Here is a 144,179-nt window from a genome sequence, read left to right as displayed (position 1 = left end):
TACACCAGAAAAAGACACTGCTGCAAAATCCTCTGAGTCTCTACCACTTTCTTTGAACATAATATCAATGCTACTGAGAATTGCAAAGGTTAATCCATTACAACAAGGCAATTAGATTTAGTGACTGTTTGGAAGATAAAAGCAGTGAGTCATAATCAATCCTGAGACCTTAGACATGATAAATGTGTACAATTTCCTTTTACTACATCAAGTTGAATATGACAAAGCATGTTGTGGTGAAGGATTACAATTTTGAGTCAGAAAGGTAAGAGAGTTTTTTACATTTATTTAACAAGTTACCTGTGGAAAAGCAGCTTTCCTCTCCTTCCAGATGGTATCTCCCTTGCATTCTCAAAATTTGACAACTACCATGTGTTTTACACTGTTTTATACCAAGAAACAGAGCCAATTTAATGGAAATGATATTTTTATGATGGTACAGCTTAGAAGATTTCAATTCTTTTTATTAATATTTTAGCATTTTATCTATAACCATTTATTATAAAACAAAAGAGTGGTCTGATCCAGAGTGGACAACTCATAATTAATTATAATCCTAATATAATTTTCAAGAACTCCTGGCGAACAAGAGTAATCCCAGCAGACTGGAGGAGGGCGAACGTTGTTCCCACCTTCAAAAAGGGAAATCCGAACAATTATTGCCCAGTTAGTCTGATATCAATACCAAGAGAGCAGATAATTAAACAGAGAATTTGTGAACATTTAGAAAGCAACACCATAATCACAAAAAGTCAACATGGGTTTCTGAGAAACAAATTATGCCAAACTAATATGATCTCCTTTTTTGATAAAATTACCAGCTAGTAGACGAAGAGAATGCTGTAGATATACAGTAGCATATCTTAGGCCTGTTACAGACGGGCAAAAAGTACGTACTAGGTACGTACTAGGGTTAGGAAAGGGCGTCCTTTCCGGACGCCCTAATCCTAGTACATACCTAGTATGTACAAAATGGTGGCGCTCATTCTACATGGGCACCGCCATTGGGACGTCATGACCGCGCCACCTCCAAATGGAGCGGCACGGAAGTGACGTGCTGGCGCCGCCCAAGGGTGCCTGGGGCACCCTTTCTGCGGCGCCGGAAGGAGCTCCAAAACGGAGCTCCTTCCAAGTTTGTGTCGCTGGGCGACACAAATGAAAACGGGGCCAAGCGGCCCCTTTCTCTTTGTTCCTGCCGCTGTCGGGTGTCCTTGGGGCATGAAGCCCCAAGGATACCCCTTTCCAGGCCGCGGGGAAGCAGCCTTTTGCCACTTCCCCGCGGCCTGGAATGCAGTGGATCGGGGCCTCAGAGGCTGCCGCTGTGGCAGCTGAGGCCCTGATCTAGCGGGGAAAGGGGTGGGAACAGGCTGCCCCAAAAGGGTGATCTGTAAACCGCCTTAATTTCAGTAAGACCTTTGACAAAGTCCCCCATGATATTCTGGCAAACAAGCTACTAAAATGTGGGCTAGTAAAATCTTGTGAATAATTTGTTGCTGGAGCATTCCTGGTTCTTCCCAGGATAAGTACTCTCTAAGAGAGATGTGTGTAAAAATCTTTGCTGCATTTGCTCAACTGTCCCAGGAAAATGCCTTTTTAAACCCTCAATTTTCCCTATGTGATGAAGTCACTACTACCTTCTACTTTACTAAGCATTATTGTTTTTTCTAGTGAGTCACGTCTCCTCACAATATGTCCAACACATATGTACAGTCTTATTTTAGGCTGCATCCACACTGCAGAAATAATCTGGTTTGACACCGCTTAACTACCCTGCAGAGAAGGCGGCCGGGGGTGGCATTGGTCAAAAGGGCTTGCTTGGGCCTCTCCTTCACCGTCACCATGGCTAAGCCAGGGGGCATGCTCATGACTCTCCTTTACCACCACAGCAGAGGCTTCTTCATGAGAAGTCAGCCACTGTTAATGACAAAAAAGATTATCACACCAGCACTTACTGCTTTCAATTGCCTCTCAAACATTGAGGAAGCACGAGTGTGTGAAAGCCTGGCACACTTTCTCATTGTCAGAGAATCGTCGGCGTCCTTTAGCATCACTGAATCGTTCAGGGAGAGGGAATTTCCTCTGAATGCAAAGTTTCCATTCAGAGGAAATTCCCTCTCCCTGAACATTCAGTGATGCTAGAGGGATCCGGCGATTCCCTGACATGAGGAAGCGTGCCAGGCTTTCACACACTCGTGCTTCCTCAATGTTTGAGAGGCAATTGAAAGACAGTAATCACTGGTGTGATAATCTACAAAGCCAGGAAGGCACAATCGGCCCTTCTCACCCCACAGTGAAAAAAGGACCCATTGGGTGTCACCTCTCTTCTGGGGTGTCACCCAATGCAGGCTGCACTTCTGTGTCCCCTAGTGATAACACTGAATCCACTTGTAATGTGATCTTTCTCTTTTCATACTGTCTTCTGCTTGACTAAATATGCAGAGGAACTTTGTAGTACCTTTGGGACTAACTAAAAGAAAGAGGTTAGTAGCATGAGCATTTATAGACTTTGGGCCTACTTCCTCAAGGAATTTCCATCTGAGGAAGTAGGCTCAAGTATCCTACCAACATCTTTCTTTAAGTTAAATCTCAAATGTGCTACAAGACATGTTTTTCTGACAAACATAGCTATCTTTTTCAGTTTTACTTGCTTTACTAAGGGTTAGTATCTTTTTCACAGAATCAGTTTGTATTAAAGAATGATAGAATCATAAAGCTGGAAGAGGCCACAAAAGCCATACAGTCCAACCCCTGCCATGCGAAAACTAACAATCAAAGTACTTCCGACAGTTGGTCATCCAGTCTATGTTTAAACAGTTCCAAAAAAGGAGACTCCACCACATTCCAAGGGAGTGTGTTCCACTGTCAAACAGCTCTTTCTATCAGGAAGTTCTTCCTATTGTTCAGGTGGAACTTCTTTTCCTGTAGCTTGCATCCATTGCTTCGGGTCCTATTCTCTGAAGCAGCTGAAAACATGCTTGCTCCAGCCTTAATATGGCATCCCTTCAAATGTTTAAACAGGGTTATCATATCACCTCTTAACCATCTCTTCTCCAGACCAAATATACCCAGCTCCCTAAGTCTCCCTTTAAATAAAGGCATGGTTTCCAGACCCTTCACCATTTTAGTCGCTCTCCTTAGGACACACTCCAGCTTGTCAACATCCTTTTTGAATTGTGGTGCCCAGAACTGGACACAATATTCCAGAAGAGGCATGACCAAAACGGAATAGATTTAGCACTATTACTTTCCTTGATCTAGACTTCTGCATTGACTTTTTTTAGCAGCAACATCACACTGTTGACTCATGTTGAACATGTGGTCTACTAGGGCTCCTAGATTCCTTATGAAATGTCCAAAGTGAGAAAAGGCTAAGGCTAGTCATTTTGGCATTTTGATAACCAAAATCCATAACTCAAGATAAATTCTCATACATGTTTTGCATTTTCTTTTGAGATCATTTTGTCTGAAATCCAGCACATGCTCATTTTTGCTCTTCTGAAGGGCTAATCTTCTGAAAGCCGCGAGTGATAGGAATATGATCTTATATATTTCTCACTTTGAGATGTTAATTTTATATTTTACTTAGTATTGTGGAATTTCATTATTATTTTATTGTCCTTTAATAATCACACTGTCAAATGCTTAAGTTGGTGTACTACTATAATTATTGTTTGTTATTGTTGCTGTGAGGAATTTTAATACAGTGTTTCTGCTGTTTTGAAAAACATACCTGAGGTTTCATAAAATTCATAATGAGCTGCCTGCCAGGTTTGAAACACACAATCCTCTGTCTCACACACACACCTTAAAACAGTGCCAGGACTCCACTTATAAAGATATTTGAAGGGAAGTTTGTGTTTGCCCGTGTAAAATTTCTTTTTGAATTTTTTTCAGTAATGCTATAATCCAAGTTATAGCTTTCCTGTCAATAATTCATACTTTAATGCAGGACTATTGAGGTCAGTTGGGGGTCGTATAAGGCTCAGCCTAGCATAGACCCACATGCAGACCTACTGCACTATATTGAGCCATACAGGATTGCAGCCTATGTATGAACACATATTACATAATTTCAGTACTTAAAAAAAAACCCACATGCTGAAAATTTAGCTTCACTTGACTTTGTTGATACGTGAGAAAACTATGGATCATTTTAAGAAAGAATGGGGAATGTTATATGAAAAATAAGGGAGGTTTTGCTATGATTTTAGGCTTATAGAAGAGTGAAATACAAGTAGGGAATTGGTTTAAAATGATTTATATTTTCACCAAGACCTTGGTAAGGACTTTTCTTTGTAGTAGGATAACATGATTTTAAGGTTATTTTATTCCTTATATTAATTTCTGAATAAACCTAGGGAAATTAGATAAGTATGGTATAAAAATCATAGTCAGGTATGCTGGAAGCCGTTGTCTCCCTGTTATGTGTGTTTTTGTGTTTTTCATTTTAATTTTTTTGTTGTTAGTTAGTTAGATGTCTTTTTCCCTGTATACTTTTTAGATATAGAAAAATAGTGTGTACATGTCTGTATGTTTGTGGTTGTTTTAATAAAATATACTTTTAAAAATAAAATAAAAATTAGCTTCAATATATATACATTACGAATTTCAGACAAGGTTTAAACAAGGAAACAGCAACATTATTAGTTTCTCTATATTTCATTTGATACACATTTCACTGGAGCTGTTTCCTCTCCTTCCATAGCTGCTAAATGTTTCCATATTCTCAAAAATATCTGAAGTATGCTAAGACCATTCTCTGTGCAATGCTTGCAAAACCACTGTGTGTTTTAAACATTATGGAAAATCCCCATTAAAAACACACACCCCATTTTATATATGGTTTGTTAAATAAAAAGCAGTGGATCAGGCAGGTGATGAAATGTGCTGTGTTAAATATGTTCAGGGAAAGAAACACTGATTTTCTAAAAATATTTCTGGAAAAAGCCAAACATTTGCTTCTAAAGGACTGAGCTCTCCCAGTCCCACTTTCCTGCTAAGGATAAGATGTCTAGCATTTCAGTTTCACAACATGCTTTTGCTGAAAATGTCCCCTTGCCTTGTACTGCTTATAAGTCATGGCTCACTGGAAGTGATGACTATCATTTTTGCTCGGCATTACTATATCCTTAGGCATCTCAAGTGGGTTTTGAGCAGTGGAATTCATGTCTGGCTACATGGTTTGGTTGACAACTTGTAAAACCTTGCTATGGCAATGCATTTTTCTCTGCAGTTAATTTTTGTATTCCAAATTCTTCAGTAATGGGATGCCGCACTTGAACAAATTGCTTACAAGAAGTTAATCTTCCCTAGCACTAACAAAACATAAAGTCAGTGCAAGAGCAGCATTATTTTAGTCCCTCATTTCTCCTAAACGTAGCCCCAGGTGTATGTCTTCTATTCTCATAAAACTATGGCATGTGCTTACAACCATGGTCACTTCACATTGGTACCCTGTCATCATCATGTTTATTGAAATGTATAGTTGTATATGGCTGCAGTGCACAACTGTACCCTGAAATCTAAAACACTCATATGATTAAAGACACTTTGACTTCAGTAAAACTGGGATTAAGCCGAGCATACAATAGCAAAACTTGCTTTGGTATAATCTTAACATGGATGATCAGTAGCAGTGTTTCATTTTGGGGGGGGGGGGGGCAACTGCTGAGGCGGGAGCGTGGTGGCCACCTGCAGGTCCTCCATGGTGTGTCTTTCCCTTTTTACTGCCGACTTGATCCAAATAAGACTCACTGCCTTGGATTTTCTGAGGACCTGCTGTCCATTATATCATGAACCTAATCTGTATTAGACTCACATGCCTGGCCCTTTGTGAAAGAAAACCCTGCACTAAAGGGCAAATCTCATATTTATCCTGAGGGATGACAAGGGTAGGGTACAAAACTTCTGCCCTCAGGATGCTTCCCCATGGACGGGTATAAAACTTCTGAGTGCCATAATGAATGAGAGAGAGAGAGCAAAGAGAGACATGGGACTAAGGTGCCTGACAGGATAGTTCTGGTCATAAGCTTTCTCAGTCAACCCATGTACGGTACATCCAGGACCCAGACACCAGTGGGATCATGAGTAGAACAGGAAATCTGTTGAAAAAATCCATTAGAGATTTTAACCATGGTTGATTGTGACCTAGGCTGTTCTAATTTTGTAATCTCAGGTAATTGCCTGAGGGAAGGTGCCTTCAGGATACCCTTTTGCCATGTAGATCATTTATTAAGAGGTGATATGGTAGCCCTGTTTACTTCCTAGAATTGCCTCACATGTTGCAAGGATACAGCAGAATATAAATCTGTGGTTCAATGACAGCCCATCCTGGCCAGGCTCTAACACTGATGCTTGTTTTTATGAAAATTTTGAAAGTAGTAATCTCCGGATTTTCTGCCAATCTGTTGTCTGTCCAGGATTCATCTATAAATTCCTCTATCTCGTGTGATTTATTTTAAGAGATGTTCCCTATAATTTTTGCAACCATGGCGACAGAATTCTCTCTATCAGCTATTTTGTTTCTTGTTTTCTTTTGGGTACTACGTTAAGAAAATATTATTTTTTTCAGGAATTTAAAAATATTTTTCCCTTGGTTCTGAAAAAAGAAGAAAGTATAGTTTAAATACGTGTGTGTGTGTGTGTGTGTGTATGTGTGTGTTTTAATATTTTAAATGTTAAATTAAGTTACCTTCTTAATAGGTCCTGAATAGTTGTGACCTTTGTGTGATCTATAGGCGGTTTTCAGACCGCCAAAAGGTACGTGCTCGGCACGTACTAGGGTTAGGAAAGGGCATCCCTTCCGGACACCCCTACCCCTAGTATGTGCCGAGCACATACAAAATGGCAGCGCCCTATACACATGGGCGCTGCCATCTTGACGTTCATCCGCACATCGCGGCATGGAAATGATGCCTCAAGTGTGCCATTGGCGCCTTGCAGCGTCATTTCTGCGCCGCAAGAAGAACCTGCTTTTTGTAGGTTCTTTTTACTGCTCCAGGGAATCGCGCAGTTTGTCTGCTGCAGTTCCCTTGTGAAGCAACCACAGGCACAGGCAGAACGCCCTTTTTGGGCGCTCTGTAAAGTGCCATAGATTATCTGTAGTATTTTCATTATATAATTGTATGTAATTGTAATTATATTTTTTTACTGTGAACAATTCTTGGATAAATCTCATAGAATCATAGAGTTGGAAGAGACCACAAGGACCATACTTAGGCAGCCATGGTATGGCTTTGACCCCTGACATGCACAAACTCTCAATCAAAGCATCACCAACAGATGGCCATCCAACCTCTGTTTAGAAACCTCCAAAGAAGAAAACTCCTCCACTCTCCAAGGGAGTGTGTTCCACTGTCAAACAGCTCTTACTGCTAGGATGTTCTTCCTAATGTTGATCTGGAATCTCTTTTCCTGTAGTTGGAATGTATTGCTCCAGGTTCTGTTCTAGAATGTTACTGTTACTTCCCTCAGTCTAGCCATTTTACTTCTATTGATGCAGCCTAGAATCACGTTGGCTTTTTCACCTGCAATATTATACTGTTCACTCATGTCCAACTTGTAGTCTATGAGGACTCCTAGATTGCTTTCATCTGTATTGTTGTCAAGCGAGGTATTCCTAGCCTATATCTGTGCATTTCATTCTTTTCTGTTGAAATTCATTCTGTTAGTTTTGGCCCAGCTTTTTAATCTATTAAGGTCATGTTTAATTTTGATTCTGTCCTCTGTGTTAACTACTCCTTCAAATGTGATGTCATCTGCAAACTTGATAAGCATGCTTTCTATTGTTTCATCCAAGTTATTGATAAAGATGTTGAATACCACTGAGTCCAGGATAGAACCCTGTGGCACTCCACTAGTCACTTCTCCCCAGGATGAAGAGGAATCATTGGTGAGCACCCTCTGGGTTCGACTGGTCAACCAATTAGAAATTCACCTAACAGTCCCTTTATTTAGCCCACATTTTACTACCCTGTTTGCCAGAATATCATGAAGGACATCTTCTCTTTTTCCTTTTTGAAGATGGGAAGAACATTTTTTCTCATCCTGTCTGCTGCAATTTCTCCTGTTCCCCATCAATCCTCAGAAATAATTGCCAGTGGCTCTGAGATTATTTTTGATAGTTCTTTTAATACACTTGGATGTATATAGACTTGAATTTATTTAGATTACCCAAGTATTCCTGTACTACCTTTTTACTTATACTATGCTGCATTTCCCCTCCTGTGTCCATTTTACTCAGATTCAGCATCCTTTTCTTTTTCTGGGAAGGCGGCAAAGTAGGTGTTGAGTAGCATTGCCTTTTCTCTGTCCCCCATTAGCATTTCACTATCTTCTACACACAATGATGCTACCATTTCCTTTTTCCTTTTGCTATGGACATATCCCCAAAAGACCCTTTTTATTGCTCTTAACGTCTTTAGCAAGCTTGAGCTCATTCTCCGCTTTAGCTTTTCTGACTTTCCCCTACACATGCTTCCTATTTGTTTGAATTCCTCGTTGGTGATTCCCCCCTCCTTTTTTTCTTATCTTTTCTGTTTCTTATCCATGTCCCTTTTAAAACAGCTCAACTGAAAGTTCTATAACTGAGTTTGTGCTTCCCTTTAGCGAAACTCCCATCCATCCTGGACTCCCTTCTCTTTTACTATTTCTGACCACGAGATCACACCCAGTATTTCCCTAAGTTTATTGAAATTGGCTTTCCCTGAAGTCTATAGAAAGTGTGTCTGACTATGCTTTGTTTCCCATTTTCACTGTAACTCCAGGAGAACATGATCACTCCCACCTAAGGATCCCACCACTTCCCATTAACCAAGTCATCCTTGTTGGTTAGGATCAGATCTAAAATAGCTGATCCCCTTGTTGCTTCTTCCACCTTTTGGACAATGAAATTTTCTTCCAGGCAAGTGAGGAATTGTCTGGACCACAAAATTTTGGCTGTGTTTGAGGTCCAACAAATACCAGGAAAGTTCCACTGAAAGAAGAGTGGCAGGCTTGGAAAGTTATATTTAAAAAGTAATTCATTCCTGTTACTCATGCTATTTGAAATAATAATTTGTTGTTACTCATTAGATTCGGGAAAGTAACTCATTATTTGTCACATTTTTATTGCTCATTTTGTTACTTGTTATTGCCTATGAAAAATGTTAGAATTAATAAAAGAATGGCATAAAACTTAAAAAAAAACTTTCCCCATTAAAAGTAGCTTTAAACATTAAAATATTGCTCATTTCACCAAATATTTTTTATTTCTGCTACTTGCATTACCTTTAAAATGTAACTTTGTTACTCCCCCATTACAAAAAAGAGGGCAACTGATTAGAGAGAACTGAATTATTTGAAGTTTGTGACTTCCAGGCTCTGCATTTATTGCTGCGTGTTTCTCTGGCTCTACTGTCTTCATTGCTCACAAGCATTGCAAAATAATCAAGCAGGTCAGTGGTTATTCCAAGCTTCACCCATTTCTGAATTCTGTCCTTAATTTTCCAGCATATGTCTTTTGTAGTTAAATGGTTCATTTATTAGGTAACTTAAACATTAAAAAAATGTCAAATTAAAGCAAAACAAAGTAGAGTGGAGGCAAATGCAGACTGACATGGAACAAACAGTTTGGCTGATATCATTACAGTCTTTCTGAAGTCACCATGGGATAGTGGGACATGGCTCCAATTAGTTTCAGAGAGGAGAATCTCAATAGTATTTGCTCACTGAAGTCTGTACCTTGCAAAAGTGGAACACTAAAAACGTATTAAAATCTGCACAGGTTATAAAACTACTGAGAGAATAGCAACATGGCTTCTGAAGCAAAAACTAATAAAATAAAATACTTAAGAAATAAACATCAGTCCAATCTGTGTCCTCCCCCCCATTTTTGTGGTGGAGGAATAAAAATACTTAAGAACCATTTGCTTCTAAGTTTTTTCCCAAATGTATAGAAAATTTTCAGTTGTTGAGAGAAAAAATGTAAAAAAAATTTTTCAATAAGATACTGTGCATTTCTTTCAGTGTTGCTTTCATAAAGGCAGATTTATAAAATTACTGTATATACTCAACTATAAATCCACCTCCCGCATAAATCGAGGGCATGTTTTGGGGCCAAAATTATGGATTTTGCTATGACCCATGGATAAGTCAAGGGTAAAACTTAAGAGCATATAGCAAAGGATCTAAAGGATGAAGCAAAGCAAAACAATGTCAAAGAACTTGCAAAATTCCACCAGACATTTGTGCTTACTCTTAAGGCTGGATGGATGAGAGAGTAGAGAGGGATCAGTGCTTCCAGGAGATATTATACTCTTACTTTTCACCAGGGCATAGTTCCTTCTTTTAAATAAAAGTTCAGATACAAAACTTACATTGACCCATGGATAAATCGAGTCAGGTTTCTGGGGTCAATTTTTTGACCTAAATTTCTAGACTTATACTTGAGTATATACAGTAGTTATGTCCAATAACAAATTGCTCCAAAGAGAAAAACCCTGTCAATTCATTCTACATAGGTCACTTGTTGTGTTGTTTTTAAAAGTATTCTGTAACTTTGAGAGATGTAAACATTGAATATTTGGTCTAAATTTAAGAGACGTGAGCTAATGTCAAAGTAACAAAATGTAGCCAAACCAGGCTCACAGCTTGCCTACTACAACTATGCTAGCTACTCACCTGTCTGAGTAACTGAAGCTGTCTACATCCAAAGTAAAAAGAAATTCTGAATTTTAAAAAGCATTGTTTAATAAAAGAATGGAAGTTGTTTACAAATTCACTTATGAACTTTAAAAAAACATAGGCATTCTAAGTTAAGGCCTCCGTCTTAAATGTCATGCCACGTGAGCACTAAACACATTCTAAAGCCTTGAATACGTTGGATTCATTCCGCTTTCACTAAAGATTGGGGACGCTTGGGACACTGTAGCAGCCATGAGGGCCACTTTTATTTGGATTATTAGAGAGAATGGGATATTGGTTGTGATTCACAGTAGGGAGGGGGTAACAAAACTACATCTGGTCCTGTTTGGCAATTGTGTTTGGCAATTCTGACAGCAATTAAAATAAAATCCTTGCCTCAAGAAGAAGAGCCCTCCCTCCATGACATCATCATCAGACCTGAGAGGGAGTGAAAAAGAGAGGCCCAACTTCCATCAGGCCTAACTGTGAATGTACTCACTTTGCTCTCTTTAATTTTATTGTATTTTATTTATTTATTGTATTTTATTTTCTTTATTTTTACTGTTGTAACCCGCCTGGATTCCTTGTGATTGGGCGGGCAATAAATAAATCATTATTATATTATTATTATTATTATACACCTCCCCCTTGTACTCACCATAGGCAACATTAACCATGCAGAGTTGTGGTTAGCACCAAATTCTTCCAGCATTTCTTCTAACTACTCCAGCATCAAGGTTTTTCCACCTGCTGTGCATGAAGAAAAGCCCCGCTCCTGAGTTATAATTTCTTCAGTATTCCAGGAGGAAGGGGCCATTTACCATGGGTTTCCTGCAGACCCCATAAGTTGAGCAACAAAGAGGCTTTAACATAAAAGAAAAAAGGTTGGGACACACCTTCCTACTCCCAATATGGATACCTCAGAATTAGTTGCTCAGTTCCACATATTGTTTTTCTGTGTGGATGATAAACAGTACATATAATTATCTTATTGTACTGTTCTAGCATATTGCGGTGACGTTATGTAATCTCACTACTGAGTTGCTGATCAGAATAAATCTTCTTAGTGCCACCTATATTATCTCATGCCAAGATGGAAATGGGTGCTTATTTAGTGGCTTCTTGTTTGTACTCATTTTTAGGAATGTGAAGGCAGAAATTAATGTTTTGTCACTTTTATTTCACTCTTAAAGCAACTGTATATTCATTCTTTCTTCCATTATTTTATTAAAATATTTATATCCTGCCCTATATCCAAGGGTATTAAAACAACTGGCAAATGTAATATTGGAGCTACTGACAATAATCTTTGAGAAATCCTGGAGAACAGGAGAAGTCCAGCAGATTGGAGGATGGCAAATGTTGTCCCCACACTCTGATGCAGTGTATCCAAGGATTGCAAAACAGTTTTAACTGTTTAAAACACTAAGTATAATTTAAAATAAAAACATAGGATAAAAAGCAGCTGAGAAGAACCATTTAAGGCCAGCTAAATACTATAAGACTATTTAAACCTGTACACATGTGAAATAATAATAATAATAATAATAATAATAATAATAATAATAATAATATGTTTTATTTATATACCGCTATTCCAAAGATCATAGCGGTGAACAGCAAGTAAGCTAATTTGCCCCCAACAGTCTGGGTACTCATTTTAGCTCCCTCCTCGGAAGGATGCAAGCCTGAGTCGAGCTTGGGCCCTTTTGCTGGTCTTGAACTCACAACCTTGTGGTTTCGAGTGAATGGCTGCAGTACAGGCATTTAACCACTGTGCCACCAGGGCTCCAAAATCAAAATAATAAAAGAGTTCCCATACCTTTGCTCAAACACTGATCAGAATGGGGACCACAGCCAAGAGATTAGAAGAAGACAAGGATTGGAAAAGGCTGCTATGAAAGCACTAGAAAAGATCCTGAGGATACTACGGACAAACAAATGTTCAGCCATAGCCTGAAATCTCCATGGAAACACAAGATGATCAAATTGAAGCTGTTGTACTTTGGTCACATCGTGAGAAGCCATGGCCCATTAGAACAGACACTAATGCTAGGAAAGGTAAATGACAGTAGAAAGAGAGGAGGACTGCATGCCAGATGTCATGGGCCTGAATCTACAAGACTTTAAGCAGAGCAATGGATGACAAGGGGCTTGGAGATGACATACACAGATTTGCAATGAGTCAAGGTTGACTTCAGGGCTGCTGACAACAACAACAACAACAACAAAAGTAGATGGTGGGTATGCTGTGGATGTCATTTATCTGGATTTCAGCTAATGCTTTGCTGAACTCCCCTATGATATATTGATGAGTAAACTTATTAAATATGTTACAGATGGAAATGCCAATAGATGGAGTCATAATTGGTAGGAAAGCATGCTCATCATTAATGGCTGCCCTTAAAACTGGAAGGAGGTGTCGACTGAAGTGCCATAGGGTTCTGTCCTGGGGCCATTACTCTTGAACATTTTTAGTAATGACTTAGATGATGGGGTGAAGGGAATTTGTATCAAATTTCCAGATGATACAAAACAGGTAGGGATAGCTAAAACATTGCAAGATCATAACAGAATTCAATAAACTAGAGAATTGGGTAGAAAGTAATGAAATGAAATTCAAGAGTGAATTGTACATTTCTACAAAATCCTATATTTAGGTTACAAAAAACAAATGCACAGATATGGGATGGGGGATACTTGGCTGGACAGTACTACATATTCAAAGCACCTTAGAATTCTCCAGGACCAGATGAACTACATCCAAGGATATTAAAAGAACTGGTAAAAGTAATTTCGGAGTCCATCTGTATTTCTAGACAAGCAGGCATACTATTTATTTATTTATTTATTTCTGCTCCGTGTGTGTGTGTGTGTCTGTGTGTGATCTTTTCCCCTCTACCACCCTCTTACAGACTTCCTCAGGGGAAGCTGTGTGTATTTTAGTGTGTTGCTGAAGAAAGGAAAACTTCTTAGCCTTTTGGCATGTTAAATAAAGCATCACTTTGTCCTTTTTTAAAAAAAGTAATTTCAGAGCCATTGGCAATCATCTTTGAGAACTCCTGGAAAACAGGAGAAGTCCCAGAAGACTGCAGGAGGGCAAACATTGTAATTGTAATATAATTTTACTTCTAAATAACTATGCAACATAAAATTGCATTGTAAAGCTCCCAGTTTCATATCATTATGTTATTATTGTAATAAGGAAAAAGGAGACTACATTCAAGAGTATTAAAAGAACTGGCAAATGTAATATCTGAGCCATTGGCAATAATCTTTGCAAACTCCTGGAGAACAGGAGAAGTCCCAGCAGATTGGAGGAGGGCAAAAGTTGTCCCCATCTTCAAAAGGGGGGAAAAGAAGATCCCAACATTTATTGACCAGTTAGTCTGACATCAATACCAGGAAAGATTCTAGAGCAAATAACATTTGGAAGGCAACACCATAATTACAAAAAGTCAAAATGGCTTTCAGAGAAACAAGTCATGCCAGAATAACCTGATCTCTTTTTTAAAATAAAATTACCATCTTCAATCATAGAACCATAGAGTTGGAATAGACCACCAGGGCCATCCAGTTGGACCCCCCTGCCATGCAGGAACTCGCAATCAAAGCACACCAAAACAATCTCTGTTTAAAGACCTCCAAAGAAGGAGACTCCACCACTCTCCAAGACAGTGTGTTCCACTGTTGAACACCACTCACTATCTGAGTTTTGGGTGCCCCAATTAAAAAAGGATGTTGACAAGCTGGAGCGTGTCCAAAAGAAGGCAACTAAAATGTTGAAGGGTCTGTAAACCGTGCCCTATGAGGAGGGAGTTGGGTATGTTTAGCCTGGAGAATAGTAATTTAAAAGGTAATATGATAACACTGTTTAAATATTTGAAGGGATGTTATACTGAGGAGGGAGCAAGTTTGTTTTCTGCTGCTCATCAGAATAATAATAATAATAAGAAGAAGAAGAAGAAGAAGAAGAAGAAGAAGTTTTATTTATAGACCGCTATTCCGCAATGATCATAGCGGTGTACAGTAAAAATTGCAATACAATACAAAAAATTGCAAGGCCTCTCTCCCCCTCAAGATGGTGGTCGGGGGGAGGGCTCTTAGTCTTTCCAGGCCAGGCCTCGTCTCTCCCCCTCAAGAATAGGACACAGAACAATGGATGCAAGCTACAAGAAAAGCAATTACACTTTAGGAAGAACTTCCTGACGGTAAGAGCTGTTTGACAGTGGAACACACTCACTCAGAGAATGGTGGAGTCTTTTTCTTTTGGAGGTGTTTAAACAGAGGCTGGATGGCCATCTTTCAGGGATGCTTTGATTGAGACTTCCTGCATGGCAGGGGGTTGGACTGAGTGGCCCTTATGGTCTCTTCCTACTCTATGATTCTATGGTTTTATGTTGAGGAGCTGGAGTATGTCCATAGGATGACGACCAAAATGGTGAAGAGTCTGGAAACCACACCTTAAGATGAGAGATCTAAGGAATTGGGTATGTTTAGCCTGGAGAAGAGAAGAGTAAGAGGGGCTATGGTAGCCCTGTTTAAGTATATAATAATAATAAATAATAAATTTTTAATTTATATCCCGCCCCTTTGAGGTCAATCGGGGCGGCAAACAATAATAAAATACAATACAATATATACAAAAACTTCCCTCTCCCCCCCCTTAAAAAGTTATTAAATCACTTATAATTAAAACCAACAAATTAAACAACATAACACATACACACCGTTACAAAACAGACAAAACAGACAAAAACAAAACAGCAAACTGTATTTGAAGGGTTGTCTTTTTGAAGATGGAGCAAGCTTGTTTTCTGCTGCTCCAGAATTTAACCTCCATTTACTGTTTCATGGCTTTTCTAGTATTTTTATGACAGCACAATAGATCTAATTCCAGTTTCTATCTAGCGGTTGGGCTATTTGGGAATCTACCAAAAAAGGAAATTAAGAAACAGGAAGCACACTAGAAAACCCGGTTGCAAGAGTACTGGAGCTTACATAGACAAAACAGTGCAACCCCATGCAGGTGAAAGATACCAGCAGCCCCAGAGGAAGCTTGAGGTTTGCAGAAATTCATAGAAAATCTTGTGGAGAAACATTGAAAACCCCACAAACAGCCCAGTAAGAACAGAATATGCTCGGTGGGCATATATTTTTATGTGGTAACTTCAAGATGAGGATCTGTGAGCAGCCAAAGTCCAGTAGTAACAACTAAAACCACACTGATAACAGTATAAACTATAAACCTGGGGCGGGGGGATATGAATTTTTTTCTTCTCTCATGAATTACAAAATATATTCTTCCCCCCCCTTTTTTTTTTTTTTTAGTAAAAATACTTTACAAAATACATTCAAACTGTAACTAGAAAATATTTTGCAAGGTAGAATTTTGCAAACTCAAGCATCCATCATCTGGCAACTCCTTCAGAAAATTACTCTGCATATACACAAATACTCTCAAGAAAATGTTGTTGACAAGTTCTCCAGCAGCTCAGTATACCACAGTCTGAACATATGCAAGTCTTTCTTTCTCCATCCCAGAGGGACATATACAACCATAGACACACATTCCTCATAGAGCACTGTCTCTCTCATTTTCTCTTTCATGCTCTCTTTTCCCTAAATTAGCAGTGGAATGGAAATAATGGTCGGCAAGTCAACTGGAGAACAAGACATACAATTAGTTGCAAAATAAAAAACAGCTGGTGCAATAGAATAGCTGCTATTCTGAACACATGAACCTGAAAAGATACTGTTTATTTTATAAGACAAACAGCATTTGCCTTCTGTTTGATCTCAAAGAACATCTACCATTGGAAGTTGTCCGTTCTCATTTAGTCACTTATTGCTAGAGCAGACTGTGCAGAAGCTATAAACACAAAGCAGAACATATCATTTTCTATGTTAATTTGACAGTAAACACTACTAATTTGACTTTGCAGTGCTTTATCAATATCAGAATAATAAAATTAAATGTACAGAACAGTAGCCAATGAATTTGGGACTGAAATAGTTTATAAAACCAAAGGAGCCAAGTCAGCCACAACTTCTCATTCTAGAGAATTCAGCATACAACACCATGAATTTGTGGCTTTTTCTGCAATGTAGCAAGTGATGGATGAATGTTGCTTGACGTCTATAATTAGGATTTTCCTCCTATGTCTCTTAAGAGTTGTTTAGGTTTTATTGCACTGGCACAGTTCTGCTTCTAGTGTTGATGACAACAGGGCACCTCTCCCACTGAGTCAGCCTTAAGTAGCATACAACTATACACATGGCGCCATACATAAGTAAGAGAAATTAGGCTGGTTTATGCATTAACCTGGATATTTCGATGCTGCTTTCCTTTCGGGTGTATCTGTTCCAGTAGTGTATGAAATGAGAAAATCTTGTGGAAGAAATGGATTGCATAGAAAATTCCAGCTCTCTGTTGGAGGGTTGGAGTGGGCAACTTCCAAGAGCACTTTAGGCAGTAAAAATGAAATTCACAGATATAGGATGGGGGTCACCTAGCTTGACAACAGTACATATGAAAGGGCTCTAGGAGTCCCAGTAGATTATACATGAAACATGAGTCAACAGTGTGATGCAGCAGCTTAAAAAGCCAATGCAATTCCAGGCTATAGTGTCTAGATCAAGAAAAGTAATAGTACCACTGTATTCTGCTTTGGTCAGTACCACTCTATTTTGCTTTGGAATACTGTGTCCAGTTCTGGGAACCACAATTCAAAAAGAATGTTGACAAGTTGGAGCATGTCAAGAGGAAGGTGACTAAAATGGTGAAAAGTCTGGAAATGATTCTGTATGAGAAGTGGCTTAGGGAGCTGGGTATGTTTAGCCTGGAGAAGCGATGGTTAAGGAGTGATATGATAGCTCTGTTTAAATATTTGAAAAGATACATTGAAGATGGAGCAAGTTTGTATTCTGAGGTCCAGAGACTAGGACAAGGAGCAAGGGATGCAAACTACAGGAAAAGAGGTTCCACATATACATTGGGAAGTACTTCCTGACAGTAAGAACTATTCAACAGTGCAATACACTGCATCAGAATATGGGGACAACAATTGCGCTCCTCCAGTCTGCTGAGACTTCTCTTGTTCTCCAGGAGTTCTCAAAGATTATTGCCAATGGCTACAATATTACATTTGCCAGTTCTTTTAATACCCTTGGATGTAGTTCATCTGGTCCTGGAGACTTATATTCATTTAGATTAACCAAGTATTCCTGTACTATTGCTTTACTTATTCCGTGCTGAATTTCCCCTATTCTGTCCTCTGCTCCATTATCCTCAGGTTGAGCACCCTTTGCTTTTCTGAGAAGACTGAGGCAAAGAAGATGTTGAGTAATTCTGCTTTTTCTTGGTCCCCTGTTAGCATTTTGCCATCTTCTCCACACAGTGGCCCACAGTGGCCCATTTCCTTCTTTTTCCTTTTGCTGTGGACATACCGAAAAAAGCCTTTTTTATTGTTCTTAACCTCTCTAGCAAGCCTGAGTTCATTCTGCGCTTTAGCTTTTGTGACTTTACCCCTACACATGCTAGCTATTTGTTTGAATTCCTCTTTCGTGATTTCCTTATTTTTCCATTTCTTATACATGTTCAGTTTAAAACTTAGCTCAGTTGAAAGTTCCTTAGTCATCCATCGACACCTCCGATTTTTCTTCCTCTTTGGAATTGTTTGGTGGCCCTTGAGGACTCTACCAACTCTATGATTCTATGATTAAGAAGAACCTCCTGACAGTAAGAGCTGTTTGACAGTGGCATATGATGGCTTGGAGTGTGGTGGAGTCTCCTTCATTGTTTTTCAACAGAGGCTTGAAGGCCATCGGTTGGGAGGACTTTGGATAGCCTGGGTGGCAGGGGATTGTATTAGATTCCATTTGTGGTGTCTTCCAACTCTATGATTCTGTGATTCTCTGTTGCAGTTCCCAGTTTGCATCCCAATGGATTTTTACACTTCCACCAAACCTATGGTTGTTGCCTTCCTGCTGCTGCCCCTGTTCTTCCCTTTACTCCCAGAATCTGCCATCTTCTTCCTGAGATTGGGGGGTGGGTTGTCTGTCTCTTTCTCTGGGCAGCTAGCTGCCATGTGACCTTCTTTCCCACATCTGAGAAAGAGCCTCAGATGCATACATCTCTCCCACTCTGTTTTGGTTGCCTTTTCTCCTTTTCACTGCACTATTTTTGGCTGACCTTGTTTAGTCAATGACTGGATCGTTAGGCCCTGCCATTGCTTACTGAACTTGATGGCTTCCTTGACCATCTCTCCTTCTCCAGCCAGCATTATCCACTCCATCAGGGTTGCAAGGTTGTCCCATGGATGTCAGGCCCACTCCAGAATCTCAGGGCACAGGCTTTTGCACAAATACTGAATTTTGGTGGCTTCTGACCAATTAGACCAGCTGTTGAAACTCCTCCACATACTCAGTTACTGACTATGCACTTTGCCTCAAAGACACCAGGTGTGTACATGCCCTTTCCTGCCAGAACAATTCTTCAAAATGGGATCATAGACTCATCATGACTACCTATCATTTTAATAGGTGCCCTCTTATTGGAATTGTACAAGCCATTGTATTCCCTATTACCATGTACAGATGTGAGAGCTGGACAGTAAAGAAATCAAATAAAAAGAAACAAAATTGTTTTGAGATATGGTACTGGAGGAGAGTGGTGAGGATACTGTTGACAAACAAAAAGACAAACAAATGGATTGTAGAACAGATCAAGCTGGAAATCTCGCTGGAAGTCAAGATGACTAAACTGAGGCTGTTGTACGTTTGCAACATAATGAGTAGGCACAACTTAATGGAAAAGACAATAATGTGAAGGAAGTTAGACAGAAGTAGAAAGAGAAGAAGACTGTGCGCTAGATGGATGGACTCTATTAACAAGACCATGGGTATGAATTTACAAGACCTAAACAGTGGAGGATAGGGAGACTGGGAGACGTCTCATCCACAGGGTCACCATGAGTCCAGACTGACTCAAAGGCAGTTAACAATAATAACATCATACAGGTGCACCAGCCACTCTGCAGTTTCCTCTCCAAGGTGTATGCTAATGCACCTCACCTTGCCAGCCTATTATAGGAAGGTCCATTCTCACTCAGCCATAAATCTGGTTATTTGGGTCAAGAAAAACAGTAGTCTCTCAGAAATCCTATCAAATATAACTTCCAGCTGTTGATTTCTGGGGTGGGCTGGGGTGGTGGTGGCTGGGGTTGCCCCAGTGGTGGTGGCACTGAAAGTTGCTGTGGGACTACTTGAGGTTGCTGCTGTGCCACTGACTGCCGGCTGCCACCTGGCAACCTAAGTCACCTGGCAAAACTGTTGCCCCAGTCTCCCTCATTGTCTGGCACCAAATGCAGAGTCTCCATCATCCCCTCCAGCAATAATGATTGTACCATTCCCCACAGAACCTTCACTTTTTTCTGAAGTTCTCATCCTTCCCCTTCAAAAGCTTTCCCCTCTAGACTCCTCTCAGGGCCACCAACCTGGGCATCCCAGTCAGATAGCCTCCTGGCTCTATGAAGCTCCCATGGCAGAGCTGGCACCCTCCAATACCACTGAGGAAATTTCCCCACCAAAGAGTAGGCATGAACTGCTAGAGTGGCCATCTTTGCCTGGGCTCCCATCTTGCTGGCTATCGTCATGGCCCTCTCTCTTAGTCTGGCTCAGTGATCCAATAACTCTGTGATCGAAATGTCATCTTCATAATTACCAATTCTGGGATTTTGTCATCATTCTGTGAATGCATGTTGCATTGATTTAGTATAACCAAAAGTAGTTCTGACAATCTGTCATGTACAGGAACCCCTTAATTCAGAAATCTAGGTTTCAGTATTGAAAACTAACAAAATCTTCATTCAGAAAACTACAGATGTTTTCCATATAACTTTGTTGTCAGAATTAACTAGCAAATGTTAGCACAGCATAAAGCACACAAAATTTCAAATCTTAGGTGGGCTACATTCTCATTTGTCACAAAGCAAAGCATTCTTTTCCTTCTCCTTTCCCCTTCTGATGAGAGTCCCCCTCCTTCTCTCACTCCAAATGTTCTCAGGATACTGTCTTTGAATCTTCCCAATACAGCCTCAACTTCCCTCCCTTCTGCTCATTAACCACCAAGTAAATAAATAAATAAATATGTGGTCAACAGTTCTAGCAATTAAAACAGTATTATAGGTCTCATCACTTAACAGCTGAGGGGGGGAGGGGGTTCTGATGTGATATATGCCAGCAAATAGCAAGCATGTGAAAATATACCCATTTAGCCCAACACTCCAAGCCATGGCAGGTAAGATGAATTATTTAGTTACTGTCACTCACAAGTCTTGAAACCCCCAGCTTTCATTTCTGTCCACTTTTATTATAATTTCACAATACCTCCAGTCAATATCTGAAAGGTTGTCATACTGAGGACAGAGTGGAATTATTCCATATGGCTTGAGAGGCACGTCTAGAACAATGCATTGAAATTGCAGGGAAGCAGAAGCAGCTGTTGGCTAGATATCAAAAGGAATTGGGATCTGCTTAACAAAGGAACAGGTAGCGGGGTCTCCTTTGCTGGGAGTATTTAAGCAGAGTCTGCCTTTAGGGATCCTGTCACTACATCCTGCACTGAAGGTGGGCTGGGTAGATTGCCTCCAAGATCCTTCCTAACTCTGTGATTCAACATAAGAAATGTGTGGTTTTTGTTGTTGTTGTGTGACTTCAAGTCATATCTGATCTATGGCGACCCTAAGGCAGACCAATTTTCTTGGCAAGATTTGTTCAGAGGGGGGTTACCCTTGCCTCCCTCTAAAGCTGAAAGAGTGTGACTTATACAAAGCCACCCAATGGGTTTCCATGGTTGAGCGTGGATTCAAACACTGATCTCCAGAGTCATAGTCCAACACTTAAATCACTACACTACGCTGGCTGTCTACATTTATAGAATTTGTAGTAGTGTTCAATGGCCCAGAATCCTTGAGCAAAAACCAACAAGGAAATAGATGGGTTTTCATCAGGTTAACTTAAAATGGTCTAGTTTGTAAGCTACTATACAAAGGTCTAGTTTTTGCAGGACTCATGGTAAATGGTCTCCAGGTACCCTCAACAGACCTGCTAGCTACATATTGAGAATAATTGTAGTGATTTTACTAAAATAGTATGCTTTGTAGGTATATTAGTATTATTTCATTATTAAAACTTTTCTAATTAATGTTTTAGTTTTATCTTTTTCAATTCATGTAAACTGCCTTAAATCCCATTTTGGGAGAAAGGGGTTATAAATTCCATAAAAATTTTTAAAAATTTAAAAATAAATTCAAAACCACTTTGAAATTCTGATTATTATCATTAGTAATGGTGTTATATAACAAAAATGTGGTAAAATTTAATAATGCCTCTCCAGAGTACCCTTCTGTTGAGAAAAGAACTGATTTCTATTTTCACATGTGGGCCTCACTAGTGAGCAGTCACCACTGAACACACAGGACTTCATTGCACACATATTTTTAAACATTTGGGGAACCGAAGAAGGACGCTCATGTGCGCGCATGTCCGGCAGAAAACGGAGTTTATCGCACACGAATACGTCCTCTGACAGGCCCCGTTCCGTCCTCCAGCATGCAGCCGTCCCCGTCCAGTCCTGACAGGCGTGATTTTTGCCTGACGGAACCATTAAGCAAAAATGGTGCCCATGAGGACTGGACGGGGATGGCTGCGTGCTGGAGGACGGAACGGGGCCTGTTAGAGGACGTATTCGTGTGCGATATACTCTGTTTTCTGCCAGATGCACGCACATACGAGCGTCCTCCTTCAGTTCCCCAAACGTTTAAAAATACGTGTGCGATAAAGTTCACAGACACAAGCTTAAAGTTTCCTGCTTTTCAGACAGTCAGTTCACTGTGTAACTCTGTACATAGTTAGTCACAAGCAAGTACCATCAAGTTCGATGGTGATTGTTCATAGATAAGTGAATCAAGGATTGTCTGCAGCCTGAAAGTCAAAGGTAGTGCAAAGAAGGCTAAAGTTTATCTATTTGTTCAACAAATGAACATTAAATTTAAGTTTCTTTAGGTTTATCCAAAAAGGGATAAAGTCTACCTTCTGTCTATTCCTCTTCTTCCCACCTTTGAATCTGCAGCTCACGTGAGCTTGTCAACATCCTTCTTGAATTATGATGTGCAGACCTGGACATGATATTCTACATGAGATCTGACCAAAGCAAAATAGAGTGGCACTATTACTTCCCTCAATCTGGACCCAGTACTCCTATTGAAGCAGCCCAGAACTACATTGGTGTTTTGGCCTGCAGATTAAACCACAAATCACTGGACTCAAGGGGGTATCTTTGGGGGTCTTTAAACAGAGATTGGAGGGTTTAAATTGTATCTAAATTTTATCCTCCCTCCATAACTGTCATCTTCCAGCCCACGAGGGAGTTGATCAGGCAGGCCCAGGTCCACCAGGGCTAACCTGAAGAAGAAGAGCCCTCCCTCCAGTCCATCTGCCTTGGTCCAGGCCTCAAAGGGAGAGAAGAATGCTGGACCTGATCCCCTCCACCCTCACCATTCCCTTCTCCTTTTGTTTCGTGTCTTTTAGATTGTAAGCCTGAGGTCAGGGAACCGTCTATTATCCCCTCTGTTGTAAGCCACCTGGATTCCCAGTGATTGGGTGGCATATAAATAAATCCTATTATTATTATTATTATTATTATTATTATTATTATTATTATTATTATATTCCTGCATGGCAGCAGGTTGGGGCCCAGGCACATGGCAGCCTAGTGACTCAATATAGTGGCTCAGTGTATACCTTAGACAGATTTTAATTAATTAAAATTAATTGAACCCTTAAAAAAACAAAATAACCATGAGAGACACACCTTCATCATTCTATTATTATGCAAATCAATTTTCAGGTATCTGGGTTTCAGAGTCTTACAGCTATGGTGGTGGCATGCTGGGAGATGTGCATACACTTTTATTATAAATAAAAAAGTGAACAAATTCAGGAAGTATTGTTTGTGTTTGAATTCTTTTTTCAAACCCTGCACTGCCTTGAAAGGAACATTGAATCTTACATTGCTTATTATCAATGTGATCATTCCATTAGCCTTCTTGGCACACTAGGATTTTCAAAGTCTGTATTGTAGTGATGCCTTTAATAAGACAAACAAAAGGTGAACCGCTGAATGTCCAACTCATTGCTTGCATTAATTTACCACAGATGATCCTTACCAAGACCAACATATCCAACTTCATTCCTACGTGAAGGTCTGCAAGACATCCCGGGTTTTGAAGTTCACAGGCTTCTTCATCAGGCAGTTAATAAAAAGATGAAGGGGAAGAAATTTGACAGTGTCAACATTTTACTTTATGAATTTATTGAGCATCGGTCAGTAGAGAAACAAGTTAGGTTGCACAGACCTCTGGCTATCAATTGACTAGTGACAAAAGTAGATGAAAAGAAGGGCAATAAAGATTTGCTTCTGCATTAGAAGTAACAGAGCACACCTCCACCAAAAAACTGTGCCTGAGGTGATTATTGCACAGTTCATTCCTGCATGTTTTACTACACTTTTCTGCAATATTATAATTCCGCTAGAATACCCTGAGCATGTACATGAAGCTCCCACAAGAAATCTAACTAACACCCAGGCCCTGCTGACAGCTTAATAACGTGACAAAGTTCAGTCTCGTTCAGTGACATGGACAGGAAGGCAGCTGGAGCTGCTCTGACCTGGAGTTTTCCAAACAGCAAGCAGTTATGGTGGAATGCTTGACAAATAACCTTTTCTTTGCCTGCTCAAATCCATCAGCCCTAACCAGGTGCCATGTAGAGGCCACATGCCACTGTTAAAATGTAAAATTAAGTGGCATGGCCATCAAATTCTCTGAGAAGGAACACTGAGTTCTATTATTGTTGTTATTAATAATGCAGAGGTTGTCTTGCCTTGCATTCCAAGGTATTTTTGCAGCACTAAATCACTTGGGTGCACATCAGCAGCCCTGATAAATCACAAAAGAAATGGAAATCTAAGACAGCTGTCAAAACTGGCTCTGCTCAAATGTATTGCCAAGCTTAAGGGGGTGTGGATAAAGGACAGAGGTCAGCCAAGGAAAGAAAAAGAAAAAAGAAAAAGAGCAGGATAAAACATGTGTTGGGAAAGTGGCATGATGGCACTGGTTATGTTGCTAGGGTGTGCAGAAGGATTCATCTGCTCCTAGGTGATTTAGTTCACTGTAGACCTGGGATTCTGGCAGTGTCTGATGAGTTCAAATGTAAGGTGGCAAATGAAGAGTGAGATTTGAGGGGTGGATGCATGTGAATGGAAGGGAAGATGGAGAGAGAGTTCCATGTGTGCATGTTTAGAGGGTGGAAATATTCCTACGAAGCTAAAAGCTTACATTTGAAACAGAATGAGTGGCATTCCTGTGGGATGATCACCCCTGTTTGAAATATGGGCTGGGGTCAATATCCTCCCAAGTAAGAGTCCCACTAATGACCAGAGTTGAAAGTTGTTGTCAAATTAATTTTCTTTCTCTCTCCCTCATTCTGTCTCCCTTTCTTTCTCTTTCATCAAAGAAAAAAACATCTAAACCAAAGGCAGAACAAAGCTTGAATTTGAGCCAGCTGAATGGGCCAATAGGCTACATATGGAACTAAGAAATCATAAGGCCATGAAGGATGTTAGTGATTTAATGTTATGTATGTTAAAGTCTGAATCTTAAACGGAATCCATACTTGTAAAGGTAACTAATGGAAAGACTTAACTGACAGCAAGTAGTGAGTTATTTCAAAGGCAGCAATGGTAATAATATGCATGTCACGTCCAATCCCCACCCTTCCTTCCTTACCCTTTCACAGTAGTTCAGTGGTTGCACTGATGTCTATGTGTACATGTGCCTTCAAGTCACATGTCAACTTATGGCAATCCCATGAATTTCATAGGGTTTTCTTAAACAAGAAAGACTCAGAGGTATTTTTGCCAGTTCCTCCTCTGAAATATAGCCTAGAGCACCTGTATTCAATGGCAGTCTCCCATCCAATTATTAACCAGGATTGACCCTGCTGCCTTCCAAAATCAGACATTATCTGTTGTCTTTAGGGTATTCAGGCCAGTTGTTGTTGTTGGTGGTGATGATGATGATGCTAATAATATCCCATTTTCCCACCAAACATGGGACTCAAAGTGGCTTACAATTTAAAAGAATACATTAAAAACATACAAAAGTGAGCATGTAAACTGTCCCAGTTGGCTAAAGGTGCCTATAGGATATAGGACCTCCCTCTGAAAATCTGATGGGGAGTAGCACATCTGTTGTCTTTTAGATGGTCCTGTAGTTTGCCACCACCTATTATATATTTGTAACTAAAGCAATCAGTACAAAGAAACCATAATTAGAATCAAGTGTGATGGCACCAGGAAGCTTGGGTTGGTTATCTATTATCAGCGTGGTGCTGCTTCCTTGCCATTGTTTTCCTCCTCTGTTTGTGGTGTCATTGTCACTAGCCAGTTCCTCTGTTGGTGGTGATACAACATGGACCTTCTTTTTCTCCCCACAGTTTGGAGGGAAATCCTGCCCACCCCCAACTAACAGAATTTTATAGGGTAATATTTAGGAGGCTGAGAAAGGATCTGGGGACTGTCCTCACAAGCAATGAATCACCCAATGTTTGAAACAGCCAGTATCACATGCCACATCATACTCTAGATCACAGCAACCAAGATATTGTACAAACACTCCCACTCCCACCCTCTGCTTGACTTCTGCCTCCTTCAAGTCCTTGCTGCAACAAAAAAGTCTCTTACATTGCCTGCAAATGCTCTCATCCCCTCCTTCCATTAATTGTAAAGATTAAAACATCTAATGTTTAAGAACACTTAGGAACATGTTTTCCTAATACAAGAGTAGAAGGCAACAGTAATGGGGCCTTGGGCTGTCTTGAGGAATGTGGAACTACTTGGGGGGAAGTCTAATTTTTAGTTAAATGTAGTTTAATGTATGAGTTTTGTGTGGCAGATGTAGATTGATGTATCTAGATTGTATAAAGATTGATGTGTGTGTTGCTGTTGTTTTTTATGTTATGTTATGTATTTATATGTGTTGTTTTATCTGACTTAATAAAATAAAGATTATAAAACAAACAAACAAACAAACAGCCTGCCTGCCTGCCTGCCTGCCAAACTGAGATGACTGGCAAGTGATACAATGTAGCTTTCTTTTTGTTCCTCATGGAATTTACCTGCTGCAGGAGGGCTTCAGATTTCTCAATCCAGAGGCGCAAAATGCCCAGCTCTATCCCTAGAAAGGTGAGTTTGGTGGAAGTTCCTTCCGTCATCTCATAGGTGATGGGACCCCTAGGAGGGTGACACCCTGCAAAGCCCTCAGGGTTATCTCAGCAAACCCAAGAAGAGTGTCCACCAGCAAACAAGAAATCATAGAGATAGTGCATTATCATGACCTCTTGACAGTGCACCACTTGAGGAATATGCTGAACTTCTCAAAGATGTAGCATGATATATAGAGCATCCCATAAGCATATTTTTCAAAATAGTAGGTGCTATCAAAGTGAAAGCCCAAGCAGTCAAAATCCTTTGGGTGAACTGGCAGTAGATTTAATGTTGCATTTTGTCAGAAGTGCTCCTGAACCTAGAGACCGAATCATAGCCACCACTGTGTCAAAGGAAGCATATTTAACAGAACATCATTAACAGATAATCCCTTGGAGAAAGAAAGGTTGGACATTAGTCAGCATTCACCATGGGACTACTTTCTCCTTCTCCCCTGATCATATTTCTCCACTCATGGCCTGCCCAATGACCATCCAAATCACCATTAAAGCGGGGTTTAACTTTTGCATTGCAAATCTTAGCAGGATAGTTGTGAAAGGAAGTCATTAATGGATTTTTGTTGTTGTTGTTGTTGGGTAAAAAGCTGTTCCTAAATGGTCTCCCATGCTACAACCATGGAAGAGTGATTACATCATACAGGAGGCACCACTGAAGACATTTTTTTCCTAGTGCCATAGTGCTTTACTGATCTCATGCTTGAGCAGATGGTATAAAAGTAACAGCAGTGGAAGGGAGCACAGATGCTAGGTGTGATGCTGGGTGGGCCTCAACAGGGGCCAGTTTGTGCGAATTACACTGTGAGTGCTGCCACCCTACTGTCCAGTTGCACCAACTGGGCAAACATAGCTTCAGTCCTCCTGGCAATGTCATCCATGTCAGTGACTACCTGAGGTTACAGCTGGTCTCTTGGCAACTAACTGTCCACTGGCTGCCTCATCTTATTTCTCTATGGCATGATACTGGATCTGCAGAATCTGAATGTGACAGCATTATTAGCAAGATTTGTGTCTGGAGTGACAAACCATTAATTGCATTTGAGGCAACTCTTGATAGTTGGACAGGCCTGGGTGAGGTGGAGGTATGGTCTTTAACTTTTTTTGTTGTGGAACTTGCTTAGTCACCATCAGACGAAGAAATGCAAAGCCTGGGTGTGGTGTGTGTGTGTGTGTGTGTGTGTGTGTGTGTGTGTGAGCCTGCTGATGGGTAGAGTAAGCAGCAAGCCTATTTAACTTTTAATACTATCCAGGGGGCAGTACAGACTGGAACTTGTGCCAGCCGGTGCATGCGGTGAGGGTTGAGCATCTGCATGCTCCGAGTCCTCACCACAGTGCCCAGGTGCCATCTTGGCATGTGCCCTTTTAAACGGTGCATGCCATGATGATGCGTGTCATGCACAGTGCCCAAATGGTGCAGCATGGAAGAGGCATCATCATGGTGCACCAGTGCACCAATGGCACCCCTTCCTGGACACAAAAAGAAGCCTTTTTCAGGGCTTCTTTTTTCTCCATGCACAGGCTGCAGTATATGGTTGCTGTGGCCTCCATCTGAGGCACAAAGGGGCGGCGTTTAGCCACCCATCTATACAGCCCCTAAGTCTCCCATGTATCCTCATACCAGTATGCTTTCTCACACATGTAACATTCTAAAAGTCATCATGAACTTAACATGTAGAAATAAACATGCTGGACACTAGATATTGAGGCATGGAACAGATTGCCCCAAAAGGGCAGCCTGCCAGTGGCCTGTTTCCCCTTTGTAGGGACGCTGCAGCCACCAAACTGCGTAGCATTTCTCTGGAATAAAAAAAACCCGGAAAAACTGGGTTCTTTTTGAGCCGCCGGGGGACATCACGGATGTACCAATGGTGCACGTGTGACATATGCAACACACGGTGATGTACGGACGCTGTGTGTCTGTTACACCAAGATGATGGCACCCGTGTAGAGGGGATGTCGCCATTAGTCCGCTGCACCGTGCTAGGGTTAGGGACCGCACGGTTGGTGCACGGTCCCTAACATTAGAATCGGCGGCAACATGGTGCTTTGGGACTGTCTGTCCTACGCCAAAATATGAAAATATAAAACCCATATTCAGTGAGAGGGTGTAGGGTATGTTAACAACTGCAAGGCACTATAATATATGGAGTTACATGGAGCTTGGTTTCAGCAAAATTCCACTATGATCATTGAAGCAGATACTTTATATAGCATTAGTCCACCAAGCTAAAATTCCTGTGAGCGTTTATTTCTACAGTTATTGGCACTGGCTCTCTAGAATTTCAGACAGATGGGTTTTTCCCATCCTAACCTAGCACCAATATGTCAGTATACTGACTGATATTGGGAGGACATGTCTTGATTTCTTCCAGTAGAAATGAACTTTTGGTAATCCTTTCATTAACACCAAGCATTATATGAAAAAAACCTGCTGGATATTAATGTTCATCAAGTGCTTTACAATTTCAGTGAGATTCATGCCACTGCATCCATTTCTTTGTCAGCCATCTGCTTAAAATTTCTGTGCTTATCTAAAAGGAGGTAGGACTGTTCTTCCCAGAACTATATTCACTGCCAAGAAGTGTCATAATTGTGCTGGGACCCCTTTGATTCATCCTGCGCCAAAGGGACTCAAAAGTTCTATGGGTACTTCTTTTTTAAAAAAGGAAAGAAAGCCCACAGCAGTAGCTAGCAATTAAAGGCATCTGTTGAGTAAATGCATGCACAAGATATGAAGGATGGATAATGCCCAAAATTTTGGTTCTAATATACTACTGATACTACGCTAACATATTTTGCCCTTAAGGCAATATGAACCATAAACTGTATGCCCATTTTTATCCCATCTGATTGATGTATTTGCATTTTAAAAATGGATTCAAATACCTAAAAGCCACATGATAGTAGCTTATACGTTTACAATGTTGTAAATATGACTGAATGAGGAGGTGGTCATCTATATGCCCCAATCATAGTTAAGCCAATGATAACATCTCCCAAGCATCTTCAAAAGGCTGGTAGAACTAAGATGGTTGAGTTACAGATTGAAGGAAGACACAGAAAGACGAGCAAAAGAGACCTCTGGGTTTGTAAAAAACCGAGTGGGATCATTTTAAAAATTCAAAAAGATGTTTTCTGTTTATTTGACTATTTTTAAAAAATGATCTCCTAATATGAGATCCCAGGTGAATATAATTTGCAACAGAGCTAAATATGATTTTGTAAAAGAATGTAAGGAAGACGTACAACTGCTCAGTTAATATGAGAAAATAAATCCTCTTTATTGAAATCATCAAATGCAAATCAAGTACAGGAGAAAGTGCTGTATAACATTTCAAATTTGGAAACTTCTATTGCATCTTTTAACACATACAAATACTGATACTTTTTTTTTTAAAGCCCACCTTTTCTTATCCACAGCTATTCCAGAGTTGTTGGCTGGAATCCTGTTGGTGATACACACGGGCATTGTGCCACTGTTTATTATCCCCTTCTGTAAATTCTCCCCTCAAGAGGAAGGCAACATCATTGGCAGGAAGTATATGTCCCGTGGCCATGTAGTGGTTGGGGCAAGCAGGGCACAGGAATAACCCAAGCAGCAACTGACTGAAGTTTTTCAGCCTGATGCTGAGAGGACACATTGTTTTCCCAGATTTGTGAAGATCCAGGAAAATGATGTCACTATTTATTGCCAGCTGCAAAATTGCAGGAAACTAATGCTACCCACCTGGCCATGGTGTCCATGTTGCCCTGCTGGGGCACTGCCATTCTCAGGATCAGAAGGCAGGCTGGCACAACTGTGCAGCTTTAGCCATGCAGGGAGTTTATCACACTGGGGGGGGGGGGGGAATGGGAGTGTAGTGGGATGCTCCCATCAGTATCTCATGATTTGGCAAAGATTATCACATGACACCTTGTGACATCATAAATATCCCGTAATTATCTCGTCAATAAAGAGGAATTATAGAGTCACTTTTTATTCACGGGATTTTCCTGTGAATAAAAAATTGCACTATAATTCCTCTTTATTCATGTGATAATCGGAGGATGTTTGCGACATCATGTGATAATCTTTGCCAAACCACACAGTATTGATGGGAGCATCCCACTATGCTCCCGTCTTTTTCCCCAGTATGATAAACTCCTAGGATTGCCATTTAAAAGAAAAATTTACTCAGAGGTAAACGCAATATTGGGCTGTTAGGTAGACTACAATGAAATCCTATGTATGTCTACTCCCTGGTAAATTCCACTGAGTTTAATACAGCTTATTTGAAGATAGGTGGGTATAGGGCTGGAGCCTTATCAAGTTCACAATTGACAGATAACAAATATGCAGCACTAATTTTGAAGACAAATGTAGGTTTCTGGTGAGAGAAAGGGATCTTCTAGATAGGGCATACATGCCAGGAGGTGGCAATATCTTTTGCAGTATGTGGCTTTTAAAAAAAGATCCAAATGACATTTTGCTAACAAACAACATTTGGAGCATTTCCTTTCCTTTTCCAAGCATTTTGCTCATATCCAAAGGATAATGTTTTTCCTATCTCAAATCAGTACATGACATACATTGTGACACATTGAAGGTGTGTCCACTCTCTCATCCCTGTACTATTTGCAAGAAGTTTTCGCTGTCTTTCCTGTTTCCCTTCCCCCTTCATGCCTACTTTTTATACTCCTGCCCCCCAAAAAGCTCTCGGCAATAAAGCCATAGGCTCATGTGTACAGAAAGACACACATGAATCTGAATCTGGGATGAAGTTGCAAAAATGGGGAGTGGGGCAGACAATGCTGGATGGTTTTCTTAACTTCTCAGCTTGACAATTGTACAGGAGTCTGCTGCTTTTGCACTAAAGCACTAGAGATGTTTTAATTTCTAGCAAAGAAGGGTAAATGTCTCACAAAACTAGTTTCCAGAATTCCCTAGCATTGAGAGAGGGAAATTAAAACAGTCTCAAATTGGAGTATTTCTGCAATGTGTTTTGGACTTATGTTTCACTGCAAATGACATTTTCTATAAGGTCTTCACAATAAATCCTTACAGAAGAAAGCTGTTGATTGCAAGCTTCTCTTTCCTGGTTCTGGGGGCATTTCCTCTAACATTTCCTTGTACATCCCTGTTTAAAATATTTGCTAATAAAACTGTTTCCCCAAGACATGAATTTTGCAGTAATTAAGATGTAAATATTTTAGGTACTCATCAACCCCCTCACATTCTCTTTTAAGCTTTGTAAACATCCACTGGTTGCTGGTTGCAGAGAACATGATAGTCAGCTGGGATAGGCCTACAGAAATGTATGGCCCAGTACAGGCTGCTGGAAAGCGGCAGTCTGAGGCTGATTTTAGGGCTCAGGATTGCGGAATAATCACATGGTCCTGAGCCCTAGTGCGTGGCGGTGGCACCATCATGGCAGCCTCCCATCCACACAGGGGCTGCCATGATAATGAAAGCACGGCACAGCGTCCCCACGTCATGGTGCCACCCTTGCGTCATTGACACACAACAGTGCGCCAATGGCACACTCATGGTGCCCACCACGGAGACTAAAAATAACCCACTTTTAATCCTGATGGAAGCCGTGCCGTTTGTTTGGTGCAGCCTCTGTCAGGAGTAAAAATGGGTGGCTCCAGCCCGCCCTTTTGGGGTGGTCTGTCATGCCCCTATAACACCTTTTGCAAGACCAATCACAGCACTTAATTTATCTCTATATATCTATCTCTTTTTCTTTTCAGGAGTACTAAGTAATGCTTTTGTTCCAAAGGTTTGAGTACAGAAAACTAGATGCAAAACAAAGACCCAATATGTTCTAAAAATGTCTTGTAGAAACATGTTACTCTAATGCAATGGGCCTTAGGCACTGGGAGACAACAGGGGGTGCATTGTTGTCCCTTCATTGCTTACACTGTGCAGTTCAAGGCTAGAGGCCAATGAATAAATGTTTAAAATATACCCATATGAGAAAAGCAATTTAAATGGAACAATGCCTGTTCCTGTTGTGCTTTATTGTGTTGTTGTAAAATGGTGTTATGTTGTTGTTATAAATGGTAAATGACTACTGGCAAAAACAACACTTCAGACCTGGTGTTCTCACTCTGGTTTTTAGTGTCACGCTAATTTAGAGGCTGTGCTGGAGACATTTGGGGTCTGACTCATTGGTAGCCAATCTTCAGCCCATGGTTTTGAAATAATATTTTACAATGTTCTACAGTAGCACAAGTTTAACATGTGTTGGCAATAAGGAGAATTGGAAATTTACCTGGGGCAGCCTGCTTGGCATTGTTCAAGAGGCTCCATAAGAGCTGTGCCCACAGGTATCAAATAAAGAAAATACTCTGGTGCTTAAGTGCCTATTAAGAAAGAAAATTGGGTTTCCAAACTGTCTTTTAAAAATCCAGATCCCTCTGTTACCATCATGAAATTACTATTGTTTTCACTCTGTGACATGATCACAATTGCCACTGACCTTTCACGTTCACATACAACACAGAGGTTGCGTTTATTTAAAAAATTAATTAAAGCTAGACAACAGATTATACAGTATCTCATAGAATCATAGAGCTGTAAGAGACTGCAAGGGCCATCCAGTCCAACCTCCTGCCATGCAGGAAATCCAAATCAAAGCATCCCCAGCAGATGGCCATCCAGCCTCTGTTTAAAGACCTCCAAAGAAGGAGACTCCACTACACTCTGAGCAAGTTTGTTCCACTGTCAAACAGCCCTAACTGTCAGGAAGTTCTTCCTAATGTTGAGGTGGAATCTCTTTTCCTGTAGCTTGCATCCATTGTTCTGCGTCCTGTTCTCTGGAGCAGAAGAAAACAAGCTTGCTCCCTCCTCCATATGACATCCTTTGAAATATTTAAACAGGGCTATCATATCACCTCTTAACCTTCTCTTCTCCAGGCTAAACATCCCCAGCTCCCTGAGTCGTTCCTCATAGGGCATATTCTCATATTCTGGGGGGGAAATAATTTAAGTTAGGTTTATTGGTTGGAGAGAATTTTCTGTGTAGAATCCTCCTTCTCACCAAGGGTTTTATAATATAATAACTATCTTCACCAAAAATGTACTACCATAGCAGACAAACCTGGCTTCTTCCAGAAATTTGCAAGTAGAACGTAAGCCATTCTTTTTATTGGTAGTCTATATATTTCTAAGAACAAGTTAGGATAATTTATCTGATAGTTATGGCAATGCTTTTAAACTCTTACATGTTTATATGGCCACAAAGACAATCTACAGTTAGCATTTTGTTCCTTACATAACCAATAGTTAAACAAGCAAAAACATATTTGATTTTCAGTCAGGGGATATATGTACTTTATCCCCTGTCTGTTTGTTTCTTTGTTAGCTCTAACACTGAACTGCTTTACTGGAACTGATGGGGGAAAAAATAACTTCTTTTTAAAAGTATGTTCAAATGCAACTCTTCCCCACTTCATTTTATATGTATCAGTGGGTCTTAATGAAGAAATGACTTTGCACATCTTTAATAATAAATCTTTTTGTAATATCTTTCTTGACAATATGTTTCTAGAAGTTAACATCTCATCTCAAAATTCCAGTTCTACCTATTTCTAGTAAAAAGGTTTTGATTTGCAAGTAGTGAAAAAAGGATTATAAGGGACATTGCTGAGGAATGCCTGGCACTGTAGGCTATCTTCAATTGAAGTCAGTGGCAAATCAACTCTGAATACTCCTTGCTTAAGAAAATTCTACAAAACTCATAAGCCAACAGACAACTTGAAGCTGCTTACATCTTTCTATGTTAGTAGACGCTTCCATTGTTTTAATTTTAAGTTAAATTTCTCATCCTGGGCATCTGACTGTCATCTAAAGTCTAAAATCAGAGCAATTTTTTCCAATATTAAATATAGAGGTAAACACTCTCATGGGGTGGCGTGACCAAGTTGTAACTATTTAATTGTTGTTGTTGTTGCTGCTGCTGCTGTTGTTAGATGTCTTCATGCTCTCTCTGTCTTATCACATGACTTAAAAGACTGAGGGTGTGACATGATTACATTCTTTAAACACCTCAAGACTGTCACAGAGTGGATAGGGCAGCCCTGTTCTCTGCTGCCCCAGAGGATAGGACCAGATTGAATAGTTACAGGAGGGTAGAGTTTGATTGAACATTAGAAGGAACATCTTGACAATAAGAGCAGACTGACAACATCACCTATTGCTTAGAAAGGTGGTATGCCTTATTCTCCATTTGTCTTGGTGAGAAGTGTTCAGAGAGGGTTTGCCATTGCCTTCCTCTCAGGCTGACTTGTTCATGGTCACCCAGTGGTTTTCCAAGACTTAGCGGAGATTCAAACCCTGGTCAATCAGAATCCAACACTAATACCACTACGTCATGCTCCCTCTCATATTCACTGACAATGAGTCTGTACTGTAAATCCTATTTCCAAATAAGTAGAAGCTACACTCTCCTGTTAATCATGTAAAAAAAAAAAAGCTAGTGAACTGGATCATTGGGTTAGACGTTGGCCAGAAACTACCACCACAAGGAAGGGAAAATTTCTCATTGTCAGATTAATCGGAAGTTCACAGGGTTAATCCTGAAGTCCAAAAGAATAACAAAGTGTTCCTTTATCCAGGGCAAAAGTACTTAACCTGAAATTACACTGTTACTAACACTAAAATGGTGCAGTCTCAGGTCAAGTACTTTTGCCCTGAATAAAGGAACATCCTCAGGCTTGGTGTCAAGGGGGCTGACAGGAGGTCGTGGCGTCCACCCCTGACTCCCCCACTTGTTCATTTAGCTGCCTGCTCACCCAGGGCTGCTGGGGAGATAGCCAGGCAAGTGAGGCAGTGGGAGAGAAAGAAGGGGTACATTTGCCCCTTCCTCTTCACTGCCACTGGCACTCCTGAGGAGGGAGCCTGGTGGAGGTAAAGCTTCCTCCTGCTGTTTCTGTCATCTACTCCCCCTCCCCATCTGTCACCTAGCCAGTCCCAGAAAGGGCTGTGGTGGCCTACAGTGCATTCCTTCTGTCCTTTCCCACTGCCTCACTTGTTTAACTAGTTGCCACCCAAGCAGGGCTGCTGGTGGTGCCACCCGGCAAATGAGGCAAAGGGAAGGGACGGAAGGGGCACATGCATGACCCAGAAGACTTTGAGACTGGAGGAAGCCAAATGCCACTCCTCATATATGAGATGTTACAGCAGAAATGAAAGAAGAAGGCATCAGCTCCCCATGCCTTTTCCTACCCTGTTTCTATTCTTGAGTTAATGCTTAGATTGCTCACCACATACATGCACATGCACACATGACTAACAAATTTATTAGGCCTTTATTAGGCTCTTTCATTGTGAAAGAGAATATAGTAAGAGCTAGCATAGTGTAAAGGTTTCAGTGTTGGACTATGATTCTGGAAATCAGGGGTCAAATCCCCACCCAGCCATAGAAACTCACTGGGTGACCTTGGGCAAGTCACACTCTCTCAGCCTCAGAAGAAGGCAAAGGTAAACCCCTTCTGAACAAATCTTACCAAGAAAACCCACTGATAGGGTCGCCTGAGGGTCGCCATAAGTCAGAAACACAGTAACGACTCATCTTTTATGGGACTAGAGTCTACTTCACCCAACGTGGTTGCCCATAAAACCTTATGCCACAATAAATCTCTAAGTCTTTAATGTCATAAAACTCAACTTTTTAAAAAAAAATATATGACAGACAAAAACAGTTGCCCCATGGAAATCCTTGGGAGAGGTGTTTTGATAAAATTCCTATTTAAAGTTCCTTGAAACTTCATTGTTTCTGCTATACAGATATGCTAGATTGTCAACAACTCCAGTACCCTTCAGGGGGGAAAGTGTTCTTTAGTGGTTTTAAAATTAATATTAAAAGAGAGATCAATGTGGATTCCAGATAGGAATGAATTACTGTGTGAAGTACTGATGTCTTTGAAACAAATATCTAAGAAATGTTTGGCTACAATTGACATTTTTACAGACATTTGGTCTGCATTTTCTGCAACATCAATGATTAAATCCATATTGTTGGCTACTTTTCTCCTCTGATCTGCATCTTTCTTTACATCTTGTGAGAAATTTATGAACAAAGTTATTGTTAATCCATACTGTCTGTCTTGTCATTTAGATTTTTTTCAGAAAACGTGCTGTGCCAGTGTAGATAAACACTCTCCAGCATGATTATCACTTACTACTTTACCCTGAAATTGGACAGGGAAGAAAGCAACAAGAAGCTGCATTTCTGACTGGGTAGTTTATTGCACTTACGTTAGAACGGCCCCTGAGCATTCTTATAGGGGCCGTTCCTGGAACGAGAGGTGGCGGGGAACGCTGTATATCGCACAGCGAGAACGCCGCCGCCGAGCATTCCCCTTCCGTTCTGGGAGCGTTCCTCAGGGCCGATTTTCAGGAACGCTTTCTCAAGCGTTCTCAAAAATCAGCCCTCCAGAACGGAACGGAACGCTTCTAGACGGAAGGGGAACACTCCTAGAAGGAAGGGGAATGCTTGGCGGTGGCGGCGTTCTTGCTGTGCGATATACAGCGTTCCCCACTGCCTCCCGTTCCAGGAACGGCCCCTTTAAGAACGCTCAGGGGCCGTTCTAAGGTAATTGCGATAAACTTCTAAATGTCACCAGGAATGTAAAATGGACTCACTTTAAAATCTGTTCACTTTCCCAGATATTACATAAGTCCTTTGGTTTTACTAAATTAGGCAGGACATTTTAAAGAAATCTTCTTATCACCACACTTGTTGCTTGAATTTGTGACAATATTAGGTACAATATTAGTATAACATATTATCTAGTAAATATCAAAACATTAAACATTTAACCATGGCATAATGTATTCAAATTACAGGCTGCCAAGGCAGTGAATGCATGAAGCATCCAGTTCTAGTGGCCACTTGTGGGCTCTGATATGGAATGCCAGAATCTGAATCCTACATTAATAATATATACACCAAACCTTTAACAAATGCCAGTTTTTATCCCTAGGTTTTCCAGGGAGGATAATTGTTTTGGCATGCAATCTAAAAAACATTTTTAATTACTAGCTGTAATAATAATACACCATACCAATTCTCATCACCATTCATTAAGTACGGAAAGAATATTCAAAACTATTTGGAATATGGAAAGAGTTCTCAGGTGTCAAGAAGCCCTGAGAAGGAGAATAATACAGGGGTGAGAATGTTTGCAGTGTGAGCCTGGTCTTGTACAAAACAGAAAATAATACTGATGAGCAGAAAATGCTATTTGTGCACAAAAACCATGTACATCTGTTCATAGAATAAGTCCTAAATTGTGTCTTCAAAACCTGCTCAACTTTTGATGACCTTCTTGCAGTAAGAAAAATAAATGGTACAATTAGTTGTTCTTGCTGCAAGAACAAAACTGGCAAAGATTTAAATCTCTGCCTTTTATTCAATTTATTTATTCCCCCGCCTCGCGCCCAAGATCTGATTTTGATACCTTTGTTTTGCTTCTACAATAAATACTGAATTTGTGAAATTATATCATGTAGTTCTTATCCTTCTTCCAATGAATCTGATGCAAGATTTAAAACGTGGAGAGTCATGTTGAGATGAGATGATGAAACAGCCAAATTTAGGGAACATTTAAGGCTCTTGGCTTAAGCAAACCAAGATGAGAAAAGTACTTGTGCGATTTGCTACCTCATATGACCAAATAAACTTAGGAACTATGGAGTTTATCGCATGCAATTTTAACGCTGACCCGGGCATGGGACAGGATAGGGCTGGAACAGGTTAAAACTAATTTTACCGCACACAAAATTGCTGCTGCACTGCCACCCAACCATCACTCGTCCTCCAGCAATGCTCTGGCAGCCAATTTTAGTACTAGGGAAAGCTCCTATGTTAGGTAGAGTTATGTGCTACTCTACCACAGGCAGCAAAATTTCTTTGGCTGGCCCTGGCAGTAAGCATTAATGTATGTCAAGTAGCCTAAATTCTTGTTATCCAAAGATAGTTCCAGGGAACTAATTTTTTTTCCGGAGCCACATATGGAAATATCAAGAGAGCTTTGAGGGTGTTCTCAGAAAAGAGCTCTAGTAGTGACTCCGCATCCAGTCACAAAATATCCATTTCCCATAAATTAGACTTGTCAGGATAAAGGATAAGGTAGTTTGCCCCCATACCTAAGCACAAGGTTGTCTGAACTCCAAAAAGAAAACCTTTTGCTTGAAACTACAGTGTTCTACTCCAACATACATTTCACAGAAGACAAAGTGGTAAGGCTGAGCGACAAGCACCGCAACAAACAGAGATAGGACTGAACTGACAGAGAATGTGGGCAGCAGTTAGAGATCCTGACCAAGAAGCAAAGATACCAATGGTATAGAGAAACTATATATAAAGTAATTCTAAAGATAGGAAAGTAACTCAGGTTGCTAATCTAATCTAACTGCACTATAGAGAGGGGACTGAGAGGGAGAAAAGGTGGAAACACCCTTAAGAGTTTCAGTTTACATTACAGGATAGGTAGAAAAAAAGGGAAGACGTTTTGGGTCAGTCAAAGACTCTAACCTGATTGCTACTGCTCACTGTGACTCTTGAGTGCTGAGCATTGTTGCATCTGCAACATGAGCTCCCAAAGTCAACCAAATATTTCCCCCCACAAAGCACAATAAAATACCAGTAACATGGAATACAAACTGCAGATGCTCAGAGAAACATACATATAGTGAAAACACCCATCCACATTGTGCATCCCATTTTTTCTTTTTAAGAAGGCAAAAACATACAAACATTGTACATAGACAAAATCACACATGCTACACCCAAACACACACACACACTAGTAAAACATTCACCACCCTTTACCAGGGACCAGGTAGAGGTGAGGTAAAAGCAGCTAAAAGTACAAACTCACTCACCATACTACCCCAGTCTCAGCAGGCAAACATGCACATGGCACAGGGAGATGCCAGTCCCCCAGTACAGACCATCTCTAGCCTCCTAGGATGTTTCATATCACCCAAAGCCTATCATTCCTCCCCTCCTACCACCAAGAATGCTTCTAGGGTGCATGTGGGGCCCATAGGTAAACTTTGAAAAAGAGCAAAAACTGGAGATCAGTTCCTTACTTTAGGATAATCCAACTTCCCAGTTCATTTTTTATATTTAAAAAAACCTTTTTAAAAACCTGACATAGCAGAAAATAGCAGGCTTCCAACCTGTTGACAAGAAAAGCTTCATGCAGAACTCATCAGGCAAAGGCTGAAACAACCCAGTTGCAGAAAATCCATCTGTGAGCACCCCACAGTACAAATAAGAAAGATGGCAGCAAGGCACCAACTAATTCTCTAGCAGCTGTTATACAACTGTCAAAGTACCACCTCATGGAATGGCAGGGGCAGTTATTTTAGTACACTGCTATTGTCTTCAGGATTTTCAAACTGAATGACTACACAGAAAATAAACTTATGATATTATCCTGGAATTTATATAAAGCATCTGATTTTTGTTGCATGTGCCCTCGTTTATTGACACACAGAGATATGTTGGCAATTAGCTGCTAACCATGAGGTCTTTCCACATAAACCTGAATTCTGAGTATCATATTGTATTTTCAACATCATTTCATGTGAGTTTGGTACTAACATTGAACCTTCCCAAAACCTTGAATTATGAACCTATACAAAATTGTTTCACTCACTATTTCCATACTTCAGGACTGAGAAAAAAACAGGAGAGCCAGTCTCCAGTATTTCTGATAAATCTTAGTATTCACTCAAGCTAACCACCCAAAAAGGCCCAAGCTGCCCCACATCTGTGGGCATGTAGGTTGCACTTTCAGCTGCAGTTGCTGTATGATGCTAGCAACTGTTCTATGGCCAGTCCAATTTTCCCTCCAGCTTTACAGTCCCATATTAATACACAATGTGTTTTCAAACAGATCATACCAAGAGTGCATGAGAAAAATTAAGAAATCAACTCCAACTATTTCATGTTTATGTTCTAATTAATATTGATTTTTTTTAGCTAAGGTAACAGCTAACTGCTAACTTGTTAATCAAAACACAGATTAGAAGTTATAATATTTGTTCAAACACATTGGTGAAGATTTCAGAAATGCTTTCCCCTCTGCACTGTTATCCTACATTTTTTCCAGAATCTTTGGAGGGCTTCTCATGATCCCAAAACCGATTTCGAGGGACTGCAGGGGAGAGGGAATCACCACCTCCTCGTTCTGCAAATGGAAGCCATTCCTTCAATGGGAGAAGATAAATGGACTCTAATCAAAGAAGTAACCCAAAAAGCATAATAATATACATACATACATTATGTACAGAGTTGAAGGCATCACTGAGAAGCATCTATGAATAAGCAAATCTCTGCAAAAAAATATTCTTGTAGATTTTAGTTAGGATTTGCTGAGCCGCTTCGCTACATCCGCATAGGCTATTTCAATTTCTTTGTCAGCAGCACAAGTGTTGATGAATTCATCCCGAGCATAAGCATTTTTCAAGTATCGCCAAAGTCCAGTCATCTCCACAGGAAACTCATAGTTGCGATATTTCTTTGTTACAATCTAGAATATAGAACAAAACATTATTTTAATACTCTGTGAACACATTCATCAGCAACAAGTGTTATTAATCACGAATAGTAAGAGAAACAAACCAGATTTATAGTGGAGGTGGGAAACCCTTTCATACTAAAGTACTATGATTCCACTTTAAGTGTCAGGGCTCCAAATTAAGGAATACTAGATTTTGCAGATTAGTGAGGGGTGCTTAGAATTCTCAGCCCGAGAGCTCTAGTTCATCACCAGCCCTAGGATTCCATGAGTTAGAACCATGTCAGTTAAAGAGAAAAATGCAGGTTACTTACCTGTAACTGTGTTCTTTCAAGTGGTCACCTTTGAACTCACATATATGGGTTTCTGTGGCTCTGCAGTCTATCTGAGCAAACATCAAGTACTAAATGATATTTTGGCAGCAGCCCATCTCCCTCCCACTCACATGCTCTATTTGGTTCCTCCTCAAATGTCCTCTGTTTATGTTGCTGAATTGGCCAAGAGTCCAGGATGAAGAGCATTATTCAAGAGGGGAGGACAGATGGTTTTATGAATTCACAGATTACGACTTGAAGAAACATGGGGGCTAAACAAACTGGCCAAAAGGGTAGAATGGGAGCGTGGCAGCCGCACGATGCACAGCCTGACTCTACCCCCAAGCATCATCACACTGACCAACCACATGATGGGAAGCATCACAGTGCTCCTTTGGCACGGCGTTCAGATGATGCATGCTGAAAGGAGTGGCGGAAAGTGCCACAGCAGTGGGAAAAGTGCCCTTTTTCCAACTCCAAAAGGAGTGGCATAGTTTCAGTTTCTTTTAGGGCCAGCAAAGCTCAGGATTGAGCCTGTGGTATGCAGTTGCTGAGGCAGCCATTTTGAGCAGGTGAGTGTTTGAATTTTTTAAAAACTCTTGGGAGAGTTGTTTGTTGCTGATGGGATGGAGCTTCTGTGAATCACATCTGTGAGTCACTAGGGATTGGAGCTAGGAGCCTAGCTCTATATAACTCCTCCCAGAGGCATATGCATAACAGGGAGTGAATTTTCACAAGCAAGGGAAAGTACAGCACAGGCAGCCTGTGTACAGCTGTGAACTTTGTTTTAGAGGTCTTCCTTTAAATTTTTAAATTTTTCCTTTTTTTTAAAAAAAAAAGGGGGGTTTTTTGCTCAGAAGAAGTTCTTCAGAAGCTTACCTTCAGAACGAGATAACAGCCAAGAGATCTCTACAAAGTTATATCTCCAGTAGATTGAGGTCACTGAGAGAGATTGGTGAAAAGGCCGGGCCATTAGGGGTCTTTTACGTTGGTGTTTATCAGGAGACTGAGGAAGCCAACAAACCTGTTTCAGTGATTACAGTACTTAAGACTTCTCAGTATAGACACTAAGGGAACTGCTGCAGTCACCTGCAACACTTGTGGGATGTTGGTCTTCCTGCTAGGATGGGGAACGTCACCTGCACAAAGTGCAAGTTAGTAGCCCTCTTGAAGGAGAAAGTCCAGCAACTGGAAGCCCAAGTAGTCACACTTCAACATCATAGGGAGAGCAAGATATTTTCTTGGACAGGAAAAAACAGTCTCTTTGGCTGCTCTTAGGTTTCTCCATATTCAGGGAGATGAGGAGCTTTTAAATATAATTCCATCTATCCCTACAACAATGGATTTGACAATTAAGATCACGTTGGCTCTCAGGAATATGAGATCCTCTCACCTTAACAACATGGAGTTTGGGCAGAAGGTTGCAGTCAGCAAGGGTCAGCTCATCCCCATCCAGGAATTTTCGTTTTGATACTTTCTCTTCCTCTGCACTGCTTGCATCCATCTCTTCAGGCAAAGGATTACTCAGATAATCATCCAGCTTCTTTAGAGCCTTTGTCAAACCTCTCTCCAAACCTTTACCAAGAAACAAATATAGTGACATCTGGATTAGCAGTGTATTCTAGGCAGCCCCATTTTTAGCACAATGAATTTTAGCATGTTGAATAAAATCTTTAAAGCAAGGTGTTCATATATTCTCCAAATCATTTCTAAAAATTATGTACAGTATCAGATTAATGTAATTTCTGTGTACTCAACTAGGACAAGCAAGTTCTAGATTACAAACTGAACTCTCTAATGCAAGAGAAATTTCTTTAGAGGGCACTGCTATTATCACAAGAGAAGAAAAAGGTTTCACTTTCATTTTTGCTTGTGGTCTGTTTGGTTCTGTCCTGTCCTCTTCATTGGGCCTCAAAGCACTAGAGGGAAATACAGCAGCAAAAAGACCTGAATTTAAACACATAATTTCAGAAAATTGAATATTTTAGCTACATTAGTTTATCCTAATAACCTTTGTGTAAATAATAGTTTAATTACTTCTAATCTGGTTCTTTACTTCCCTTAACCATAGCTTAGTGTTTTCTTGCAAGGTAGCCACAAAACTATGTTTCTTTCCTACTCCCCTTAGGAAAACAGCGACACCCCACATCAAGCATATGGAGGCATTTTCACCTTACAAGTTCTTCAGAGAAGAAAAACATGTTTTTTTTTGGTGGCTTTTTCAGGCTATGTGGCCATGTTCTAACAGAGTTTCTTCCTGACATTTCGCCAGCATCTGTGGCTGGCATCTTCAGAGAATGCGTGCCTGGAAAGGATTTGGCTATTTATATTGTGCGACCAGGAAAGGCAGGAGTGATTTGCATGTATATTGTTTGTTGCTAATGGCAGTCCTCAGGGTGTGAGAGTCTGCATAAGAGGATTAATGTCTTCTTGATTAGTTTTCACTGTCTGCTGGGAAACCCCTGACCCTGGGAGATTTCTCATTTGCATTTGTTGAGTCTTTATCTTACTATCTGTCAGGACTGGTAGCCAAGCCGTGTTTACTTTAAGGAATTCCTGTTTCCTGTTGAAATTGTCCAGGTGTTTGTGGATTTCAATGGCTTCCCTCTGCATCCTGACATGATAGTGGTTGGCATGGTCCAGTACCTTACATTTCTCCCTATTGAAGTTCATTTTGTTAGCTTTGGCCCATCTTCCCACTTTATTCAGGTCATTTTGAATTTTCATCCTGTCCTCTGGGGTGTTAGCTACTCCTCCTAATCTGGTATCATTTGCAAATTTGATGAGTATGCCCTCAATTCTGTCATCCAAGTCATTGATAAAGATGTTGAATAGCACTGGGCCCAGGACATAGCCCTGTGGGACCCCACTGGTCACTTCTCTCCAGGATGAAACAAAGCCATTGTTGAGCACCCTTTGGGTTCGGCCGGTCAACCAATTACAAATCCATGTAACAGTTACGTTGTCTAGACCACATTTTAGAAGTTTGTTTTGCAAGAATGTCATGGGAAACCTTGTCAAAGGCCTTACCAAAATCAAGATATGCTATATCCATAGCATTTCCTTCATCAACCAAGCTGGTAATTTTATATTAAAAAAAGATCAAATTTGTCTGGCATGACTGAAAACCGTGTTGACTTTTTGTGATTGTGGCATTGCCTTCTAGATGTTCACAGACTCTCTGTTTAATGATCTGCTCCAGAATCTTTCCTGGTATAGATGTCAGACTAACTGGATGATTATTGTTGGGATCCTCTTTTTTCCCCTTTTTGAAGATGGGGACAATGTTTGCCCTCCTCCAGTCTGCTGGGACTTCTCTTGTTCTCCATGAGTTCTCAAAGATTATTGCCAATGGCTCTGATATTACATTTGCCAGTTCTTTTAATACTCTTGGATGTAGTTCATCAGGTCCTGGAGACTTATATTCATTTAGATTAACCAGATATTCCTATACTATCTCTTTACTTATTTTGTGCTGAATTTCCCCTGTTCTGTCCTCTGCTCCATTTTCCTCAAGTTGAGCACCCTTTGTCTTTTCTGAAAAGACTGAGGCAAAGAAGGTGATGAGTAATTCTGCCTTTTCTCTGTCCTCTGTTAGCATTTTGCCATCTTCTCCACGCAGTGGCTCCACCATTTCTTTTGTCTTCCTTTTGCTGCGGACATATCTAAAAAAGCTCTTTTTATCTTAACCTCTCTAGCAAGCCTGATCTTATTCTGCACTTTAGTTTTTCTGACTTTACCCATACACATGCTTTCCCCCTTTTTCCACTTCTTACACATGCTCTGTTTAAAACTTAGCTCAGTTGAAAGTTCCTTAGTCATCCATTCTGGTTTCTTGAGACATCTCCCATTTTTCTTCCTCATTAGAACTGTTTTAAATTGTGCCTTTAGTATCTCCCTTTTGACAAACTCCCATCCATCCTGAACTCCTTTCTCTTTTAGTATTCCTGACCATAGGATCACCCCCAGTATTTCCCTAATATATTCTTCTGGGACCACATTTTCAATAACTGAAAATACATACTGGCAGGAGGCTTTGAAATTATTTAGACCATTATACCATTTGCCCAGTAGATCTTCTTTTGGACTCAGAATACAAATGTGTAATGGAATCTGTGCAAGGAAAAGTCAGTGAAGCACTGTGTGTTGCACTACTTACAGACGAATGGACAAATGTGAGAAGAGAAGGAATTAAATTTTGTGATAACAACACCTCAACTAGTTTATTTACAGAAGTATTGAAACAGGAGAGAAAGGACATGCTGCAGAGTATATCAGTTCTAAAATATATGATGTCCTACATAAAATTGGGAGTGGTAAAGTATTCGCTTTGCTTACTGACAATACCAGAAATATGAAACCAGCATGGAAGGTCATAATGGATAAGTATCAACATATCACTGCAGTAGGACGTGCATCTCATGGGCTAAATTTGCTTCTTAATGATATTATGAAACTGGACACCCTTCAAATGATCTATAGACAAGCAAAGAAGTTATAAAACATGTAAAAGCTACTCATACAAGCTGCAGTTTTCAAGAAGAAGCAAGTAGAAAATGCAAAGAAAGAAATAGTGATGCCGAAGCTCTGTTGTAAAACTCAGTGGAGTGGAATAGTGATCCCCTTTGAAAGTTTACTAGAAGACAAAGAAGCTCTTCAAGGAACAGTAATAGTTAAATTGTTGCTGCATTTGCTACAAATTATTTTTTTAAAGTAAATTCCATTTGTAGTCATTGTTTGAATACACTATATTTTTAATATATCAGCCGTGATAATTTTATGCCAAATCAAATTATTTATAGTCATATTTTATAGTCCTAAACTAAAAGACTGACTTTCACTATGTAAGAAATGCTAATGTTGCATTTTTTTTCAATTTTTCTGAAAATTTCTATTTTTTTCCGGAAGACAGGGTGTTTATATGATGCACACCTTCAAAGCAGGTGGAAAAAGTAATGAACCCATCCTCTGTGGGAAGAACCAGAGCAAAAAGAAGCCAGGATACTCCAGCTTAGCTCAGAAAATGTGCATCTTTGCACCTGCATATAAACAGTGCAGTGCTAGTGCAGTGTTGCGGCAAAGCAAAGATATGAAAGTGCGACAACACCAATGGATGTAATTACAACATACACAAACCAGACAATCCAACAGGAGGGCATGAGATGAAGAAGGTGAATGAGGCATGTATTTGGGGGAGGGGGGGACCATGATTATGCTTTGCCAATATATCACTCACACAGTGATGCACTGGTGCACTGATGCCCTGTACTGGCGGAGCATCACACACAACTGTGTGGCTGTCAAAGGGGCAGCCATACAATGGGATGGCATCTGGGCAGAGATGGGAAGTATTGGAAGTTGCAGTTTGTGTGTTTGTGCAATGGTGCACATGCATGGTGGGGAGCCCACATCAACAAAAATTACTCAGCAAAATGACTAGACACCACGCCATGCAGTTTGCCTGTGGCTATTCATCCCGCATTGGGAGTGAGCCATATGTAAAGCAGGAGTTCGACCTGCTTTTGGAAAATACAGAATTGAGCCACTTTTCCCTTCCCATGTGCTCTGTCCCTGTAAGAGCCATTTGATTATGAAGTAGGCTGCCTCAGAGGGTGATAGACTATCTCTGTTTGGAGCCTTTAAGCAGAGGATGGATGCCCACATTTTTGAAATCCAAACAGAATACATAATATTTAGTGATGTATTCCTGTATGGCAGCATTTACACTAGATGGCTCTCATGGTTCCTACCAACTTGATGCTTCTATTATTCTAGGGCTCACATCTGTTTGGAGCCATCAAGAATGGCAACGTCGGGAATGGGAATTGTTTATGAGATTCTCTTGCAGTTCCTTTTTCCTATTTCTAAATGCAAGAACATAAAGTGACTGAAGTGTTGCTATGCTGCTGAAAATGTGTTATGACTCTTTTAGTCAGCTCCTAATTTTTACATTGATATTCTATGATTAAATGACTTTCTTTTTGCATTTTTCTATGGGAGCCATGTTGAGATCATAATATTGTGGGAAGCACAAAAATATGATTATTAGAGCAACACTATAATGCAAAAATCCTTTAGCTGTTACATTTGAAGAATAAAAGATTTTCCTCTTATGTTCAGTGATGAATAATATTATTTGACTGTAAACTCCCTTTCAGAATCAAGTATTTTAACTTAATTTATCTCAATTGAATATCTGAAATCCTGGCTCAACAATCTATTTTTCAATGGTGGCTGTCTTCAGATAAGACCTTTGTCTAGATCTGAGCATCTGCTTTATATTTTCAAGTTGAGGTTGCAAAACTAGGGGTGGGGGGTGATGGTAGGAATAGCACATACAGAGAGCAGTGGCTTGTACTGTTTGTCTCAGAGCATGGACGACTAGCTTCTGTATTCTCAGAAGACTCCTTGTTTTTCTCACTATAGCCAGGGGCTGAAATGTGTTTAGTCAAGCAAACAGACTTCTGGAGAATCACAAATGATCAGGGCCCACTATAAAGATAGCCACCATTTTACAGTAAAAAGCTTCAGTTAGGAAGCACACCTGTCCAGGAATTATAACCAGATGGGAATCCTTGCATATAAAATAGTGCACATTTCCCCCACCTCATCACTAGGAAACAGATAACATTTGCTTTGGAATCTATATTTGCACTATAGATATTACTAGCCATCCTCAGTATACAGAAGTAAGGGTGTTTTTATGAGCACAAACGTATTTAGAAAATTATGCAGTGAACCAAAAATGATATTAATTGCTCCTTGCCCAGGTTTTCAAACACCCATTCCTCCATTCATCCATTCTTAATTTATATCCCACCTTTCTCCCAGTGTGGGACCCAAGGCATGCACACCCACAGAGCATTGAGATGTTTATTTAAAGCCACAAATCTATACACCTTCCCATGGGAGTAAGCCCTATTGAACTGGCAGGTTCAATTCTGTGTCAATCTGTGTAGAGTTTGTTTGTTTTTAATAATTTTTATTATATAAAATACAAAAAATACATGCAAATATTCACAAACATCTACATATAAAATAATCCTGATGGGATGAGTCTCATAATTGGAATGTAGGGAAAAGAGGGGTACATCTTTTTTAAGAGAAACAGGCCAAACAGGAAAGGAGGAGGAATAGCCTTATATGTCAGGGATATTTACACCAGTGAAGAGATCCAGGACATCGATCCTGGAAGCCAGGTGGAGAGCATCTGGATAAAAATTAAGGGGGAGAGAAACAACAAGGATGTTATTGTGGGAGTCTACTACAGTCCGCCAAGTCAAATGGAGGAATTGGATGATGCCTTTCTAGAACAGATGACCACACACTCAGAAGGGAGAGATGTAATAGTGATGGGTGACTTCAACTTGCCTTGAAGACAATTTCATTGTCCAAAAGGTGGAAGAAGCAATAAGAGGGTCAGATATTTTAGATCTGATCCTAACCAACAAGGATGACTTGGTTAATGGGGTGCAAGTGGTGGGATCCTTAGTGGGAGTGATCATGTTCTCCTGGAGTTTGTTATACAATGGAAAGGAGAAGCCAGACATAGTCAGACACACATTCTAGACTTTAGGAGAAGGGATTTTAGTAAACTAATTGAAATATTGGAGGTTATCCCATGGTCAGGAATACTAAAAGAGAAGAGAATTCAGGACGGATGAGAGTTTCTCAAAAGGGAGATACTAAAGGCACTATTTCAAACAGTTTCAGTGAGGAAGAAAAATGGGAGATGTCTCAAGAAACCAGGATGGATGACTAAGGAACTTTCAACTGAGCTAAGTTTTAAACAGAGCATGTGTAAGAAGTGGAAAAATGGGGAAATCACCAAAGGAGAATTCAAAGAAATAGCTAGCCTGTGTAGGGGTAAAGTCAGAAAGGCCAAAGCACAGAATGAACTCAGGCTTGCTAGAGAGGTTAAGAACAATAAAAAGGGCTTTTTGGCTTATGTCCATAGCAAAGGAAGAAGGAGGAAATGGTAGGGCCACTGTGTGGCAAAGATGGCAAAATGCTAACAGAAGACAGAGAAAAGGCAGAATTACGCAACACCTTCTTTGCCTCAGTCTTCTCAGAAAAGGCAAAGGGTGCTCAACCTGAGGATAATAGAGCAGAAGACAGAATAAGGGAAATCCAGCACAGAATAAGTAAACAGATAGTAACGGAATACCTGGTTAACCTAAATGAATTCAAGTCTCCAGGACCAGATGAAGTAAACCCAGGGTATTAAAAGAATTGGCAAATACAATCTCAGAACCAGTGCTATTCAATATATTTATTAATGACTTGGATGACAGTATTGAGTGCATAGTTATCAAATTTGCAGATGACACCAAATTAGGAGGAATAGCTAATACTCCAGAGGACAGGATCAAAATTCAAAATGACCTGAACAGACTAGAAAGCTGGGCCAAAGCTAACAAAATGAAATTCAACACAGAGAAATGTAAGGTACTGCACTTAGGGCGAAAAAAATGAAATGCACAGATATAGGATGGGGGACACCTGGCTGAATAAGACTACATGTGAAAGGCACCTATGAGTCCAAGTAGACTACAAGTTGAACATGAGTCAACAATGCAATACGGCAGCTAAAAAGGCCAATGCAATTTTAGGCTGCCCCAATAAAAATATGGTCTCTAGATCAAGGGAAGTAATAGTGCCACTCTCTTCTGCATTGGCCAGGCCCCACCTGGAATACTGTTTCCAATTCTGGGTACCACAATTAAAAAAGGACATTGAGAAACTGGAGCATGTCCAAAGAAGGGTGACTAAAATGGTGAAGGGTCTGGAAACCATGCCCTATGAGGAACAACTTAGGGAGCTGGGGATGTTTAGCCTGGAGAAGAGAAGGTTAAGAGGTGATATGATAACCCTGTTCAGTAACCCTGAGGCAGGGAACAGTCTATTATCCCCTCTGTTTATTATTATTATTATTATTATTATTATTATTATTATTATTATTTCATACTGAGGAAGGTGCAAACTTGTTTTCTGCTGCTCCAGAGAACAGGACCCGGAGCAATGGATGCAAGCTACAGGAAAAGAGATTCCAGTTCAACATTAGGAGGAACTTCCTGACAGTAAGGGCTGTTCGACAGTGTGTAGTTGAATCTCCTTCCCTGGAGGTCTTTAAACAGAGGCTGGATGGCCATCTGTCACGGATGCTTTGATTGTGAGTTCCTGCATGGCAGGGAGTTGGACTGGATGGTCCTTTGGTCTCTTCCAACTCTATGATTCTATGATTCTATAAATTATATCTCTCATAAACCCACTAACTGTATCATTTAAAAACCTTCCTGTATTATCAGTACTTCCCAATTTGTAAACAACCTTTGTGTCTTTATGTGGAATTCCGTAGACTGGCAAACCTAAGCAGTACTATCAGAGGTAATTCTGTTTTCGAACTCTGGGGAACAGAAATATATATTGCGGCAGAATCCATCCCTCACATGAACCCCTCCAGCTCTATAACAAAGTACATGCAATGAAATATGGGGGAGCATAGTACATACCAAAAGGAGATAAAGGTTTTACATTAAAATCTGTTTGCTTTGCTTGTTGTAGGAAGGCACACAGCTACAGTTATAATATCTAGAGTACAATCTCATTCTTTTCGTGAACAAACTTGATTGCACTGTTTACTGCAGACACACTTCTGCAGCGCAACACTAAAACTCTGTGTTTCTTCAGTGTTTCCCCATGTCAAGGTTACTAAAACAGAACTTCCAGCTAGACTAAGAATGATGAGAGAAGGGGTGCTGCTGGCAAACATAAAAATAATTTTTAAAAAGGAGTTGCTTTGTCAGCTGAAGTATCCTATTTTTCATGGATTGCAGAAACCAGGTTTGGTGAAAACCCAACAAGTGGACTCTCAGGACATTATCATACCAGGCACACAGGGTAGGGCATAGGGCAGGAAGGAAGGGTTAAGGAGGAAGACATGAAAGAGTATGAGGACTGTCCGTAGCAAAAATGTTTCAGTCACGCTACTGCAGAGACATGAGATAGTGAATGCTCCCAAACCTGTATGCTTCTGTTTTCTTTTACTAACACAACTGCAGAAAAACAAGTCTCAAGTGACAGTGTCCTCAGTCTAGTGCTGGAGGGCAAAATCTCTTGGGGCAGGCAAAGGGAAGAGGTAGAGAATCCAGTCTTAGGCAGATTCTCACCAATGTGAAATTTGTACACATCCCTTTCAAAGATGTTTCCTAGACATAATGATGACCTAATAAATTGATTGTTTATTGTCATTGTAAATGGTGTAAAAAAAATCAATTGATAAGTTTTTCTGATATCATTAACCCATTTTTTCTTGTTTTGACTATTGCTTTATATTTTGTTTTATCTTAATGTTAATTTAATTTAATCTCTGTCCTTCCTCTAAACAGTTTTTTAATTGAAATATAATTTTACTTCTAAATAAATATGCAATGTAAAATTGCATTGTAAAGCTCCCAGTTTCATATCATTATGTTATTACTGCAATAAGGAATAAGTAGACCACATTCAAGTGTATTAAAAGAACAGGCAAATGTAATATCGGAGCCATTGACAATAATCTTTGAGAACTCCTGGAGAACAGGAGAAGTCCAAGCAGATTGGAGGAGGGCAAACATTGTCCCCATCTTCAAAAAGGGGGGGGAAAAGGATCCCAACAATTATCGTCCAGTTAGTCTGATATCTATACCAGTAAAGATTCTAGAGCAGATCATTAAAAAGAGAGTCTGTGAACATCTAGAAAGCAATGCCATAATCACAAAAAGTCAACGTGGATTTCAGAGAAACATGTCATGCCAGACAAATCTGATCTCTTTCTTTGATAAAATTACCAACTTCATAGATGAAGGGAATGCTGTGGATATAGTACATCTTGATTTCAGTAAGGCCTTTGACAAGGTTCCCCATGACATTCTTGTAAACATGTTGATAATATGTGGGCTAGACAAAGTAACTGTTAAGTGGATTTGTAATTGGTTGACTGGCCAAACTCAAAGGGTAATTAACATTGGCTCCTTTTCATCCCGGAAAGAAGTGACCAGTGGGATCCCACAGGGCTCTTTCCTGGGCTCATTGCTATTCAACATCTTTATCAATGACTTGGATGACAGAATTGGGGAAATACCTATCATGACACCAAATTAGGAGGAGTAGCATATACTCCAGTGGACAGCATCAAAATTCAAAATGCCCTCAGTAGATTAGAAAGCTGGGCCAAAGCTAACAAAATGAAATTCAACATGGAGAAATGTAAGGTACTGCACTTAGAGCAGGAAAATGAAATGCACAGATATAGGATGGGGGACACGTGGCTGAAAGAGACTATGTGTGAAAGGGATCTAGGAGTCCAAGAAGTCCACAAGTTGAACATGGGTCAACAGTGCAATGTGGCAGCTAAAAAGGCCAATGCAATTTTAGGCTGCCTCAATAAAAGTATAGGTCAAGGGAAGTAATAGTGCCCCACCTGGAATATTATGTCCAGTTCTGGGCACCACAATTTTAAAAGGATGTGGAGAAACTGGAGCATGTCCAAAGGAAAGCAACTAAAATGGTGAAAGGTCTGGAAGCCATGCCCTACGAAGAACGATTTAGGGAGCTGGGGATGTTTAGCCTGGAGAAGAGAAGGTTAAGAGGTGATATGATAGCCCAGTTTAAATATTTGAAGGGATGTCATATTGAGGAGGGAGAAAGTTTGTTTTCTGCTGCTCCAGGACTAGGACCTGGAACAATGGATGCAAACTACAGGAAGAGAGATTCCACCTTAGCATTAGGAGGAACTTCCTGACAGTAAGGGCTGTTCGACAGTGGAACACACTCCCTCGGAGTGTAGTGGAGTCTCCCTCCTTGGAGGTCTTTAAACAGAGGCTGGATGGCCATCTGTTGGGGATGCTTTGATTTGGATTTCCTCCATGGCAGGGGGTTGGACTGGATGGCCCTTGCGGTCACTTTCAACTCTATGATTCTATTCTATGATTCTAAATTAGTCTCAGAGGGACTAAGACCTGCAGGACCAAATCTAGATTGTAATAAGTGTTTTAATTGTTGCTGTTGCTGGAGGTAAATTAAATTGATCTTACAAACTTGAGAAGGGGGCTTACAGTGGTGTACAGTGTTCTCTCACCACCTAATAGGCTGTACAATAGTTTCTGTTGTGAAAGTGTGACTTGCCCAAGTGAATGATGTAAGTGCGGATTTAAAACAGGATTTCCACAATAAACATTCTGACTTTCATTTAATGTGTAGTCTGGATACAAATTGAACAATCAAATGAACTCTTGATGGCCAGTCATATCCTGAGCCAATTTTCAAATAAATCCAAAATTGGGTATTCTGTGTTCACACCTACAATGATTCCTTACTACAATAATGCATTTAGAATGGGAGGAAATGACCATACCCATGCAAAAGAAGTATGGTTACCCTCCAAAATGCAGAAGTACTTCAGAGCTCTCTGGAAAAAGGCAAATGTGAACCATCCACAAAATTATGTCTGTAAACCTGCAAGGAGCCAAATGCCATGCATGGGAGTGCTCAAGAAACTATGACGTGTGCACAAAATGAACCGTGACTGCTGCTACCTTTGCCCACTGATTGATGCTTTGCTTTTTACAGCTCTCTTCCATCCAGAAGATTTATACCACAACACACACAAATGAACCAGATGAAATATGCAATGAGGGAAAAGGGGAAACTGTATATAAATATTCACAGTCTCAGGCAAACAACCTGAGATTTACTTTTCCTTAAAAAAAAAAAAACAGACTACCTTCCTTGATCATTTCCAGATTCATAGCATTTGATATTGAATGAGACCTATTCCAGTTTACTGGTATGCAAAGAATAACAATGCTGGAATAGAAATTTACGGTACAAAATTAAAGCAATTTTATTCATTAGTCAGCCTGATCTAAAGACCACACCTTTCTAAAAGATGCGATAATATGACCAAATAATACCCATATACTTTCCTTTAAACTGTCATGTTCATAAATACAGCTCTTGTTACAGGGATCAGCACCTGTGACAAACTTGCCACAAGCTTTAGGATGACCAGTCTCTTTAGTCTCAAAATGGAGCACTGGAGGGCAAGTTCAGCTTCATAATGAAACTGGCACAAATACAACAGACAGCACTGCATTTAAGAGGCTCCTGATTGCAAGATTTCTTTGCCAGTTAACATCAGTGGTGTTGATCATGGGTGAGAAAACCCATCACACAATAGCCTTACTCACACATTCTGTCATTGATGTTTGTTTTCCTGGGAAATTGTAAGCTGATAGTGGGATATATATCCTGGGGATGCTGATCCCCATTGTGAGAGCATCTTCTAGAATGGGTCTCCATAATGCAGCATGTGATAGTTAGGTATCAGGTTAGCTAATCAGTTTGGCAATAAAAGCGCCTTTACACACAAGGGCTGGCCTATACAATCCAGTATGCATGTAGAGCAGGGTTCAAACAGCCTCTGTATGCTGGTTGCTGCATAGATGAGTACTGGCACATAGACAATGGGGAAAAAAACATTCTGCACAGCTACAAGTGCAGAGGATGCACATCTGCAACATACCTGCAGCATACATGTATATTCACATACAGCAAAGAAAGGATAATCTATGAAGCAACCTGTAGAGGCTATGCATGAGAAGCTACACTGTGTAACTGGCTCCAAATAATGAAAAAGGGAGACAAAATGCTAAAAACTTTAAATGTGAACTGGTGTCCAGGATATTTTACAGAACAGAAGGTAAATTTTTTAAATCAGGGATTTTAATTCCCTCAAGTATTGACTTAAATGAGAGATTACAATATTGTTTTATAAACATATAAATACATTACTTTAAATACAATTGACATTTTCTTTAAATTTTAATTGAAATAACTATGCCCACAGATCGAAAATAGCTCAGATATGTTTTGTCATTTCTCTTTACAGAAAAAAAAGTCTATTTATATGATGGATGGTTGTAGCCTTGATATTGTGTTACACCAAGGCTGCAGTCCTAACCACAGTCACTAGTGACTAAGTTGTTTCTGAGGTACTATTGTTATTTTTAATTTTATAAAAACTAAAGAGGAAAGTATCACATATTTGATTGTATCTGCTGTGCAAGGTTGACACTTTTAGGATATTATCGCATGCTGCTGCAAGGTTAAAACTTTTAGGAGATATTGTTTCTGCTACAAGTATTATGTCATCTTTATATCTTTTGTTGTTAATGTTCCTTCCGAGATAGATGCGGGTTGTAATCATCACTGACGGATCTTATCACATGGTCCCATGCCCTGGGAGTAGGTAGCATGTATCTAACCCAGGTTTCTCCAGGAGCTTTTCAAGAATGGGAAAAATCCATTCTTGAAAAGCTGTAGGAGAAGCCTGGATTGGATACAAACTGCCTACTGCCCAGCCAAGGGGCAGTGCACTAAGATCCGTTGGTGATTATTACAACCCGCATGTATCCTTGTGCAGATTTGGTGTGTGATAATCTCCTAAATTGATCATTTTAGGTCATATACTTTCAAACCTTGGAACCTGAGATCAATTATTAGATATCCTTCCAAAGTATTCAAATACTGTATGTATTTCTTTGTTTTGCCTGTGTGTGTTTGTAATTCTGTAGCATTTAGCTGTGTCCAGCTCTCTGTAGTTGCTATTAAGATTGAAAAACTGGTCTGCTCTGTTCTGACTTCAGTCTGTAGCAAAGCACCAGTGATCAGCACTGATACAACCAACTCAGACCATAAGGTGGTGTAGGTGGAATCAGCATGGCGTGATTAAAACATGCAGCCACTGAAAGTTCAAGTAACCATGTGAATGAGCCCTCACTAAAGGTCATGTAGCCAATGCCTCCTTCCAGGCAGCTTTATTTTCACACTCCCTCATGGAAAAAGCAAAAAAGCTCTTTTCACTGGTTTCCCCCCTGTGATTCACTAGACGTTGCTGCCCTTTTTCCCCAACAATGTTCTGGAATTTATTTTCACTCTTGAAGGCAAGCAGTACTGAAAAAACTCAAAACAAAAATGTAAACAGGATACAAGAATATATTTTCATTTCAAATATTTTTTGAAAAGAGCTCCTGGTTCTTATTATTCTTGTTTCCATGTAGGTAATAACCCTAGGTGGAATTAGCAAAGAACTAAAATCTGCTAATGAGATACTCAATACTTGGAACACAATTCATAGATTTTTAGATCCAAAAGGATATAATGGTACCATATCAATTTCTTTAATTTCTTTAATTTCTTTAATTGCTACTATGAAATTGAGGGGGAGGGGAGTTTACACAAAAGTGGATGATCCCCTCCTGCTACCATTTACCCAAGGTTGGTCACCATCACATCTAGTTCAATCTGTTTCTTTAGCAAGTCCCAGTGACCTGATTCATGTCAACAGATCAGGAGAGAGCACCTTGGGAGTTCATGACATGGTTGGGGCACATACAGCAGGCCAATGCTCATATACAAGTACCCTCCATGTGAACCACTGCCCCTGAACAGCAGCTGTCCATCTTCATCACCATGACTGACACAACCTCAATTGCTCTGTCAAATTGCTGTAACTGTACCTTGTGGCAACCTCCAAAAGGAAAGCTCCCACATGGAACTATCACAGCCAACTAAAAAAAGCACATTTCCATATGATTACAGCCAAAAGACAAATGCGGCTGAGGCTCCCAAACCTCTGCCTGCTCCTAAAGCCTTTAGTGATACTCACTGATTTATTAGTGACACTCATTCATTATAGACAGAGAAAGCAGCTTGTTGTCCAAACCTTGGACAGGCACATGTTCACAATCCAAGCTTGGTTATTTTATTTTATTATCTATTTAAAGAAGCTGTGTTCAGTAAATAGGGTACTTTATCTGCCTCTTCTGTGAAATCTTTACACCACATGCCAAGTACTAATGCAACAAAGGGGGAAAATCAAGCCCTAAATATAAAGCCACAGCAATTTATAAATGAAAGATGATCATTACAACATTCCAAATTAAGCTGCTGAGTGTTTACACAGAGTGTGCAGTGTAATTTAAATGATCAAAGAGCAACAGGAGATACTTTGAAAAACAGGCATCCAAAAGGAACTTCAGATTTTTTTTCATTTAACTAGGCTACAGCCAGGAGGAAATGAGATATCTCCTTGGCTATGGTGCCCCCTTGAGTTCTAATAAGCAGTTAACAGATTTTCTTTTTGATTTCAGGTTTGAATTTCATACTTTTCAATGCTTTTTTATGGGAGGGGGGAAGTAAGTCTATTTTACAAACAGAAAAAGAATGTGTGTGTTTTTTAATCCATTTTACCATGGATAGGTTAGCTCATGCAATTTCTGTGCCCCATAATCACCATATTTAGCACATGGGAGCTGAGTACTGTATGTTTAGCCTTGAGAAGAGAGGTTAAGTGGTGATATCCCATGTCTATTCCCCAAGGTGTAGACAGTAAAGATATTATTGGCCTGGAACAGATGGTTTGGAAGGAGCAGCCAGACGCTGTTCATGCCACAATTAGTCCAGAACAATGGCGACTGTGTGGCCCACTCCCGAATCAAGCTGCCACTGAAGTCCCAAACTGGTGCCACCAGGAGATCGGGGTTTGATCTGCTCCTTTTTGATCTGGTCCAAAGCACTAGAGTGGCTTTCAGCCACTTTCGGGGCATGCATTATTTGAACATCATGGCCAAAAGCAGTCGGAAGCTGCCTTATTTGGCCTATGCATTTTGGGCCATTGTTAAAATACTGCAGTCTCTGTATTTCACTGAGCACTAACCACCTAATATCATTCTAAGAACCTTAGATTTCTGATTGATTCATCAAGCTGTGGCACTTACTCCACATGCTTACATTACTTATTTTATTATATTACTTATTATTTTGGCGTGTTGACTGCAAACCTCTATGCAACTTGAAATCTGAGCAGAAAGAAGAGACCTGAACAGAAAAACACAAAGCTAATAGAAATTTAAAAAGTAGAGTAGTATTGTAGCAGACACAGTATCAATGCTTTTTTACATTCAAAATAATTGTACATTGTGACCAATGGGTGCACATGCCCTACACTGCTGTTGTGCTGTGTAAGATACATATCTCTGCTGCCTTTATATGCAGCCATAGCAAATCCCTCCATAAAGCAAACAGGATCTGCCATCTTTAGAGTACTTATGCCTGGACCCCAGCTCAAAGGGCAGCAGGTCCAACCTGAAGTATAAAGAAATCTTTTCAAGTTAGAATGCTGACAATTCTGAGTGCTTTCCACCACTACATATATGTAGTAGCAGAATTTTAATGAGTTACACTTCTATGAGGAATAATGTTTTCAGAGTCACAGGAGTATGGCTGAGCTGCCAACTTGCCTCAACCTTCCGAATGTCCTTCTCAGCATTCATTTTGCTTCATTCTTTTTGTTCTTGAAATCAGGGTGAACGATAGTAAAAAAAAAGTTTCCTCCCCCCCCCTGCCCCCATGGATGTCTGTTTGGCACTGGTTCACCTCTCCTGGCCTTCCGCTCTCTCTGCTTCCTTTTTACCAGAATCAGAACCAAGACTGACCAAGTCCTCATGTGACTTGCGACTGCCAGACACTGAATCAGTATGTGGGGGAATCTTCATTTCTCTCTTCTGTTCTGCTCAGAACATAACATGAATTAAGCCAATCATGCCTGGACAATGTTTTGAGAAGATGATGCATTTGTCCTTAAACTGCCTACTTTGGAAAAATGAGTCTGAAAATCAAATCCATTCATGGAGGTAAAGGAAGTAACTTTTATCTTAAAAAGCATTCCTAAGATCCTGGCCATTTTAATTCACAGGGTACGTAAACTTGCTAGCCAAGAAAAACTTATCAGAAACCCTATACTATTCTTCTCTATTTCTGTCACAGGGTATGCTACGGCAGCAAATTGCACCTGACACAATTCTTCCTCCAATGCAACCTTTAAAGGTATATCTTCCCTCTTCAGGTCTAACTAAGCCTGTCAACAATCTACACACTACAATTTTTTTGGGAGGCTGATACCTCTGATACACTGTTACTTCATGAAACAGCACAAACAGAACATTGTAAACAATAACAAAAACAACAAAAACAGGCATTGTAGATCCTCTTCACTTACTTTCCTTAACATGCACCAAAGACAACAGAGTTAAGTTAAAGTAATGTAAGCATGTGGGGAATTATGTCCTACAAATGTTTTGACAGTATCATACTTTACTATATATAGCACACAGCGAAGTCTCACCTTACTGGCCTAACCACAAGATTTGATGTAACAACATGAGGGGGAACAGATTTAATCAGATGGAAATTAACGATTAATGTTCTTTTATTTCTAGGCACTTGATCTGAATGCAAGCCAGACCAGTGGATTCCTCTGGTCAGACGGCTGGAAATTCCACTATAGGAAATCATGCTGGTGGTCTCCCAGTTTAGTTTCAAGTAAAAAGCAGCATACTGGAGCATGTTAATGAATGCGGCCACCCACACTGGCTAGCATTAAATATTCATTTCAGCAACAAATTTTTAAAAACACCCTCCAACAAAATCAAAGGGCTCATTCTCTAAGCCAAGGTAAGTACAATTTTAGGAAGGATTAGTCAGCTGAAAACAGCTAGTTACTATCCACTACCCACTTTGGCAGCAAATAAACAGCCATAAAAATGTCTAATGCATCCAAAGTATTTCATCTACTCAATATACTCATTTATCTAAAGATCAGATAAATAGCTGTCTTATTTCCATTACAATGTAGTCATCAAAAATCAGTGTGATTCTTTGCCTTTGCCTTACATTTGGGAACAGGCATACCAAATATCAGATGACAATGAAGTTCTGGTTAACAAGATGTTTTACTTTTAAATAATGGGTGGAAGATTCTTTGGCCAAGGTCTCATGTCTACCCCCAAAGTGGATTGACCATCCCTTCTATACCTATTTTCTTTGTGGTTGACAGCTGGCATGTCAGACATCATGCTTGGGGATGCTAGATTTGTCCCAGCAGCCTCCAGTTAATGATACAGATTATAAATCCTTCTTGATGATGTTGTTGCTGTTGTTGTGTTCCTTAAAATTGTTTCCAACTCATGGAGACCCTAAGGCCATGATGGCGAACCTATGGCACACGTGCCACGGGTGGCATGCAATGCCATTTCATCAGGCATGGGACAAGGAGGAACGGGTCAGCGCGTACCCATTCCTCCTCCTCCTTGCCTGTTCCTGGCCTCCAGCTGTCTCATCAAACAAAGTGGCAAGTCTTTCTTAGTGATTTTAGAAAAAGGTTTTGGAGTGAGGTTCTATCTATCTTGAAAGGACATTCTCTGATAGAAGAGATCTTGCTTTAAGAGGAGGGGAGATCCATACTTTATGCCAGCTCAATTAGAAATTTAACTCTAGCTATGAGCCTAATCACATGTCTTTTGTTGATCTGATTTTTCCAGCTAGAAAAAAGATGGTGCCTTTACAACTGTCTTCCATAGGAAGAGAGCTGAAGTGCTACATTTGTCCTACATTTTGTCCCTGGTAATAGTGGACAATTGGTTTATAAGACCAGCAGTTTTCTGCTAATAGTTATTGGGCTCAGCGGTTATTGACACATATAGTGTCCAGAATGTTTATTTCCTCTGTTGTTTCTCCCTCCCTTCACTCTCCCACTGAAGGTTTTCACTGCTGGAATGGAGTGTTAAACTGGGATTTAGCCCAGCTTCTCAATAAACTCTGCTCTCTTGTTGGGTGAGAAATTGGGTTTTCAAAAATTCATGCAACTGTTTTTCTCTCTCCTAAGCTTCAAACAGGGTTGTGGATGTGGGAAGTAAAAATATGGAAGGGATTTTCCACCTTCATTCCAGTAAAGGTTTCAGTGTAGTACTGTAACATAAATGTGTACACCCAGGTAGAAATAACTTAAGAATAATACATGTCTCCTTTTTAATGTAAACATAAATATTTGTACATGTATTTTATTTTATTTTATTTTTACTGTAAAGGCAAAATAGCTCTTCTTCACAGAGTTTCATACCTCGGGTTGCACTCCATGCTAAGATAGCACAGGGTGGGAGAACATGTCCTCAGCAAAGGCTCTTATTAAAATGATTTGGGTGATTCTGAGGGTAGAAAGAATCAAGTTGGATGTAATTGAACTGGCATGAAATAATAAATATGCACACTTTCTTTAAACACAGCTTGCCACATCCTGAAAATCTGGAACCAATTCCTTCTCTTTCAAGATGTTTAAAAGTTGTGGAACTTAGATATGGCAGAAATGTGTTTGCTTTCTGGGCTTACAGCCCTAGCCAGCCTGCTCCAAACCTTTCAACTTCCATATTTCAAGGCAGCCAGACTAGTCAAGCCAATGGGAGAAAGAGACAGAAAATATAAACATATTTTATATTGCCATAAAATATGTCTTGCGGATTTTATAAAATATGTTTCAAGATTTCAAGTGGGCAAAAGACATTTTGCCACTGCTTGTTATCCCATAAGGATGTTACCCGTATAGAACAGGGAAGAACAAAGGGAGGGGATGAGTAACCAGTCTTTGCTGTACAATGTCTTGCTTCCAGGAGAATCTGTAACTGTAGCCGGTGACTGACACACACTGTCTCTGGAAAATAAACTTTCTGCTGCTCTTTAAAGCAGGGGGTGGGCAAAGTGTGGCCCAGGGAATGCATGCAACCACACAGGATGGTTTTCTGTAGCCCCCCATAGAGGTCCAATCTCTCTTTTTTTTTTTTAATTTTGCATGTGGAGGGGATTTCTACTATGTTTAGAGGCCAGTCAAACAAAACTGTTGTTAGTTTTTTGTAGGTTTTTCAGGCTATGTGGCCATGTTCTAGAAGAGTTTCTTCCTAATGTTTCACCAGCATCTGTGGCTGGCATCTTCAGAGAATGCATGCCCTCTTTGGGGTAGTTGGTAGCCCCCCAAAATATCATTTTCTGAGGAATGGGGATGTGAGGGTTTCAGCCTTCCCAGGTCCCTGGTGGAGGAATTCTGGGATATCCTTGCAAAGGGAAGCCTTGCTTTCTGTGTCCACTCTGCTTTGGTAAGAGCTTAATATTTTAAAGTGGGGCAATTTCTTTTGGCCACTGAGAGGAGGAGGAGCTAGAAATTCTACAAAATTGCTGGTGAATTTTTCTTTTGACGTTCATTTTTATTTTTTATAGTCTAGGAGGGTTTGGAGTACACAGGAGAAGGTCACCTTGGCACAGTGCTGGAGGACATCTCCTTCAATTTTACACTTTTCTGTTCACTGCTCCCTTAAGGGGCTTGTGGGGACTTGTTCAGAGGAAGTGAGACAGAGACTTGCCTTTGGAACTAGCTGGTAGCCAGGAGCTCTGTACATAACTATAGTCCCAGTTGATTGAGCTTGCTAACAGAGTTTGGGGACAAAGGCCAAGCCAGCAGGGGTTCTTTACACTGGTATTTAGCAGGGGAAGCCCACAGTCTTGTTTCAGTGCCTCCTTAAGACTTCTCAATATGGACACTGAAGGACCTGTTGCAGTCACCTGCAACACTTGTAAAATGTTTGTGTTCTTGCCTAGGGATATGGGGAACTTCACCTGCACCAAGTGCAAGTTGGTAGCCCTCTTAGAAGAGAAAGTATATACACTTCAGCATCTTAGAAAGCAAGCGGTTTTCCTGACCAGAACAGACCAGATGGTCTTGGATGGTAAACACACAGAGGAGGTTGCTGAGGAGGAGGAGGTCACTTCACATACTACAGAAGTAGATGGTTGGAGGAAAGTCAAACACAGAACTATGAAAACCAGGGAACCTTCTGGGAAATTGCAGCTACAGAATCAATTTGAATCTTTGTCTGTTATCAGAGATGATGAGGAAGAGCAGCAGGGACAGACTTCAGGGACAGAGCAGGGGACCCTGGGAGTTCCACCAAAGGGAACAGTCACTGCTAAGCCTCGGAGGAGGCATGTGGTGGTCATGGGGGACTCCTTGCTGAGAGGCACTGAACCAGTGGTTTGCAGGCCTGACAAGATGTCTCAGGAGGTGTATTGTCTCCCTGGGGCAAGAGAGGCTGACAAGACTTGTCAAGCCCACTGACCATTATCCCTTTCTTTTGGTTCATGTGGGAACCAATGATACTGCAAGGCACAGCCTTCAGAATATCAGAAGGGACTATGAGGCTCTGGGTAGGAAGTTGAAAGAGATGGATCCACAGGTTGTCATCTCATCTCTTCTCCCAGTCGAAGGGCATGGTCCAGGAAGGAAGAGGAAAATAACAGAGGTGAATAACTGGCTCTGCAGATGGTGCCGCCAAGAACAATTTGGATTTTTGGATCATGGTCTTAGGTTCCATGAGGAGGGACTTCTGGCAAGGGATGGGTTGCATCGCACACCAGTTGGCAGAAACGTTTTTTTCCAATAGTCTCAAAAATCTGATCAGGAGGGCTTTAAACTGAATTCTGTGGGGGAGGGAGACAATATTCTGGAAGGCAAAAGGGCTGGAGAAAATAATCAAACTGTCATAGAGGAAACAAGACAAACAGTGCAAGGACCAAAAAGTGGGAGGCAAAAAACATGCACAGGCAGCAAGTAAAGGGGACCCATGGTCTTCAATGTCTCTACACTAATGCACAGAGCATGGTAAATAAGCAAGATGAACTTGAACTCCTGTACAACAAAGCAAATATGATATAATAGGCATCACTGAAACCTGGTAGGATGAGTCTCATGATTGAAATGTAGAAATAGAGGGATATAACCTTTTAAAGGGAAACAGGCCAAACAGGAAAGGAGGAGCAATAGCCTTATATGTCAGAGACATTTACACCAGTGAAGAGATCCAGGACATCAATCCTGGAAGCCAGATGGAGAGCATCTGGATAAAAATTAAAGGGGAGGGAAACAACAAGGATGTTATTGTGGGAGTCTACTACAGACCCCCAAGTCAGATGGAGGAATTGGATGATGCCTTTCTAGAACAGATGACCACACACTCAGAAAGGAGAGATGTAGTAGTGATGGGTGACTTCAACTATCCTGATATTTGCTGGAAGGCAAACTCAGCCAAATCCTCAAGGTCTAGCAAATTCCTCACTTGCCTTGGAGATAACTTCATTGTCCAAAAGGTGGAAGAGGCAACAAGGGGGTCAGCTATTTTGGATCTGATCCTAACCAACAGGGATGACCTAGTTAAAGGAGTGGGATCCTTAGGTGGAAGTGACCATGTTCTCCTGGAGTTTGCTATACAATGGAAAGGAGAAGCCAGGCAGAGTCAGACACGCATTCTAGACGTTAGGAGAGCTGGTTTTAGTAAACTTAGAGAAACACTGGGGTTGATCCCATGGTCAGGAATACTAAAAGAGAAGGGAGTTCAAGAAGGATGGGAGTTTCTCAAAGGGGAGATACTGAAGGCACAAATTCAAACAGTTTCAGTGAGGAAGAAAAATGTGAGGTGTCTCAAGAAACCAGGATGGATGACTAAGGAACTTTCAACTGAGCTAAGTTTTAAACAGAACTTGTCTAAGAAATGGGGAAATCACCAAAGGGGAATTCAAACAAATAGCTAGCCTGTGTATGGGTAAAGTCAGAAAAGCTAAAGCACAGAATGAACTCAGGCTTGCTGGAGAGGTTAAGAACAACAAAGAGGGCTTTTCTTGGTATGTCCGCAACAAAAGGAAGAAGAAGGAAACGGTAGGGCCACTCCGTGGAGAAGACGGCAAAATGCTAACAGAAGACAGAGAAAAGGCAGAATTACTCAACACCTTCTTTGCCTCAGTCTTCTCAGAAAAGGAAAAGGGTACTCAACCTGAGGATAATGGAGCAGAGGATAGAATTGGGGAATTTCAGCACAGAATAAGTAAAGAGATAGTACACGAATACCTTGTTAATCTAAATGAATATAAATCTCCAGGACCAGACGAACTACATCCAAGGGTATTAAAAGAACTGTCAAATGTAATATCGAAGCCATTGGCAATAATCTTTGAGAACCCCTGAAGAACAGGAGAAGTCCCAGCAGACTGGAGGAGGGCAAACGTTGTCCCCTCTTCAAAAAGGGGGGGAAAGAAGATCCCAACAATTATCATCCAGTTAGTCTGGCATCTATACCAGGAAAGTTTCTGGAGCAGATCATTAAACAGAGAATCTGTGAACATCTAAAAAGCAATGTCATAATCACAAAAAGTCAACACGCATTTCAGAGAAAGAAGTAATACCAGACAAATCTAATCTCTTTTTTTGATAGAATTTCCAACTTGGTAGATGAAGGGAATGCTGTGGATATAGTATAATTACCTTGTTAATAAAACCCATTACAGTCAGTTCTCCATATCTATAGATTCCTTATCCATGGATTTATAAAATCATAGAATCATAGAGTTTGAAGAGACCACAAGAGCCATCCAGTCCAACCCTCTGCCTCAATCAAAGCATCCCCAACAGATGGGCATCCAGCCTATGTTTAAAAAGTCCAAAGAAGGAGACACCACTACTCTCCAAGGGAGTTTGTTCCACTGACGAACAGCTCTTACTTTCAGGAAGTTACTCCTAAAGTTAAGGTGGAATCTCTTTTCCTGTAGTTTGCATCCATTGTTGTGGGTCCTATTCTCTGGAGCAGCAGAAAACAAGCTTGCTCCCTCCTCAATGTGACATCCCTTTCGAATACTTAAATGGCAGCCAGGCAGAGGATCCACTTGCACAACCGCCAAGGTGCATTCTTCACACTCCTGAAGGACAGCCAGCGTGTCTTGAGGCAGCAGTGCTCTCTCACCCTTTGTGTACATTTTATAGGTACAAAAGAGGATGTTTGAGAAGTCCCCCACCCTTTGTCCCCCAAAGCTGTCCCATTTTTACTGAAGGGCCAGATCCACATGGCAAGCTTGACATTCACCATGTCCCGATTTAGTCCTGGGCAGAATAGGATGCCAACTCCAATGCCTCCACCTCCACTACTGCCACTGCCACCCCATCCTGAGCCTCGACTCCCCATCCCATCGCCATCTGTCACCTGCTTTGCCCAGAGACCCATCAAGCAGGGAAAGTGCAGCCCAGTACTCCTGAGAGAGGAAAAGGCCCACTCACTCACCTGCCCTCCTCCCTGAGAAGACAAAAAAAAACTGGGGAGGGGCACCTTCATCTGCTGGTCTTTTCACCTGGCTTTTCTTACTTCCACCACCACCCCTCCCTTCCTGTGCACTTTACTTCTGACATTGGTGCTGGAGCTTAGGGAATTAAAGGGAAAGACTTGACACCTGTTTGGTTAACCCCATAGCTTTCAACTGTTGGCTTTGAGAGAACAACAGCAATCCCACAAAATATATACACAAACACACATTGAGTCAACAATGCAAATATATTCAAAATGTGTTATTCAAATTGCCATTGCAAATGAATTTGAAATGCATGATTTACACTGCTACTGATGTGGGACGGTGTGGATCTTTAAGGAAAACGCTGGGGAAAAAACCCATATCAATTACTTCGGGGTAAATGGGGTTTTTGGCAGCCCGACCCCTCAAATCTAATCAGCTGCATTCAGGATGCATGCGAACAACAGAGATTCATCCCAAATTAATCTTGGATTATTTTCATCATGTGAATAATCCCCCTATCTTTATAATGAGGGGCAGTCTGAACTTTGTGATGTTTACTCACAATTAATACCCGTGATGTGGTTTACTTTGGAGTATAAGAGAGTATTAGCTACAAACACTCTTATAGTTTACAGGAATTTAAACAACCCTAAAGGAACTAAGGGAAGGAAACTAAAATGGGAAATGGAGGAATCACATTGTAAAGATAAGCACAATGTGACTGATTTTTCCCCTGCAAAGTGGATAAGATTTCATTTTTCTGTATACACTCCAGAGTCACAAAGGAAGAAGGTAACATGGTGATCAGTGAGATCACCATGTTTTAAACATAACGGATCTTGATTTTTTTATGGAAGCAAAGTTAACAGCAGCACCCCCTCGCCCCTCCACATTTTCTGATCCTGTCCGAATAGCTGTTTATATAACATATGTAACCAAACACATCAAATTTTCATTTGACATTCCCATCCCATCACTTCATTTGCAAATGATGTAAAATTAAAATTCTTACACGTTGGTCAAGCAGGTGCCACATTTCACAGTTCATAAAAGAGTTGATCAGCATCAAGAAAACAATATCCCATATGTTTAACCAACAATGTCGTTGCATCCCTACCAGCGAACTTACTTGCATTGTCCTGCTGTTTTGTGTTTTTGATAAATGCAGAGAATTTAGAGAAGATATCTATGCCTGCAGTGTTGGATTCACGGTGCTTGGCAGCAAGCTTAGGATACCTAGAAAAAAGTGAAAGATAGTGGGTGTTTTTTAAAAAATTCCTCCATGAAACATTATACAGACAAACACACCAACTCAAATCTATAATGGAAATGAGCATAGGATTTGCATCTTTGTAAGTGGTTATGTACAATAAATAGAAAGGAGTAGTTTTGCAACAACCTTATTCACTTAGGGACTGCTGTTATGTTACAACCTATGGGCATCCATTGTGAAATAGTACCAGGGGACTGTGCCAATACCGCAATGTGCAATAGGCACAGATTCACATTGGGGCACTCCAGATGCTCATGTGGTGACCAACTAGGAAGTCCTGTAGTGCAAGAGTGCCTAATGAGCATCAGAAATGCCTGATGTGCATCTGAAGTGCCTGGTGCACATTACAAATATCGAGTGAGTCTGAGATGTGCCTGATGTATATCAGAAGTGCCAAATGTGCATTATAAGTGGTCAGTGAGCCTGAAAAGTATCTAACGTGTATCAGGAGTGCCCAATGTGCATCAGAAATCCCTGATACACATCAGAACACTCTGCTTGCAATTCACTAACAGAGTTTCATCATATTTCTGCAAGATAGCTATAGATTGTTAAAGTTACGAACTGTAGCCTTTAATACAGAATTTCAGCCATCTTTATTTTGTTCACTACAAGTGCTATTTACAATGTACAATCACTTTCTATATATCAGCCAGTGATATTAAAACTTCGACTTATCTCAGCTTCATGAGCGTACCATGAAGAGCTAAGAATATTTTTAAATGACAGTGATTTTTTTTAATGTTAATGGCATCAGAGGTTAATGTGGCAAAGAACCAAGGAACAGCAACTTTAATCAGAACAAGCAAGATATTTTCAAAAGATGTGAATGAGTTTGGCAGTATTTTGCTTTTCTCCATTATAAATGGTAGCCAAGGGCCTTCATTCCCTATGGAGAATAACAAATGAAGTTATAATCACATTTTGTAGTATAAAGAAGTGAGAATAGAGAGGAGTTCCATGATATGTACTCTAAAAGAGACATGAGATGAAAAGTAACATGAAGAGCTGGAATGCAACAGATCAGTACCTGATGCTAAAAAGTTCACTGTTATTCTTTGAAACATTCCTGCTGTTTTGTATGGACTGAAGATTAAAGTCTCAAAAGATTTGTCAAATTGCAACGTCTGCCTTTAGTAGTGATCACTGCCAATGAATACAACTTCATTATCTTTGATGCATGACGGCAGACATGTTCCAGTTCCTGGCACGCCACAGTATGCTAGGCTCACTTTGGTAGAACACATTGGGCAGGGCCATGTGTTTACATGTGCCAGGGTTTGATCTATGGTGTTAGATACTTTAGTTAAGAAGTTCTGTTTCTGGGGGGGGGGGGGGGGGCTAGAACTGACTGGATGACACAATTTGATATCATGCCAAGTGGTTCATGCACATGGGTTGAAATTCTTAAGCTGGAGGTTTACAAAAACAGGAGGCCACATAGCCAGGGCTTCTGGTCACTATGTAATCCTAATACAGAATAGGTATTAGAATATCATTTTCTTTTCCCCCCCATTGTATACATTTTGCTTAGTGTATCATAACCTTATGAAAATCTTCTAACAATTATTACTTTGGAGGTGAAAGGGTTTCTTCCAAAAATTCCTCAATTTTGTTGACATCTGTCTTCACGTCTCCATTAAAAGTTAGGAATGGTGGATGGGCTCCAGGAGCTAAATTATGTAAATCAGCTGGCTTTCTGTGGAAAAATAAGAAAAATGCATAGTACCACTACTCATATAAGTCATTATTGGACGTACACCATTTTCTAATACTTAGAAAATCAGTACTTCACTCTTTTCATTGCGTGTATATTTTTGCTGTATTGTGTTAATGAGACCAGTCTGGCTGTATCCACACTGTAGAATAATCCACTTTGACACCACTTTAACTGTCATGGCTCATTGCTATGGAATCCTGAAAATTGTAGTTTGGTGGGGCACCAGTTCCCATAATTCCATAGCATTGAACCATGGCAGTTAAAGCTGTGTCAAACAAAAGAAACCCACAAAAAACTATGGATTATTTCTGCAGAGCAGATGCAGCCCCTGATAAGTAAACTCAGATTTTCCTGTCAATATATGAAAAACAAGATTAGAGCCATGGTATCTTATCAAATAATTAAATCAAGAAGCTTTACCTTTTCAGGTCAACTGTAGTAACATTAAATACAACTCCTTTAAGCCAAAGTATCATGAAAAGACGTTGTGAGAAAGGACAGTTCCCAATGCTTTCTCCATCTACACCAGCCTAAAGGAAAGAAGAAAGTGGTGTGAGAATTATCCAACTTGGCTCAAGAAAACAACTGAGTGCCATTTAACACTGAATATCAAGCTAACAAGTTCTCTTAGTTTTTGTTTAATTCTATCAAATCTCTTCTTTCCAACTCCCATTATAACAGAGATAATACTACAATACACTTCCAGCTAATAAGTTTCAAACTGAATATTTCAGCACAACGGCCTTTATCACACACTGATATTTGGAGCTCAGATCAGGGGTGACTGCGGGTTGAACAATGCGAATTGACATTCAAAGTGCTACCGCCCAGTCAGTCTGTCATTAATATCAGGAAAGATTTTAGAGGAGATCATTAAAAAGAGTGTATGTAAGCACTTAGAAAGAAATGCCATAATCACTAAAAGTCAACATGGATTTCTCAAAAAAAAGTCGTGCCAGATTAATCTTAATTTTTTTTTTTAAGAGCCACAATCTTGGTATATGAAGGCAATGCTGTGGATGTAGCATATCTTGATTTCAGTGACCTGGCAGCGGATTTCAGTAAGGCTAGTAAAATGTGGGCTAGACGATGCAACTGTTAGGTATATTTATAATTGATTGACCAGCTGAATGCAAAGGATGCTCACCAATGGCTCTTCCTCATCCTGGAGAGAAGTGACCTGTGAGGATGTCAGTGCATTCTCTCCTGGTACCAGTGCTGTTCAACATCTTTTTCAATGACTTGGATGAAGGAATAAAGGGCATGCTTAAGAAATTTCCAGATGACAGCCAAATTAAGAGGGTAGCTAATACTGCAGAGAACAGGATCAAAATTCAAAGTGACCTTAATAGATTAGAAAGCTAGGCCAAAACTAACAAAATGAATTGCAACAGGGAGAAATGTAAGTTATTACACCTAGGCAGAAAAATGAAATGCACAGATGTAGGATGGGGGACACCTGGCTTAACAACAGTACATGTGAAAAGAATCTAGGAATCCTAGTAAACCACAAATTGAACATGAGTCAACAGTGTGATGCAGCAGCTAAAAAGCCAGTGGGATTCTAGTCTTTATCAATAGAATAAAGTGCCCAGATTGAAGGAAGTAACGGCACCACTCTATTCTGCTTTGCCAACATGGTGTAGTGCTTTGATTGTTGGACTGTGACTCTGGAGACCAGGGTTCAAATCCCAACTTGCCCCTGTGAATTTACCTTGGCCATGTAAACATACGCTCTCAGCCTCAGAGGATGGCAATGGCAAACTCCCTCTGCGAAAAAAAAATTGCCAAGAAAACTCTGTGATAGAGTTGCCTTAGGGACACCATAAGTCAGAAATGACTTGGAGGCACAAAACAACAATTATGCTTTGGTCAGGCCTCACTTGGAGTACTGTGTGCAGTTCTGAGCACACAAAAAATGATGTTAACAAGTTGGTGTTCATGCAGAGGAGGGCAACTAAAATGGCAAAAGCTCTTGAAACCATGCCCTAGGAGGAGCGACCTAGGGAGCTGGGTATATTTAGCCTTGAAACTAAAAGGTAAAGAGATGATATGATATCCTTGTTTAAATATTTCAAAGTATGTCATATTGAAGATGGAACAAGTTTGTTTTCTGCAGTTCTAGAGAAAAGGATCTGGAACAATTGATTCAAACTTACAGGAAAAGAGATTCTATCTCAACATTAGGAAGAACTTCCTGACAGTAAGAGCTGTTTGACCGTAGAATACGCTGCTTTGGAGTGTGGTGGAGTTTAACTTGTGGCCTTCTTTGGAAGTTTTTAAACAGATGCTAGGTGACCATCTGTCAGGGGTGTTTTGATTGTGTATTCCTACATGGGCCAGTTCTGTTCTGCCTCTGATAAATAGGCACACAGTCTTAGTTTAGCCTCTTGGTCTTTTTGTAACAAAATTGCCACAACATTCTCATCCAAGATGACAACTTGAACAAAAGGTACCATGGAATTGGGATGTTTCAAACAGGGCTCAATGTTAAACAATGCTTTGAATCCATAGATATAACTGTGTTAGTCTGTAGAATCAGTATACAGAGAGCTCTTGTAGCACCTTTGAGACTAACTGAAAGAAAGACGTTGGCAGCATGAGCTTTCATAGACTTCAGCCTACTTCCTCAGATGCATTTGGTGGAGTGAAAAGCCTGGAATAGATCTATATATGCAATTAGTGTGTGAGAATGACAATTCAAATTCAAAATCCTTTGTGTATGAAAATGAAGAGGCAAGTCCAATTTTAATGATGGTCAATGGTTGTTGATAAACAAAGGCAGACGATACTAGCCTGTACATGAGAACACTAGATAAGTGTGTGAAACAGAGAGTGATGTGGTGAAGAGGTCCAGGGTGCCCCCATGAGGATGGGAGTTAGAAGCCAGGGACACTATAAAAAAGAATATAAACAGACATTTACTGTAGTGAAAAAGAAAGAGAAGAAACCCTGGATGACAGATAAAATGCTACAAGCTGTAAAAGAAAGAAATAAACCAAAAGGGAAACAGGAACAAACTCAGAACCATGAATGCTGCATTTCAATGACTGGTACAAAATATATAGACAAATACTGCAACGATTAATGCAGAGAGATAGAGGGCAACAAAAAAAGGGGAAATGAGAGACCTATTCCACAAGATCCAAGAAATCAAAGGGGAATTCAAACCAGGATTGTGATATACTATGACTATAAAAACAACATAATTCAAGACCAGGAGGGAATAAAAAGATGCTGGATGCACAGAAGAGCTATATAAAAGAGATAACAAAATGAAGGACACATGGATTGAAGAGGTGGAAGCTACAATAAGAGAAATGGGGAAAAATAAATCACCAGGAACAGATGATATACCAATTGAAGATAATGATACCTTTGCTTTCTAATGGTTCAGTGCACACAAACTTTGTTTCATGCACAAAATTATTTAAAATATTGTATAAAATTACCTCCAGGCTATGTGTATAAGGTGTGTATGAAACATAATACAGTTATCTCAAATGTTCTTAAAATCCCAAATCCAAAACAGTTCTGGTCCCAAGCATTTCAGATAAAGGAGACTCAAACATTATCCCCTGGTCTGGGGGCAGAATTGGCTCAAATTCCATCAAACCACAATGAATTTACATGCACCTGCACCATACACGGGTACGCCATACATGGCTTTCCACTTACGCTGAAGCCAAGTCACAGGAAAAACAATGGCGCAAGCACCACACCACAGTGCAGGCACACACACCACTGTTTTCAATGGTGTTTGAGCATACATGGTTTTCTCTCACATGGGGGGGTCTGGAATGTATGTATGTATGTATTTAATTAATTATTTATTTATTTTTCTGCCACTTTCTCCCAGAAAGGGACCCAAAGCGACTCACAAGATAAAACATTTTAAAAACTTTACAATAAGAATTTAAAAACAATTAAAATTATTTCAGTAAAAGACTGAAGAAATTAGTTTCCTAAATGCAGCCAGTTCAGCACACACATGTTAATTGCCATGCCGTAAAAAAAAGAGAGTGTGGTGCTGAGAGTGGTGTGGACTGAGATAATGTGGGGGGAGCATTGGAGGGAGGAAACTTGGCTATCCCCATAGAGCAGTGATGGCGAACCTATGGCACGTGTGCCAGAGGTGGCACTCAGAGCCCTCTCTGTGGCCACACGCACCATCATCCCAACACAGAGTTCACTAGAGTTTGTCACTAAAAAGCCAGAGGGGTGTGGCACTTTGCGATAAATAAGTGGGTTATGGGTTGTAGTTTGGGCACTCGATCTCTAAAAGGTTCACCATCACTGCCATAGAGTATGCAGACTCCCTATTCCAACAGTATGCTACTCCAAGCTATATTCAATTTTTAAAGTAGCTACTCTAAGAAACTAAGATCCAAAACACACTGCAGAAATAATCCAGTTTGACACCACTTTACCTGCCATGTCTCAGTACTACTATAGTCTTTTATGGCTCCAGAGCTCTCTGACAGAGAAGGCTAAATGTCTCACAAAACTACAATTCCTAGAATTCCCAGCATTGAGCCAGGGCATTTAAAGTAGGGTCAAATTATTTCTGCAGTATGAATGCAGCCTAAGAAGGAAAAGTTGTTTATTTACATACTAAATTTGCCTTTGTGAAAAGTAATAAACAAGCATTGTTGTCTGATGGTAAAAAGTGCACGGGTAATGAAAGCCATATCTCTCCTTGTAAAGTGATCTATATACATCTGGAATGTATGTGTCTGAAATCTCTAGACCTGGGACAATGATTTGGTTATGTGTATATCCTAGGACAGGCTGAGGAACCGCAGCCAAATTTCCATACCTTTAAGCACAATATTGGGCTAACAAAAATTAATGGCAGACAAGTGCTGAAAGTCATCCCTGAAAATGTAATGCGAGATGATCATGAATTATTTATTGAAATTCCACAAGATAACTAGTACTATTGGAAACCTGGTGAATCAGAAACTGTTACAAATATTAAGAGCACCTCATTTATGATAAAACAAAGATTTAATCTAGCACCGTAGTCCTGTACATTTCCTCAGAATTAAGCTCTGGTGATTTCACTGGGATTTACAATACTTCTAAGTAGCTATCCAATATCCTGCCTCAGAACAGATGAAATAACACATTGGCACAGGTCCCATTATCCTGCAGCTACTGCACCACAAACCTCCAACTGAAAATACACATCAGTAAGCCCTGCTCCAATCTTATCACTGCTCATTAGAGGTGCCAGAAAAATCCAGAGAGAATCTTTTTGTCATTGGATCTTCAGTGTCTCAACAAACTGAACAGAATGTGTGGCCAGACTGATAGAATCTCCAGTTGTCAAAATGTACACAGAAATTTACATAAAGGCTTCTGCAAAAGGTTATGGTACTTTTGACATCTCCATGCCTTCTGTCAGTCTCACATCCACTACTGTTCTACTTCTGAATTAACTACTAATCCCCCTGTGTTCTCTGCTCCCTCCCCTTCACACTTTCTCTCTCTTATGAGTTTATCACACAGGACGAATTCCATGCAGAAACTAAATTTAATCGGTTTTTCAGATGACATTCAGAGTTAACACAAAAAGAAAGCTGAAAAAGCCTGCCTTTGTGGGATGTTTTTCAGACAATGTTTGCGTGAAAGAGAAATGATTCAAAAATAACCTGAACACAAAGTTGTCAAATCCAGCTCCTTTTTACTTTTGCTAAATTCTGAAAGTACAAAGGTGCACTCCGTTTTCACACCTACGCATCTGACAAACAACACCCAGATTTTAAAATCCCATTTCTGAATGGGATTTTAACAATTTGCCTCCATGTGATAAACTCCTTAGGTCCAAAACACACTGCAGAAATAATCCAATTTGAGATCGCTTTAATGCTAGGGAATCCTCAGAATTATAGTTTATTGTGGCACCGGAGTTCTCTGACAGGGAGGGCTAAATGCCTCACAAAACTACAGTTCCCAGAATTCTCTAGCATTGAGCCAGGGCAGTTAAAGTGGTCTCAAACTGGATTATTTCTGCAGCGTGTTTTGGACTTTAGTGTCTGTTCTTTATTGTCTCAAACGCTGATCCGCCATGCTTCTGTTTCCCTTTCAATGTGCTCCTCTAATCAAGTACCACCAGATGGGCACATTACTGACAAATGCTTAGTTATTGATGTTCCCATAACCCTGCAATCTTTTTTGTAAAATCTGGTTTCAGCTCTGAATATATCTCACTCTTCTAACCTGAACACCACTCCATTCATGTTTACTACAGAGGGAATTTTCAATAGCATTTTCTTCACTACTGTGTTAAATTGCATTGAGACTTATTAGCTAAGACTGTGAAATAATCCTTTATTTGCATTCCTTCACAACAAGATTACATCAAACAGTACATACAAGCATCTTGCCGGGGGGGTGGGTGGTGGGGGGGGGGGGGTCCTCATAAAGTCCATGAAAACACGGCCAACAGGACTACCCAGCAAATGGTCCATACCTGCAGGATGGAATATACATATCCCCACTGGTGGAGCAAGAGCAGCGAACTCCAGACAAACAGTCAAGGGAAGGAAATCAATAAACACACAAATGAATACATCAGAGCTTTATCTTGCAAACTATCACTGCTGCAATAGGCTCCCCTCACCCAGCCCCCCTATATATGTAAACATGGCAAACTTGTTCAGGCAGTCTAAAACCAGAATAAAGAAATAAACAAGTATGGGAGTTTACTAGTGTAATCTTTCCCCTTTTGTTGTAGTTGCTTTTTGTTTTTGTTCTCCTCTTGGCCAGGGAGTAAAGTAGAGCCTCTTCTATCCATGCAGGCTATCATACAAATCCTAATTTTCCAGGTTTCTGAATTGAACAAGCCTCTACAATAGAAGTACGCAACTGTAGAAGGCTAGATGACCATATTAGCCCCCAGGAGACCTTGTAGGGCCACACCTGCTGCAGCAAAAAATAAAAATAAAAAAATAAAAAACTGTTTTGGCCCTTAAACAACTTTAGTGGGTATGGGGTATTTGGATCATATGTTGGGTATCAGAAAAGGCCCAGGAAGCTCACAAAATGTTGTGGGAATGTACCACATACCCCCTAGTGGAGACTTTGAAATATTTGGGGGCAAAAACTGTGCTTTGACATTTTTTTTTTTTGCAAAAATTCTTTTTGATCCTTGGGGGAGGGGGGATCAAAATGTGTTGGAAGTGTCCTCCACATACACAGAGTGCATTAGTGGCTATTCTGGAGTAAGGTACATTTACAAAATAAATATTTTGACCCCTGGGGAAGGCTGCATTTTGTTCACCCTGCTCTGTTCTACAAAAAAAAATATTCTTCACATTCACGGTCTAATGGTGCCGCCATCTTGACATAAGCGACGCACAGCATATAGACGTTGCTGCGTGTCGCTCACATCACAAGTGCACCCGGCAACTCAAAAAGAACCCAGTTTTTCCTGGTTCTTTTTGGGGCGGAGAAACGCTGGGCAGTTTGGCTGCTGCTGTGTCCCTCCAGAGGGAAACAGGCCGCCACCAAGCCGCCCTTTGGAGGCAGTCTGTCCTGGGCCTATAATTAGGTTTCCAGGCTCATCTCTAGGGAGTTTATTGCATGTAATTTTCACGCTGACCAGGCAATGGACAGGAGTGGGCTGGAACAGGTTAAAACCGATTTTACTGCATGCAAAATTGCGGCTGTGCTGCCACCCAACCATTACCCATCCTCCAACAGTGCTCTGGTGGCCGATTTTGATACTATGGGAGTATGAAAATTACATGCAATAAACTCCTAGGCAAAACTGATTTTAGTATGTTATTTAATTTTCTGTGTGAAAACAAAGGTTTCGTGGCTGGTATCCATAGTTTTCTGTGGGTTTTCTGGGCTATGCGGCTGTGTTCTGGAAGTTTCTTCCTGAAGTTTTGTCAGCATCTGTGGCAGGCATCTTCAGAGAATGCTGGCATGGGAGTGAGTGGGTTATATATACTGTGTGACCCTTGGCTGAGAGGAAGTTATTTACATGTTGTTCTGTTGTTAAATGGCAAGGCCTCAGGGTGCCTATTTAATTAATGATCCATTGTCTGCTGGGAGATCTCCCTCACCCTGAGTGATTTTCATTTTCATTTGCTGGGTCTTGATTTTGGTGTTATTCAGGACAGATAGCTAAACTTTGGCCCGTTACACACGGGCTTAAAAGTATGTGCAGAGCACGTACTAGGGTTAAGAGGGGGCGGTGCTTCTGCACCGCCCTAACCCTAGTGCGCGCTGTGCACGCACAAAATGGCAGTGGCCGTTCCACATGGCCGCCGTCATCGATACGTCACGGCCGCGCCCCCTCCAAACGAGGCGGCACGGTTGTGACGTATTGGGGTCGCGGCAGGGCGCCTAGGGTGCCCTTTCCGCGACCCCGGAAGGAGCTCCGTTTCGGAGCTCCTTCCTGGTTTGGTCCGCTGGGCGCAGCCTTCAGACGGCTGCGCCCAGAGGACCAAAGGAGAAAGGGGCCAAATGGCCCCTTTCTCCTTCTCCCCGCCGCCGCAGGGTGTCCTTGGGGCTTGAAGCCCCAAGGACACCCCTTTCCAGGCTGCGAGGAAGGGGCCTTTTGCCGCTTCCCCGCAGCCCGGAAAGCGGTGGATCGGAGCTTCAGCGGCTGCCTCTCTGGCCGCTGAGGCCCCAATCCGGTGGGGAAAGGTGCGCCTACAGGCTGCCCCAAAGGGGCGGTCTGTAACGCGCCTTTGTTTACTTTAAGGGTTTCTTCCTTCCTGTTCAGGTTGTCCAGGTGTTTATAGAGTTCAGTGGCTTCCCTGTGTATTCTGACCTGATAGATGTTGGTATGGTCCAGAAATTCAGTGTTTTCAAATAGCATTCTATGCCCAGGATGGTTTATAATGTGTTCTGCTACTGCTGATTTTTTTCTGGCTGACTTAGTATGTAGAGTTTCTCATGTTCCTTGATTCATGTTTGAACATTGCATTTGGTGGTCTCTATGTAAACTTGTCCGCAGCTAAACGGGTATGTGGTAAACTCCTGCAGCCCTGAGAAGGTCTCTCCTGTCCTTTGCTGAGTGCAGCATTTGCTGGATTTTCTTGGTCAGCCTGTAAATCATTTGGAGGTTGTGTTTCCTCATCAGTTTCCCTATTCTGTCTGTGACTCCTTTGATGTATGGTAAAAATACCTTCTCTTTGGGTAGCTGTTTGTCTTCATTCCTATGATTTTTTTTCTGGGTCTGGCAGACCTTCAGATGTCTGAGCTGGAGTAACCATTAGCCTGTTGAGCCCAGCTTAGGTGCTAATGTACCTCAGCTGATATTGATTTCAAGTCAAAGCACAACTGAAAACCGGACAGAAATACAGGGAAGGATAAAGGGTTGACAATGTAATGATCATGAGATGATGCTCAGAATAGAATACAAAGATTAATATAAATACTGACATGCCTTTTCAAGGGCACCTACCAACTGTGAGAACTTTCTACAACGTAACTCTTTGCTATCAGTTTTCAAATGGCTGGCCGCTATTAACTAAAAAACCCAGCAAACTCAGCTTGAATAAACTGTAACAATGCCTTATTGCAACAGTTACAGAAAATACATTTCCTCTTTGGATATTCATCCACATCTGTCTAAAGTAATCTGCCTATTCAGCAGCTAAAGAGAAAACAGTAGTACCACATGCCTGTTCACCATCACAAAGGGAACAGGAATCGAGAAAACACGGGCAACAACAGCAATCAAAGGCTGACCTCAAGCAATTCCAACTACATACATGTAAAGTGTACAGTACACAGGTAAAGTCAGAAAGAAATCTCCTCCACCAAAAAGATAAGCATAAATTCTGCACACAAACAAAAATCCTTATTGACTGCATTATAGACCACAATAGGCATAGTGAGAATTTATTACTTGCTCTTAAGAACAATTAAAGCTGGAACACCCACACAGACCTTTCAAAGTGATTTAATGCTTAACTCCCTTCCAAATGATTTGCAACAATACAGCACCCCAGGAAATATACTACACTAGACCTTTTCTTTTGCTCAGCATTTTCAAAACTTCTCAGACATTTAAAAAAATACATCCAATCATAAACAAATTGTCTTTCCTCCTTAAAAGATCTCAGCACTTCGGTATTGATTTTGGAGAGAGGAGAAATTAAGAGGAAGTCATAAAGTTCTAATATTCATTTCATATAAAATTCATTGTTGAGGGATTCATTTAAAAATTGAATAAAACTAATTTGAAATATATTTGGGAAGTACACAACAATGTTATAAGGGGATTCTAATTTCAAGTGATTGTAATTATTAATATGAACACTGAAAAAAACAAAAAATACAGTAGCAAACAGAGAAAATAAGTAAATTGGGGACATTGATAAATTCATTTCAGAATCGAGATTTTAAATTTTGTTCTGAATTATTAACAAACAAGCTACATAAATTAAATGGGAGATGGTATAGACCTAACATGTTTGTAAGTGGCCGTAAAATGCATTTAAATATTGGAGTAATAAATATGATTTAGAAATTGGTCCTTTTATATTTATAAAAAGTTCCAATTTAGGTTTTGAAAAGTCATTGGTAAGGTTGAACAGCCATGTCTATGGAACATTGGGGAATCTGCTATGGAGTAGGGTGGTAACAGTTAATTGTGTTCATTGTAACAAGATATAAAAAGATATAGGAATGATAGTTAATGGTAATAGTTGCAGTTACATAGGGGTACTAGTTACAGGTGTCTCCTTTTCCTTTGCCTAGAGAGTCTGTGAACATCTAGAAGATAATTCCATAATCACAAAAAGTCAACATGGGTTTCAGAGAAACAAATCATGCCAGACAAATCTAATCTCTTTTTTTGATAAAATTACCATCTTGTTAGATGAAGGGAATGCTGTGGATATACAGTGGAACCTCGCCATACGCTGTCTTTACATACATGGACTTGAGCGTATACACTCAAGCCACGGGGCGCACGCGGGGCGGAAGGGGCGGCGCGTCCCATTCAATTGAATGGGCGTGCACGCCCGTTGCGCCCCGCATGCGCCCGTGCCACTGCGCCGCCGCGCACGAGCCCCATTGTTTCCAATGGGGCTCGAGCATAGGCAAAATTTGCCTTACGCGGAGGGATCCGGAACGGATCCCCCGCGTAAGGCGAGGACCCACTGTAGTATATCTTGATTTCAATAAGGCCTTTGACAAGGTTCCCCATGACATTCTTGCAAAACAAGCTTCTAAAATGTGGTCTAGACAACGTAACTGTTACATGGATTTGTAATTGGTTGACCGGCCGAACCCAAAGGGTGCTCAACAATGGCTTTGTTTCAGCCTGGAGAGAAGTGACCAGTGGGGTCCCACAGGGCTCTGTCCTGGGCCCAGTGCTATTCATCATCTTCATCAATGACTTGGAGGAAAGAATTGGGGGCATACTTATCAAATTTGCAGATGACTCCAAATTAGGAGGAGTAGCTAATACTCCAGAGGACAGGAGCAAAATTCAAAATGACCTGAATAGACTAGAAAGCTGGGCCAAAGCTAACAAAATGAAATTCAACATGGAGAAAGGTAAGGTACTGCACTTAGGGTGGAAAAATGAAATGCATAGATATAGGATGGGGGACACCTGGATGAATGAAACTACGTGTAAAAGGGATCTAGGAGTCCAAGTAGACCACAAGTTGAACATGAGTCAACAGTGCAATGCGGCAGCTAACGAGACCAATACAGCAAGTAACAGAATGTGTCTTTTTATAGATGGCACTGTAACAACTTTCATTTGACCCAAAATGTTGGGGGGGTTGTTTGTTTTTGTTTTTTAGATTTTCTTTCAAATAACCACTACAATCTGTTAAAATTCAAGGTTGTAAAACACATAGAAATAAACATGATGGATGCATTTTAATATGCAGTAATCAGAAGTAGGGTAAATTATTCCAAGATATTCTATAATATTTAATTATTATATGATAGTAATGATTAACCATAGTTTCACATCTAGACATAATGAACAACAATGGCCCAGTACAGATGGGCCAAAAGCGGCATGGCGGTGCCAATTTTAGGGTTCGGGAGTGAGCAGCAACCGCACACTCCTGTACCCTAGTATGTATGGGTTCTGCCATTTTGGTGTGTGTGCGTTTAGACAGTGCATGTACCAATGATGTGTCTTTTGCAATGCATCCAAACAGCGTGGCACACAAGACACATCACCACGATGTCCCAGGGAGCAAATGGCAGCTTGGCTGTGTCGCAGGAATGGATTTTGGAGCTCCTTTTTCCAGTGGATCATTGTCACAGCCATGCAGTTGCAGCGGCAACGATCCGGAAGGAGAAAGGGACAGCCTCTGGCTGCTCCTTTCTCCTAATCTGTACTGATCCAATTATTGGTTGTTACCATCTTGTTGTATTTTTTTTAAAATTTGGGACATAAATTTCTCAACTTATAGTCGAGTACATATGGTAGATAATGCCCCTGAAGTATATTTTGGGGATATAAGATCAAATGATTACTATTACATTTACAGCTCTGGAACAACTTCTACCATTTCTGTATCCACATAGAGCTCCCTGTGATATTTACTGGAATTTTCCTTAATCCAATTAGTAGAACTATGCAGATGGTAGGTATTAGTGCAAACATCACACAGCTGCCATTGTGCAAGTGGTTGTTGCTGTGTTGTTGTTGTTGTTGTTGTTGTTGTGTGCCTTCAAGTCATTTCCAACTTATGGCAACCTCATCATGGGGTTTTCTTGGCAAGATTTCTTCAACTCTATTATTCTATTTGGCTTAGAAAAAAGGCCAGTAAGGGGACACATGACAATGTCAGGGATGTAACTATGCTATGCTGAGGTGGCAAAGTAAGTTCACTGTGCCTCCCAATTAAATTTGTCTTTGGTTCCCAAATGTCTATCACAGCAGTAGCTCAAAATGTCAAGTGAAGAATTTAGAAATATAATATAGGCAAAAAAAGATACCCAGGGAACACTAAAAGAGTAAATATAAGTATTCCAGGTGTGAATAGTTTTCAATGCTAGAAACTTGGGAATTGATGGAAAATTTCATTTGAGGGGCACAATTCTTATTTATAGGGCCGATGTCTTCCTTACAATACAATAAAATAAAATAAATCAACCAATCCCCAGTACTACACCCTCAGACAGAGGTGTATAAAATGACGCATGGTGGGGAGAAAGCAGATAAGGAGGAGCTTTCCTCCCTCACTCCTATCATCCACTGAAGGTGAATAGCAGCAGATTCAAGAGAGATAGAAGGAAATACCACTTCACACAGTACACGGAAAAAGTGTGGGACTCATTACCCCAATTAATATCCCAAAATGAATTAATTGATGAACTATTGCCTCCATGGGATTGTAATCAAAATGGCTATATGCCACCTCCAGCATTGCAGGAGGATATTCTTCCCTCTGTCAATTGCTGATAAACATGAGATGGAGGGTTTAGTTCTTGGGGATAGTTCAATGAAAATTTAAATATTTATATCAGGGGCATGCAACTGTGATAGGTCCACAGGCCTTTTTTCTTCTCTTTTCTTTTTTTCTTTCTTTCTGTTTGTTTGTTTTGGTAGTAGCTCAATTAACAGGAGCTTGGCTAACAGGCAATGCCAGGGTGCATAACATAACATTGCATCTGTTGGGTTAAACCTCCATAGCCCTGGAAAGTTTGCTGGGTTAAGACTGTTATGTATGTTAGGGTAAAGCTGTCTGAGCTGGGAGGAGATTTGCTTGCATGCTCATTAGTGTTCTATTGTTCTTATGTGTTTGTAGGCACAGCTCCTCTCCCTGATTACATGGCTGGGGGAGGGAGGGAGGCAGGGCATCTGCTAAGAAGAACTGAGTCACAGGCCCAAAACACACTACAGAAATAATCCAGTTTGAGACCACTTTAACGCCCTTGGCTTAGTGCTAGGGAATTCTGGGGACTGCAGTTTACTGTGGAACTAGAGCTCTCTGACTGAGAAGGCTAAATGTCTCACAAAACTACTGTTCCTAGAATTTCCTAGCATTGAGCCAGGGGAGTTAAAGTGGTCTCAAACTGGACTATTTCTGCAGTGTGTTTTGGACCGGGAACTTCATTGGGAAATTAGCTAGCATGGATGATGAGGGAGTTGCTGCAATCGCCTGCAACAGCTGTGTTATGTTTATATTCTTCCTAAAGGATGTAACTTCACCTGCATAATGTCAAGTTGAGTCCTGTGTTGGAAGAGAAGGTCCAGCAACTCAGGGCCCATTTATTCCAAAAGCAGTGGAAAAGACTGTCTTCATTGAGGAACACACAAGGAATGTTTTTTGGGGAGGAAATCAGTTCCCATATACAAAAAGTAGATAGAGGAATGTGACACACAGATTGAATCCTGTCACATTGTGACAGGAACTGGTTTCAAATGGGAATGAGGGTCATTTACACCGACTGGCAATTCAGTCTATTTCATAGTGGGAACAGCCCCCCAGAGTCCAAGCAGGGTTCAGAAAAGGAAGAGGCAGCAGGGTCCACATTGCAAGCATACGATGGTTAATGGAGCGCACCAAGGAATTTCAAAAGAAAATGAGCATGTGCTTTATAGACTATAACAAAGCCTGACTTCATAGATCACAAAAGGCTATGGAATGCCCTTAAAAACATGGGAGTGCCAACACATTTGATAGTCCTGATGAGGAATCTGTACTGAGGACAAAAGGCTAATGTCAGAACAGAACACAGAGAAACAGAATGGTTCTCAATTGGCAAAGGGGTCAAACAAGGCTGCATCTTATCACCCTAACTGTTCAACTTATATGCAGAACATATTGTAAGAAAAGCAGGATTGGACACAGAAGAAGGAGAAGTGAAAACAGGGGGAAGGAATATCAACAATGTAAGATATGTAGATGACATCACATTACTAGTAGAAAACCTCCCAGACCTGAAACAACTACTAAGGAAGATTAAGGAAGAAAATGCAAAAGCAGGCTTACTGCTGAATATAAAGGAAAACAAAAACAATGATCATGGAGAATCTATATAAATTCAACCTAGACAATAAAGAAATAGAAATAATAAAAGTGTTGTCATACCTGGGAACAAACATTGATAGAAATGGGGACTGCAGTCAGGAAATCAGAAGAACATTAAGAATTGAGAGGGTGGCTATGAAAGAACTAGAAAAGATCCTAAAATGCAAAAATATACAACTGAACACAAAAGTTAGAATTGTACAAGCCATCATTTTCCCTATTGGTGTGGATGTGAGAGCTGGACAGTTAAGAAACAAGATAGGAAGAAAATAAATTCATTCAAGTTGTGGTGCTGGAGAAGAGTGCTGAGAATGTCATGGACAGTCAAAAAGACAAATAAATGGATCCTCAAGGAGATCATCCTAAAAACCAAGATGACAAAATGTAGGCTGTCATACTTTGGCCACATCATGAGAAGGCATGACTGAACGCAAAAAACAATAATGCTAGGGAAGGTGGAGGAAAGTAGAAAGGCTGCATGCTAGATGGATGGACTCTATTATGGAGGTCACAGGTATGAATGTACAGGAACTAGGGTCTTGGCTCATAAAAAGAAATTTAAAAGCGCCAAGAAAACAAAAATCTGCATGTTTAATGAACTGCATCAAAAGATCATCAACATTTCTGTTCACTTAATGACTATTCCCTAATCAGACAGGGAGGGAATGAGAAAAGCTGTGAAATCTTCCACCCCTCACGATTCTTACTACCATCTAAACCAATGGCCCTGAAACTGTGCCCTTTAATAGATTTTTGACTTCAGCTCCCAGAATCCCAGACTATTGGCCAACATGGCTAAGGCTTTTGGGAGCTGAGATCCAAAATCTCTTAAAGGGCAAAGTTTGGGTATCACTGCTCTAAACACTAAGGATGGGGGCTCTTTGTAGAGACTCACAGATTTAGGGGTCTCAGAGGTGATTACAAGAGTCATCCAGTCCAACCCCAGCCATGCAGAAACACACAAATAAAGCACACCTGAAAAGTGCCCATTAGACCTCTGTTTAAAACCTTCACAGAAGGAGAGGCAGAGTATTCCACTGTTGAACACTATTGCAGTAAAGAGGTCCTTCCTAATATTTAGGTGGAACCTCTTTTCCTGTAGTTTGAATCCACTGAAGACACTCTACTCCAGGGGTTTCCAAGCTTTTTGACTTATGGAGCCCCTAAGAAGCCTACCTTATCTCTTAAAAGTTAATATATTTTTACTCTTTAATTTCATTCAGTTTTTCTTTCTTCCATTTTCCTGGAGAGATCTAGGAAGTGCATGTGGAGCCCCAAAGGCTCCTCAGAGCACAGGTAGGGAACCCCTGCTCTACTCATTTATCACATGGAGATTTTTAGAGCTTTTGCAGCTCAGATCTGACATGAGTGCAGGTCGAACGATGTGAATTCACGTCATAACGTGAATGTGTTTTCAGACATGATTCCTTTCTATGGGAGCTCCTTCCATGGGGCTTCCGCAGTGAATCCAAAGTGACTCCTCATTTTGATGAATTCCAGAAAAAAGGGAATTCACAGAATTAGCATTCAAGCTCACTTCGATTTCACTTCGAATTGGTCTGGTGTGGAAGATCACTCCAATGTCATCCCCCTCTTGGCCCCCTGCATCCTGCTCCTTCATGCCCCTCCTCCTCCTTCATGCCATCTCCTCCTCTCTGCCACCCTGCCACCCATCCCATCATCCCCTGCATCCTCCTAGACCCCAATCTGCTCCCCTCCTTCAACCTGCCACCCATCCCATCATCCCCTGCGTCCTCCTAGACCCCAATTTGCTCCCCTCCTTCAACCTGCCACCCATCCCATCATCCCCTGCCTCCTCCAACACCCCGATCTGCTCACCTCCTTCAACCTGCCGCCTATCCCATCATCCCCTGCCTCCTCCTAGAACCCAATCTGCTCCCCTCCTTCAACCTGCCACCCATCCCATCATCCCCTGCCTCCTCCTTGACCCCAATCTGCTCCTTTCCTTCAACCTGCCACCCATCCCATCATCCCTTGCCACCTCCTTCAACTCGATGAAAGATGACAGCTAAGGAGGGGGCAGGGAAGGATGACAGCGCCCAGAGCCCCACTGAGCATGTGCAAGGCTGCCGATTCGAACCATTGAATCCTCAAATTATGTTCCGGTGTTGGCTTGAATCTACATCACGTGACTTGCTTGGAATCAAACTAACTCCGCTTCCCCCTCGATTTGGAAAGGCAACCAGGTGTGGTAAAACATCACGTTTTAATGTGAATTCGCATTCCTAGACAGGAGTGACTCTGGGTCTGGTGTGAAAAAAACATGACGTTTCGCATTGCTAGAACAGGAGTGACTGCGGATCTGACCTGCAAACCCCCTACATGTGATAAGGGTCATTGAATGAGCATGTGAAGAGGAGGTATGCTAGCCCTTCTAGTTCCATCTCTCTCCCCAGAAAGCAAGTAATAAGTCTGAATAGGAGACGTTACCTTACAGATGAACACTCTCCACAGGAATGGGTCACTCCAAATAAGCTTCACTAATTGGGTGGAGTGCAGCCACACAGAGTGGCACCTCTTATGTTCAAATTTGTTGCCATCTGTGTGAAGGCAGTGGTGGAACTATGGAGAGGTGTAGGTGGGGATAGCATAAGCCCCTCTTCACATGCTCTCCCAAATGAACAGAGCTTATTTCTGGAAGCTCCTCTTAAACTTTAGCAATAGCAACAGCAATAGTACTTATATTTCTATACCACTTTATAGTGCTAAGCACTCCCTAAGCAGTTTACAATGTGCTAGCCAATTGCCTCCAACAAGCTGAGTACTAATATTACCGACCTATGAGAAGATGGAAGGCTGTGTCAACCTGCAGCACTGCAGGATCAAACTCACAACATTATGGCTGCAATACTGACATTTAACCACTGAGCTACCAGGGCCCCAGGGCTCTAAAAACCCCTGGGAAACAGAGACAATTGGGTACGTAGGGCATCATGGGTGCTGCTCAGCACACTCAACTCACTTAGCCCAGCAGGATAATCAATTTAAAAGGCAGGAAAAACGACTTTTTTACCAGAGCTACCTTTTCTCCCCTCTGCTCTCCTTGGACTTTATCACACAGGGATGACTGGAGGCAAAGCCTATCTTCAGGACCGCCTCCCTCCATATAATCCACCCCACACACTCAGGTCCTCTGGGAGGAATTTATTACAGCCTATGAAAACTAGGCTGTCTGCTACCACCCAGAGGACCTTCTCGGTAACTGCTCCCAGATTATGGAATGGCCTGCTGGAGGAGATCTGTCATATTACCAGCTTAAAAAGGCTGTTAAAATGGATCTTTTCTGGCAGGCCTTTCTTGAGTAGATATTGGCCACCAAACTCGAAACCCATTCCACTCCAAATTCTGCTATAGCCACTGTCTAACTTGTTTATTGTTTATTTCAAGCTATGTTTTAAGATTGTTACTTGTTTAATTGCCATTTTAAGGGAGGGTTGGATACGGGGATTTGGGATTGTACAATTTTAACTGTAAACCACCCTGGTTGTCTCTGACAAAGAGGCGGGATATAAATATTTAGTTAGTTAGTTAGTTAGTTAGTATAAACAGGAATTATCCCATGAAAATTTCACAGGATGCCATGATTAAATGGCCATTATCCCAGGAGTATCCCGTGAAAATCACACAATTGCGGTAAAAGTTTTCACACGACGTTGTACTGAAGAGTAATTAAAGTGCCATTTACCCATGAATAACCAGGCAATAAACAGCAACAAATCATTCACAGGATTTTCCTGTGAACGATTTGTTGCTGTGAATGATTTGTTGCTGTTTATTGCCTGGTTATTCCCTGGTTATTCCTGGGATAATGACCGATGTGTGTGAAAATCTTAATTGCGGTTTAATAGTAATTGTGCGATTTTCACAAGATAAACCCCATTTAAACTTCCAATTTTCCTCTGCATAGACATCACACACTCTCAGCCTCAGAGGGAGGCAAAAGCAAACCCCTTTCTGAAAACTCACTAAGAAAACTGCATGATAGGTTTCTCACGGCGTTTCTATAAATCAGAAATTACTTCAAGGAAAAAAACCAATATGCATTGTTCATACATATGTGCAGGACACAACTTCCTCTGCTAAAGTGAGAGAGGATATTGGGAATTATTCCTCTCTTTCCCTTCTAAATATGGTACAAAATCTGTTCCCTTACTGTTTCCAGAGCCCTCATAAATTGTTTAGAAACAGGCATAAAGTTTTGGGGTTTTTTATCTGCCATTATTTGCATTGTATTTCATTCCTAATGACTGTTGAAGAATTCACTATCTACAATCAAGTAAGGCCTTGTGCTTCTGATGAGACTCTTGTTCAGAATTCCAACTTGAAATTTGCCACTGCAATTTGGCACATGACTGAAAGCTCCCCATCAAGTTTTGTAACATGATGTTACAATGAGCTCTGGCTGCCACATATAAATATTTTCAAGTTTCAAGTTATTAAATTCATTTTTATAAACAATAGCATTGGGGTTTATATCAGTGTATCCTTTTTCTATGCAACTAACAGGGGTACTTCCAACATCCCTTTAAAAAAACAAAGTCTGCCCCTAAATACCCTCCTGTGGTCTTGAAGTCTACCCTTTGTGCATCTTAAGGGCCATCTCTTAATATTTCCAAATAAAATAAAATAATCTGGGTTTCAGTCTTTTTGTAATCATTGCTTTCATGTATTTTACAACAAAGGTAACATTATAAATGGCACCTCCTCATTCATATAATGCAGGAGTTGTCCCATTGCTGAACAGCTAGAAGTCAACCTGCTACTATTAAATGGCAGCAAATTTCAAAAAAATTTAAAGTTCCTTTACTAGTCTACCTTATGTTCAAAACACAGCCCAGTCACTGAAACAGATGTCTGGGGGAATGAGAGGTACAGCTGAAGGAAAAGAAGGAAAGATGCTCTGATGTGCTTTACAGTACTGCAGACCTCATGAAGGTACTGAGACTTCTTTCCCAAGAACAAGGTGCTGCGAGGCTGGAGATAGCTCAGAGCCATTCTAATTATAGAGAAGGATAAAGTAGAACTGATGTTGAAATATTTAATAGTATTCACTAAAAACATCTCTGAGAATGAGAACATTCAAACTATATCTGAGATGACACTTCTTGAAAGCATTCCTGCACTTTGAGCGTGGTATAATGACCATCTGACCATTCCTGGAGAGGTGATGTTGGTGTTTCTTTTGCTGCTGCTCCTGCTGCTGTATTTGTATTTGTATTCAACTAGAACTGGGGAGACAGAGGTTCAGATCCCTACACTGCCATGAAGCATACCTTGGGTTAGTTAATAGCCCCCAGCTTCAGAAGGTTATTGTAAGGATGAGAATGGGGATGGGGATGGGAAGGAAGGCCATATAGGCTATCTTGATATCCTCAAAGCAAGGGCAGGATATACATGTATTGAATAAAAAGGTCCCAAAGCAGCACCATTTCGGTCCAATGCTGTGAGGAACAGCAAATGTCTTTCTGATTTAATCAACATGTGTTTGGACCTAATAATTACACATATACTTTGAAATTCTGTTATACATTTCACACAGCTTCTCTATATTTTCAGTGAACAATGGTTGGTTCCCAATTCCATTTAATTTTGTTAGTTTGTTTTTAATTGTCTTTTACTGCATTGGAGAAAGGGAGGGGGAGAGGGAGCAGACTCTCTCTGTCCTGAGTGACACTTCGAGGGTGCCAAGAGCAGAGCTGACCAAAGGGTTCATGGGGCTCAAATGTTATGCTGCAGGCCATGCATCCCATACATGGAGAAAGAGGCAGTGACTCCAATGAGCAGAATAGCAGAGAAGGGGACAAGAGCCAATTGAACAGAGAAGGGGACAAGAGCCCATTGTTTAAGAGTAGGAGTAACCCCGGGCAAATTGCCCCAATCCCAACCCCCATGAAAAGCCTTATCTTAGGATATTCAATACCTATATCTGTAAGTTTTGATATTTCATCACTTAGTGACTACAACATCTCTGAAGATGCCAGCCGCAGATGCTGGCGAAATGTCAGGAATAAACTCTTCTAGAACATGGCCACATAGCCTGAAAAACCCACAAAAAAAACTATGTGAGTACTTGGATATGGTAATAAGCTGGTACAAATAGCTTTCAGTTTGCTGTTAACTCAGCTATCACTAATAAAGTCCACTGTAGTTGGCATGTGCATGAATCAAGTTATCCCTAATACTACTGTTTTAAAAACATCTGTGCTTTGTATTTGGTACACTGCTAAGATAAATTAGAGTTTGTATCACACTTTTCATAGTTTTCTCATGCAGATGTGTGTGATGTTAAAGACTTCTAAGATGTGGTCCTTTGCTTTCATTTTTATCCTTATTGCACTGCTCTCTCTAGAGCACAAATCAGTGGGGAAAGCAAGGCATTTTCTGGCATGCCTGGCACTGGAGAGTTAGGGCATGTCCTCACTGTAAATAGTAAAGACTAGGGCAAATGATAGGAGAGAAAACAAGCTAGGGCAATTAGAAAAGAGAGAGTATGTTTCTAATATCAGCTGAGGAATAGAAGGACAGAACTGAAATATAAGAGGGCAACCAAGCTGTTAAAAGTCAGTATTGCCAGGCAGCAGGAGCATTTAGTGTATTAAACAAAAGTCCCGCTAACTAGAGAGAGTGAAGATACTTCAGTGTTTCACCTACCTTTACAAACAGCTCGATTTCTGGGTCTTTTCCTCCTCCATTAGCAGGAGATGAGTCTGTCATTTTTGACCTTCACAAGCAAGGAGCTGTTCTCCTTACACCACAAAGCAACAGAAGGTTCCAGTTCAACTGCTATGTATGCTTCTATAAAGAGAGCTTACAGTGCTTTCCTTCCCTCTTACAAACCATCACTTTGCTGTTTTTAAAAACTTCTTTTAGCAGAGAAAACACATTCAAAGTGTGCTTTTTTTTTAAGAAAAAAGGAAGTGAAGAGGAAAAAAGAAAGTATTACCGTTCGTGACGGTTCATACATGCAACAAGTGCAATGCTGTGTTGTGTTTCAGAGTGCTCATCTGTCAGAGCTCTGGCTCACTCTGCCAGCCCAAAATAGCCCAGTGCAATTGAGGAAGGTGGAGTTAACTCACAGGGGAGGGGATAACTATTGGTACCTCAGGAAAAAAATAGGTTCTTTCCTGTATCATTCACTTCTGCATCCTTCCATTCAGAGCTTTTGCATAACACAGTGAGATTCTGAGAAACATTTTCTTTGTTAAAAAATATAATAAGGTGAACTAAAGAATGACTTAGGTTCTTGAAAATGGTCAACATTTTACAGGTTTGCAGAGTAGAAAAGATAATAGCTTTCCTCTTTACCTTCCAAATTATAGGAACTACACACATGCATACATACACAACAGCAGCAGCAGCAGCATCTTTTTGCAAAGTAATATACACTACTTGCTGGGTAGTGAGCCAATGATAATGTAGGGACTGACAGATAGGTCTTCTATACTGCAATGCATTAACCACATCAGGGGAAACTATAGCCAATAGTTTTCTGTTTTTATAACTTCTTCTTGTATATCAAGGGGCAAGGAAAGTACAACCCATGGCTCCATGTTCCCTGCTCCTGTAAAGCCTATCTTAGTCGCTTTACAGACCGCCCAAAAGGGCGGTCTGCCGGCGCCCGTGTTTGCTGTGCAAAGGAGCCACAGTGGACAAACCACTCGGCTCCTCTGTGCAGCAAAAAGAAGCCGCAAAAAGTGGCTTCTTCTTGCGGCACAGTTATGACGGCGCAAGGCTCCAATGGCACACTTGCGGCATCATAACTGTGCCACAGCGTGCAGACGCTAAGCATCCACCATGTCAAAATGGCGGCGCCCATGTGTATAGGGTGCCGCCATTTTGTACATACTAGGTATGTACTAGGCAATGAACAAGGACTATGTGGGAAGGCAGTAGTCCATTGTTGCAAGGGGAAGAGAGCAAGGTAAGAGCGAATTTGGGGTTGGAGTATTACAGGGGTAGCCCAGAGTATTCTGGCAAGTGTAGGGCTCTCTGCTTAAAAAGGAGATTATAGCTTCACAAAAGACAAAGGCAACTTAGATCTCTTTTTGTCTTGCTACTATAACTTTTTTTATTTCCTACAGTATCCAGATGGCCAGAAGGAGGAAGGGATTACCCACATGATTTTCCCTCCAGTACAACCAGAACTGAGAACATGCCACACTGGCAAAATGCAGGCTTGTGACTAACATCATCATATATATTTTTTCTCCTGTGTGATTTTTAACCCCTTTGCCTGATGAAGAAGCCAGTAGAGCTTCAAAAGCTTTTGCTGTGCATTTTGGTTGGCCCAATAAATGTATCATTGTTTTGTGGATTTTGGATGTTATTGTACTTTGCAACATGGCCAACATGTAGAATTATCTGAAAAGACTTATACCATATTTTTCCTCCTGGGAGCTTCAAGAGACTCATTACAGAAATAATGCATTGTGTAGTTAAAAACAAGTTTACTAGTAAAAGTAAAACAAATTGAACACAAATATAGCAATATAGAATGGAAATGCAAATGTGCTGAAAATAATTAAAATATTACAAACAAGAAATTTAAAAGAGCAGTAAGCACATCCTATATGCCTGGAAGCCTTCATCAACATCCAGAAGGTCAATGAGTAAATTAGAGGCCCAGTAGCATCACTAGGGGGCGCAAGGGGTCTAGCCCACACCAGGTGACACCACAGCAGGGGGATGACACCCAGTGAATGTCCCCCATCTTCCTGCCATGTGCCACCCAAAAGCCTCACACCAAATGACACCCTGGTGTGGGATATCGCTGCACAGGCCTATTGTGGAAAGGAATTCCAAAATCTAGCTGTAGGCAGACATAAGTCATGGTCATAGATCACAAAGGCCTTTAAATCAACAACATTTTAAAACTTGAAGTGTTTCCCAGTACAATTTAGAGTTTAAATTGTCAGCCAGTACAGCTATTTCAAGAAAGGAGTCACATACCCTCTATACATGTCCCCTGATGGTAAAATTCACTACATTCTAGACCAATTACAGTTTCCAGATAGCATTCAAAACACATCTCTATACAGTTCATTGTAAGTAACCTGATGATATGCCCAGTTGTGATGTATATGTCATTTTGATCTGAATTGTATTCTCCAGGAATGAGCATTGGCTGGGCACAGATGCTCTTTATCACAGCCAAAACCTATGCTTTCCAGTTCAGGTTTGGTGGTTTGGACCAAATTACAGTTGGTCCTCCGTATCCATGGATTCTGTATCCATGGATTCAACCAACTACTGTATATACTCATGTATAAGTCTAGAAATTTAGGGTAAAAAAACTGATCCCCAAAAACTGGCTTGACTTATCCACAGGTCAATGCAAGTGCTGTACTTTAAATCATGCAAACACAAACCATCCCCAGGTGAAAGACAAGAGTTTAATCTGCCCTGGAAGCATTGACCCCCTTCTGCTCTCCCTTCAATCCAGCCTTTAGTATGAGCACAAATAGTTATGCCTGCTGGAATTTTATAAGTTTGTTGGCATTGTTTTCCTTTTCTTTGTCATCTATATCCTTCATTATATACCCCTAAGTGTTACCCTCAGCTTATCCACGGGTCATATCAAAATCCATAATTTTGGCCCCCAAATCTGCCCTAGACTTATACATGAAGTCGACTTATAGTCAAGTATATGTGGTACCAGGGATGTAGCCAGGATTTTGGGAAGGGGGGTCCAGACTAAGTGCCACCATTATAATGGAGCTTGGGCGTGGCAGCACATACCATTCATTGTATCTAACAGAAGGAGAGGTCCCCTTGGCTACATCTCTGGTGGTACAGCTCAAAAATCCTCAGCAGAAAAATTCCAAAAAGCACACTTTGCTGTTCACCACATTATATAAGGGACATCACTTTACTGGGGCGGGATATACGGCAGCCGCTGAGGCCCCGATCCGCCGCTTTTCAGGCTGCGGGGAAGCGGCAAAACGCCGCTTCCCTGCAGCCAGAAAAGGGGTGTCCCTGGGGCTTCATTCCTTCCATTAGAAAAATGAATGGTGTGTGCTGCTGTGCCGCCGCACCCAAGCCCCATTATAATGGTGGCACTTAGTCTGGACCCCCCCTTCCTAAAATCCTAGCTATGTCCCTGGTTCCAGGTCACCTCTCTTGCCCACACACACTTTTGTCTTGTCTCAAATCAGTTTGTTAATCCATAATGAGTCCATGGCTATCTTTAATCAATACTTCAGGACTTTGACAGCCTCCTTAAAATGTGATGAAAAGGAAAGGCATAATATTATCCACTCTGAATGACCTCCCTTGGTGATCTTATGTAGATATTGAATATCACAATCACTAGATTTTGGGGGACACTGGATATGAGGCCATTTCCACTTTTTTTTTCCTACTTAAAATGCCCTCACTTACTGTGTAGGAAGCAAATTCTCTCTGTATTCCCTTGCCCTGGACTGTTTCAGCACCAAGTTGTTGTTATACGTTGTCCTGTCAGTTTTGATTTATGGTGACTATAAATGAGAGGTCTCCAAGAGCCCAAGTCAACAGTCCTGCTCAGGTGCTGCAGACTCAGGGCTGTGGCTTCCTTGATTGAGTCAATCTACTTGTAGTCTTTCTGTTTTCCTACTTCTTCCCACTTTAACAAGCATTTTGTCTTTCCCAATTCATTATGTCATCTCATGATATGTCCAAAATACAACAGCTTCAGTTTAACTCAGTGTTGGAATCTAGAGAAAATTCAGGCTTGATTTGCTCCTGGATCCATTCATTTTTCATTTTGTTGATCCATGGCATCTTCCAGCACTACATTTCAGATAATTTTTTCCCACCCTGTCAGCTTTTTTCAGTGTCCAGCTTTCATAACCATGCATAGAAATCAGAAATACTGTGGCACAGATGATTCTTACTTTACACTTGAAGATTTTATATAGTTATGTTATAGCTGACTTTGTAAGTCTTCTTTTGATTTCTTGGCTACAGTTTCCATTTTGATTAATGGCTGAGCCAGTTATAAAAATAACTATTCTGATATCTTCATTACCCCCTTTAAAGTTATGTAAATCATATGTTTTCATTATCTTTTGTATTCTTAATATTCAGTTGTACCATAAAAGCCCTAAATCAGGCACAGGATTCATGAAGAATGTCTGGACCTGATTCAGAGTTTTGGCCCTGCATCATGTAAAGCAGCACACAACAGGGGGAACTCAAGGTAAAACACCCATGCAGACAAGGCCTTTGTTTGTGAACAATAAGGATAGTACACATTACAGAAATGTATGAATGTGTCAAATAAAACCATTCTAAATCAAATTGCATCAATATTTGCTCCAATCAACACAAAATGTCTTCTCCCTAGATTTGTTTTATTGTCATTTGTTCAGAGTAGGCAAGGAAATACCTTATTCTAATGCTAAATTAACAAATCCAAATGATATTGCAGGCTGCTGAACTGAAAGGCATTTCAGTGCTTCACTGGTATTGTTTCTAACAAAAATTCATACTAACAGAAGTGTGTAGGCCAAGATGCATGTGGGGGACTGTGTAATGTTCAGATAACAAGTTTATTTTTGCAAGCAAATTTTAATTTAACAGTAGTGCTGACTTGGAAGATTTTTCAAAATGCTAGCAGTTATCCTGTCAAGTTCCTCCCTCAGTTGGATAACCTGAGCAACAACAAAGTGTATCCCTGTAATATACAGTACTGAATATTTGAGATCTCAGGATAGCAAGAGACTTTCTTGGAAATGTTAAGTGACTTGAGAATGAAAGGGACAAGATTCTGGTTTTGGTTACATTAAAAGAATTATTCAAATGATCCATCTAAAATGAACATCATATAAGTGATCATTTAGCTGGTGATGTAGTTAAAAGAATGCAATTCATATTGCAACTGAGAACTTACTTAGAACTTGCTTTACTGCTGGAGTTTTAACAGCCCAACCTATAACATATTTATACCGATGCCATGTTTATTTTAGAGGGATTTTTGTAGTAAAACTTGCAAGCACTTTTAAGTCTTTGGTCCAGTTTTATTCACAGTGAGTTACATGAGTTGACTCCACATTACTGTTGTTTGATAGTGGTAGTGTGTAGGAGAAATTAGTTTGCACTAATATATGTAGAAAAATAACAACTTGATATATGCAGCCATAGCTGTTTTTGTGCTCAGCAGTCTAGAACTGCAATAAAATGATAATGTACTTCAGAAGGAACTCAAAAACAGCTCTTTCAGAGTGACTCAGAGTTGCTGTGTAGGGAAGGAATGCAGAAGAACACAACAGACAACAAATTGGCAGAAAAAGGCCACAACTTTATTAAATACAACAGCAACAGGTAAGAAGCATAAAGGGTTGGCCTGAAAGCATAAGGTTTGGATCTGTCATCCACCAACCCATGTTGGTCGATAAACCGAATTGCCTGGACACGACCAGTCCTTGTGAACCAGTTATGCGCATGTGCACATCTTCGCCCCTTGTCACCAGGGGACGCTGACTCGATGCCGCCCCCGCATTGGCAACATCGCTATACCCTCAGCACCCCTGGGTCCCAGGGGACTCCTGATCTTGTGCTCCGCAGCATAGGAAACCATGCCCAACAGATCCAAGACCTATGCTGCCGCCCCGGAAAGTTGTGACGTAAATTGACCAGCTCATCAAGGGAGGGAGGATGGGGGGCGGCAGTCAAAATGGCGCCGAGCACCGGCCAGCACACCCCCATATAGGCCAGCCAACCAATCACAGGCCAGGAGACAAGAGGCAGCCCGCCTCCTGGCCAATGGGAGGGCTGCAGCTCCTGCAGCCCTCCAATCCTGGGCTGCTTCCTCTCCCAGGCGTTCCTGGGAGTTGGAGTCCAGCGCGACTGGAAGTGGCCCAAACCCCTGGCACGGCGCCCCACACTTCCGCCCCCAGAGGACCCTGGGAAATGAAGTCCTTGGGCGGCCAGGTGCGCCACCTCCAGCTCGCGCCGCTGCTGCACAGAGCCTCCGCAACACAAGCTAAATGGGGTGCCCTCCTTCCAGGCAGCAACCAGACCAGCCCAGTAAGCCGGGTGATCCCATTTATCCGTGCACATCTGAAGGTGAAGATGATGCTGCACCTGCTGAAGGCTGCTCAGATAATGTTTCCTCATAGCCATTGTCAAATAAGAAATAGTTGAAGAATATAGCCTTTGGAGGTGCTTCCATGTACACATGAAAGACATGGTCCCTGTAGTCTTTGGCCATGCAAAGGTCACAGGACTTAGAGGTGGAAGTTCAGCAACTGCACACTTACCAACCCCCAAAGAGAGTAATCTAGCAATAAATTTGTCAGAGCTATTTTTGCCTAAAACTATTTTATTTGGTGGGGGAGGTGTCTGGAAAAGAAATCAGAGATGGCAGGTGGCTGAAATGTTTATATCTGTTAAAGTGTCAGCGCCATCTTGTAGGTCTAATTCTATGTGAATCCTGCAACAAAATGTTATTGTGGGAGTCTAAAATGTTCTGATAGACTTAAATTCCAATTCCCTGGTCATGCTTCACTGTGTTTTTAACTAATGATTTACAAAGCACCCTAAGGCTTTCTGCTAGTCTTACTAAAATTATTTTGATTTATCTTAAAATATCCCAGATATTTTGCTAGGTAGAAATTTTCTGATTCCATGGGGTAAATTTTGGTGATACACCAGTACCTCGGTTAATGTAATCCTCCACTTACTACTTTTATTAGGCTTACCCTCCACTTATTGGTATTCCCAATCTTCATTGATGCCTGATGCCCTTTGGGGCCATTCTCAAAGTGGCTATGAGGTTGCCCTGAGCAGGGTCTCAGAGAAAATTGCAAGGCAGAATAGGAAGGCTTTCAGGCCCAGGGTGGGGGGCTAGGGAGGTTCAAATATCTCATGAAGTTTGTAGTTACCTAATAAATTCAGTAATTCTTTTGGTTCTAGTTTTCCGAAATTGTACCAACAGTTAAACTTCTCTGGCAAATTTTTCATTTTTAAGGCCAGTAGGATTGTGGTGCTAATCTTTTTCACTTTTTTTTCTAGATCACTTTCAGACATATCTTGGTTAAACGCCAAGAAAATACTGAAGATATACATATTTGTTAACCTTTGTAAAATAAAGCAATAGAAGGAGGCTGTGAGGTTTTCTGTTTTGTTTTGTTTTGAGGGAGGGGGCCACAGACCCCTCCTTGGCTCTCTGGGTTGACGTACTGACTGAACCTCCCTCTTATAGGTCCTGGCCCAAAGAATTATTGTAGAACAACAAATGATGAAATATTAGTGAAGCATCTTCTGTTGCGTCTACATTATGAGTGTTAATTTTTCTTTGATGATATCAGCAATAATAAACTACTGGGAAACAAATATTAGTGCAATCTCTTCTTACTAAAAAATAAACGGTGCCGTGCTTAGAAGGGCTAGTTTATCATTCCAGAATTAATAGTATAGAATTACACAGTATAAATTAATATTAGGGTCATCTCTTCAAGACTTTAATAAGGAGAGTCATATAATTTTCCCTTTAGGGAGCATACAACTAAATATGATCGCGCCAACCCATTAATAAAACAGCACGGGAGCTCTAGAAATTGAGTCATCACATTCTGTGCAGGAAATCTTCTTTGTGCCTCATCTTTAAGGTGCGATCAGGTTTCATAGGCCTGAGTGAAGCAGCATGTCACAGCAAAGATGAATCCTGAGAAGGTGAGTATGAGGCTAATAACACAGCTGAATAATAAGATTTAAAACAACAACAACCCAATAGCAGCATTAGACTCTAGAACTCTTACACCAGGTGTATTCAGACAGTGACTTTCAAGCTGAATGAAACTAATAGGCATCTCCTGGGCACTCCAAGAAAGGTGACCGACATGAATGTTAAATCCTGAGACACTACAACAGTTACTATGACCATTTTATGGGCATTTGAAGGATATGATTAATAGCAAAATAAGGAATTCTGAAGGCAAATATTGGGTATAAAAAACAGTTAGCTACTCAGTGAGACTGCATTCAACTTATTGGTTGGGCTGTATGTTACACAAAATGATACTTTACAACAGCTCTAAGCTTTTCTTGTGCTCTTCCTCTGAAGCTAGGGGTTGAACCAGAGCAGTGATTCTCACACAATATTGGGTGGGGGGGGGGGGACCAATGTTTTTTTTTTCCCTATCTGCCAGTACTGGCATCATATATGTGACCAGAGCCTACAATTCTTTCTTTCTTTCCTGGAAACTCACCACATACCATCACCAGTCTAGGGGCCATCAATTTTGAAAAGCACCGAACTAGAGGACCTCCTCCAAGGTACTTCCAATTTTATTATTCTGGTATCTGCTCAACACATTAAACATTCACCATAATATAAGGTTGTGGTAAAACTTCCCACCATCTTCCCACATAAGGATATATGCAGTGTTGAAAATTTGCACTTAGCAAGTGGTTGCCTGTACTAATCTCATGTTGTGTTTAGGGCCGGTTGTCAATTTAAATTGCTCTTAGTGTGCTGTTCAGGTGAAGTCAGCTCACCTTGTGGATCATTTCATTTTACCCAATTACATTTCACCACAAATTGTCAAAGCGAACAAAGTTCATTGGTGTGGCAAGCATTTCCCAGCTCATTTGGTGAGCCGTGTAATGTACATTAACATCTCATTGCCGCAACTACAGCGCGTAATGACTTCACTCAGCTTTACTTGGTAATCCTTATATTTTATTTTATTTTTAGTGTTAGTATAATCTTCTAAAAGTTAAGCAAAGGTGAGTCTAAAATATACACCAGATGCTAACTCTGAAAAACAGGACTCTTCTAAATCTATAAAGAACTTTATGGATTGCTAAGACTGATTCCCATGAACAATAGTAAAGGTAAACGCAGATTCATCTTGTTACAACATGATCAATACAGGGCTCTATGAGCTGGCTTGTTTTAACAACTGGAATTAATTAAGGTTAAACTGCTTCTTATCATAATCTAAATCAAGGTAGACAACTGGTAGCACTTCAGATGTTGGATTGATACTCCTATGATCCTTCACTGCTTGCTGTGTTGGCTAGGCAGCCACAAATATCTGAGCCACAGGTTGCCCACCCCCAATTTAAGTCATTTAAGTCTTGAATAAATGTATTAATACTAATTTTAAGCATTGAAATGGCTGCTTTAAATTTCATCCATCCAAGAATCTTCTTGAAACCAAATAATACTGCACTGTCTAGGAGTTCCTAGGCTGTATTTATACACTGTGTAACTATTTCATTATTTATTTCTTGGTTGGTTGGTTTTCTGTGGAAAGAAAAATAATAAAAGTGGTGGGAAAATCTCAGAAGGTGAGCAGTGGAAGACACTGTTGTCTGAACCACCCCACATAAAATGCCTGGTGGCATCTGCAGAACATGTAATATCTGGAAGCCCACTAATGTCCTGCATGTGCCAAGGCTCTCCATTCTCTACTATGAAGAGGGAAAGACTGAAGATTCTCCACGGGCAGCACAGGATGTGTTTCCATGGAAATCTCATCACAAATAAAAAAGAATATATTTTTCAAAAAATAATAACCTCTTCATATATTTATTTAGAAAATAATTGCAAACAAATCCATTTAAACTCCTTTACAGCAGGGGCCTTTATTTAATTCCTGTTTTGCATGTCATTTACTGTTACAGCTTCCAGAGGGCAGCATTTTGCTACTGTAAATTCATAACTAGGATATTTCAACATAACAGAGCCAGCTTGCTCAGCACTGGGGCAAGGGTGCTAGCCTAGTTCTTCCTAACAAGCTAATTTTTAAATACAGGAATGAATTGATCATTTCACAAATTGTAGTCTGAACCAGTACACCAATCTGCTATCTCAGTGAGAAGTAGGCCCATGCACTATGAGTAATTTTAGAGCTCTGCAGGGCATATAAAAGCATGTATGGCTCAGTACAGGGACGTAGCCAGGATTTTGGGAAGGGGGGGTCCAGACTAAGTGCCACCATTATAATGGCACTTGGGCACGGCGGAGCGGCAGCACACACCATTCATTGTATCTAACAGAAGGGGTCGGACCCCGCAGACCTCCCCCTTGGTTACATCCGTGCTCAGTAGCAACAAGAAGGGGAAGAACAATAAGTTAGCTTTTTTCATAAGTGGAGGTTATGTTTAATGAACTGTGGAACCTAGATCCCTCTTTTCCCCACCCCATATTTAGAAGAACCAGATTTTAATTGATTCATTTTTGTTAAGAACTTTGCCATAACACTAACCCTTATTTTCTAAAAATGCTAGTTGCCAAGGCTTTAACCGTTCCCATCCAACTGAAAAGTAAGGTAAAAGGCTCATTTTGGAAGCACAAACTGTCAGAATGTAGCTCCTTGAGTTTTGCCTGGTTATTGTTTCCTGTACATCCACTTCCTCCATTCTTGGCAGGTGTTGATGCTATCTCTAGCAATTTCTTAGATTACTGCTAAGGTTCTCCCAAAGGTTTGTAAGTCTTTTTAAAAAAACCTTTGGTTATGGTTTTCTGAGGTAATCATGCACTTTGAAGAGCAATTTTTCTCTCTCTGAATTTTTAAGATTTTTCTTTTGAATTTTAGTTCTATTTCACTGGTGTCTTGCAATGCTATTTTGAGAGGGTGAGAAGCAAGAGATTCAGGTGCACTCTGCATCTGGCTAAAGGGACATAGCCAGATGTTTCTCCATTGCCACCCATATTGTTTGTTTTATAATAATATTTATATTTACACTTCTTTGAAGTATTTGTAGTTTGTTTTTAACTGTAAGCAGCTTTGAGTTCCATTACTTGGGGAAAGGCAGTGATGTATTCAAGTTTTTTACTCCAAGTCTCAAGTCAAGTCTCAAGTCCTTGCAATATTTCAAGACCTTTCAAGTCAAATCCCAAACTGATTCTTAAGTCTGTGAGCCAAGTTTAACAGAAAAAAAGGAGGTGGTGATGGAGTGGGGGGACGGAGTCAGTGAAGCCACTTGAATCCAAGTCAATCAACGAATCTGCATCACTGGTTGTTGATTCCCCCACATTAGACAGCCTGAGAAAAATGTGGCCAACCAGACTCACCAGGCCGGCCTGGAAGGCGAGGCGTCAGGGCTCAGAGCCTTCCTTGCCTGCCTGGGGAGGAGGAGTGGTGTGCTCCCAGAAGGCTTTGGGAGCAGAGTTCGCGCCCCGATTGGCTCTCCGGGCCATCTGGGGGCAGGATGTCTGGTTAGCACTCAGGACTACATGTCCCAGAAGGCTTTGTGGCAGGAAGCCCCAACTCTCCACTCTGGAAGGCAGCCTCCCTGATTGGTCAGAAAGCCAGGAAGGAATGGGACATCTAATAGGTTGGCGGGCCTATTTAAGGCCACATGGCTAGGGCTATCATTGCCATTCCAGCCTGGTTCTTCATGTGGAAGGAGCAGGCAAATGACTGCTATGGAGGCCAGGAGCGGGGATCAGGCCAGCTCTCTGGATGGGAGGACTGGGCTGGCAATTCACCCCTCCAAGCCCCAAGTGGTCTGCAATTGCGTGGCCGGCAGAATCGGGCTGCTAATTCGCCCCACCCCTGAGTGGTCCGCAATCACGCGGCCAGGAGGATGAGGCTGCCAATTCACACCCTGGCTCTGAGTGGTCTGCAATTGGCTGCATAAAGGGGAAGCTGACAGGCTCAAGCCTGCATCAGTGGCCAGACAGGCTCGGTGCTGGAGAATAGCATCACCCTCCCCCCTTTTACCCTCCAAGTCAGCCAGGCCTTGGAACACCACTGGCCTGACCCTCGGGCAACAGCTTCATCTGGGCAGCCAGGCCTTGCCTTCTTAGCCAGTCAAAGGAAAAAAGGATGGATGGCAAAGACAAGAACAGCAAGGAGAAAACTTGTTTCCTATAGATGGTCTGTTACACTACACAATTGGAAGAGCCTCTAAGCAAGAAGGCCAGGAGAGACCAAAAGACCACTTCCTTGGCCATGTCAGCCAAAGGAAAAAAGGGGTCAGATGAGCCTCCTCAGAGAACAGATGTTCCTGCTCACCCTACCACTAGGGGGCAAGCTAGGCAGCCAAGGAAATCTTGGCCTGCCCTGGCCCCCAAGGGGAGGAAAAGATAGCCTACCCCAACACCACCAGATGGTCCCTCTTCATCTCCAGTCATGAATAAGGAGTTGCTGGGAGGCTCCACCTGCATGTTTTCTGCCTTTGTGGAGCAGGTGGGGCATACCAGCACCCTGCCTGTCTCACCCCCAGGACCGGGAGCCCCCCCCCCCCCCCAGGTGGGGCCAGGGGACAGGAAGTCAAAATGGAGAAGAGAACATGTTGCTTCCTCTCCCACTCGTAGCAGCTCCTCCAGGAGCAGAATCAGGAGCAGCAGCAGTTCATCCAGCTGTGCTTCAGTGAGCAGCTCCTCCACTGACAAGAGAACTGGGCACAGGCAGAAGTGTAGGACCAAAAAGAAGACCAAATAGGCCCAGGCCAATAGGAATGGGGTTGGTGAGTCCTCCAATATGGCAGGCAGGGATGACTATTGGTTGGGGAATGCTCTGGTGCCGGGGTTGCCTCCATGGACCATCAGGCACAGGGCCAGACATCCGGGATTGGAACTGTGTGGGAAGATCCCCAGGCTTTTGCTCTACCCATCTTCACAGACAATTAGGAGCCCCCGGACTTTCATTTGCCCAAGAAGATCAGGAAATGCATCCTCAGAGAGTACTACGTGGATGTCTTCACTTTGCTGAAACCAGCATGGGAGAAGGGTTGCTCCCTCAGGTCTAGCAAAAAAAAGGTAAGCGGGAGGTCAAACCAGACCTTGTTGAGTGGTCCTTTGCAAACTGGATGACAGGTTACTCTGTTTTCATGGGGGTGGTCATGCTGGTTTATCATGAGTGGCGTTGGCACATCAACAACCACAAGATCAATGTCCTCAAGGCCCGGGATATTGCTGGTGAGGTGGCAGCCATCGCTTGAGAAGACACCACCTTCTGCAAGCGAGCATCCCAAAACAGCAATACCAGGTGGGACCTCATCAACAACATGATCTGGCTGGTTGAGATGGGGCTTCACATCAAAAGGAAAGAGGAAGCCTCACAAGCATCTAAGTGGGTGGGAAAGAAGAACCCTTGTAGACTGGTGTGCTGGGAGTTCAACATTGGAAAATGAGTCCGAACACACTGCTACGAGCTTTGTGGGGGCCCAGCAGCCCTTTCGCCCAGGACACCCTAGCCCAGCAGCCTCCAGAAAGAAGGAGAAAGCCCCTGGCTCTGGAACCTAAGGGTTGAGGGGGTCCAAAGGCTGCCCAGCCATGCTTCAGCCTCGCTCCCACTCCTATGTGCCTTCCACCTTGCTGCCACTCCTCATACACTACCCTGATAAGAAAGCAACCACCTTCTTGGTGGAGGGTTTCACATGGGGTTCCAGGACCCCTGCTGAGGGCCCACGGGTGGCCTCTGTTGCCCCAAACTTCAAGTCCACCCGAGACCTGCGTCAGGTCCTCAGGAACAAAATAATGAAAGAGTGCAAGGTGGGTAGGGTGGAAGTCCCCTTCTCCTCCCCTCCCATACCCAATCTCCAGGTTTCCCCCCTAGGTGTGGCTCCCAAGAAAGCGCCAGGTGAATTCAGCCTTATCCACCAGCTTTCTGACCCCCTGGGGGCATCCATCAATGATGTCATACCTTCCTTCCCGAGCTGTGCTCAGTACACTACACACCCTTCAACTATGCTGTATGTCTTGTTCGGGTGTGTGGCCAGGGAGCTCTCTTGGCCAAGTGTGACATCCAGTCTGCATTCCGACTGTTGCCTGCCCACCTTGATGATTTTTGCCTCTGGGATTTCAGGTTTGAGGAGCAATGGTATTTTAACAAGGCCATGCCCATGGGCTGCTCCTTCAGCTGTACAGCTTTTGAGAAATTCTGTTTATTTCTGGAATGGGAAGTCACCCACTACCTGGATGACATCCTGTTCATTGGAGAGGCGGGAGGTGAAGGATGTGCCAAACCCTTGTCCAGTTTTCAGGCCTTGGCCACTGAGCTTGGAGTCCCACTAGCAACGGAAAAGACTGAGAGAAACTGGAGCGTGTCCAAAGGAGGGCGACTAAAATGGTGAAGGGTCTGGAAACCATGCCCTATGAGGAACGACTTAGGGAGCTGGGGATGTTTAGCCTGGAGAAGAGAAGGTTAGGAGCTGATATGATAGCCTTGTTAAAATACTTGAAGGGATGCCATATTGAGGAGAGAGCAAGCTTGTTTTCTGCTGCTCCAGAGACTAGGACCCGGAGCAATGGATGCAAGCTCCAGGAAAAAAGATTCCACCTCAACATTAGGAGGAACTTCCTGACAGTAAGGGCTGTTCGACAGTGGAACAAACTCCCTCGGAGTGTAGTGGAGTCTCCCTCCTTGGAGGTCTTCAAACAGAGGCTGGATGGCCATCTGTTGGGGATGCTTTGATTGTGATTTCCTGCATGGCAGGGGATTGGACTGGATGGTCCTTGCGGTCTCTTCCAACTCTATGATTCCATGATTCTATGATTCATTGCCCTCACAAACCTGGGTATCCAGCTGGATACAGTGGCGGATGTCTCCCATCTGCCAAATGACAAGCTCTGCTCCCTCCTCTCCATGATACAGGCCACCCTCTCAGCCCACAAAGTCACCCTCAGAGAGGTCCAGACCCTTACTCCATGCGATACATCCTTTGAAAGATATACAAGAAAGATGATATGGCAGCCAGACCATTCTCTTTCACTGAAGAATCCCCATGCCCATACAAAGATGCCATTGTGCCTGCTCTTTGGAGATAATGCACTGTAATCCTGGAGAGGGAGACTTCCCCATGCCCTGATATTCCAAGACAATGCAACCATCAACAGTCTAGATAAAGACCTTCTTGTCCAGAGATTTCCTTTGAACTTACAGAAATAATACTTCTGTCTTTCTAATGTGAACCACCTAGTCCAAATAGGCTGGAGGGCTCTCTACATGGTCAGTTTATGCCAAAACTTCTCTTGTAAGTGTAACTGCTTTAAGGCAAAAGAAAGTCAAAAAGGCAGGGGAAAAGAACCCAGGCAATTACCACCCAGTCAGCCTAACATTAATAAGCAGGAAAAAAAGTCAGCATCCACCTCAATTACAGTATCCCTAATAACAGAGCAATGGAATAATTCTAGCAAAACTCTTTGTATATTTCAAAATTATATTACAAATTTAGATATACATTGCAAAAAAACCCCAAAAATAGTATTAAGTGATAATACAATATAACCAATTGCTGTTACAAATTCTTGAAAAAGTCCTCCACATATGCAGTTGACATGGGATGTGTGGAAGGAATTTGATGTAGTTCAGAGACCACGTGGACAAATTCTCTTTGTTACCATTCCTTGTTGCATTATGATTAAACAGAAATAATATTTATACAAACATACAACTTACCACAGCATACAAGTCAGTAAGTACTTTATCTTTCTCACAAAAGCATATTATCTTAGTTCTAACCTGTACTATCTGAATCCAGTGATGGCTTTCTGTATGCTGCTGTAGCTCTAATGAGGTGGTTAGGTACAGAAGCAACGCTGATTAACCTCAGCTAACACCACAGTGCAACTAATTAATTAAATGAAACACTCTAAGGAGTTTATCACGCTGGGGCATTAAAGAGAGATTAAAACGCATTTAAAGCATCCCACAAATAAAGCGAAAATAGCGAGTAATTGTGCAAATGATTATCACAAGCAATTGTGCAAATAAAGTGTCATTGGAAATGGAATCCTGAAAGTACAAAGATGTGCATTAATGCTTCTTTGTGACCCCCTTAATGGTGGGTTTTGTGTGACATTGTGTGAAATCATTTTGTGTAATTACGTGATTTTTCTGGGATATTCATGAGATAAACTCCCAATCCCCTCGTGTGATAAACTCCTATGGATAGCTTTTCATTTAAACTTTTAGGTATAAGGCTATCCAGTAGGTGGCACCAAAATACTTCCTTTTGTAAAAGCATAATATTTTTGTCCCAGTGTATTTTAAATTGTTGTACCTCAAAAGCACAAAATTTGAAAGCATTGGGTCCATGATTATGAGTGTCCCTACTTTTATATCTAATTCTACTTACATGCTCCAAGATATGCACTTTCAGAGGGCAGTGGGTCTGGCCTATGTAAATCTTTTGGCATGGACAGATACTGATATAAACAACACCTGATATTTAACAAGTAGAAATACCTCCTAGTTTGTATCTTCTCTGTGTGCTGGGGTGAATAAATTCCTTGATATTTAAACTACATTTACAAACTGAATACCAACCACACTGAAAATGACCAGATAGTGCTGGAGATATCATGGGTTTTAAACAAATATCTGTACATACCAACTGAGCTTCCAGAATGGGAGTATTAGTGTAACCGATTAATGGAGGCTTTCTATAACTGTCAATATGCTTCAAAATGTGCAAGTTTTTGAAAATAATACATTTTATATGACTGTCTAAGGGACCAAAAGTAATATTATTAATTCGATCTTTGGTTTTTTGGTTTTTTTAGGTTTCAAGAGTGAGACTGTGTCTACTTGTCTTGCTCTTTTTAAAGAAATATTCAAAATATGTTCAGGATACCCACATTACTCAAAAATCTGTGTGCCTCATCTTCAAAGTTTTGGGGAAAGGTTCAACTCCTCTTCCACCTTAATAATTGTGAAAAGGACTATTTTTCTTTTAGTTTGTGTGCATGGCAACTATGATACTGTAAGCGTGCATTAGTTTCTTCTAATTAGCTACAGTCACTGCCTGGTTACTGATAAAAAAACATTTGAGTCCAAAAATGGCAGTGATTGTGGGTGTTGGTGACAAGTAAATTTTATACATGAACTAATGTTATTAATCCCTTAAGTGTTTACCTGTGAAGCTTGACTGAAAATTATGAATATATCATCAATGAACATCTTGTAAATGTGAAAATATAGTCTGTAAGAATTTGTAACAGGATGTAGAATGATTCTTGTTTCCAATGCTGTCATATACAAATCTGCCAAACTAGGAGCAGATGGACATTGGATTCAAATTACAAGAAAATAAATTCCACTTAAACATTAAGAAAAACTTCTGCTCAACAGTAAAATAGACTGTGTTGTATGGTGGATTATCCTTCTTTGGCAGTCTTTAAATAGAAGTTGGATGAGCATCTTTCCAGAGTGATTTAGTTTTGTATTCCTGGCAAGGTGGTTTGACTAGATGGCCCTTGTAATTCCTTCCAACTGTAAGATTCTATGATTCTATGAGCAGTTCATATAGCTGCTTACTATGAGGTTATACAGACCGCCCCAAAGCACTCTGCAGCCACCCCTTTACTGGCCGGATCAGTACCGGAGGGGTGTCATGATGGCTCACTCCGTGTGAACTGGTATGCACCAAAATGGTGCCCTGGGGGTGGGGTTATGGCATCCAGAGTGCAGACGCTGTGCCCTAACTCTGTCCGCAGGCTGGCACAAAGTGCCGGTCTGTATCAGACCTATGTGTCTAGAATCTTCCTGGGAAACTATCTCCAGGATTTGGCTGATGTGGGAAAGTGGGCAAGGTAAAGAGAAGTATCTGGACTGGACTTTGCTTGGGAAAAAGATAGGATGCCAAGAAAATGGCATGTGCACTGATTGTACCTGAGCCAAATTCAGTCCACCTTGATGATACTGAGAGTCCTGCCCAACCTTAAGTTCATATTCCCAGTTTCTCCATATGTGTTGGAGGCTGACTGCCTAGCACTGGTACCAGTGGATATTTGCCTTGCTTATCTTCCTTGGAGGCCTACTCAGATCAGATAAGGCTAGTTTTGCCTCTCACTTTCCCCTACTTTGGAAGGTGAATCCACCCTAGTCAGTATGACTTCTTGTTAGTCCCACATTCACACAGGAGAGTACCCTTAGACTGCAAAGAAGGACTTTGATCTCCTGACATTTTGAAAGGAGCATAGCCCAGGGTAGGGAAGCATGGTGCTCTCAGTGTTTCAGGAGTGTGGCCTTTTATGACCAAGGGAGGAATGTTGAACAACAGAGGGAAGGGTTAGCCTTAAGGCTCCCAACTCATCTGATCAACAAGCCTAGTTCCAACTGTGGAACTGGGTAAGGGACATCCAAGGCCTAGACCAATGGGGGAAAGGCCCAAGAAAATAAACCTTCCTGGGGGAGAAAATGGAGGGGATAGGGCCCATACAGACAGGCCAAAATAAAGCTGCTTCGGGTCACTTTGGAGGTATGCTCTTTAAATAACATACACATCTTAAGAGGCTAGACGCTGTGCCAAAGCCACACGCCAGTCCTTAAGATGAGTGTGGCTTTGGCAAGGCTTCTGGCCTCTTAGGGTGCATGCATCATTTAAACAGAATACTTCCAAAGTGACCTGAAGCATCTTTATTTTGGCCTGTCTGTACAGGCTCATAGGCGCGTTACAGACGGGCCCATAGAGGCACCATCGTTACATGCGAGGGCGGCGCTTCCTGACGCGCCTTGCCCCTTGCGCGTAATGAGTGCGTCAAAATGGCAGCACTGCATACAGATGGGCGCCACCATTTTGATGTTGCAGCCGCACAGCATCCGGACGTCGGGCACTGGAAGTGGTGCCGCGAGTGCGCGCCTCGCGCCTTGCAGCACCACTTCCAGGGCCCAGGAAGAAGCGCCATTTTGGTGCTTCTTTCTTGCTGCGCCTGAGAACCGCGCGGTTTGGCTGCTGCAGTTCCCAGATATAGCAACCGGCAGCGGCGCAAGACCGCCCATTTTGGGCGGTCTGTAATGCGCCATAGTTTACTATTTTAATGCTCCTCTTCCAAGTAACTCAGCAGAAACCCTTTAAACTGATATCAGGGGTACTGATACTCTCTCTGTGAAGGCAGAGTAGTCCTTCCCCATGGAGAGGTCCAGATTAACTGAATCCACACAATCCACAGATCATGGAAACCACAGATCATGGAATGACTTCCAAGAGACTTGGGAGAAATACAAACAGCTCGGTGAAGACTGAACATACTCAAACTGAGCATGTTTATTAACCCTGGAATACTTCCTGGAACACTGGGGGCAGAAAATTTGGGACAAGAGCGGGAGAATGAATAGGCATCCTAGAAGAAAGCAAGGCTGATTGGATGGGTAGAACTGTGAACAGATATATTCTATATTAACATTTTGTCACAACTTTTATTTTTAGGATCTAAAATTCAATATGGTCTGCATATTTACATGCATGTGTGTCCTATCCAGTTGGATTAGCTCCAGATTCTTTTCAACAGCTCAGCAACCTGTGCTTTTCTAGAAACTTTGACTTCCACTTCAGATACATGTTCTCTAAGTCAATTTCTATTTATGAAACTTTACTTTAAGTTCAAAATAACTTTTTTAAAAAAAACCTGAGTTCAAAAGTCCTAAATATTCTCTGAGTTAGAATTTGTTCAAGTATTTTTTGTTACTGACTTCTAACCTTCTCATCAATTGCAGTTTAACTGGTATTGTGCTACCTATAAATGAATAATACCCTGCGTGCTGACCCAGTGACTCACTTGTTTCCTTGCAGATCTACTCTTATTCATTTTTAATGCCATGTCTGTGCTAAAGTTTCCATAAAGTTTGCCAGTTTAATTAGCTCATTATTTTCTTTGCAGAGCACCTCAAGGCAATTTAAAATGAATTATGCAACTGAGTTTCCTTCAGAAATATTCAGTATGGTAGTCTATTCAGCTGATTGTTTATACTAAATTCCTCAGCTCCAAACAATAATATTAAACAATAAGATTTTCCACTTAACACATGGCCAACATAGGAAGTCAACTATAAGAAATCCATAGACACCATGGATGAATTAATTATCTTGAGATGTCTCATAGGCATGGAGCAGTCACACAAATAGAGGGGAATAAGCATCACACCATCACCAAGGAGGATAAAAAGATATAAAAGGCAAAAGAGAGACAAAAACAGAAAGTTGCACCACTGTATTTAAGATGTGTCTCTTTCTTTATCAAGGGAAACTAGAAAATATTTAGAATTTAAAGACATAGTGCTTTCACACACTGAAAATCGTAAGGTTAAACAGCGAAAATCATGTGAAAATTGTGCAATCGTGATTAACATTTTCACACACATTGATATTGCAAGAAGGAATCATGCCCCCCAAGTTAATCAGTTGAATGTTTGCAACCACTTTCCTATAAGAATAAGTAAAACAAAGCACCAATAGCGTAATGCTTTATTAATGATCAAAAGGTTGAAAATATAAAGCAACTCAGCTGTAGTAGGACTAAATATTATTGTAAGCTAAGCATTATTACTACACAAAAGAAGCAAAGGTAAGTATTTTTCAGAAATGCAGATTATGAATAGTAGTTTGTATATATGAGATAAGAGATTGCTTGTATATATAAGATAAGGGATTGTGGTGCCAGTTTGGAAATGGGGGCTGTGTTCCTCCCTTCTCACTATTATTTGGAGCACTTGTGAAACATAATAAAACAGAGTAAATGTTATCATATATGCATTTTACAGTGTTGTAACAGTGAATATGGATCCCAAAAGCCGTATAAAGCTGTAAACAACCATGAAGGGTCTTTAAAATGGGGATGGGATATGCAACAAAAAATTATGACATATGTATTAAATTTTGCAATTATTTTGGATACTTTTTTCCAAATAAACAGCTTCATTTATATACCACTTCATACTGAACTAACAGTGTCTAAGCAGTTTACAGCTGTAAGCTAATTGCCCCCAACAATCTGGGTACTCATTTTAGCAACCTCCTAGGAAGGATGCAAGCCTGAGTTGAGCTTGAGCCCTTTTGCTGGTATTGAACTCACAGCATTATGGTTTCGAGTGAGTGGCTGCAGTACAGGCATTTAACCACTGCGCCATCAGGGATCCCACTGGAAGATATTCAAATAAATGATTCTTAGAGCCTGGCCCAGAAAATCCAAGGTTAGCAAAAACCTTGCTACCTTTATGTTGGGTGAGTGGGGTATTCATGCACATTGTAATCCTCTCTTTATCCCCACTGATCAGTGACACCTGGCTGAACGAGACTTTGTGAGAAAGGGATCTAAGAGTCCAAGTAGACCACAGGATGAACATGAATCAACAGCGCGATGCAGCAGCTAACAAGGCCAATGCGATTCTAGGCTGCATCAATAGAAGTATAGTGTCTAGAATGATCAAGGGAAGTAATAGTGCCACTCTATTCTGCTTTGGTCAGGTCCCATTAGTAATGTTTGGTCAGGTCACAATCCAATTAGTAATGTTTGAGAATAGCACACTTAAAACAAGACTGATCTGATTGTTTTCAGTAATACCACACCTCCGCTATTCTGCTGTGCTTTGAAGTTTCTATATATTTGCCTCTTAGCTGTTATCAGATGTAGAATACGAAGTTGATCAGCACTTGAGGCATGAAAGAACTTTGCTTCTTGTTCCAGAGTCTTTCTCTGTGTCAGTAAAGAAACAAGTAAGTTCAACAAGGCTTTTATTGCTTCATTTTTTCAGTAAAAAGATGTATCATTAACACAACATGAAGACACAATGTAATGTTCAGGTGGATTGTGTGTATGTATTGTACTAATCGGATTATATGAATTTATGGTTGTATGTAATTTTCTCCAGACACTAGACAGCAGTTGTGAGACTTCTATGGAACTATACTGATCCTGTCAGAACAGTAAACTCAGAGTTTTGTGATACTCCCAATACATCTCCTTGGATAATTTTGCATCATAACAGGATTCTTATTTACATACATTCACTCCCCCCTACACAATTATGTGCATTGTCTTTATATCTTTGGAATTTAGAAGGGTTTTGTTTATTTGTTTGTTTGTTTTAGTTTGGGTTTTTTTGTTTGTTTGTTTGTTTGTTTCAAGAAACTCTTTTCCTAAACCCAAGCCTACCTGTTACCAAACTCAGTGGGAAGTGAAATTCAGGTCAGTGCAGTTAAATCAACATAGATATTTGGAAATTTCCTCCGATTATGCAATTATGTAGTGAAAAGTTATTGAAACTACAATCCTATGCAAACTATTTGGGAAGTAAATCCCACCAAATAACTGAAATTTATTTCTGAGTAAGCATGCAAAACAGTGCACTGCAAGCTTTGGTTAAGAACCCTGGAATATTTTATTTATGCTAAAAGATAGTAGTAAATCAAATGTATAGCCTCACATTCACTCTCACCACAATTCCCTTTGTTGCAATGCAAAGGTGGCATTTTATCTGCATGCGAGGGATTGTCTACAGGTTCTTTTCATGAGGGCCAATCCAATTGTGTTGCAGCATTTCATGCACAGGAAAGCTAATGCGTGTGGAGGAGATGCCTAAAGAAGAAACAGTAGGAGCAGGGGACAGATCTAAATGAAACTCAATTTGCTCCATGAAAAAGTTGCTTAATTTGTATCAGTTCTTGTCAAGAACTAAACTGCCTATGCAGATTTCCTGTGTATGCATCCATAGGAACCCTTACACTAGCTGCACATTTATTTAACTTCAGGAATTGCAATTACTTTAAGTAACTTACAGTACAGCCAGTATGGTGTCGGGGTTTGAGTGCAGGACTCTAGATACCAGGGTTCAGATTCCCACTCGGCCAAAGAAACCCACTGAGTGACCTTGGGCAAGTCATATGCTGTCAACCTCAGGGTAAGGCAATGGCAAGCCTCCTCTGTGCAAATCTTGTCAAGAAACCCCCATGATAGTATGGGATGCCATAAGTCAGAAACACTTGAAGGCACACAACAACAGCTTGCTTTCATCAGTACATTGCTACTTGTATATAAAGTGTGTGTGACAGAGATGGGGGAAGGGGAAGAGAGAACACAGGATAATGATTTGAGTGTTGGACTATGACTCTCTGAGACCAGGGTTCAAATCCCTGCTCAGCCACAGAAAGCCACTGGATGACCCTGGACAAGTCACACACTCCTTAGAGGCAGGCCCTGAGAAAGTTCTTCTGAACAAATCCTGCCAAAAAAACTCCTACAACAATAAGTCGTAGGAGTCATGGTGATAAGTCAGATTCAACTTGAAGATGTGTAGCAACAACATAAACTGTATATGGATACCCATATAGACACATTTATTTTCCTCATCTTCTGCATTAGATACATAAGAAATTCAACTGATAGTTTTGTCTACAGATTGTACTGATTATACTCTAGCTAATTTTAGATATTTGTATCAAACTTTCTTTCCTAAAGATTCTGCTCTCCCATCTTAAAAGTATAAGATGCCTTGTTTGGGAAGGAGGGCTGGCAGAGAACACTAAAATAATTTCTTTAAAAGAAATTCTTGTGAATGCTTTTAAAAATACATTGGCCTGTTACAGACTGCCAAAATAAAGCTGCTTCGAGTCTCTTTGGAAGTATGCTATTAAAATGATGCATGGGTCCTAAGAGTCTGGAGGTCGCGCCAAAGCCACACTCCATTCCTAAGCACTGAAGTGCAGCTTTGGTGCAGCCTCTGGATTCTTAGGGTGCATGCATCATTTAAACAGCATACCTCAGACCCGAAGCAGCTTTATTTTGGCAGTCTGTAACAGGCCTTTATTTGCAACAAAAGCTCTAAACCCATATTTTGGAGGAAAACCATGAAGATTTTATCATTAGCATACTTTGTTCCATCATGCATTTGTGGATCCAACGGCAAATGTAAGGCTTTGCTTTACAATTTGTTGGGATGGAAAAGCTGTACTTTATTAGTCACAACTAAATAGACTTGGCCTACAGTACTGTATGTATCAGGAGTCAGGCATCCATTGACCTGCCAGCCAGCCAATTTCAACCCATTCACCCAGCCTGCTTGCTAAATAGCACTAGAATAACATATACAGGAATGCACTTAAGCACAAGTCATTGTGTAGTTCTCTTGCCACATGTGAATCAGAGAGCATCAACTCCCCATGTATAACTGTATAATTTTTTTAGTCAGAACATTTATCCCAAAATCCTGATGTAACTTAACCACAGATCAATGGAAGTACTGTACTCTAACTCTTATCAAAAAATGAAGCATCCCCTTCTCTGAGTATAATGGCAAAAGAAGAGAGCTTAGTCCATCCTGGAGGCACCTTAAAAAAGCACCAACCCCATCTGCTTTCTCTTCTGGCCTTTCTGAATGTCTGGGCAGGAAAATGACGGCAGGAGTGGCTCTTTGGAGCTTCCCCCTCAAAGTAGTACCAAGAGGAAACAGGCTTTGAAGGATCTGAATACAACATTTGTATGCATTTCTGGGTTAAAATCAGGCAAAGTCATCACATTAAGCTTCAAGGCTCCAATCACTGTGAACGTAGTTGCCATTTTCTTTGCTTTGTCTTTACATCCTTTTTTAAACATGCATGCATTTTCTTATCCCCATCTAGGCTCAGTTGCCTCTCCAGCACATTGCATAGCCACCATATACTGTAGTTCCCTCTTCATCCATGTAGCCTTTAGGATGAGCACAAACAGTTATGCCTCCCAAAATTTTATCACTTTTGCTTCATCTGACATTGCTGCTAGAATTTATGAAGCTAATGAGACATTTTACAATCTGGGCATGAGTATTAATAGGCACTTTAAAGGATCTCTCACCAGCTCTCCCCTTGGGCATGAGTATGGACTGTCCATAGCCTTCAGGGTCAGGTAAATACACTCAGTGTGTTCAGTTTTCTGGACCGGTTTCCTGGTCAGATTGATGGTGCTTTTGTGGACCATGGCCACATCTTCCCCTCGCCCACTGACCTGCTCTTTAACAGCATACCCAGCTGGGAGGGCTTTAACCCAGGTCACACTACTATCCTCTCCCAACCAGGTTTCTGTGATACAAGCCAGGTTGGCCTTCCCCTCTTCTAACAAATCGTGGATGATATGGGATTTGTTCTTTACTGACCTGGCATTACAGAGAAGTAGGGTAAGGGTCTGTGGTATGGTTGGGACGATACTCAGTTCTTTTGGACTAACAGGGGGACTGGAAGGCAGGATAGGTATTAAGTATCGATCTCGTCTTCCTTTATATTTCTTGTTCCCCCTGTTAACACTATATCTCCCGTTGCCCCACACTACTTCGATCGGCACCCCCTGATCAGAATTCTCATCCACATAGTCACTTTCTTGCATCACAATAATGTCCCACTGGCACATCCCCCTTCAGTCCCTCTGGCACAGGTGGCATTGCGTGGGCACGCGCTTGTTCCCGGTATCAGAACCTGTTATTGAGATCAGATATAATGCTGTATATATACAGTTCATATATAATCACTTCATGTATATTTTGAGATATCTGATCTATATTGTTCTGTTAGCTAAGAGGTTGGGTGGTGGGGTGGTGGAGAGTATATGGCTAGAATATAAAAGTTGGTGTTAGTTTCTAAGTGGGGCCCTGATAACTGCTTTGGAATGTTGTTTTAGATGACTAGCTGGGAATGTATCGAATATTCAAGGTTATGTCTTGAGTGAGGCTAGGTTGTGATGGCGGCCTAGCTAAGTGGGTGTGGTGTGGGGAACTAACGGGGTGGAGAAAGGAGGGGCATATTAAAAGTGTTACAGATCACTACTGCAGTGCTCTTACAATAAACTTTCTACTTTGGTATAAGTTTGCTTGTGGACCATTGATCAGAGGATTCCAAACCTCACACCCGGGGAGGCTGGCGCTGGCACTGGGCATCTTCAGGGGGAGCTGGCGGGCCGGTTTTTGAAGGTGCCACTCCCACCGACACTTCCCCTTTCAGTCTCTCTGGCACAGATGGCGTTGTGCGGGCGCGCACTTGTTCCTGGGGAGGCTGGCACTGGGCGTCTTCAGGGAAGCCGGCGGGCTGGCTTTTGAAGGTGCCGCTCCCACCGGCACCTCCCCCTTCAGTCCCTCTGGCGCAGGCGGCGCTGCACAGGCGCGCGCTCATTCTCAAACTGGCTGCCGTTTCCCTTCCACAGCTGCCACAGCCACCCTTGTTAGCCCAGTGGTGTGGGGAGAGGGAGGCTCAGCGTCTTCAAACTGCAGAAGCAGATCTATTATATCCCATCACACACCACACTACCTTGGGTACGTCCCCAAATTCCTTGCAGCCATCCAGCTCCAGGGTTCTGACAAATTGTTCACTCAGCAAGTGGTGAAATGTTTAAACCTGGTTGTTTTAAACCTGCTTGTTTATGTAATTATACTAAATTTACTATATAGTATTTTTAGAATTACTGACTGGATTTCATTGTACCATTGATCTTAATGCTTTTCTGCACTCTTTTAAAATGTATTTAACATATTGTTCCAATGATCTATTGACTGCAATAAAGCAATAAGAAGATAAGTGCTTGTGACAACCATGAATTTTAGAAAAAAATCCCCAGGTGTATTAGAGGGCAGAATTGCCTGTAAGAGTTGGGTGTATCTGAATCTTAGCATTCCATTAAAATTATTTCTTTTTTACTAATGTCTTGAGCACTCTGATCATCCACCAAAGAAACTGCACTTTTTCTTCGAAAAGTAACTCATACAATACAAGATAATAAAGTTAAGATAAAACACATGCCAAAGTGCAAAGTATGGCCTCCCTGCAAATATCTGAAAGGTATTTTCCTTGATGAAATTAACCAGAAGCTTTATTAAATTTAGACAGCTATAAACTAAATTCAAATAGCAGTTTCTTATTCCTCTAATATGTAATACAAGACAGTGCACCAGCACTGAAGAAGGGATTTCAATAGGATGAAGCTTTTTCACCCCCTACAGTACTTACTGAAATTCTCCTTTCTGCACAGCTGTTAAAAACACACTGTCCTATCTTTTTGCTACCTTCAGTTATGGAAGGGGAAGAAGGGTCAAGACATTACCAGCATTTTATCCAGTTTACATAGGGCCAGAACAGACAGGCCTTTGAGGCACCCTTGTCACATGTGAGGGCTGCCTGGTGGGCGGAGCGCCCGCACACCCGGCAGCCCTTGCATGTGATGAGGGTGCCACAGCTGCAGCGCACCCACCAGACGCGGCGCATGACAATTACGTCACAGCTGCGCAGCCTCCAAATGGGGCTGTGCAGCTGCGACGTAACCACGCCGCCTCTGGCGCTTTGCGGCGTCGCAAAAAGGAGCCAATTTTTGGGCTCCTTTTTTCCTACGCAGCAGCACCATGCAATTTATATGCTGCGGCACTCATGTGCAGGAAAGAGAGGTGCCAAGGAGGCGCCTCTTTTTGGCAGTCTGTACCCCACCATAGATAGTGTTTCTGTATTGGTCTGAATGTTGGACTATGACTCTAAAAGCCAGGGTTTAATCCCCAGCTCAGCCATAAAACTCACTGGGTGACCTTAGGCAAGTCACATGCTCTCAGCCTCAGGGGAAGCCAAAGGCTAACTTCCTCTGAACAAATCTTACCAAGAAAACCCTGTTATAGGCTTTAACCCCTACAGGATGTGCTTACACGCATCCTGAAGATGCAGTTTGGGTATATTCCTGGATTTAGACTTGATCCTAGATTTCCAGGTTTTGGCAGTTGCCAAGTAAGGCCAGTGTATTTTAACTGGATTAAAAGAAACTGACCTAGTGAGCCAGTATAAAAAATCTCTGACCATGCTGGAAACTGGCAGACAATATCTGGGGAATGAACAAAATGTGCTTTGGTCTTCAAACAATAAGAACAGGAACAAAATCTGGGGATTTCTGGTCTTTTTAATCAGACTGTATGCACCCTTATGCAATCAAGAATCCATTTTATTGCTCATTCTCAATACAAGCATTGCAAAGTACAGATTTTCCTCAGCACAGAATATCAGCAAATAAAGTTTGGAAACAGGATGAAAGAGCAGAGGAGCAGTCTGGAACAGGTAAGTGACGTTCTACTGCTAAAGCTAAGCTTTTTGCAAATTTACTTGGATGGAGAACTATAACTAAGCCCTACTGAGTTCTTAAGAGGCAAAGCAGGATATGAGTACTGTATTTAGTAAAAGCATTATATTTCATGTTACACTGCAGGCAAGCATTGGAACTAACACCTGTGATACCTTAAAAACTATTCTGGCAAAAGCTTAGATTAACTAGACTGTATGCTTTATTAAAGAAATCAAATTATGCAATTTCTAGTCTATAAAAGAATGGAAGCACAACAAACATAAGTAACATCCCAAGAAGGAAATAATCCATATAGAAAAGTCCTATTTACTCAAAGTGAAGTCTGACTGAATCCATTGGAGCTTACACCCAGGAAGCTGTTTACACTTGGAAAACAATATTGGTCCATATTGGTAGAACACTGGCATATAAACTTAATTAAATTTACAGAATTGCAGCCTAGATTAGTTATTCACATTTTTACGATTTTTAACCCTGGGAAGTGATAAAGTGTGCATTATTTCTTATTGCACCTACTTGCTCTAGGAATATGTGGGTTTTGGACTTCCAGAGAGAGCCATATGAAGAATGTTCAAAGAACACTGAAAACCTAAGTAGTCTTTAAACATAGGTATCCTCGCCCCTCCATTCCATATGGAAACATATTCTACATTTGATCCACCCAATTCTGTAAATTGCTAGGACTTACCTTAACAAAAAGAAAAATCTCATGATGCACCTCTTGAGTATTATTTTCTTCTGAATTATTGTTGCAAGAAAATATGATGCCATTTTGAAAGTTTTTGGAATTACCCTGGATCTTCTTCAGAAAGAAATCAGCTGAAGACAATCCTTCATTTGCAAATGGCATTCCTTCTATTGGCTCAGGAGATGATCTTTGGTTTAGCAGTTCCATTTCCCCCTGGCTTTGCTGGTCTTCATGAATGTATTGCTCAGAAAAATCAGCTTCTTTTTCCCCGTCATACTGAGAGGACAAAGAATTAGTATGGCTGTTCTCTTCTGGGCTTTCCTGATATCTCATATCCATGCTGCCGTGAATAGATGTAAAAGAAACGGGCCTCAAGTCTTCACTAGTATGATCATAAATTTGCTCAATGTCTCCTTCCCCCAAATCTGGAATTTCATACATTCTTGCATTCTCTGTGTTTTCATATATATTGTTATATTCCCCTTTTTCCATACCGGAAAATTGGTCCAATTTGCTGCACCTCTAACCTCTGGGGATTGAAATCAAGTTGGCAATGGTGACAGATACACAGTTTTTAAGTATAAGCAATGCCTATGGTATGCTCTCTGAATATATTGCTACACATGACAGATTTCTAACAATCATTTACTGAGAGCTTTAAAACAGTAAACTGCATATTCACAGGAGACTGTCTCCCTCTTAACCCCTGAACAGTCCAAAGTACCTTCACAGGTTCCTCTTTCTCATAGCCCCCAAGATACATATGACTGAACAAATCGCCCTCTTGCTTGTTACACCAATCCTTGTCAAAGAAGCTGTGGTTGTAATTTTGGGACTTTTCCCCCAAAGGATGGCCATTTCCTTTCTGCATGGCTGACCCTATCATCTGGCTGTTTAAAGCGGAACATGGAAGACTGCTGGGAACCATTAACTGTTCCACTACTACTCATCTCCCTTCCCAGTCTTCTGCCTCACCCTGGAGACACATTGACTCATCCATCTCCCTTCCATCTTAGATTTTTCAACTTATTTGTTTGATAACACAAAGAAAGACTTGATATTCCAGAGATATTATTGTAAAGGTAGCAACTGTTATCTTTTAACATCATCCACAACTGTAATATTTACATGTACATGGGAAAACAAATCTCTTGGGAGGATGGGATTGGGGCTATGGTATTGTATGTACGTTTTAACTTGTAAGTCGCTTCGATTGTTATCGACAGAGAGGCAGGATATAAATAAAAGTTTTATTATTATTTTATTTATTGGTTATTTAGCACGGAGTCATTATGCATAGCAGCAGGAAATGGACTACTACTTGTAAACTGTAGGGCTAGAGTTGGAAGGTACCACAGGGGCCATCCAGTCTAATCCCTTGCCATGCAACTCCTGAAAGCTCTGTTAAAAGACTACCAAAGGAAAGTCTACCACCTTCTGAGGCAGTTTATTCCATTACCAGACAGTCAAGAAGCAAGGGGAAATGGCAAGAAAGGCTAATATAAAGTGTCAAACAATGGTTTTAGATAGAGTAAGGAGAAAGAGAGGCTTCACCAAACAAGACAGAACTAACTATAACTATATACTAACAGTGATCTCTGTTCTCTGAGTTCTGCTCCTTATACAACCCAAAAGCACTGCACACAAATAAGAGGAAAATATTATTAGGGTGGGAATGGGGTCCCAGCATTTTCAAAAATACAAATAACATTCGGGATGGGGATCCTAAAACAGGATAAAAGCAACCCAATGAGGACTGAGAGTATTCCACTCCTCTTATGAGGAATACCATGCCTTCAATATTTCATTTCCAAAAAAACTCCCATCCATCATGTACTTTCTTCTCTTTTAATATTCCTGACCACAGGATCACCCCCAGTATTTCCCTAAGTCTAGCCTGTAGTTGGACTCATGCTCTATGAAAGTGGAGGCTAGAGAGTGGCTAACTATTCCTTATTGTCATCATTCTTTTTCTTATTGTCATCCGTCTTCATTGGGATGCTTTTATCCTTTTTTAGGATCCCCATCCTTGAATGTTATTTGTATTTTTTAAAATGTTGAGACCCCCTCCACCCACCTAGCCTAACAATACTTTCCTCTTTGTAGTTTTTGTGTGGAGATTAGGTAACAAGTTCATTTTTAACAATGGTTGTGGAGGGACAAGGCAAGGATGTTTCCTAAAGCCAAGGTTAGTAGATAACCATATGAATGAGTATTGGGATGTAGCGTGTGAGCGAAAAAGAAGATGTGATGAATTGGCCATGATGAAACAGAGGAGTTGGTTAGTGTTATAATGTGTATAGTGTGCCAGAAAACCTTTGTCTCTGTTCAAACCGCTGCTGATGGACTGCAGTTTGTTGATATATTCCAATTCTGTCGTTTCTCTTTCTAATCATGCTTTGTAGTCTTTTTGATCAAGGACTGCTGTTCTGAGGTCCAAGACAGAATGACCAGGAAGACTGAAGTGTTCTGCAACCAGTTTTTATATTCCCATTCCTAATGTCTGATTTATTTCCTTCTACCCTCTGGTACAGGGACAAACCTGTTTGCCCAGTGTAGAGTACTTAAGGGCATTGCTGACATAGTATAGCATAACATTGGAGGATGAGCAAGTGAAAGTCCCTCTAATATTGTGGGTGGTGTCATTAGGTCCTGTGATGACATTTCCTGAATAGATATGTGGGCAGAGCTGGCATCTGGGTTTGTGGCAAGGCTTTGTACTCATGTTCATATCTGTATTGTGTGTTCTTTTGTAGGTAAGTAACTGTTTGACGTTTCGAGGATGTCTGTAGGTGAGTAAAGGTCTGTCACCAAGAGCCCTTGGGAGGGAAGTATTATTGTCCAGAATAGTTGTAGTTCATTAATGATAGGCCAGTCTCAGTTGGGAGCTAAGTACAAATCTTGCCTTGTTTATTTTTCTCACTTCATGTGGTGGGTATTGTAGTTTGATGAATGTTTATTGTAATTCCTTGAGTTTGGCGTCCCTGTTTTGTAGGTCTGAGCAGATGCAATTGTATTGGCAGGTTTGGCTGTAGACTATGGGTCTGCTAGTGTTTTCAGGGGGGAAACTAGAGACATCTATGTATGTTTAGCGGTCAGTGATTTACAAGCTTGTCACATGAACTTTAAAACTGTCTCAAGCTGCAGCCTGGGATGCTGAGGCGGTTTTACAGTTCATGCGATAAGCTCCATATTGTGGTCATTAGATGTCCATTGTTTAGCTGTATCTTGGTGTCAGCAAGTGAACTTACTCTGTAGATACGTCCAGGCTGAGATTGGTAGAAGACTGGAAATCGTTGAAACTCTGATAGAATGCTGCAATCTATATCTGACTTTTGGTAACCAAATTTATTGGTTACACACAACACTAAGTGACCATTGTAAAAATCTAAAAGATCTTTTAGTCACTCAGCTCTTTGAAAATTTAGAACAAGAGACACACTTTGCATCTTTCTGGATCCTGTTACATTGTATCCCACTTCCACAATTGTATAAATATGCTTTATAACCTGAGACTTGGATATCTCTCTGTACTGCATCTGGAGAACTAGGTTTATGTCCATCAACCCTCATGCTAAAAAAAAAAATTAGTCTGACTCTTAGGCATGTTTAGCTTGGGGAAGAGAAGGTTAAGTGGTGTTATGACAGCCCTGTTTACATATTTGAAGGGATGTCATATTGAGGAGGGAGCAAGCTTGTCCAGAGACTAGGACCCGGAGCAATGGATGCAAGCTGCAGGAAAAGAGATTCTACTTCAACATTAGGAGGAACTTCCTGACAGCAAGGGCTGTTGGACAGTGGAACAGACTCCTTCCTTGGAGTGTAGTGGAGTCTCCTTCCTTGGAGGTCTTTAAACAGAGGCTGGAGGGCAATCTGTTGGGGATGCTTTGATTGAGATTTGCTGCATGGCAGGGGGTTGGACTGGATGGCCCTCATGGTCACTTCCAACTCTAGGATTCTATGACTGTGGAATACACTCCCTCAGAGAATGGTGGAGTCTCCTTCTTTGGAGGTCTTTAAACAGAAGCCATCTGTTAATGGAGATGCTTTGACTGAGAGTTTCTGCATGGCAGAAAAGGGTTGGACAGGTCTCCCTTGGGGTCTCTTCCAAGGCTAAGATTCTATGATTCTGTCCTCAGTCAGTCTTTGTGCCGAAGTTCCTCTTCAGGTCTCCCTCTTTCCTCTCTTGTTGGGCGCCTTCATGTCTTTTCCGACTTGTGGTAACCCCTAAGGCAAACCTGGACTCCCTTGGCAAGGTTTGCTCCAAGGGCGGTCTGCTCTGGCCCTTGTCAGCTCCTTCCTCTGAGGCCCAGAGAGTGCAACCCCACCCACCCTGCAGGGTTCCCTAGGGCCTTTCCTCAGCTGGGCCTCCAGTGCCCAAAATGTCTCCTCCGTGTTTGGCAATGGGGGAGAGGCCCAGGCGGCAGCCCCCCACAGCAGACCCCCAGAAGTCAGATACACACACAGACTACAAGGCTCAGGGACAGACAAGCTGACAGCATCCAACCTTGTCCCCAATCTGCCATTTGGCTACAAATGGAAAACACAGTTAATCCACACCACTGGCTAAGTTGCTTCTCAAGAATTCAAAGATGTAGCTGTGTTAGTCTGTGGAATCAGTCTGTGGAGAGATCTTGTAGCTCCTTTGAGACTCAATGGAACAAAGAAGATGGCAGCATGGGCTTTCCTAGACTAAAGTCAACTTCCTGAGATTCAATCCTCACCAAATGCACCTGAGGAAGTAGACTTAAGCCTAGGAAAGCTCATGTTGCCAACTTCTCTCTTTCAGTTAGTCTCAGAGGGGCTAGAGTGGTCCCCTAAATGCACTCTTTAAGAGAGTTTGGACCCCAGCTCCCAGAATCCCAAACTATTGGCCAACATGGCTGAAGCTTCTGGGAGATGAAGTCCAAAAGCCTTAAAGGGCACAGTTTGGGGACTACTGGGTACAAGATCTCTCCACTCTTTTCTCCAGAGGCGAAGAGGGCGCAGAAGGGGACTTTGAGACCACTTTCATGGCCCTGGCTCAATGCTAGGAAATCCTGGGAACTGGAGTTCTGTGAGACATTGAGTCTTCTCTGTCAGGGAGTTCTGGTGCCACAATAAACTACAGTTCCCAGGATTCCCTAGCATTGAGCCAGGGCAGTTAAAGCGGTCTCAAACTGGATTATTTCGCAGTGTGTTTTGGACCTTTCTCCTCAGCTGCCCTAGACTCTGGAAGGGCCCACCTGAAGAGGTTCCCTCAGCTGAATACACTGTTGGCATTTAAGAGCATTAAAGGCCACTCTCTCCCGCCAGGCTTAGCCACAGGGCTTTTTAAACTGTGGATTTTTAATGATGAATTTCAGATGAGGGTTGTTTTTAATATGTGTACATCTCATTTGTCCTTTTGAACTGTTGCCTGTTTTAAGGAATGTGCCATATGTCGTTAATTGATACGTGGGGAGAGGTGGGGAAATAAAAATATTATTATTATTATTATATAGTATATATTATATTATATTATATATTGTATATCAAAGGGGCTTCAAGATCTCCCTACATACTGATTCTACAGAGTAACATGGCTATGTATGTGAATGATAACAATAATATGCATCTGAGGAAGTAGACTGAAGTCTAAGGAATCTCCTTCTGCCAACTTCTTTCTTTCAGTGAGTCTCAAAGGGGCTGCAAGATCTCTCTACAGACTGATTCCACAGACTGACAGGGCTATATCTTTGAATTATTATTATTATTATTATTATTATTATTATTACTATTATGCATCTGAGGAAGTACTCTTTTGTCTAGGAAAGCTTCTCCTGCCAACTTCTTTCTTTCAGTGAGTCTCAAAGGGGCTGCAAGATCTCTCTACAGACTGATTCTACAAACTGTCTTTGAATAATAATAATAATAATAATAATAATAATAATAATAATAATAATATCCATCTGAGGAAGCAGGCTCAAGTCTAAGAGAGCTCATGCTTATTCATTTTGGTTAGTCTCAAAGCGGTTACAGGATCTCTCTACAGACTAAAATGGCTATATCTTTGAATAATAATAATAATATGCATGTGAGGAAGTATGCTGAAGCCTAGGAAAGCTCCTGTTGCCATCTTCTTTCTTTCAGTGAGTATATATATATATATATATATATATATATAATTATAATGTGTGTATATCTGTATCTATATCTACATATATATATGTATTTGTGTGTGTGTGTGTAATTTTGTTATTGTTATCCCCAGAAATTCAGCGCTCTTCCCAAAGGGGGCTCCTCCTCCTCTCTGCACCTGTCTCTCAGGCGCTACTGCCAGCCAGGCCTCCTCCTCCAGCCAAAAAGACAGGCGAGCGGACCAATCAGATTTCCACCAAGAAGGCTCTAGCACAGGCCCCGCCTCCGCCCCGATTAATTCCGACACAGAGCCGTTAGTGGCTGTTGAGGATGAGAGACGGCGCACTGCGCATGCGCCACTGTTGCCCCACCGAGGTGCGTCTGTGACGGAGTCTTTTGGCAGCGCTGCCTGGGGAAGGTCGCAGGGAGGGTAAGTCAGCCCCGAAGGTCCCTTGCAAAGACTCCACTGCCATAATAGGCTGAAATGGCCTGTGGGTGTTTTTAGTGCTGTACAGGCTTTTAGCACAGAAGGGGTTTTTGAGCCATGTTATATTGCTTTATATATATTATATATTGTATTGTTTTAATGTATTTTAATCTTTATAAAGTACTTGGTTTTAGCATGGAATTTGCTTTTAATTGTTGTAATAATTTAATTCTATTTTAGTATACTATTTTCTTATGTTTTTTAACTGTATGGTGTCTCTTTAATGTCCTAAGCCACCCTGAGTCTCAGCCCTGGGAGAAGGGCGGATGAAAATTAATGCAATTAATAATAATAATAGTAATAATTGAGCCATGGCAGTTAAAGCAGTATAAAACTGCGTTATTTTTGCAGTGCAGATGTAAGAGTTTATCAGACAAGGGAAATTGGAAGTATAATCCAATGGCAATCCAAATGCAATCATGGGGTTTAACGTTATTGCGTGATAGACTACCACACACAATTTCAGGCAATAGGAAGTCAGTCTGAACGCAATCATGGGGTTTCGCGTTATTTGGTGAGAGGTGATCACATGCAATTTCGGGCAATGGCAAGCTATTTTTGGGCAACGGGAAGTCAGTTCGAGTGCAATTCACATTCACGTAAATTCACTGAACTAGCGAATTCACATGATTGCATTCTGGCACCACTTTCTTTTCATTCGAAATTAAGAGGAATGCCTCCCGTGTGATAAACTCCGCAGGGAGAGGCTTGGCAGTCTCAGACTAGATAGGGCAGGATATAAATAAATATAATCATAGTAATAATACATTTCTTTAAATGCAGTGGGAGGAATCGAAACCAAGAGTATTGTTGTTTAGCTTTCACCTTGAAAACCAGGAAGTTGAAAAGTTCTAGTTTTCTAGTTCATCCAGGCTGAGAGAGAAGTGTTTCTTGCCAAGACAAAACGATTCATGCAAGATGAGACATTTTACAGGTGACTGCCCTCTTTCTCCTTCACTTGGTCTTTCTAAAGAATTGAAAGACTTTTAACATCATTTCTAAGGAGTTAACCCACAAGGATTGGCAGCACTGGGGCAACTTTAAGATTGAAAACACACTGCAGATATAATCCAGTTTGGGATTGCTTTAACTGCCCTGGCTCAAGGCTATGGGATTCTGGGATTTGTAGTTTTGTAAGACTTTGGCCTATTACAGACTGCCAAAATAAAGTTGCTTTGGGTCTCTTTGGAGGTATGCTATTTAAATGATGCATGGATCCTAAGAGTCCGGAGGTCACGCCAAAGCCACACTCCATTCCTAAGCACTGAAGGGCAGCTTTGGTGCAGCTTCTGGATTCTTAGGATGCATGCGTCATTTAAACAGCATACCTCCAAAGAGACCCCAATCAGCTTTATTTTGGCAGTCTGTAACAGGCCTTTGTAAGAGAGCTGTAGGGCCACAATAAACTACAGTTCCCAGGATTCCCTAGCCACCTCAAACTGGATTATTTCTGCAGTGTTTTTTAGACCAGAGTCAAAATATTAGATTTATTTCCCCCTCTAAATGACTTCTTGCACAAACATGACCCTCCCTACCTGTTATGCTGTAATTTCTCTTTATTCTAATCAGGAAATTATCCTTTCCTTTCCAAAACAAAAACAGTGTTTAGGAGGTAAACCTCTAGCTGAATTCAGATAGAAACAAGTGAAAAAAACCCACTAGTTAGCAACCCAGCATCATTTCTTTTCAGTCTGCAGTCTTGCCATGCCTACCATGTTACACTGGCTGGTATCAGTAGTATAGGATTATGATGAGATATGTTCTCTGTTGTCCTTGTTGTTGTGCACCTTTGAGCCGTGAATGACTTATGGAGACGCTAAGGTGAACGTCCGGGTCAGAAAAGGCTGCAATCTATCTGTTCACCTTGTAGACAGAAAATGTCTAATTAACAATTTGTAAGCCACTCCAATAGCCTTTTGGCTGAAGAGCGGGGTATCCATAATAATAATTGTTATTACTATTATTAGATTTAAACTCAGAGGAAGGAGTAGTGAGGATCAGAGGAACATCAGCAACCTAAAATATGCAAAGGTCACCATGCTACTAGCAATTGAAAAAACCAAAAGACTTGGCACCATTATTGAAGTCAGAGGAGAGTGCTAAGGCAGGCTGATAAGAAAACAAAAGTAATGTTCATGGAGGATTTACATAAATCCAAGATGGATGACAAGGAAATTGAAATAGCTAAGGATTCCCCATACCTTGGATCATTCATTGGTAAGGTTGGTGTTTGCAGTCAAGAAATCAGAAGCAGACTAGGACTGGAAAGGGCAGCTATGAGAGGACTAGACAAGATCCTAAAGTGCAAAGATACACAATTAAACATTGTCCCAAAGTGACTATCCATGTCTGCAGATAACTCTTACTAACTAACCACTTTATCGTGGGCTCTTAAACTCTGCTGTCTCACTATGGAAATGTTTTTTCCTACGTTGGCCTTGGTATTCTTCTGCAGTTTTGTGATGCTTTCCCTGTGATAATTTATACAGAGAAGAATGCATTTACAGTATATATCATGAAAGAAAATTTTAATGGGAAATTAGCTATGTTTTGGGCAGCCTTTCTGCCTTTATTGAAGATGTCTGAAATTTCCTAAGAGCTTGAAGCTGCCCCTTCTGAGGACAGATTGGGGACAGCCAAAGAAGGAGTGGCAAAGAGCCGCTCCTTTTGGGGCTGGGAAAAAGGCAGCTTTTCCTGCCATGGGCAGTTTCAATCCGCTCCGGCGGTGTGCAAGCGCCATGCCGCTGGAGCGCCCAGATGCCAGCTCACGTCTGAGTGCCTGCACGACTTCCGGGCATCTTGGGGGCATGTGGCGTCTGTATGCCATGCCTCCAGGCCAGCTGGAAGTCAGCTTTTCATGCTGGTGTGTTTGCCCCCATAGTCATAATGTGTCCTCCATAACCCTGCTAATATTTATGCTCAGGATTCTCTCACCCATCTGAATCATTCTGTGTCCTCAAATCCACCAAAGGTCTGGCATATAGGCTGCTTGCAGTTATCAGCCAAACGTTCCCCTTCTCCCTGGATGAGCAGTTAGCAGTTTTGAAGTGTCTAGATTGGAGCAATGTGGATTTTTCAGGGAAAGTAGAACTGGGAAATTTTCCAATATTCCAAACAATGTTGTGGGTTTTTCAGGCTATGTGGCCACGTTCTAGAAGAGCTTATTCCTGACGTTTCACCAGCATCTGTGGCTGGCATCTTCAGAGAACGTAGATGCTGGCGAAACATCAGGAATAAACTCTTCTAGAACGTGGACACATAGCCTGAAAAACTCACAACAAACTATGGATGCCGGCCATGAAAGCCTTTGACTTCACAATGTTGATTTAGCTCATTTGATTTAAATATTACATTCAAACAGGTTCAAAGCTTTATGTGAACATTATTTTAGTGGAATAATTGTATTTTGTAAAGAGAATAGCATATAAAGTTAACAAAAATGACTGCACATAGAAGAATACACATATATCTCAATATGTGGAGAGATCCTGTAGCTTTTGTAGACTTAAGTCTACTTGCTCAGATGCATGTGGTGCATTTGGTCCAAATTCATCTGAGGAAGTAGACTTAAGTCCATGAAAGCTCATGCTGCCAACTTCTTTCTTTAACTAGTCTCAAAGGCTCTACAAGATCTCTCTATGTACTGATTCTACAGACTAACATAGCTATATCTTTGAATTCTAGGTATATCTCAGTTCACAAAGTATGTGTTCCTGGACATGCCTTTTTTAACAGAAAATTTGGTAACATAGACAGAAATAACGCCAGTTTAACATGTTTGAGCAAATGTTTTATCCAATACTAACAATATGCACACATGACATGAAACAACTACAGTATATACTCGACTATACATTGGGAAATTTATGCCCCAAATGAGCTCCAAAATCCTGAGTAGATTTATACACGAGGCAATACAGTAATACAGTGGGGATCCAAGGACGCCCCCCACGGATATACAAAACTTAGGAACCTCAAGCCCTGTTCTTCCTAATGGCCACGCAAGGACAAGGACGCCTGCCCACCGCATTCTCCTCCCCTCTCCTGAGTTGTTCAACTTCTAGCAGCAGCCTTAGAATCATAGAGTTGGAAGAGACCACAAGGGCCATCCAGTCCAACCCCCTGCCATGGCAGGAAATCCAAATCAAAAGCATCCCCGACAGATGGACATCTAACCTCGCTTAAAGACCTCCAAGGAAGGAGACTCCACTACTCTCCGAGGGAGTCTGTTCCACTGCAACGGCCCTACTGTCAGGAAGTTCTTCCTAATGTTGAGGTGGAGTCTCTTTTCCTTCAGCTTTGCCATCTGGTTCAGTCCTGTTCTCTGGAGCAGCAGAAAACAAGCTTGCTCCCTCCTCAATATGACTTCCTCTTTACAAAAGTAAACAGGGCTACATATCACATCACCTCTTAACCTTGTGAGGAGGAGGAGAGGGAGGACGGGGGGAAAAGGCAAGGCAACCTGCCCACCATGTTCTCCTCCTCTGCCAAGTTGTTCACTTTTGAGCAGTCGGGGGCTTGCCGGGAGGGCAGCCTTGTGAGGAGGAGGAGAACACATTGGGCAGGTTGCCTGTCTCGTTCCCCCATCTTCCCCCTCCTCCCCTTCACAAGGCTGCCGCCTGGCAGAGCCCCAGGCTGCCAAAGATGAACAACTCAGCAGAGGAAAAGGGAGGGAGGACGGGAAAAAGACAAGGACACCCACCCACCCTCTCCTCTTCCTCCTCTTCACAGGCGGCTAGAAGTTGAACAACTTGGCAGAAGAGGAAGAGGAGAACGTGGTCGGCTGTTGTGAGTAGTTTACTTTTTTTGCTTATCCTCCCCTCCCAATTCCTTCAAGCCCTCCTATTTGCATCAGTCTTTTACATTGTGAGCTCATTTGTGCCCGTTGCACCCAATGGTGGTGCAGCTGCCATATTTTACCCTTGACGTATCCAGGGGTCATACCAAAATCCTCAATTTTGGCCCCAAAATGTACCCTCAACTTATACATGACGTCAACTTGTACTCAAGTATATACAGTAGGTCAGGTATGCTTTGGGAAGGAAAACAAAAATATTTGGAACCTTCTATGGTAATTAGTAACTGAAGAACCAAAGTATGAAACGTAATAGTATAGGGGGAAAGTTGTGTTTATGAGGAAGATTTGTTTAAAGTACCTGTCTGTCAATTGTCTAAATATACTATTAAAATCCAAACAAATCTAGTTCATAATTTAAGTTTAGTTAGAAAGTTGTAGCTGACATAAATCTCTTTTGGATTACACTTAGTGATATACTGTCTTATTTTTTCCCCACTAGATATCACTTCTGGTTCTCTGAAGACTTCAAAATCTGTCCTGATTTCAGGATGCATTTATTATTAGTTTCCCTCTTTATTGGTATAGTTCCTTTCTCCAGTAGTAATTCTGTTTATGCATCAGTACCTAGATTACTCCTGGTGTCTTTTGACGGCTTCAGGGCTGATTATTTGAAGAAATACAAACTTCCACATCTTCAGGATTTTATTAAGGAAGGTGTATTAGTTGAATATGTTACCAATGCTTTTATCACAAAAACATTTCCAAATCATTATAGTATAGTCACAGGACTGTTTGAAGAAAGCCATGGCATTGTAGCAAATGAAATGTATGATGCTGCTACCAAAAAAAGGTTTTCACAATTCAATGACACTGATCCTTTCTGGTGGAACGAAGCTGTTCCTATTTGGGTAACCAACCAAGAGCAAGGGAACAGAACTAGTGCTTCTGCAATGTGGCCTGGTACTGATGTAAAAATTCACAATACTGTTCCTCATTTTTTTATGAAATATAATTCTTCAGTAAACTTTAAAGAAAGAGCAGAAAATATAATTGAATGGATGAACAGTTCCAATCCACTAGTCACTTTTGCTACTCTTTACTGGGAAGAGCCAGATGCAAGTGGACACAAATATGGTCCAGAAGATACTGTAAACATGAGTAAAGTATTGCAAGAAGTTGATAACCTCATTGGCTTACTTGTTAAGAAGCTGAAGGCATCAAAACTGTGGGAAGAAATTAATGTTATAATTACAAGTGATCATGGCATGGCACAGTGTTCCCAAGACAGATTGATAAATCTGACTAGGTGCCTTGAACCTGGTAGTTACATGCTGATCGACAAGAGTCCAGTAGCTGCAATACTGCCAATTAGTAAGTATGTTTTAATCAATGTAAAGCTTGTTATTCTGGCTTTTGGGGAAATGTTGTATTGTTTACATTCTTGATGTTTAGGAGGAGACTTAGAATGTCTTCAAAACATGAGTGACAGATCTCCCAATCTTTTTCAGAACTTTTAAGTAAGAACAAGGTGGAGAGAGAGAAACTGCAAATATCTCTGTCTTTCATGTGTTCTATGTAAGCTTGAAGAAAAAGGCCAAATAGTTATCCATGTGGCATTGATGTTCATAGGCCACACGTTTGAATATTGAATATTGTCATGAGCTCATGAGTTCATTGAATAAAAAAGTGGGCATTTGTATTTCTAGTGCTGTAACATAGCAGATTTTTTTTTAAAAAAAAACTTTCCAAAAGAAGTTGTAGAATTAATTTCCATTTGCCCCGTTAATACAGTTTTCTTCACAATAGAAAGTAAAGCAAGAAGAAAAAAGCACAGCTTGGAGCTAAAATGCCTGTTAGCAGAAAATACATGTATTGATACTGTTTTTCCCCATCCCATCTCTCTTACTAGTTGAATTTTCAGAGATGACATAGGAGTATAGTGTGTTAAGTAAAGTGATTCATTCCTAGATGTCTATTTAGGTCCTTATGATAAAGCCAATGTATTCTAATAGTAACATGATTGTGATGGAAAGCATATGAAATAACTTCACATGCTTGAAGCTGTAAATTGAAATGCTGTAATGTGGCTTCTACTACTTCCTGTTCTTTTAGTATATTGAAAGGGGATTAAAATGTGTTCCATACTGAATGTCTGTATGGAGCATGGGATTTCTATGTTCAAATGACAAGATTTTAGATTGTGTACATCTTGTTTTGTTGTATTTTTCTTCAGATAAAACACATGTCTATAACTCAGTGAAAAACTGCAGCAGTCATATGAAAGCTTATCTTAAAGAAAGCATTCCAGAGCGATACCATTATCATCACAATAAGCGTATTCAACCCATAATTTTGGTGGCAGATGAAGGATGGACAATTGTTACCAATGAGAGTCTTCCAAAATGTAAGTGTTTTCCTTTTGTGTACTTACCCAATTAGACAAAGTGTCTCCCCTTCACATGGAAGAAACATAGCTGGACAGGGTAATGTGATATTGTAGCCTTATGGAAACACATTTTTTAAAAGCCCTAATGATCTTTTAAATCCACGTTGGGGTTATTAGAACTAACCAAATTACAACAAAAGGCTGCAAGTTTTTGCCAGAAATCTTCATCAGGTGATATGGGATTAACATTTTTAAAAGGGGGGCAAGAAGCAGAGAAATAAAACCTTGTGCCTGTTTTTGTGGTTGTGGGGTCTTCATCCTAGTTTAGGGCTTGTCTACACAATTAAAATACTCCTCATCCCATTTGAATAGAATGCAATTCACAAGCATTTGGGCTTTTTGCAGCCCAACCCAAAAAACCTCAAACTCCACAGAAAAAGTCTGCAGTTTTTATTGGACTATCTGCAGAAAGCTGCTAAAAGGTGCACAGAAATGCACATTATCACATCTGTGGCCATCCATCTACTTCATATAGATTTGGAAGGCTGTGCGTTTCGGCACGTGAATAGATGCAAATTTGTGGGGGAAATTGAAGAAAATGAACCATTGATGTGAATGTGTGAAAATCTGCACAATTATGTGAAGATTAGCCCATAGTCTCAAAATAGAGATGGCATAACTGAATGAATCAGTGGTTGGCTTCAGATTACAGCTGCATCTGTGTACTAGATTGGGAAAACCTTTTAATTTTTTTGTTTATAGCTTACCTGTTTCTTCAGCCCATTCCGGACGCCCCTAACCCTAGTACGTCCTGGGGATTTACAAAATGACAGAGCCCATTCTATACAGATGCCACCATCTTGACGTTGTGGACACATAGCGTCCACACGTCGCACGGTGCTAATGACATCACGAGTGTGCCATTGGTGCCTTGTGGCGTCATTAGCGCGCCGAAAGAAGAAGCACCATTTTGGGGCTTCTTTTTTGCGGCGCCAAGGAGCCACACGGTTTGACCGCGCAGCAAATGACGGCGCTGGCAGACCGCCCGTTTTGGGCGGTCTGTAACGTGCCACAGTTAGGCATTACACATGGTTGCTCCCCCCTTGTTTCATCTAGGAATTACAGTATACTTTCGGACATCTGTAAGGATTAGGTTCATGGTGCTATATGTTGCACATTTAAGAAAACATCTACAGTAGTTGGTCTTTCGTGGGTTGAGTTACTTTGTGTACATAAAAGAGTACTACAGCAGTGCAAGCTAGAAATAACATTAATTCAGATGAAGTGAAAAGATTTGGTTTGGAAAATTCTGAATACTTACAAGACATACCAAATTTTATCTGGAACGTTGCTCCTGGCTTACTCCTCATCAGTTATACAAACTAAGGCCCTGCCCATGACGTGCAAGGTTGCCTCCGGGCGGCGCATGCACACGCCCCACAACCCTAGCATGTCATGCATGCGCCACAGTTGCGCAGCGCCATACATACAGCGTGTGTAACTGTTACGTCAGAGCTGCGCAGCTTCCATACAGAGCTGCGCAGCTGCAACGTTACAGCGCTGTCTTTGGGGCTTTGCTGCGCCACAAGAAGGAGCCGCTTTTTTGAGCTCCTTCTTTGCTGCGCAGCTACGCCGTGCAATTTGTATCTGGCGCAGCTGTGCAACAAAGAGAGGCAGGTGCCTCTTCTGGGCAGTCTGTAACCCGCCTAAATTGAGCTAAAAGAAAAATATTAAAATGTTTTTCTCGAGATTCTATTGATGATCCGAGTATGCCTGAGGACACCAGAAACCTTGAGTAGGAGGCCTGGAGGTTAATGCAACCTTTCCATTCCCTCACTTGCTGGTGTTCTTCACCACATCACAATCAAATAGCAGAAAATAGCAGATTGTGCTTTCAGCATAAAAGGATTAAATTAGTGTAGTAGGCTGTGACAAACAATATGAAGCTAACTGTGTGAGATGCAGACATAATCTAGCATTTTCCTCCCTGCCTTTCCTCTCACTGTATCTTCTTAATCATAACCTACTTTCGACCAATTCTGACTAAAAAGCATATTATTCTAATTGTATGTACAAATAGTTAATACAGCTGCTGAGTTACGGCAGCCATGTCATGGCAGTTATGTCAGCTAAACCATAGTCAACAGGCAATAACACAATGCAGGCTGTACATTGCAGAATGGGGAAAATACAGTTATTGGGGATGAAGCAACTCATCTGTGAGCAAACATGCAAGATTTGCGGCTGTTTATAAAAGAAGGAAGTTATAGAAAAGATGGTACAGATATGTAAGATTATGCATGGTGCAAAGAAAGTGGATAGAGTGTTTTCTTTCTCAGTACTGGAATGCAGAGTCATCAACTGAAACTGAACAATAGAGTCAAAGTGAAATGTAGTTCACATGGCTAACTTGAATTGCTTGAAAAGAACTTAATGAGGGATAAAGAGATTAGTGGCATCTAGTGATTATAGCTACATATTCTCTCTAGTGTAATGCACTATACATCTCTGCAGGTTGACAACAACAATAAGAGCAATGCTAAGTACAGTTAGCCCTCCAAATCCATTGATTCTGCATTCACGGATTCAATGGATGCATCCAGGACCCCCCATGGACAGCAATCTGTGGGTGCTCAAGTCTCATTATATAAAGTGGCATAGTAAAATGCTGTCCTTTATATAAAATGGCAAAATCAAGGTTTGCTTTCTTGGATTTTTTTTTTTTTTAATATTCAGAATGGCTAGGCATTCCTGAACTATCTCTTCATCTATTCTGTTTTGCAATCCCCTTATTGTATCATTTGTTCTATTTTTACAAAATTAAGTATTATTTTTCTTTCCGTAGAAGACCAAGACAAACAGGTGTTTAGCAGTTTGGTTTTCCATCTCTTCACTATATGCATTTCATTGGCTTCTCCATGCAGTAGTCTTGCCATTTCCTTTTTCTTCCTCCTGCTTCGAATATAGCCAGAAAGACCCTTTTTATTATTTTTAACATCTAGCAAGCCTGTGCTCATTCTGAGCCTTAGCTTTTATGAATTTCCTCTGCAAGTGCTGGCTGTTGGTTTGTTATTTTTCTTTCATGATTTCCCCCTTCCATTTCTGTAAATCTCAGCTCATCTGAGATTTAAACATTCCCTCTGGTTTGCCAGGCACTTCCCACTTTATTTCTTCATTGGAATTGATTGCAGTTGTGCCTTCAGTTTCTTAAGAAACTCCCAAGCATCTTCATTTTGAGCATTTCTGATCATAGGATCTCATTAGTGTTTCCCTAAACTTACTGAAATGAGTATTCTTCAAGTCCAAGGTGCATGTTTTATACATTTGGCTTTGTATAATAAATTTGAGGAGAATGTGGACATCCCACCCAAAGTTTCCACTAGATCCACTCAGTTGACCAGTTCTTCACTATTGGTTTGAGAACTGTTTTACAATACTTTTTGCATGAGTTGTAATTTTTCTGTTAGCCCTGTTCTTTCTGGTGCTTGTTTCTCCTGAAACTGGAAGTGTCCACTCTCCTCAATAGAAAAGACATATTTAATTTAAATATTAAGGTCCTGCCTTCAGGAACAGTAAGATGAGCTAACTCCATGCTAGACTATGCTCCCACCATTTGCTAAAAAATAAAAGCATAATAAGTCCAACTTTGCTGTTCTTGTTACAGTGGGCTGGAACAGAAGGACCCAATAAAGAGGGCCGCACTTGCTCTGACGTGATTCATGCTGGGGCCTTAGCAGCTTCATGCCTGGCTGCGATCCAGGCTGCCACTGCGGTTTTGAACTGGGTCAGCAAAAGGAACTGTATTTTACCACTCCTTTTTGGCATGTTTTGTTTGTAAAAGACAAGGCCTCAGTGCAGTTTCCAACCAAACTCGGGGCATGCATTATCTAAATGCTACACCCTGAATGCATCCGGATACCGGTTTATGTGGCCCATTTGTTTCGGGCCAGTGACAAAAAGAAAGACTTATAGGCAATAGATTGATTGCAAAAGAGGACTCAGCCAGATTTTTATAGAAATGATATTAATGTTTAGTGTTTTTTAAGAATCCTCACTGCAATGCAGTGTCAAAGTAATAATAATAATAATAATAATAATAATAATAATAATATTTATTTGTATACCGCCCTGTGGCAAACCAATCCGGGCGGTTGACAACAGTGATTATAACAGAGTAAATTATAAAATTAAAAACATTATAATCCCTCCCCTCCATTCACCTTTTACAGAGGTAAAGATAAATTTGCAGCAGGTAATCCTAGCATGTGCAAGAAGAAACAAGGTGTGCTTCCTCTCTCCTTCAAAAACAAATAGATTTTATTATTAAAGAGAGATGGAAAAGAATGAAGGTTATATATTGCATATGCAACTTAAAAGCTTAACAGGCTGTAAATGTAATATTTGGGTAATTTTATGTGGGGGGAAGCAGGCTTATGGAAGAGCTTTAAGATGTTGCAGATTCTTATTGCCTGTAATGGTGAAATAACTGTTCATTAAAGATTTCTAGCACACTTGCAATTGTTAGATTTTTTCATTTCTTTCCAGTAGGTGACCATGGCTATGACGATTCCCTCTCAAGTATGCATCCATTTTTGGCAGCTCATGGACCTGCTTTTCGCAAAGGTTACAAACAAAAGACAATGTCTACTGTTGATATTTATCCAATGATGTGTCATATCTTAGGTTTGACGCCTCAGCCCAATAATGGCACCTTGAGAAATGCCAAGTGTCTGTTAGCAGACCAGTGGTGCATAAATGTCCCTGAAGCCATTGGAATAGTTATTGGTGTCTTTATGGTGCTAACTACTCTGACGTGCCTGATAATAATCATGAAGAACAGAACACCTGCTCTGCCTCCATTTTCACGACTTCAGCTTCAGGAAGATGATGATGATCCACTAATAGGATAAAATGTACTGGCTTTTATCTTGAAAATTGGACATGATCACTTCAGTTACACTGGATAACATCTTACGATGCACTTTAATAATCTACCCAAATACTGCAGTAGAGCATTGTCACTATAAAATAAAAATGTTAAATAGAATGTGTTCTCAAATATAAGAAATCTTAAGTTTTCAGTTAATAAAATGGCAAGATTAAGATATTTAAATAGTAACAAATGATGCTGTTTGTCCACAATGAAGTACATCTGGAGATACCTTAACTCCTAAACTTAGGTGCAAGAAATTCTTGAAGTTCTTTAATTGAAGTTCTTGATGGTGGAAATGGCAATCCCACTTTGTATGACGATGGGGAGGGAAGGCAGCTTTTACTCTGCTCTTTGTGTTCTGTTTGCAAAACAAAATAACTTACATCACTAGATGCGCAGTGAATTTTGGGAATCAGGAAAACCATTTATGTCCTTTCTGTACATAAACATATTTTAAAAGAGTTCTGTGGAATGAAACTGCTTTCATAACTGCCAAATGATACAATCTCAGTGGACTTTAAAGTATGCATGGTCTTGACTTTCATTATAAAGAACTTCTAAACCCTATTGCAATTTTTACCAGTTTGTGTATTTTTGGGATACATTTATCTGTGCTACAAAAATTTGTTAACACTTTAGGGGTTCAAGGTTTAACTCCTGTATATCAGGGACTACTAGACAAAACTTAATAGTCTTATTAGTTACTGGGCTTTAAGTAGCAGTTTACCAAATAAAATACCTTGAGATAATGCCTGTTACACTTCTTAACATTATTCATTTTTGTGTTCCATGTAATGACCATGACTCCTGATTGAAAACTAGCTGAATTATATATACAACTCACAAGGATAAATCAGAGGTGATGATGGATTAGAAACTCAGGGAAAAGAGAAGTCCCAACTAGTAAGATGTATCTTGAATTATTTATTCAAAGGAGCAGTGCCTTTTAAAGGATATTTATATTTGTATGAGTTGGGTTTTTGTGAAAAAGTCTTTCATAATTTACAAGTTTATGAATTAAAAGATGCTGTTTGTATTTTGGTATCAAGTCTACTTTGTTAACTTTAGGCTACAATACTCTGATACAGTATATTCATTTTAAACCTGTTTTATTTTTAAAAGTAATATCAACGTTTAAAAAAAACCATGGGGTTGTCCTTTTCCATGATACTGTTGACCATCCCCTCTCTTCTGATCATTAGTAACTGGATAATATAAAGAGTTGAACACCTAGCACCCTTGACCTGTAATTCCAATGATGTGTAACCCTTTTCTCTTGTCCTCAGATGATGGTGAGTAGAAATAGTGTGTCCCATGAGGGTAAATTTGTGGTTATTTAAACTATTTTAATTGCTCTTCTAATGAATGAGTGGTTAAGGAAATAAACAAAAAAAACCAGATAAAAAAATAAAATGCATAAAAATAAAATGGATGAACTTCAAAAAGTAGAGTAGTCTGATCAGTAAAAGGGATGGGGAAAGTGGGCCACATATTTTTGATGGACTTAATGCTCCAAAAATGCTTTTCTTTTGTTAGTAGCAATGTCTGTGTGTCCCCTGACTCAACTCTAGCACCAGTCACAAAGAGACAAATGAGCAACAACAAAATGGGTCCTGTTCCTCCCTTGAATAAGTGGACTGCCTCTCACCCTCATATCTGTCACCCACCCACACTGTCAAAGGAAAGAAGGGAAGGTCCAGTCCCCTCACCTGGGAAGCTGATGCAGTCTAGGGTGGGGAAAATGGAGATTATTGGCTCCAAAACCTTACACAACAGACAGGGGCAGGAGGAGCTGTAAAGAATTACATGCCTGGAAAAACCCATTAGACTTCTTTCATTAAAATCCCGTTTTAATTTCATGACATTCACAATCTGTCATTAGCTATATAGTGTATGCAAATTCAGAGCAATTTGATCACTTTGCCTCCCAGGTAAATTCAAGCCAGCATAATGAAACATCTACACCCCAGGATTTTAGATCTGTTTAAGGACTAGCAACCTGATTCCTTGGGGTACCCTGCTTCCTTAATCAAGGTCATCGGACAGACATGACTCTTTGAGTGAGGATATATCATGAGAGAGTGGAATCCCACAAAGATCCACCCAGTATTGCATTTAGGATTGCACTTTGATCATGTAAATGCCACTTTGCTGCCAGGAAAGTGTTATCATTGGACCAATGGATCACATCTGTTCAACCTTCCCAGATATGCTTTTGAGACAATGGTTGCATTGTTTTCATGCCTTAGAAGGACCCCCCCCCCCAAGAAAAGAGTTTCCCTAGGCAATGTTCAGAATCACACAATTGAGCCTGTCAACCTGTCAGCCATGGTCCAGCTGGCACACGATTGTTTTTGTTTAAGGACTCCATGTAGAGAGGTAACAATCTTGCCCTTGGGAAACGCAGTGTAGATTAACCTAACTACTGAGAACCCTTGCTTTTGCAGAATCAGTTTAAAAGACAGCTTTGGCCAGGAGTTTTACCTGCACAAGGCAGTGAAAGAGTATATTATGGATAAACCTAATGGTGCTTTCTGCACTGCCATTTGGGACGTCCGGAGGACATCCCATTTTAAAAAAGGGGAGTCTCTTATAGACGCCCCTGGGCCTAGTACGGACTCCGTCCGTACAAGATGGCGCCGGCCCTTCTACAGGGCCGGCGCCATCTTTGCGTATCGGACGCTGAGCGTCCGTACGCGTCGCGTCGCTTGTGACGTAGCGAGTGCGCCCCTGGCGCCTCGCTACGTCGCAAACGCAACGGAAAAAGAAGCTCCATTTTGGAGCTTCTTTTTCGGTCCGCGCGGGAGTCGGGCCGTGTGAAGGCTCCGGTTCCCCCGCGGACCTACTGGCGGCGGCGGCAGAGCGCCGCAAAGCGGAGGTATGTACCCCGCCAATGTTACCCACTCCCTAGCTGTACAGGGATTTCACTTGGAGAATGCACTACGCATCTCTTGGTGGATTCGACTTTTGTCCAGTTTAAGTAACATTGTAAGGAAGGTCTCTCAGACTCAGATCCATATTAAGATAACCATAGATCATTAAGCTAAACAAATAAGGTCTCACATGAAACTGAAGAAGGTTCCAAACACTCCTGGTGGAGTAATCGGCTCCAGTGGTCTGCTTCAAGCCATGTCATTCTAAAATTGGCATTTCACCACTTAGCCTTAGTTTTAATTCAGGTCATTGTGGCCATGTGCCTCATCAGAACAGGTCCTCCTTTTCCAGGACATGTCCTATGTTTTAACCTTCTGTCCAGAAGGAACTGGAAAATGTCCCCCATTCTTAACATGACTAAGGAATGGGAATTTATATTTATATAAGCATTGTTAGCTTTTATTTTGTAATGTCCTACATTTTTTACTGTCCTACATTTTGCAGTGCCTTGTCCTCCTTTGTAATGAGATCTGGTCACCCTGCATCAGAAACACCTGCTGGATCCGCAGACAATTAGTTTCATTACATGTCACACGCAGCAAAAGGAGCTCCCTCTCACTGCTATAGTCTCTTCTCTCCTAGCTGTCTACTGCTGGAAAGAGAAGATTCCTTTTTTTACCAGAGAGGCAATCTTTTAAAAATGAGGGGTTTGTCGCAGCAGCCAACCAGAGACTGCCACCTTGGAGGACTGAACATGCAATGCCATTTTAGTAAGGCTTACAGCTGAATTCCAGGTGCGGTCACACCCCCATTGATATGCCTCTCCACTCCATTTTTCCATGCACCCCACTCTGACCTTCAAAGTCATAGCAATCCACTACCAGACTGCATGAAGGGTGTATTACCCCACATTCACTGGGGTTAGGGATGAAGGATCCCCATGAATGTGGAAAAACCGCACATGAAAAAACACTATCCTTTTTACCTAAAAGAACAGCTCTAAGGACTCCAAGTCCTCCAGTGCAACTCTTAAGGTCAAAATCTGCCAGAAGTTGATCACAGAATCATACTGAAGGACCTACAAATGCCTAGAGAAGTGTTTTCTCTAAACTTCTAGGTTCTCCAACACAACTCTTTGGTCAACTTCCTGAAGAATTGCTCTGGAAAGCAGAGAGATTCCTAGAGAATATTACTAGAGAGAATCACATATAACCAAAACCTTGGACACCAGATTGTCAACCATTGACATCTCGATTGTGAGCATAAGCCAGAAGCTTCTGTATGTGTATGTTGCTTTTGACATTCTGTTTACATTTTTATTGCTTAGAATCATAGAAATTGCAAATTATGGTGAATTCAATTTTGTTTACTACTGATTTTGTTGAACAAACTCCATATCTTTATTGCAGACACTATCACAGTGCTCAAAACAGCACCAATTTTCCCTTGATCAACTGGATTTTGTGGTCCCAGAACACTTGGTTGCAAATAGTGTCTGGCTAGTCAGTTTTCCTGAGAGTTCACTGATTTGTTAATACTTCATCTTAAAAAGGACCTGCTGTATGCTATGCCTTTTAATGGAAAGTGGTTTGTCTGTCTTTAAATGCTGTATTTAAAGATAAGTGAACTAACTGGGCCAATGGTGGTGGAAGACTTGGAACAAATCTTACTAAATACAGGCTAGAACCTATTTGAAGGCCTATTTTTTACCTGCATTCCTTGTGTCTCCAGGAAGACATCCATTGGAGCTGTTTCAAGTTGGTCAGAGGTTTATTACATGGCATGCTGGTCCTCTAGTAGAATGTATAAACCACTCAATAGTTCATTGTGAAGAATCTGCATGATACTTCTCAGATAAAATCATTCAGATCTCCCCAGACTTCAGTGCTCTAGTTGACAAGAGTTCCAGTAAATCTGACCTTGGCTCCTGGTGTTTCCGTCTTATTGGGTATCTTTCAGTTTGGGCAGCCTGAGGATGTGGATGGGATATTTGGAGACCCATGTTACAACCTTACCCCTCCTGGCTCTTAAACATACCAGAGGAGAAAGGCTGAGTGGGTGAAGAGGGTGGTCAGTGCCTCCTTACAATAAGGCAGAGTCCCAACTTGCCTAAGGGATGCAACCTTCCTTGAAACCCTCTATAATGAATAATTATCAGCCAATGTCAATCATACCATTTTGGGTCAAGGCACTGGAGTGTCTGGTGGTCTCCAAGCCCCAGAGGTTTCTGAATGAAATAGATTATCTAAAACTATTGTAATCTGGTTTCAGGCCTGGTTATAGAAGAGATGGCTTGGGTGGTCTTGGTGGATGAATTG

General features: G+C 41.0%; 2 protein-coding genes across 6 annotated transcripts; one reads left to right on the top strand and one right to left on the bottom strand.

Moving 5' to 3' along the window:
* Positions 1-33,839: 33,839 nt before the first annotated feature.
* On the bottom strand, positions 33,840-121,017 carry CLIC5 (chloride intracellular channel 5). Of its 3 annotated transcripts, none has more exons than XM_042467319.1 (6): positions 120,285-121,017; positions 70,286-70,395; positions 69,719-69,844; positions 68,002-68,108; positions 43,234-43,415; positions 33,840-41,538 (listed from the first exon to the last, which is right to left on the bottom strand). In XM_042467319.1, exons 1-6 carry the CDS (start codon positions 120,774-120,776, stop codon positions 41,371-41,373), a joined length of 1,185 nt encoding a protein of 394 aa, XP_042323253.1. In that variant the 5' UTR covers positions 120,777-121,017; the 3' UTR covers positions 33,840-41,370. The 3 variants fall into 3 exon arrangements, with proteins under 3 accessions (XP_042323253.1, XP_042323273.1, XP_042323265.1); XM_042467339.1 differs by lacking the exon at positions 120,285-121,017 and adding an exon at positions 91,519-91,850; XM_042467331.1 differs by lacking the exon at positions 69,719-69,844.
* A 5,617-nt stretch (positions 121,018-126,634) lies between these two features.
* On the top strand, positions 126,635-140,221 carry ENPP4 (ectonucleotide pyrophosphatase/phosphodiesterase 4). Of its 3 annotated transcripts, none has more exons than XM_042467300.1 (5): positions 126,635-126,813; positions 127,654-127,804; positions 132,168-133,039; positions 133,902-134,072; positions 138,603-140,221. In XM_042467300.1, exons 2-5 carry the CDS (start codon positions 127,782-127,784, stop codon positions 138,962-138,964), a joined length of 1,428 nt encoding a protein of 475 aa, XP_042323234.1. In that variant the 5' UTR covers positions 126,635-126,813; positions 127,654-127,781; the 3' UTR covers positions 138,965-140,221. The 3 variants fall into 3 exon arrangements, with proteins under 3 accessions (XP_042323234.1, XP_042323225.1, XP_042323241.1); XM_042467291.1 differs by having other exon boundaries at positions 126,644-126,813; positions 138,600-140,221; XM_042467307.1 differs by lacking the exon at positions 127,654-127,804 and having other exon boundaries at positions 126,646-126,813; positions 138,600-140,221.
* Positions 140,222-144,179: the final 3,958 nt, after the last annotated feature.

Source organism: Sceloporus undulatus, chromosome 1 (assembly GCF_019175285.1).
Source record: "Sceloporus undulatus isolate JIND9_A2432 ecotype Alabama chromosome 1, SceUnd_v1.1, whole genome shotgun sequence".
NCBI lineage: Eukaryota > Metazoa > Chordata > Lepidosauria > Squamata > Phrynosomatidae > Sceloporus > Sceloporus undulatus.
This window is presented reverse-complemented; position numbering and strand designations above follow the sequence as displayed.

Coding starts and splice junctions, on each gene's coding strand:
- CLIC5 (XM_042467319.1), bottom strand. CDS start 120,776: ATGGAAAAAGGGGAATATAACAATATATATGAAAACACAGAGAATGCA. Junction 69,845..70,285: donor ACTACAGTTGACCTGAAAAG/GTAAAGCTTCTT, acceptor ATTTTTCCACAG/AAAGCCAGCTGATTTACATA. Junction 41,539..43,233: donor CCAAACTCCATGTTGTTAAG/GTGAGAGGATCT, acceptor TCTATATTCTAG/ATTGTAACAAAGAAATATCG.
- ENPP4 (XM_042467291.1), top strand. CDS start 127,782: ATGCAAGATGAGACATTTTACAG. Junction 127,805..132,167: donor CAAGATGAGACATTTTACAG/GTGACTGCCCTC, acceptor TTTCCCCACTAG/ATATCACTTCTGGTTCTCTG. Junction 134,073..138,599: donor CAATGAGAGTCTTCCAAAAT/GTAAGTGTTTTC, acceptor ATTTCTTTCCAG/TAGGTGACCATGGCTATGAC.